The 144179-nt window shown below is 46.0% G+C and overlaps 1 pseudogene; it reads left to right on the forward strand.

Moving 5' to 3' along the window:
- The first annotated feature begins 7100 nt into the window (after nucleotides 1-7100).
- LOC138259459 (oxidation resistance protein 1-like) lies at nucleotides 7101-115985 on the forward strand (annotated as a pseudogene).
- Nucleotides 115986-144179: the final 28194 nt, after the last annotated feature.

Consider the following 144179-nt stretch of genomic DNA (forward strand, 5'->3'; position numbering starts at 1 on the left):
GACTCTCAAAATAACGTAGACAAGTGGTAAACAAAAATTATATGTTAGAGTCATAACCCCTGATAAGGTTGACCAATGGGCAATTTGTGGGGAGGACTGAGAGACCCTAATAAAAAGTCATTACATGAGAGGAAAGATCAGAACGGAGAGGCGAAAGTTGATTACGTCAGGAGATGCTGTCCGAAGGGCTGAAACTTGGGCTTGCTTCCTGTGAGCCCGAGTCTTATTGATGACTGATGACCTGGAGACGAAGTTGCTGATCTACCTTGGATAGGTAGCTATAACCTGACTGACTAATTAATGCTTTTTCTTTCTAGGTACCAACTGCGCTGTTTTAAAATGTTTTTCTCTTCTAGTTAGATTTCCCAAATTAATTATTTTTAAATAAATTGTTTTAGCATGAAGACCCACATGCTGATGCTAATTTGGAGATAGGTAGGCTGACAAGGGTGACTTAGGGTGACTTAGACTGACTGACTTATATAGCTGAATTTTTCGATTGCTCATGAATTGCTATGCTTCATTTAACGATTGGGTGCATATTAATAAAGTACTGAGAATTAATTGCTTATGTTGCTAATAAAGATTTGGAAATCATGATATTGTTGAATGAAGGTTTATGATTAGAATTGTAACTAATAGGAAATAAAACGAACTAACTTTCATATGAGTGATGGTGGTTTTTCTGATTAGACTAGTTCATGGTAATTTAAGTTGATTGTATTGATATTTTGAAGTTTCCTTTTACTCGCTTTGCTTGACTAGGATACCCTCTGCGATCCAAAAGATTCATCGACCAATACGCGTCCCCTTGTAAGTTTACTTACTAAGGACAAGGCGCACTAACACAGTCATCCTTCATAAAATTTAAACACATCTAGATTTGAAATATCTAATGATTTAAATTGGTGTTGTGGTCTTTTAGAATTTGGCAGACTTTCCTTGTAGTCCAGAACACAATTATTGTATGCCATACAGACATGCATTGACAAACGGACCCATGGCAGTCTGTTCACTCCGAGGTTTCTGACAGTTTAGCCAAATGAGACTCCACCATCAGAAATCTGGCACTTGCCTTGACTCTGATAAAAGAGGAGAACTGCAAGTTTGTCAGATGCTTTTGGGTGAATACACACATCCTTCACAATTAACTTATGCTCCATGTCTCCAAGGAAGTATAAGAACTCTATTACACTGGACAAAGTAAGGATCCCATCTCCAAAATAAGTCTTTATTATCTCACAAATGATAGCATCATACATTTACTTCATTCAGTTAAATATTGACTACTAATTACTAAGCAGGCAGTCCTAGGTGAGTGCTCGTAGAAAAATACTGTGGTAAAGACAAACTCTTGTGACTTATCTCTAACAACAAACAGTAATTATGCTGTTTTCTAGGCCAGCATTTGGAATCTTATTAAAGAATACAGAGAATTCCTCCAAGGCACTAGTATTGGAATCAGTTACATGAATATCTCCAAGTATCACAACCCCCACCCTCATCTCAGGAGTCTCCCACGGTTCCATTATGTGGGTCATCTTCTATATGGAATCCTTTGAGATTCCATTCCGTACATTGATGACACACAACTCTGCTGAATGGTCGAATTTGCAAATACAACCAATGAAGGAAGTTGCCAGAAAATTAAAAATGCCCCAATTTAATCTAAAGCAGTGATGCCAACAAGCAAGTAAAGCAAGTGAGCCTAACTCACCATAGAACAACTTGCTTGTCTCTTTCATCCATGCATCTATCCATTCATTCTTTTACTCTTTCATCCACCTGCTGAGATCCACAACTTCACCTTTACATTCTGCCATCCATTCATATCTGTCATTCAGACTTTTCCCATTTCATCCCTCTATCCATCATCCATACGTCCATCCACTCTGCCTCCCAAAACTTTATCTATCCATCCCCTTAAAGATCCATGTACCTAGACACTCTGCCATTCATTGTCTATCCACCCATCCATCCACCCATTCATCCACCCCTTCAATTTGCCTTCCATTTACCCATTCTGCCATCCATCCATCCATCCACTCTGCCATCCATCCATTCACTCATCCATCGATTCATCCATCATCCATCCTGGCAGCCATGCAGCTACCCATTTACTCTGCCATTCTTCCACCCACCCACTATGTCACGTATTCATCCATTTTACCATTCATCCGTCAAGCCATCAACTCTGCGATCCATCCTTCAGCCACTCTTCCATTCCTAAACCCACTCATCCATCGTTCCATCTTTCAAACCAGCCACTGATCTTCTCTGCTATCTATCCATCCACCCATCCATTCATCCATCCATTCATCATTCAGCCATCCATCCATCCACTTTTCCATTCTGCCATCCATCCAATCTGCCATCCATCCACTCTACCATCCATTTATCCAGCAATCAATAAACTCTGCTATCCATCCATCCATCAGTTCATCCACTCTGCCATGCATCAATCCACATCTGCCTTCCTTCCATTTATTCACTCTGGGATCCATTAATTCTGCCATATATCAGTCCATTCATCCACACTGCCACACATCCATCCATTTGTCAACTCTGCCATCTATCCTGCCACTCTGCCATCCAGTCATCTATTCAATCTCCCATCAATCTATCCTGACATCCATCCATCATCCTTCCATCCACCCTTCTTTCCATCTGTCCTCTCTGCCATCCATTCATTCACCTTTCCACCCACTTATCCAACCATCCCTTTACTCTGCCATCCTTTCACCTGTTTAACCACCTATCCATTCACTCCCATCCACCTGTCCATCCATCCATCCAATCTAATATTGTTTCACCCGTCCATCCACTATCCATCCATTCGTTTACTCTACTATCCATTCACCTGCTATCCACCGTTTACCATCCGTCCTTTTACTCCACATCCTTGCACCTCTTCGTTGACCTATTCGTTCACTCATCCATTCAATCCTTTACTCTGCCATCCTTTTACCTGTTTGTCCACCTATCCATTCACTCACTTATTTATCCACCCATTTGTTTCACTCATCTTTTACTTACTCATTTATCCACATGCTCATTAATCCATACTTTCGTCTTATCACCCTTCCTTCCATTATTCCTTCTTTCTACCCTTTCTTCCAATGTTCCTTAATTCTTTCCCTATTCAATTTACCCAGCTGTCTTTTTTTTCGCTCTTGTTTGCTTCTGTTTTGACGCTGTATTCCAGCGTTAATGATGAGCATTTGTCCGGACGAGTTGCAAACAGAAAAGTCCTATAAGGAACCCTACCCCTACTATTGCTGCTAAAGTGGGGTAGTTCACGATGCACCTGCCGCCCGCATCTCATCCAGACCTGAATGTCCAGCACCTACATGAAGCTTAACCTAACTAAGATAGAATTTTCGATTTTGCCAAAAACAAACTGCAAAATGGATTATCATTCAACCACATTGTGGCAGAACACCGCATTCTACATCGAGAGTCATATTTACTTAAATGGTGGTACAGGGCAGCTCAGCAAGTAACCTTGCTGTGCTGCCCTGTGCCACAAGGAAAGGGCAGAAGTGCACTGTATTTACAAATTACAGTGAATTTCTGTCCTTTGCCCCTGCACTGGCACCCTTTTGACTACCTAATGTCAACGCGGGCACCCTTGCACCACGGTGCAAGGCTGCCTGCATTGAATGCAGAATTGTTTTTGCGCAGGGTGGAACATGTTTCCACACAACAAACAATCCTGAGAGGCTTTTTCCTCTTTCTATGTGTGCTGCATAATGCAGCACACATAGAAAGAGGAAAAACTAGGAGAAAAAAATATATTTCTCCTCGTTAGGCCTCCCCTAATGAGGTGCATGGGTTTGGTGCATTTCCAGGTTTACATTCCCTCGTAAATATGGGAATGGGTCAAAACCCATAGTTGTTGCTTGGAAAAACTGGCCACAGCGCCCATTGAACACCCCCCTGATGCAGGATAAGGCAACGTAGCAACTTGCGCTGCTTTGCCATACTCCATAGATATGAGGCCATGAAAAGCCAAACAAAGTGGCTTCATAGATTTGGGTCTGCAGTCTGTGCTCTAGAGCATCATAAAAGTGACTCTCCAACAGCGCACATGCTTGTAAATAAGCTCCCAGTCTTTGTGTTCAGGGATAGGGACCTTAACCCCAGCTATAACCACTAAGCGCCTTTATGCGTTAGAGACATAGCAGTCAGATGTGTAGCCTTCTTTAGACCATTAATCATGTAGCCGAGCAATGCCTATGAGTATTGTAGGTAATTTGGGTAGTATGCTAGATTGAGTAACAGAGGCCAAATTGCAGGCCAGGCCATTCCTGTGCACTTAAAATGGGGTGCAGTATGACTGAAAAAAACAAAAACAATGAATTTATCTAAGCCTATAGTTTAAGAATATTGCTGTTTTAGTGTAACAAAACCTCCAACATTTGTCACTAATCACTATCCTAGGTCTGTTTTTCAAGCAAAATTCAAGGTTTCAACATAGAAGGCCTTGTTGATACAAATAACACATACAGTCTGGAGATCCACTCACAAGCAATTCTACATATAGGACAGACATTTGTTATATTCTCAGAACACCTGTGTAAATATGCTTGCATGTAGTAAGTAACCCAGACAATGGACAAAAATCTGCATCCTTCTATATTTTGCTTTGCAGAGCTTAGTCATATAATGCCTCAATGCTTGTTCCGACCACATATGGTTAATAAATAAACCGTTTTGTTTCTGCCATTTCACCTGGATTAGCCCACTGTGAGTGCTGGACAACTTTTAATTTTCTGAAATTTTTTACCCCATGACTCATAACCCTGTAGATATCACTGACTTTAAATAAAATGGCAACTGTAAGTCAATCTCTTGTGATGGATAATTGGCTATTAGGGCTGTAAGAAAATTCATCCTGCCAAATGTTTCCCCATATCCGGCATTGTCCCACATCTGTACTTTCATGTTTGCAAATTCACTACTAATCTCCTTTAATTGGATTTCCTCATAATTTAATGGAATTTTAAAGACCCACCATAGTGGCTATTGCTTGGTGCAAAAATAGTTCATAGTGGGATAATTTACAAGTTTTGGAGGTATTGTAACTTTGGAGCTGGGGAGGGGGCACCAACAATGAGCATTTATTGCATCTCAATAATTCCTCAAAGTAATCATCCGATAGTTTTGAACTGGATAGCTGATAATATTTAAGTGTATTTCAATATATATATATTGCAAAGTAGTAGTTCCTCAATTTTGGTAATTGTAAACCACCTTCATTAATGAGACAATGTTTATGAATGCTAATTCTGGGATAGTGTTTTCTCCACAGAAAGCTGCTAATCATTGCTTCTGAAAATAGAATAATGAACCGTGGGAGTGCTCTCATGTTCATGATCATGACTGCAATTCTACCTGCTATCCAGTAAGATAAATTCTTCCATCTTTCTTACATTATAGCTATTTTCTATAATAAAGGAACATAAGTTAATTTGAATTGGTCGCTGAGACTTTTATTTCCAAGTCTCTTATTAGCTCCTTGGTATAATTCTTTCTAAGAAAGAGAAGAAGTCATTTTATGCTAGTATTTTAAAGCAGAACCTATGTTTTAGAGGTGTTGATCATGTAGCTCAAATACCTTTTCTACCATGCTAATATTTGGGTCAAGAAAAAACACCATGGTGTCAGCGCATAACATGAGATTCAGGGCTCCCAGCAGGGCTGAGATTATCTGACCGTACTAAAGCCAAAGGTTACATAAAAATTGCAAACAGGATTAGTGACTAAGGGTAGCCCTTCCTAGATTGTTTTTCTTTTCCCATCAGCCATAGGCACAGAAAATGACATCACAGCACCTCCCATCATAAACCTACAAAGGAAGTGACATCCCTGAATTTCCATCAGCCATCTGTACAGGAGGAGACCTTACAGGTTTTCCTACCAAAACATATTTAAAAGAATAAGCTAAGCAAGAGGACTTCATTTCTCATTGTCAATCAGCACAGGAGATGACATCATGGCACCCTGCACACCTCCACCCTCCCAGGACCTAATTAATGGAAGCTGCAGCATGGATATGCCAAAGGCAAGCCCATCTGTGCTCATCTGTGCCCATCCGTGCCTGGACCATGCTCAGCACCAGGAAGCATGGTCCAATTATTGCCCAGAAATACTCAGCAGCAGTCCGTAGACCGCTAGACCCAGAAGCATTCCCACAACTGCTGTTGAGCCACACCTCACAATACAGTAGGAGTTATCATCTGCACCCACTGCCAGTTCTCCAGCAGCCACCCAAGCAAACATTAAAATGCCCTCAACATCCCCCACCCAATACAGAAGCACCAACAACGCTTACACCCCACACTACAACACGCGCCACAGCAAACCTGCATGTCAACACCCACTCAAATGCATGCTTCCCAGCGCACAATTAATCAGCAAACACACAATCAAATTTGGGATCTGCTGAGTAGTGATGCACCTGACATCCTCTTCATCACAGAGACCTGGCTCAACCACTTATCAGCTCTTGACATTGCCATGGCAATCCCAGTGGGTTACAAGATTGCTGCCTTCACAAGCCAGGAGGAAGACTCACTATCATCTACTAGGAATCCATCAAATGCACAACATTCAGAGAGAATACCACCCCATTCATGGAACACCAACACTACAAGATGCAAATCCTTTAAAACTTCCTGCATGGAACCCCTGCCTACTGACCACATGGGCTACAATCCATCTTTACCAACCTCATCACCAACTTCATCACTCTGCTCACCATTGACTCCAGAGCGTACATTCTGCTGTATGAACTCAACTTTCACCTGGAAGACTGAATTGCTTCCAAATCTACAGCACTCCTTGACAGATTGAGCACAAACTGACTCACCCAACTGATCCCAGAATTAACGCACACCTCAGAACACACACTAAACCCTATCTGCACCACAAGCAACAGCATCAAACACAACTCCACCACATCACTCACATGGACCTACCACTATATTATCCACTTCCAAATCAACACACCTCAAGTCAACACCCAGCGCAAGTTCAGCATTCCAAGCTGCAGTTGGAGCCAAATCACAGAAGCAGACTGGCTCAGTGTTCTCAGCATGGATCAAGCTAGCTCCACAGACAACCTCAAAAATGACATCAACAACTTCAACTACTGGATCAAGAACCGTGCAGAGTCCCTCACACCTATCAAATGCAACAAGCATAGTAGATCAAGCAAGAAGACATCCAAGATACCAAAATTACACTGTAAACAGCTAGAAAGAAAATGGACAGCCAGCCACAACAGATAGAACTACCTATAAGGCTGACTTCAGACACTGTCGCCAGCAAATAAGAGACACCAAGAAAAATGCGCTACATTGAAGACAGCTCCAAAACATTCAAGGATAATTTCTTTATCGTGAGTGATGGATCTGACCCTTGTGGCAGGTTCATCCTCTGACTTTTTGCCTAATTCCTCCTATTTTTTCTGACCTGTCACTCTTGGCTCTAGGACTCTGAGGACTTTATCACTGCTGATCAGTGCTAAAGTGCAGGTGCTCTCCCATCTAAAGATGGTATGATTGGCTTATACCTAATTGGCATTTTTAATTTACCTATAGGTCCCTTGTACAGTGGTATCTCTATACCCAGGGCCTGTAAATAAAATGCTACTAGTGGGCCTGCAGCACTGCTTGCGCCACCCACTGAAGTAGCCTTTCAAACCTGTCTCAGGCATGCTAGCACATGCTAGCGCAGTTTCTGCCACAGGGACCTGTCATCTAGATTTACTTAAAAGGCCCAGAACCCCCCTTTTACTACATGTAAGTCACACCTAAGATAGGCCCTAGCCAGCCCTATTGGCAGGGTGCTATGGATGTAGAAGGCAGGACATATGCCAGGTTGAGTGACCTGTCCTGGTATTGTCAAATAGCCTAACCTGATGTCTCACTGCTATGAATGCTGCCTTCTCATAGGATTGCATTAGAAATGCCCTGCCTTATGTGGAAGGGATATTGTCTGATTTATGAGGGGTAGAGCAGGCATGTTTGTTATGATGATAATAAATGCTGCTTACTGGTATAGGTGTATTTTTTATTACTAATACCACTTCTAGAAAGTGTGAATTTATCTGTGCTTATGACTCAGGTGTTTTGCAGCTTAACTCCAATCCACATCTGGGCAGAGTGACAGTTGGGGCTTTGTGCATACTTTTCAGACAGCTTGTACACAGGGAGGGTGGAGGTGTCACAGAGGTGCATCTGCATACTGAATAGTCTTCCTGGGCTGAGAGAAGGGAGAGGTGGGGCACATCTACATTTGTAAAAGCTGTGCTCTGGCCTCACACAATAGGGTCGTTTACCCCCAACTGATGTTTGGAGCCTGTGCTGGAGGAGAGAGGGGGCACTACCAGAAGCAGTTGTAACTGGTTGGAAGCTCCTCTCCCCCACCATTGTAAAACAATGTAAGGACTGAGTATAAGTACAGGGGAGTTTTCCCCACAATTGGAGACTCTTGGAATCGTTTTGGAACGGGACACAAAAGGCTGGTAGGACTCACCTGGAACCACCATGGACTGCTTCTGCTTTGCTGACCTTTGACCTGCTTGGTCACCGTAAGGACTTGCCACCTGCTTGCATCCCTTTTGTGCTGGCCTGTTTCTGGGCCACTTCACCTGTGGGCCTGCTCCTTAATTTCTGCTCCCCAGGGGCAGGGTGCTGTGGCCCCTGACCCCTGCAACCCTGTGAAGCACGAGGAGTGCTTCAATATTGGACAAAGACTTAGCTATTTGAAGAGCACTTTACCTTTAATAGACTTAGCGCTTTTTAAGGGAAAGCGCTGCTTCTTTTACGCTGTTAGCACCTGGAAAGCGTTTTTACCGCCTTGAAAAAAAGATCACCGCCGCGACCCGGGCTGTATTAAGTGCAGCGCCGGAGTTGTGCTGCTTTCTGTGCCCCTGGGGCACAAGGAAAACTACAAAGTTGAAGACTGGAGCAAGCGCGCTCCTATCATGCCCCCGGGAGCAGAGCGCTCCGTCAAGTGCCCCGGGCCACTAGCAGGCACCTACTCTGGTGCCTGCTGCTCCTAACGGCCTAGGCAGGCCGCGACATCTGTGCTGAGCCGGGTGGGAAAGAAATCCTCAACGGAGGCTCCCCAGCCCCACATGGCCCCTTTCTCCTCTTCCAAGAAGGGCAGGGGAGAAGGAAGTCTCTCCCTGCCCCACCGGAGCCCAGGAGAGTCACATCAGGACCGTGGCGGGGCGGAAGCCTCATCAGAGGCCCCCACGCCTTGGTGGGCCAGTGCCTGGATGTTGGCCCCCCTGGTTGGAGGAACAGTGAAGGCCCGGGGGGGCCTGTCATTGAAACAGAGGGGGTGCGTGGCATCCCCCTCTTCCTTGAACTCCTGCCTGACATTGGCACCCCTCGTGAGGGCTGGTGGAGGCCCAGGGGGCCCCCAGTGATCAGGGGCCCCAGTAGGGGCCCGTCAGTAATGTAGAGGGGGTGCCTGCTGCCCTCCCTCTACCACAGAACTCACAGGAGGCCCCCGTTTTGCACTGAGTAGCACCTGGGTCCCCTTCTTCATTCTTTTGGCAGTGGAGGTGCCCTCATCCAAACCAGGTACTCCTAAGAGACAATGGGGGTTGTTACAACTTTGGAGGAGGTATTAATCCGTCTCAAAAGTGACAGTAAAGTGACAGATATACCACCAGCTGTATTACGAGTCCATTATATCCTATGGAACTCATAATACGGCTGGTGGTATATCTGTCACATTTGGGACGGATTAACACCTCCTCCAAAGTTGTAATAACCCCCAATATATATAACATAAGTTGTTGTTAGAGTTTTTATTACCTTATATGTTGCCTACCTGTTTTTAGGATGTTTCATATGTGAATGCAAATGTTCCTTTTATGAGCATAACATGCTAAAATGGTTTTCTGACTTGCCATATGTTTTATAATGTTCCTAATATGGGCGTTTATGACATTCTTATGGCAAGTGCTTTAGTGTAATAACGTGTTTCCTGACTACTGCTTATGTTGCAAAATACTGAGTAAACTGTGTGTTATATGTGACTACTGCTAGTTGCAAGAGTAACTAATGTGTAACGTTCTGACAGCTGCTAAGGTAGCAAGATACTACTGATATGTAATGTTTGGTCTAATAATTGTGTTGTGTACAATACAGTATATTTTCATATAACTTGGTGTTGTTTCCTTTGTGGTGGGGATAGTGCATCACATGTGTTGTGTGTGTTGTGCAAACGCTTTACACATTGCCTCTGGGTTAGGCCTGACTGCTCATGCCAAGCTACTAAGGGGGTGAGCAGGGGTTATCTTGGACGTGTAACTCCCTTGCCCTGACTAGATTGGGTGGGTTCTGCCTGGCTTAGGTGCATACCCTAGCCAACCAGAAACCCCATTTCTAACACTGAGGATTTCCCCTCACCCTTAGCCACTGTCAACAACACTGCTGCTTCCTAACAACTCTGTGACAGCCTATCCAACTTATTTCACAACAAAATCACAAATATCTGCAGCAACTTCACACATCAACCCAGTCCCAGAGAACTTGTTGCTAACATACTCACCATCAACCAAAACAGCCACCAGACCAAATGAACAACCCTGAACAACCGTCACCAGGAACAACACAACAGCAATCATGCAGACCATCCACTCAGGGGCCCCAACGGATCCATGCATGCCCCTACTACATCTACAACCTGGTACCAATCAGCACCACCCTGACCCACATCATCAACACCTCTATCACATAGCCATCGGCCATCCTCAAGAAGCCCACAGCTGACCCAAATAAATTGAGCAACTTGCAACCCATCTCTCTGCTCCTTTGTCCAGCAAAAGTGATTATGAAGGCCAACAACAAGCGCATCATGACTCACCTCGAACTTCACATCTTCTAGACAACACTAAATCATCAGTATTCAGAGAGGACCACAGCACCAAACCAGCACTCATCACAGCCACTAATAATGTTCAAATGATCCTGGACAGAGTATAAACAGTGGCCTTCATCCTACTCAACATCTTCATGGCCTACAACACTGCCTCCAATAACACCTTAATCAGAAGACTCCACAAGATTGGTATACAAGGATCTGCTCTCAAATGGAAAAAAAACAATGGGTTAGGCTATCAGCTTTCACATTAGAGGCCAGAGATTAATATGAAGAGTCCCACAGTGATCATCCCTCAGCTCCACTCATGCATGGCACCACTAACCAACATCATCCGATCACAAAACATCACCATCTCCTCCTACCCCAATGACAACCAGCTCATCCTGTCCCTAATGGACAAGACAATCTCCACCAGGACAAACATTACCAACTGCATGATTATGGTAGCAGACTAGATGCGAACCAACTGCCTGCAGCTCAACTCCGACATGTCAGAAGTGCAGGTCTTTGGCAAAAAGACCTCCTGATGGTACTCTTCCTGATGGCCATGGGACTTACTACCAACACCCACAGACCATGCAAGAAATCTAGGGATCATCCAGGAAGACAAGCTTAACATCTCTAGTCAATGCAGTATGGACCTCCTGCTTCCACATCCTACAAATGCTACAAAAGATATTGAAAATAGTTGCCTGAGAACAACAGAAGAACCACCACGTAAATACTCACTCATCCAGCAGGCTGGACTATGGCACAACTACATGGGAACCTCCAAACAATTCCTACATGGACTCTAGATCATCCAGAACACAATGGCAAAACTATTACTCGCCCTCCCATGCTTCAGCCACACCACAAAACACCTCAAAAAGCTTTGTGTGCTCCCCATTCAAAAGCACAGCCAGTTCAAACTTCTCCCAGCATACATACCAAACCCTACACACAACAGGACCAGCATATCTGAACAGCCACATTCACGTTCACCAACCCATCAATGCTCTGCCTCACTCTCACTTGCATACATCCAAAAAAGTACAACTGGAGGATGTTCATTGTCCTACGTTGCACCACAGACATGGAACAGCCTCCATAAACACATCAGAGCCTCCTCTTCACTTCTTGAGTTCTGCAAGAAGCTAAAGACCTGCCTTTTTGTTTCAGCATCTTGGAGACTTCACACCTGCACACCTGCGCAAACATCTGGATACCCTCCTGGGTGATTAGTGTGCTTTACAAATCAATATCAGATAACATACCATTAGTGCCTTTAGCTATAGAGATATATTTGGTGACACTGGCATCCAGTAACAAGAAGAGTAGCATAGCTACTATTCTGAAAAGAGAAGTAGTGACTAAAAAGCATAACAATCCAACATTTTGGGCCAATTAAGAAAGGTAACATGTGTAGTAAAGTTACAACTGCGGATTCTCTGCATTTGGGAAAGTATTGCCACACTTGGGGGGGGGGAGTTCCACATTTGGGATGGAATTTCTGCACTCTGCACTGCATGCTGAGATTCCACCCTGAATGTGGAGACTCCACCCTAGTGAGGAGACTCCCCACTTGTAACTTTACTACACGTAAGTTACCTTTGTGGATCAAGCCTACAGAGAGATGGAATAGTCAAACTTATAACCCAGTATAATGAAAACCACCAATTCCTGATAAAAGAGTATACCTGAAGGGTAAGGCAATGTGGGCCAAGATAAAATGTCTTTCAAATGCTTACCTGTCAATGTTATTCTACCTAAATATTATGTGGAAAATATTGATGTGGTAAATATTTGCCACCAAATAATGAGGACCAAAAAGTTGTGAAGGCAAGTATAGTTAGGTAAGTATAAGTTTGCTAAACCTAACTCCTCTTATATGTACCTTGACAATGCATATAGCTTCAATGTATGCAGATGGGGATTTTAGAATAATAAACCTTTGCTTGCCTCTATACACCTACATTCTCAAAAATTTGCCTCACAATGTTTAGGCTATGGTATTTTGGCAGTTTGATATTTCTCACCCACACCTGCCCAAACATCTGGATACCCTCCTGGGTGATTAGTGTGCTTTACAAATCAATATCAGATAACATACCATTAGTGCCTTTAGCTATAGAGATATATTTGGTGACACTGGCATCCAGTAACAAGAAGAGTAGCATAGCTACTATTCTGAAAAGAGAAGTAGTGACTAAAAAGCATAACAATCAAACATTTTGGGCCAATTAAGAAAGGTAACATGTGTAGTAAAGTTACAACTGCGGATTCTCTGCATTTGGGAAAGTATTGCCACACTTGGGGGGGGTGGGAGTTCCACATTTGGGATGGAATTTCTGCACTGTGCACTGCATGCTGAGATTCCACCCTGAATGTGGAGACTCCACCCGAGTGAGGAGACTCCCCACTTGTAACTTTACTACACGTAAGTTACCTTTGTGGATCAAGCCTACAGAGAGATGGAATAGTCAAACTTATAACCCAGTATAATGAAAACCACCAATTCCTGATACAATAGTATACCTGAAGGGTAAGGCAATGTGGGCCAAGATAAAATGTCTTTCAAATGCTTACCTGTCAATGCTATTCTACCTAAATATTATGTGGAAAATATTGATGTGGTAAATATTTGCCACCAAATAATGAGGACCAAAAAGTTGTGAAGGCAAGTATAGTTAGGTAAGTATAAGTTTGCTAAACCTAACTCCTCTTATATGTACCTTGACAATGCATATAGCTTCAATGTATGCAGATGGGGATTTTAGAATAATAAACCTTTGCTTGCCTCTATACACCTACATTCTCAAAAATTTGCCTCACAATGTTTAGGCTATGGTATTTTGGCAGTTTGATATTTCTCACCCAATAGCCTAACCTACAAGCCTATGAACAAATATTGATGGAACTCTCAGAGGCCTATTCACAAAAGTGTTTTTGGAGTAGGTTAAGTTGTAGTTCTGCAATAATATACTCTCACATGGTGTCATGGCTTAGCCCTAAATTGTTTACATTGGAAATAGTGTAGGTATTTTCAGGGACTTTTAATATAGAATTAGTACAAATAGAAATTACTTTGTCTTCTTGCACTTTTACTACTAGAGAGTTTAACATTTGCTGTACTATTCATACAGGCATACACGAGTATGTAAAAAGGAAACCCTGTAGTACTATTGCTTGTACTCATAAATGCTTTTATGAATTGCCCCCCTTCAGTGGCATAATGAAATCTAAGGAGGTCTCATCCAACATAAGGTGTGGGGACCTCCTGGACTGCAAGTGCAGTAGGGTCCTACGCTACCTCCCAGTGGATATCGGACCAATGTCTGTACCACACATTAAAGTAATTTTTAAGACTCAGCAGATCTCCTTGACCTAGATAGTTAAATTTGCAACCACAGAAATTTGTTTATGGTTAAATCTATAGTCTTTTCTGAGGGAAAAATTGAAGCTTTAACTCGATTGAAGTACAATTTATGTACACAGGGGTAAATGCGAATGACATTATTCTTCATGACAGAAACAGCTGTTCTCATCTTAGGTGATTAGAATGAGAAAATACATAGTTCTTAAGGCCTTAATGCACCCCTTGGTGCTGCACAAACTCCAGCTGTCTGATTTTGCCTATAGTAGAGCTTCTCGGTTATGAATGGGTTTCAGATACATGATGATGCACCTGGTGATTGATCGAAACCCTCAATGACTCCTAGAAAAATTGATGGGTAGCATGTGTGAATTATTCTCAGCCACTGATAATTAATGGGACCTCACTTCAGTCCATGTATTTTGCCCACTCTGCTATTTTAGTCAGAAACCATATAAAGGTTAAACAGCAGTGGCACTGAAATGAAAAATTGGAGTACCACAATTGCCATAGGAGCTAATTCTGTCTCAGGTTGCAATCACATATTGGTGTCATAAGCACTGGTATTTTTCATTATTTATCATGTCTCTGTGCTCTTGGTAGTAAGAATACAATGTGTTTTTATGCTGCCATTTATGCAACACCTGCTGCTCTTTCAGAGCACTCTAAACAACAGGTATAAACTATTACTCATTTTAATGGTGCCCAATTTATTATCCTAGGGTGGATGAAATGCTGACAAACATTGTGACCTGCACACCACATAGCAGCAAGCTTGTAACTCAAAAATTCTACTTGCCGGTGTTTTAGCTGTTTAACTTCTCCTATAATTCTGTGTTTCCTGAAGTAGCTACATTATGCATTAGATACCTTGAATATTAAGTATGGCACTGCTAATCAAAGTACCTTGAATATTAAGTATGGCACTGCTAATCAAAGTCTTTCTGAATTTTCCATCATAAGCAGGGATGGGGCTGGAGTAGCATAATGAAACCTAAGGGGGCGCTGTGGAAGGTAAGGTGAGGGCTTTCCCCTCGACCCCCACATTGCAGCAACTTTGGGGGCTTCTATTACGCTCCTGCACCCCTTGTGTAAGATTGCTAGGAATATTAGAAGGAACATAAATTGTGTTCTCTACAAGGTTGGCCTAAATCCAATTGATAAATGCAAGTGACCACTTTCATGTTATAGTTAGATGAATTTCCCATTGACAACATTAAAAATTTTAACTAAAAAGAAACCAAATAAATTAATCAGTTACGGTTTCCAGCACTAACGGTATCTTGTGTCCCCTCCAAGCAGTGCTTATAACCTCATAAATTGCATCACTCATGAGATGTTCTATGACATCATTTATGACACCACTGATTACATCTCAAATGACAGCATTGAAAATACTCACAGGCATCTGGCATACTGTCCTCCACGTCCAGTCCGAGGGGGCAGTGTTTGTTGCTTTATGCTCATGATTCTCTTGCGAAGGCATACTTTTGTAACAGAATTTCTATTTTCACTGAACACATCGTGTTGTAATAGGTATCGTTAGAAATGGGGTCTTTGGTTGACAGTCAGTTACCCCCTGTTCAAGCAAGGACCCTCACTCTAGTCAGGGTAAAAGAGAATCACCCTCAGCTGACCCCTGCTCACCCCCTTGGTAGCTTGGCAGAGCAGTAGGCTTAACTTCAGAGTGCTAGGTGTAAAGTATTTGTACCAACACACACAGTAACTTAATGAAAACACTGCAAAATGACACAACACCAGTTTAGAACAATAGGAAATATTTATCTAAACAAAACAAGACCAAAACAACAAAAATCCGATATACACAAGTCAAGTTATGAATTTTTAAAGATTAAACTAAAAAATAGCGCTTAGAAACAAAAATGCTTCGATGAGGTGTTAACACGGCGGCGTGACGGAGTCGTTCCCAACAAGCCGACACCAGCGGCGCCAGACACGGAGGGCGCGTAGACACCCAAGTACAGTACCTTTGGTGAAGAGTGAAAACAAGTCGATGCGCGAAGTCGGGGATCGCAGTGTCTGTGTGAAGCGTTAAAACCACGCACTTCGAGCGGCGTCGGTCACGACGTGGTGGGCGACTTCCACGGAGTCGTGGACTTCAGCGGGGCTGCAGCGGCGTAAGGCCTGCAAAGAGCGTCGCGTTACAGTGAAGGTCACGGCATCGGGTGCAGGCGGCGTCCCCGGATTCAGCAGCGGCGTCGGTCCGGAGTCGTCCGAAGTCGATTTCCTTGGATTTCCATCAGCTTTCCTTTCAAGGGCCCAGGGACTGGTTAGGGCACCACTTGTCAGAGCAGGAGTCTCTTCAGAGACTCCATGTGCTGGCAGAGAGAAGTCTTTGATGTCCCTGAGACTTCAAACAACAGGAGGCAAGCTCTAAATCAAGCCCTTGGAGATTTCTTCACAAGATGGAAGGCACACAAAGTCCAGTCTTTGCCCTCTTACTCTGGCAGAAGCAGCACTGCAGGAAAGCTCCACAAAGCACAGTCACAGGCAGGGCAGCACTTCTTCCTCAGCTATTCAGCTCTTCTTCAGGCAGAGGTTCCTCTTGGTTCCAAAAGTGTTTCTAAAGTCTGTGGTTTTGGGTGCCCTTCTTATACCCAACTTCTCCTTTGAAGTAGGCCTACTTCAAAGTAAAGTCTCTTTTGAATGTGAAATCCTGCCTTGCCCAGGCCAGGCCCCAGACACTTACCAGGGGGTTGGAGACGGCATTGTGTGAGAACAGGCACAGCTCTTTCAGGTGTAAGTGACCACTCCTCCCCTCCCTCCTAGCACAGATGGCTCATCAGGAAATGCAGACTACACCCCAGCTCCTTTTGTGTCACTGTCTAGTGTGAGGTGCAACCAGCCCAACTGTCAAACTGACCCAGACAGGGAATCCACAAACAGGCAGAGTCACAGAAATGGTATAAGCAAGAAAATGCTCACTTTCTAAAAGTGGCATTTTCAAACGCACAATCTTAAAATCAACTTTACTAAAAGATGTATTTTTAAATTGTGAGCTCAGAGACCCCAAACTCCACATGTCCATCCGCTCCCAAAGGGAATCTACACATTAATCAGATTTGAAGGTAGCCCCCATGTTAACCTATGAGAGGGACAGGCCTTGCAACAGTGAAAAACGAATTTAGCAATATTTCACTGTCAGGACATTAAAAACACATTACTATATGTCCTACCTTAACCATACACTGCACCCTGCCCTTGGGGCTACCTAGGGCCTACCTTAGGGGTGCCTTACATGTAAGAAAAGGGAAGGTTTAGGCCTGGCAAGTGGGTACACTTGCCAAGTCGAATTTACAGTGCACATTTACACACACAGACACTGCAGTGGCAGGTCTGAGACATGATTACAGGGTTACTTGTGTGGGTGGCACAACCAGTGCTGCAGTCCCACTAGTAACATTTGATTTACAGGCCCTGGGCACCTCTAGTGCACTTTACTAGGGACTTAACAGTAAAACAAATATGTCAATCATGGAGAACCAATTACATACACATTTTAAACAGGAGCACTTGCACTTTAGCACTGGTTAGCAGTGGTAAAGCGCCCAGACTAATAAAAACAGCAAAATCAGAGTCCAGCACACATCAATGACCTGAGGAACAGAGGCAAAAAGTTAAGGGAGACCACGCCAAGGATGAAAAGTCTAACAGGTATAATTTATATGCACCAGATTTTCAGTACCCCTTTTTTATACGATCCTGTGAGACTCACAAGATTGTACAAATACTTTAGCTGAAGAATTTACATACTTACCTCTTGCAATCCCCTCTACCACACTGTGGGAAGACTTTGGGGAGAGACTGCCCTCTCCAATGAAACCTTGCACAAATATAGCTGTTTTGTGGAGTAGGGTGTAAAGATACACTACCTCTCCATTCACACCTTTCCCAGGCTCAGTAGTATGCATAGTAGGGTAGGGATGTTACTCTCATCACATGTAAGATCTCACTATTAATTACTAATTATAACAAGTACTAGACTCCTCACTGACGCCCCTTGCCAGGGAAATAACCATATTTATCAGTGTGTTAGAATTGATTCCCCTGTCCTCTCACAACTCTCCCCAGCCTGACAAATGTATACAGTAGTATGCAGGGAAACCTTGTCTTCTGCACTAACACCTATCTGCACGACGACTTGGACATAAGATACAGTGTGGTGAACAAGTAGAATCTGTCATCATACCTTTCCTTAGAATAACAGTGATATTTAGTCATCTCTCTACTAACAGATCTTACAAGAATAATTGGTGTCTCTAGTAGGGTTTGAGAGGAATGTATCTCTCTAATCACACCTATTTTATGATGACAGGTATGCATAGTAGGCAGTGGGGAAAAAACTGCCCTGTGTCTTGAGACAAGTCTCTTGCATGATAACTGGGCATAGCATAGTTTGTAGAGAGACTGGCCTCTCTCCTGTGATGTGCCACTTGGATAATGCTAAATGCTAAATTATGCAGTTGAAATTACTTTTATACTCATAAGTATATCTTCAACTATAGACACTATAATATGAAAATACACTATCTCCCTAGGCATTTGCAAAATGTGCAAAATGTGATGTGATGTAGGAAGAGACTGCTGTCTCTGCTCATACCCCTCTTCACAATAATAAATGTCATTAGTAGAGAGTAGAATGGAGTATAATGTCTGTTGACAACTGTGTCTTGCACATCCAGTGTGCACGTTTGAATGTAAGAATACACTCATCCCTCTCCTTATAAGGACAGGCATGTTTTCTATGATGCACACAAAGACAAGCTCTGCACAATCCACTAGAGACCAGGGAAAATATTATTTATTGTTTTGTTTGTTTTTTTATGCTTGGGGAGCGACCCCTTGTGCAAGGGTCGCTCCGGGGGGGCAAATTGTTATTAGGCAGAAACCACTAGACACCAGGGAATATATATTTTTTTTGTGGGCTATTTGAAGTAAGGGGAGCAGCCCATTGGGCAAGGGCTGCTCTTCGGGGAGCAAATTATTTCTAGGCCATTAATCCACTAGACACCAGGGATATACCCTGGCCATACCCCCACCCCAAATAAATGGGGCCAAAGTTGTTCTGCCCACCAGTGGGCAGATTGGGCAAGTACCCCTGATCCACACCCCGAGGGGTACAGAAAGTCTACTAGATGCCAGGGAATAAAAAAAATAAAAGAAAATAGTGGGGTGGTGACTACCAACCAGTATGGGCCTGGTTATGCCCCCATCCGAACTGAAGGGGGCTAACAGTCTTTCAGCTCTCCCCCGCACACTAAAACATCTTATCCCATGGCAAGCAAGAGGATATTTGATTATTTTTGGTTTTTGTTTTACATTTGGGCCATGAGAGCTTGGTAACTCTCAAAATCGTCCCACTTGGAATGGTGAGGACTGCACTTTTTTTTTTACTTTGGGACGCTGCCATGTATAAAAATCCACAAGACCTAGACACATCTGAAAACTAAACATCTAGTTGATTCCAGGGTGGTGTCCTTCACATGCACCCGCACCATTTCCTTACCCACAATGCCCTGCAAACCTGCAACTTTGCTGGAAAGCACACATTTTTCCCACATTTTTGTGATGGAAAATTCCGGAATCTGCAGTAATCCACAAAATTCCTACCACCCAGCATTGTCTCATCTATACCGATAAAATTTCTGCTGCACTTGTCAGCCTAAAATTTTTTTTTTCCAAACTGCCCTTTTGGACGCACTTTGGTTCCCCCTCAATTTTGATGTGTTTTTGGCTCTTCCCTGTTACAAACACTAGGCCCACCTATACAAGTGAGGTATCATTTTTACCGGGAAACTGAGGGGAACGTTGGGTGGTAGGAAATTTGTCCCAGTGCAGTGAAATATGGGAAAAATTCGATTTTTTAGCTAAATTTGCGGTTTGCTGAGGATTCTGGGTAAGAAAATATTGGGGGATCCACGCAAGTCACACCTCCCTTGACTCCCTCGGGTGTCTAGTTTTCAGAAATGTCTGGGTTTGTTAAGTTTCCCTAGGTGGCTGCTGAGCCCAGGACCAAAAATGCAGGTGCCCCCTGCAAAAACAGGTAGTTTTCTATTTGATAATTTTGATGTGTCCACGTTGTGTTTTGGGGCATTTCCTGTCGCGAGCACTAGGCCTACCCACACAAGTGATGTACCATTTTTATCGGGAGACTTGGGGGAACGCTGGGTGGAAGGAAATTTGTGGCTCCTCTCAGATTCCAGAACTTTCGGTCTCCAAAATGTGAGGAAAAAGAGTTTTTTCAGCCACATTTTTTAGGTTTGCAAAGGATTCTGGGTAACAAAACTTGGTGAGAGCCTGACAAGTCACCCCATCTTGGATTCCCCTAGGTCTCTAGTTTTAAAAAATGCACAGGTTTGGTAGGTTTCCCCAGGTGGCGGCTGAGCTAGAGGCCAAAATCCACAGGTAGGCACTTTTCAAAAAACACCTCTGTTTTCTGTAGAAAAATGTGATGTGTCCACGTTGTGTTTTGGGGCATTTTCTGTTGCGGGCACTAGGCCTACCCACACAAGTGATGTACCATTTTTATTGGGAGACTTGGGGGAACATAGAATAGGAAAACAAGTGTTATTGCCCCTTGTCTTTCTCTGCATTTTTTCCTTCCAAATATAAGACAGTGTATAAAAAAGACATCTATTTGAGAAATGCCCTGTAATTCACATGCTAGTATGGACACCCCAGAATTCAGAGATGTGCAAATAACCACTGCTCCTCAACACCTTTTCTTGTGCCCATTTTGGAAATACACAGGTTTTCTTGATACCTATTTTTGACTTTTTATATTTCAGCAAATGAATTGCTGTATACCCGGTATAGAATGAAAACCCACTGCAAGGTGCAGCTCATTTATTGGCCTGGGTGCCTAGGGTTCTTGATGACCCTACAAGCCCTATAGATCCCCGCAACCAGAAGAGTCCAGCGGACGTAACAGTATATTGCTTTCAAAAATCTGATATTGCAGGAAAAAGTTACAGAGTAAAACGTACAGTAGAGCAAAATGGCTGTTTTATTCACCTCAATTTCAATATTTTTTTTATTTCAGTTATTATTTTCTGCAGGAAACCCTTGTAGGATCCACACAAATTACCCATTGCTGAATTCAGAATTGTGTCTACTTTCCAGAAATGTTTGGGTTTCTGGGATCCAGCATTGGTTTCACACCCATTTCTGTCACTGACTGGAAGTAGGCTGAAAGCACAAAAAATCAGAAAAATGGGATATGTCCCAGTAAAAATGCCAAAATTGTGTTGGAAAATTGGGTTTTCTGATTCAAGTCTGCCTGTTCCTGCAAGCTGGGAAGCTGGTGATTCTAGCACCACAAACCCTATGTTGATGCCATTTTCAGGGAAAAAAACACAAGCCTTCTCCTGCAGACCTTTTTTCCCATTTAAAAAAAAAAAATTACATTTCGACTTTATTTTGGCTAATTTCTTGGCCTCTTTCAGGGGAACCCACACAGTCTGGGTACCTCTAGAATCCATAGTACGTTGGAAAAAAAGGACGCAAATTTGGAGTGGGTAGCTTATGTGGACAAAAAGTTATGAGGGCCTAAGCGAGAACTATTCCAAATAGGCAAAAAAAACGACCTGGCACAGGAGGGGGAAAAGGCCTGGCAGCGAAGGGGTTAAGTAAGCAGATCATTTTGTCATCAAAACCAAGTAGTGTAGAGCTACACAAAACAAGCTTCTCCCTGGTATAAATGTCTCCTTAGGCAGTAGGAACAACATCAGTTGTGCAATTGTATTTTATTCCTGACTTTCCATATAGCCACTGTTTATTGTTTCTTCCAAAGGTAACAATTCTTGTTTTATTCCTCCATATATTGTGACATTGTACTTCTACTTTTGAGAGCTTCTATTTTCCATTTTCTCCCTAACAAAAGAAAAAATAATCAAAAAATATAAAGTTACAAACTGATCAGTAACTGATAACAATTATACATTACTTCATGCTCTGAAGATACCTACATTATTCTTCCACAGTTGCATATTTATTGCACTGCAATACTAACTTCATATTCCTTTCTGTTAAAAAAAAAAATCCATAGCCTTCAATGCTGCATTTTTCATCACAATTAAGGTATAACATGCCTTCAAACATGGTTACTTAGCAATTTGTAAAGTAACTCATTCCTCTTTAGGCACTGTTCGCAACAGTGAACAAAGTGTTTTACTCTAGAAATGTCAATATACCCACTGAAACATCTCATAGGGGAAACATATGTCCACAGTAAGATTCATACAACTCTTTGATCACAGATGCTTTGTTGTATAATTTCAGAAACACTGCCTCTTTTATTTACAACTACATAAAGATTTAACATTCCATTTTTCAACACAACATCCAATATTTGGTGACATCTCTCCACAATCTAAAGTCTCTGTATCAAAATTTAAATTAATAAACATGCACCTCTACAAACAGCTTTTTTGCACACTAAACCTTGTATAGAATAAATTTACCAACAGTGGTGTACTTATTGACACTTCTCAACAAAGATCAGAAGATATATTTCTAATTACCTGAATGTAGAGCAGTTTCTCATATACAACTGAAGACACCAGTCTGTCTCAGTTCCAAATTTAGTGACTTCTCCTGAGCTCAACTCCATCAGGCCTCTTCTCCTCCAAATCACCAAGAGCAATTTGAGCTACCCCTGATTCTACACCCAGTCATATCACAACATTTCTTCAACCATGCAACAAAAATGGTTGAGCCTTGGCCCTTTTTTTTTTTTTACTTTTCCCCATTTCATCTCACAAGACTATCGCAGAACCATAAAAAACGTCATGGCAGGCCCAGCAATTTTCCACGCAGATCTTGTGAAAGGCTCACAAGATAATAAAACACCTTATGGCAGTCTTTTATTTTCCCTCAGGTTTTTCAAACCTCTCACAAGATTGCATGTGTTCTTGCAGCAAGCTTCACTCTCTAAGGCTTGTGAGCTACTCTTGGGAGAGTCTTGTGGAAGCACAACAAAATTGTAGAGACAAAGCAGTATGTGGGATGGAGTATCCTCTCCACTGAGACATATCTCTTATATGACAGGTGTGTGTAGTAAAGTGTGGGGAGATACTCCCTTTCCACATGGAGCTCTGTCTCAGAAGACACATATATGTAGTAGTGTGTATTGAGGGACTGGCCTCTCCAGTGAGACCCTTTTCTTGGATGATACATGAACATAAAAGGGTGTAAAAAGAGAGACTGACTTGCTCCATCAGACCTCTCCCTTACATTAAGATGTGCATAGTAGGGTGCCTGCATGGTCTGCCCTTTCTTTCCACACCTCTTTCTCAGATAATGGGACTCTGCAGTAAGTTGTGCACATGGACTTACCTCTCCTTCCAGACATCTCTCTCAGATGACCGTTTTGTGTAGAAGGGTGTATGAAGATAGACTGCCTCTGAACTTACTCCTCTCTCCCAGATGATGTATGTATTAGGTTGTGTACATGCACTGGCCTCATCTGTCAAACCCATGTCTCTAATGATGGCTGTGCACAGTAGGGCATGTACATGGACTACCTCGCCTGTCAGACCTTTCTCTCACATGGCGAGTGTGAATATTAGGGTATGTACATGCCCTGGCCTCACCTATCAGACCTCTCTCCCTGATGACAAGTATACATAGTAGGGTGCCTGGATGGACGGACCTTTCATTTCAGATCTCTGTCTCAGATGAAAGGTATGCATAGTAGTGTGTGGAGAATCACAGGTCTGTCCTTTTCAGATTTTTCTCTCAGATGACGGGTGTGTGTAGTAATATGTGAGGAGGGACTGGCCTCCCCTGTGAGACCTCTCTCTGGTGACAGGTGTGCGTATTAGGATGTGTACATGGACTGGCCATTCCTATCAGACCTCTCTCCCAGATGACGGGTTAGACTAGTGAGCGGTGTGCATGAACTGGCATCACCTTTCAGACCTCTCTCTTAGATGACAGGTGTGAGTAGTACAGTGTGTGGAGAGAGACTTGCCTCTCCACTGAGACCTTTTTGATGAGATGACAAATGTCAGTAGTAGTCAGAGGAGACAGACTATCCTCCCTGTTAACACCCATCTCTCTGATAATTGTTGTGCATAGTAGGGAATAGGAAAATACTATACCCTACTCACAACCCTTACAAACGCAATGGGTGTAAATAGTACACTCTGATAAACACCATCACCATCTCCATTAATACAGCTTCCTACAGCAGTAAGCGTGTAGTAAGTGTACATACTACAGTCTATTCAAGGATCACCTACTCCTCTCTACTGTTTACAATCCCATTAGAGTCTTACTGGATCATAACCTTTTTTTGGGAATAGGAATTACCCATCTGTTTATAAAAGTACATATATGTTACCTACTTCTCTCACAAACAATGACCACAATATGCATTACTACTAATGAAGTGTATTAAGAAATCATCAACCTCTTTTTACTCTTCAAAATCCTGAGAGACTTCTGCAAGATCATTAAAATTTGTGAAAAACAATATGCTTTTATTTTTATCACAGTAATAACCCCTTAGACACCTCCTCTCCAAATATATGAGGACAGCATGCTTTTCTGCTGCTCCAATATATAGCTGTTTTATTTTATTTCCAAAAGATCTCAAAGTTTTCACAGTTATCAGTAACGGCTGCCTTTTCTAACACTCCATCTGACAGCCAATCAGACTGCTCGCTCAAGGAAAAACACACCTGTGGGCAACCCCCTACAGGCATGGGGTTGCGTGAATATAGGAGGTTGACCGCAAGGCCTGGCAGCAGGCAACCCCCGACGTGCAGTGCGGGGCTGTGCATGCCCCGGAGTTGAGTGTTTATAGGAGCTAGGTTTATAGTTACTTTAAATAACTCCAACTATAACAGCTGAATGTCTATGGTTTTGTATGTTTGAACTGTGAGTCTAACTATAACATCCCTGCAACCTTTGTTTTTTTATGTTAATTTCTATGGGTTTTTAATTCTGTTTCCTAACTGTAACGTCCCTGAAACCTTTTTTTTTTTTTTTTTTTTTTAAATATGTGTAAAAATATATTCATATACATAATAACCATTCATTATATTTTAATCCAACTAAAGACTATATAACTCTGGAAAGTACATTTACTGAAATATGTGTATATAAATCCTATTCGAATACACTCAAGCTTACATTTAAAAGTATGCAAAATAAACCTGAAATCTGTTAGATTTCCATAACGTAGCCAATGCAAGTTTGAGAGACACTGAATATGTGTGCAACTATGGGTATCTATGCCTTAAGAACTTTTGTTTCAGCCTGAACTAAGTTGGACAATTTATGTGCGAAAGGCCTGCTGGTTGGAACTAATCTCCCTGTTCCAAAATGAAGCAAGAGGATTGCATTTACAGGATAGAAAGTGTGCATTAGCTTGATGCGATGCTTCTCTGTCACAGCATATTCTTATTAATCTGTTTTAATGCCTCAAGGAATTCAAAGGCTTGCTTCTGTATCTCACAGCATTGCCCACAGATAAAAGCAAAAACAGTCACCAGCTTTCCTGCATGAATTACGGATTTCAGGAGGTTAGAAGAGATTTGTTTTGTTTCTGACACTTTTTTTTCATATGTGCCATCACAGTATGAAATATGTATGGGAATCCCAAGGAGACAGCATATCTTGGCACTGTGGCTTAAGTAGATTTCCTATTCAGTGAACAGACAAATGAAGCCACCACAATGTGTTGCAGGAAGTGTTGCCCTGACTGTTACTCTATTACCCTGTGCTCTTCTTCGCAGGAAGCAGTCTATCACTGGTACCTACTGTCAACTTCAGTTTCCAGCTGGGAAGCCGTCCCTCCTGTACTGCTACAAACGCAACACATTTTGACCATCTGTTTATCTTACATGAAAAAATATAATGAAAAGACACAGTCCCCAAGCAGTGATTTGGCTCACAGCTAGTGACTTACAACGGACACCTTAGGAAGTAAAGGTTATATTACTCAAAACATGGACACTTTAAATAAATAACGTAGCAATGGGCGCCCACGGCGATCACTACAGAACATATTTCTGTCTGAGAAAATTGCATTTTTGAGTCATCTGTTTCGGTTTGGATTGGAAAGACTGGAATTACATTTAGAAAATCTGAAATGTATTTGAAAGTAAACTCAAAGTTGCAAGTTGACAAGGGCAGACGCCCACAAGTATACATTTTTGCGATCTGGGAGCCTTTCTTTTTAAATACAAACGACAGTAAATTGCAAATTTTGTAATAGAAAGTATATACTATTTCAGTTTCAGTGTGTGCACACAATAGTTTTGCGCAATGTGGACTTCCAAGTTAGGAAAAACGTAGATCAATTGAGCATGTTCGGTCCCTTAGTCGTCAGCAGCTAAACCTTTGTGTCTTTAGCGTCAGTCTGACGCCATCTTTTCCACAATTAAACTAGGGCAAGAGGGGCATTAGCCTTCATAGATTAAGAAAGGCCCACACAAGTCCTGAGCACTGTAAGGGAAGCAACAAGGCTTTAATATAACCTCTCCATATTATCCAAAAAGGGAGGACTCAATATATTTCTAAAGCTGCAGCATGAACTAGAGTACTTTGTGACTGATTTAGAATTTAGCGGAGGAGTTACTCCATCACATGACAGACACCCGCTCATTACAAGGGCATAATAATACACTTGTAATAAGGCGGACAAGATATCTGTCTGTCACATCTGTCATCTTTATGGTGGACTAACTCAACCTCCAAACTCTAAATTAGGCCCTTAGTTGCTTAATAAATGAAGATAGGGAAACGCAAGTCTTAGGACATTATTATGAGAGTACCATAAATGCAACTAGTGCTGGTAACGAAAGTTACATGAAGTGGTGGATTCTAAAAATGATCTAGGTGTTACTTTATGTGGTTTGAATTTTGAAGCCTCCATCCTTTATATATGATGATTACTCAAAATGTTGTCTCCTCCAGAGAATTATTGTTTGTTCTGTAGACATTTGCGAGTGGAACCATGTTTAGTTTTGCATGATATGCAGCCAGGTTAAATTCTGGCAAATGGTGCATAAGGGAACAAAATCCAATACAGAGCAGTAATAGCCTCCTGTGACCACACAAGTGATAGTTTATTAAATAATCATTTCGCTACACCTTGAAAAGGTCTTACAGCACACAAACCCCACATCCATTTGAAACAATTCTTAACTAACACAGGGAGAGCTACAAAATATAAAAAAACACATTAATAATCAAATCATATAGTTATCAAATTAATGCCAACCATTCAGTAAAGATGGAAGACCCTTCATTCAGTCCATTGATACACGAGAGACATAGGGGTGATTCTGACCCCGGCGGTTCACTACCACCGGGGCCAGGGTCGGCGGGAGCACCGCCAACAGGCTGGCGGTGCCCCGCAGGGCATTCTGACCGCGGCGGTTTGGCCGCGGTCAGAAAGGGAAAACCGGCGGTCTCCCGCCGGTTTTCCGCTGCCCTGGGAATCCCCCATGGCGGCGCAGGACAGCCCATACCGCCATCCTGTTCCTGGCGGTTCTCCCGCCAGGAACAGGATGGCGGTATGGGTTGTCGTGGGGCCCCTGGGGGCCCCTGCAGTGCCCATGCACTGCCCATGGGCACTGCAGGGGCCCCCGTAAGAGGGCCCCACATTGTATTTCAGTGTCTGCATCTCAATTCTGAGCCGGCGTCCTCGTGGGAAGGCTCTTTTGCACTGGGCTGGCGGGCGGCCTTTTGGCGGCCGCCCGCCAGCCCAGTGCAAAAGCCAGAATCACCGCAGCGGTCTTATGACCGCGGAGCGGTGTTCTGGAGGGGGGAACTGTGGCGGGCGGCCTCCGCCGCCCGTCAGGGTCAGAATGACCCCCATAATGTTGAATCTTCAAAAACATTTATTCTTTTAAATTTTAAGGGGCAGATTTATGAAAAGTGGTGCTGCACCTAGTAAGCGCCACTTTTCTTGCACCCCTCAGCACCACCATGTGTACGCCGCATTTCATGTGTATTTAAAATACAGCGCATCATGGCGGTAGTCAGGACTACTAGTGCCATAATTTTTTACTCTAGTTTGGCGCTTTGCAGGATTAGCATTAAAAATGTTGCCGCTAATCTTGCAAAGCACCCAGAGGCCAATTGAAAACAATGGGAGTCTCCCTTTAACATCTGCTCTTAGCAGGCATTATTAATGCAGATAAAAATGATGCAAAGAAATCTCTTACATTTCTTTGCACCATTGTTTCAGCCTCCTTAGTGCCAGAACACCTCCCTTGCATGCATTATGCCTGCAGCATGCATAATGTGGCACAAGGGGTTACAAAGTGGCACAATGCAAGCATTGCACCACTTTGTAGATATGACGCTGCTTTTTTGTCCTTCCAAAGCCACATTAACGTGAAAAAAATGATGCTAATGTGGCATTGAAATGATGCTACACCCTCTTGAATCTGGGCCTTAAAGTTTTTGAAGATTTAGCATTATGGCTTTCATGTATCAATGGACTAAATGAAAGACCTCCTATCTTGACAGTCCAAATAGCCTTGATTTGACAACTGCTTGATGTGAGTATTGTGTTTTGTTGATATTTTGTAGATTTACCTGTGTTAGATAAGAGGTATTTAAAGGAAACCCATGGAAAGCTTTTAAATTAGGAGTGATGTTTGTATCTATTTGTCAATTGAGACTAATCTAGTGGCATCAATGTACAGTGCTGAAAAAGACATCGAGCTTGTTTTGTGTTCATCAGGTGGGTTAGTCCATCACAAACGTGATGGATATCCCATCTGTTGTATTACAAGTGTATTATATCAAAATACATTTGTAATATGGTGGAAAGGATATCTGTCATATTTGTGACAGAGCAACATTTCTGCTGAACTTTAAGTCAGGCTGTGTGTCCTGGGTAAATGCATGGATGACCGTAATTAAGTCACTAGTAATGATGAGATCTTCAATTTCTTCATGTTGTGAATTTGAAAGTTAACTTTTTGGCAATTTGGTGGCTGTGTTCCTTTGAGATTCTACTGCACATCATTTAGATTTTTACTTGTGAGGCAATAGTTATTCTAAGGTCATTTGTCTTAAATGCCTTCATGCTTTTATACGGTGATGTTAATACAAGGTGTTGGATGTGTGAGCTCTTGGATCAGTTATATTACCTCTAGATTTTTGGGATATAGGGACTGATTTGCAGCACCACTTTCCTTGATCTCCCTTAGTGACCCCCTACCGCCACCATGTGTGTGCCATATTTAAAATACGGCACACCATGGTGCAGGGCAGGGGGAAATAGCATTAGAATTCCTGACTCTATGGATGCACTCTGCAGGAGTTGCTCCAACATTTTGGTGCTACTCCTGCAGAGTACATAGGTGCCCATAGTATTCAATGGCATTGCCCATTTTGATGCCTGCTCTCAGTAAGAGTTAAAAATCCAAATAAAGAATAGCGCAAGGAAATCTTGTAGATTTCCTTGCATCCTTTTTCCGGCCTCTAACGGGAGAAGGCCCCCACCTGCATACATTATGCCTGGCACAGACACAGTGTGGGGAAAGAGTTTACAAAGTGGTTGAATGCATCCGTTGTGCCAAATGCCACTTTAGTGCCACCTTAGCGTCAAAGAAATTATGCTATGGCGGCACTAAGGTGGAGCTAGGGCCTCTTAAATCAGGCTCATAGTGTCTCAGCCAGAGAACAGCAAGCAGTCTTCTACTCTTCTCCCCTTAAAAGTGGTTTACAAATTCAGCTGTGTTTCATGGACTTAGGTGTAGGTGAAGAGCAAGAACAAAAAACAGATTGGGGTACATGTAGTATGTGTTATTATGAAAGCCCTCTGACTTAAGACAGGTTTCCCCACCTTACCAACAGGGAGAATTTGTGTAAGAGAACAAAACATTGTTCCTATCTCTCTACGAGAAAAGGATGGTTATATATGTTTTTCATCAGATAAACACAACACATCGTACCACAAAGTACTTGAATACATTTTAAATGATGGCACGTTTGTGGTAACCCAATTTCTCTCAATTACTTGATTATTTCTGGACATGCTGTTTTACACTGTTCGAGTTCCGCAACCATTTCTTCCATCAGATTTATTATCCTAAACATGTTTACCTTAGCAAAATGTTCTGTTTTTTTGCTTGATTTGTGAATCATACACATTTCCTTCGCCAGCTATTCCTCCAAAACACACTAGCCATTTCAAACATAGCTTATTTCAAACTAGCACTAAGAAGCAAATAGCGCTCAAAGGGAAGGTTGCACGGGACTGGGACACAGTCAAGAGTTCCAGCCATCCACAATGTAACACTTTTATTCTTATTTCTAGAAGTGTTTCTTGATGTAGGAAAGTGATCCATAACCCCAATCCAAGGTTCCAGAATCTTTGAGTTGCTTCTTGGGCTACAATTCCCACAATGCACTTAGCCAAATCCTTACAAGTCCACCGGACACACTCCAAGCTGGAGACTTTTGTGTAAGTTGGTGAAGGGAAGCTCTTTTAACACGTTGCTTTAGGGAGTCCACTGCTGAGTCTTTTTGAAGCAAGACGCTGTCCTTTGAGCTGTGGTTCCAGTGTGCAACAGGGTTTAGGTGTCCAGGCCTCTGGACTGCAGCAAGGATTTCAGCAGGGCAGTCCTTCTTCTTGTTGTGGATCAAGGCAGCAGATCTGAATTCCATGCAGATCAGCCAATTTAATTCAATCATCTGGGGGGGAACTTAGTGGGAATCCTTGTCCAGTGAGCTGCAGGGTGCCACCCAGAAATATGACAACTTCCTCTAAAGAGTGGCATCTTCTTGTCCCATAAAGCACCGCAATTTAACATTCCAAGATGGATGATTTTTCTCCAGAGGAGTAAGATCTGTGTAAATCAGTCCTCTGGTGTAGCTTATTTCCATTATCTCACCCTCTGAACATCTGCAAATTCCTTTCCTAAGCCCATCATCTATCTTTGGTGGATAGGGGTGAGAGGGCAGGCCTGGCTGCATTCCTTTCTGACTGGTATCCTTTTGAAGCCTCAGCTTGATTCACCCAGCCCACTTCCTGGTCTGTCTTCACCATCCGCCTAGCTCCCCGATCAGAAAACCTCTGCTTAGTGCAGGCCACTTATCGCCTCAGCAAAGGAGCCTTGCTAATCCTGTTAGAGCTGACCAATCAGGAGAGACCACTAGAAGGCTAGAATTTGGCTTACAGTAAAATAAGTCTCATAAGTTCATTTCTGTAAACGTTATGTTAAATCCAACAATTGCAATTTGTTACATTTATCATAACCATTCATTTGAGTCCTTTCCTGGTATTTCTATCTTTTTTCCCAGCAATATGTAGGCTTATGAAAAATATTTCTATCATAGGCAATGGAGCCAACTTTCTACAATGGGGAAAATGAAGGTACAGTGGGCATCTAGGGGAGTCCTTGGGGGTGACTTATATGAAAGAATAAGGTAGATTGTTACTTTGGAAGTACCTTTAATTCCAAAGTCGAATTTGCATGCATTTGAAAGACAGTCTGCAATGACAGCAGGCACACAGCATTACACACTCCTATGCCGGAAACCCTCTGGGCCTCTAAACTTCCCTTTATGTACTAGGGACTTATAGATAGTTTGAATCCCCCTTGCCTTATTATCTGCTAGGGACTTACAGAGTCTGTCATTGCCAATTGTAATTATACCATTGTGACATTTGACCATAAACCTTTTATTCAGAGCACTGGCCATGGGACTATTAAGCAGAGCCCAGGGCTCAGTCAGGGTCAGTTACCATCAGTATTATGCCTGGGCAGAGTTTGTGTAGCCGAGCTACATGGAACGCAAAGTCACAAAAAATCTGTCGCACTACGCTGAGTTCCGATAGCGGGCAGAGTTTCTTGTTGTGTCCGTTCACAAGACGTTTAATGTCACAGGCAATGCAAAGTACATCCTCACGTTGGAATTCTCATGTGAACGGCACCACACTGTTCGCATGGGTGCGGTAATCTTGTTTTTTTGCTTGTTATAGTACTGGAGCCTACTTTTTATATCCCTCTATATCTCTCCCATTCCACATTTTCAAAATCTATTTTCCCCAAGTTTCTGTTCATTATATTACCTTTTCTCCTTCTGTTTTTATGTTTTAACTATCTCCTAATTTGTTTTGCTGTTTTTTTTAAACCTTTTTACTTTTTATTCTACTTGCTTTACCTTTTTATTTCCCTTCGTTCTTCCTTATCTCTCTCCCCCAAGTCCTCAGCGCACTGGCAAAGCAGTGGAGCGGCAGTACTATGCCTTCAAAACACCACATCAGCCACCTTCCTTGTGGGGAGCAGTGACGTGAAAGGGTGCAGACCCATGCCATTTTTTCTGAGATGGAGGTGGCTGCCTTGGTGTTTTATGTGCAGCACCACCTACTTTCCACCTTGGCAGCAGGCGGCAGGCCTGGGTCTGGGTACGGCCTCTGGGAGTGCCAGCAACACTGAGAGAGGGTGTGCCAGGCTGTGCACCACAGGTCTGGGGTCCGGCGCACCCAGCAACAGCTTATGCACAGGTGGGCTGATATCCTGGACTGTGAAACAGACCTGCTAGACCTTCTAGGCATAGTGGTAGAGGGGCTCGGTGAGCAATAATAATTATTAGTTGTGTTCTATGCTAATAGTTTCTTCCCAAATAACAAGCATGCTGCTCACACGCAGATAAGTTAACTTTATGTCACAAATATAATATTATGTGATCACCATCTAGACAGGTGCTCGGCATAACCTAGTTGTACTTGTTTTTAGCACTTGCTTGGGCTTATTAAGAAGTAATGCAGAGACTCCTCCTGTGCCCTGTCTAAGAAAGTCATAGTTAATATTAGTATTAGTGAGTTAGCATCTTCTCTAACTTCTCTATGCTTTTATTTTTTGTAGTTCATAAAGTGCCAACTGGCAAGCAATTTCCCGTGATGTGTGGTAATTTTGCATGCATGCATCTAATCTATGCATTGAGAGATTGATAATGAGATGAGAACTGTAGAAATCATTAATTGCAAAGTATTAGTAATTCCAAAATGTAATTTAGGACATTTGGAACAGGGTTAGGGAATTTGAAATAAGATGGTCCATGATACTAACTATTATTTTTATACAGGTTCTCTGAACCTCTGATGTAGAAATGTTACTGAGTTGGCCTTTTCCTTTAAAAAATGTATATTCTTGAAGATATTATTTATTAACAGTTCAATTAATATTTTCTATTTTATTTTTCTTTCCATCATTCAGCATCCAGGGGCAGGATGGGGGCTGGCGAGGCAGGTGACATAGCTGAATGTGTCCCCTCCACAGGTGCCAGAGCAGATTGCTCTGCTGTCCCCAATAAGTCCTACTGCTGTTGTTAATATTAATATTTATTTCCCTAATGTTCACCACTCCACATTTAAAAAAAAGATTTCTACCTTTTTACTGTGCCTGTCTTCTAATCTTTTCCCAACTCCACTTCAATGTATCTGTTTTGTAAATTCTTCTTATCCCTGCATTATCCTATTTACTTATGTTCAATATTTCAAGTGTCTTTACTTCAAACTGTCTGGCTCTACTAGTCTGTATGTAGCTTCCTTTCTTCTGCTTTGTCAGTGAGCATTCTTATCTTGTGAAGGGATGGTCTAAGATATTCTACACATGTTTTGTGAGAAGGCTTTCTTTTTCTTGCTCTAGCTCAATCATTAAAAATAAAGGAACAAAATTTGTTTTTGAACACGGTCATGTAATTGTTTGTACCCTCAAATGTTGTGTATTATTATACTTGCAGTTGATGACCATGCACCTTGGTTGGATGTATGAGGAGAATGGCCCCGTTGGATCAGCCAACCAAGACTGTATGTCCTTCATTGACCAATTCTTGCACCCTTTTATTTCTCTTACAAAACTCAGATTCATCAATAGTTAGTTCTGCCTCTCCATAACCAAACTTTTTCTTTTTTTTACTCGACTACCTGCCTTTTAAGAAATTGCCAACCAACAAAATGTCCACCTAATATTTTGATGTAAGAGAAATCTGCAACCAAAATATATTGATGTATTGTGGTTGTATTTTGCTACTACAATCATAAATAGGGGAGGTGTATCTTGGGTCTAAATTGTGTAATGCTTTTTTCTAGCCACACCAACAACCAGTGCCAGGGCCAGAAGTGACAGCGCTAGCGCAGATGAAGCTATGGGAGTGGATGACCGAGGAGTCTCCAGGGCGGCAGTAGCAAGCGGTGGTAAGTCCAACTGCTTGCTTATTGACAATTAGTAATATAATTACTACAAGGGTATACTAGTGTTGTTGATTCACTTGTCAACACCCTGCTTTAGCAGATGCAGCGGGAGTAAAGTATTAATGGCCTCTTCTATCTGCAACTCAGCAGACTACGGTTCATAAAATGAACTTGAACTATGATGTGTTTTGGAAAATTGAAAGAGAAAGGATGGATGAAATATAATATGAGTTCAAGAATGTGTGAATGAAAGGGTGCATGATAACCATAGAGGTGGGTGATGAGGAGGATGATAGGATGCATGAATGAGTGAAGGATGAGTGAAAGGGTATACGGGTGAAAGGATGCCAGCCCAGGTGGGTGATAGGGTATTGGTGAAATTATTCCATGCCTGAAATGGTGAATGGACTCCTCAGGTGGGTTAGATCTCTTGATAGGTGAATGGATGAAAGGACGCAGGAATGATTATTGGGTAAATGAAAGTTGGTGAAAGGTTAGTAGAGAGTCATTTTTGGAATTTGGATGGTTTTAAGTGGTGAAGGATTAGATGCGAGAACGCAAAGCTTTAGCCAAAGGTGAAGAATAAGAGTTCAAGAAGAACAAATTAGTAATGATGAGAAGATAAATGCTTGGAATGAAGAAACAAGGGAGCTCTTCTGAATAGGGGTGTTCTTCTCACCTACTTTACTTGCTTGGAATGTTTTTTATCAAAGGTTTGATTCAAAGGGTTTGATGGTATTTCAGATTATTCCCTTGACTCACAGAATTTTTCAAGTGAGGCAGGTAATATGTATGCTAGCATCCATTAACCATCACCTCCCTCCTTCACTATGGCCTTTCACCAGTGCCATCCATGATGACCTAACAGCTGCATAGTTCAGTTTGGCAGAATCAGCACTGCAATGTTGGTTGTGCACTGGGTGTCTCTCTGCATGAGCTAGGTTAATAAATCAAACACTTGTCAATGCATGGCAATGCAAAAACTAGGTGATTATCCCTTTCCTCACAGTGCCCAGGGGGGCAGTTGCTTCCTAGTACTTTACTCCTTAAATCTTTCTTGCGTTCTGTACCAGACTTCTGCATAATTTGAAAAATCCAATCTTTGCTTGTGCCATACTTTTCTATCAAGTGATATGAATGTAATTCATTATGGATTCATAACGGATTTCCTTCTGTTCTAATTTTTCCCTTTCAACATTTGCAAACCACAGTGAGTCACACTACTAGCCAAAGGTTAGGCACATGATAATGATGAGGAATTGATTAATCAGTAAAGTGTGTACTCTAGCTACACATCCTAATCCCATCTACTTTACCATGCAGTTGAGTAAGTTAAGAAAATGTCTTTCCTTACTGCAAAGCAAATGTATTTTTTGGGAAAAAAGTAGTTATTACAAAGTGTGGTGGAGGTGGGCCATAAGGACATTCAGTAAAGTGGTACATAAGTAAGTGCCTTGATTTTCCTGAATGGGATAGTCTGTGATGATGCGAAGCACCAAATACAATCAATATATATATCCCATTCCTTAATCATTCCCATGTACTGCAGTGCATTGCTTTCCTACTGCCTACTTATGGAAGAAAGGATGTCTGCATGATTGATTTTATTTTACTACGTTATGTGTTTCATTCTTAGTATTCATCAGCCTTGCAGTCTGGGTACAAAGAAGAACAGGGCCATTGAAATAAGAAAGTTTCCTATTACAGCTGCCCCAGCTGCAGACAGTAATGAGTAAGACTAGGGAGCTAACTTAACTAGCAATGCCACCATTACTTTACCACAACAGGAGAGAAATGAATACTCGTACTCCATAGTGCATGTGACTCTTATTACCTTAAAATTGAATGGTCTGAGTTGAACACCAAATGTACTGCTACTGTGCCACTCCACTACATGATTTTCAACAAGTGTATTGTGTACAATTTCTCATTTTTCTTTCCTGATATAGCTAATCCTGCTGCTCCACTACCACAGCAGGAACTAGCAGCCAAGCTGTGGCAACCGAATCTGGAGGCATACATGCCAAGTACCAGTGACTGGTGGTCCTCAAGGAAGATAGCTGCTGCTAGTACTCAGGGCCCCAGCCAAGCCCCAGCCTCTCCAGCCCAACAACACCAGCCTTACAGTGCCAGGGTAGCCGCCTGCTGCCATATCTTTGCTGTTGCCCCCCTTCGAACACCATCTTCCAATGCTGTGCCCTTCATAGGCTGGCGCTGTTGGAGGCCCATCAGGCACACATGGAGGGGCTCCTCAGTTGAATCCTGGCCCATCTTTAGTGCCCTCTTCTGTGTCTTTTTTAAACTTTTATTTAGCAAGCGGTGGGACTTCTTGTTGGTGGAGTGGGTGGAAATGGGTTTTTGCATGAGTGTTCTACTTTCTTTTGTGGTATACTTATATCATGGACATTTGGACAGTTTTTTGGAACATTTTTGGGGAAGGGACATTTGTTTGGGGCTAATGGTGGACTAGTTTTGGGTGAAAGGGGTGGGTATTTATTATTTTTGTTATGGACAGGGGAATATATATATATATATATATTTATATATATATATATATATATATTTACATATATATATTATTTGTACACAGATCCCGGAATGCAGGTGCTCAACACAGCGGTCCTGGGTGGGCTCCGAGAGGCCCTAATATAACCTTCAACGCTCCCTTCGATATCAGGAGAACCAGGACCCCTCCAATATGAAAATTCAATTTATTTCAGCACAAATATCCAATATTTGTGCTGAAATAAATTCAATTTTCATATTGGAGGTGTCCTGGTTCTCCTGATATAGAAGGGAGCGTTGAAGGTTATATATATATAAATATATATATATATATATATATATATATATATATATATATATTTACAGTTGTTTATGCCTAAATGTTTTTTGGGGTGTTTCACTTTGCACTGCTGTCTTAATTTAGCATGTTTCTCAAGTCTGCTGATAGTGTATTTTTTTAGAACAGCATGTTTAAAATTTTACTGATAGTGTATAACAAATATTTTTGAGGTTAAGTAACCATGTCCTAATATTCCCCTATTTTCTGGGGTGCATTCTGCAAAAATTGACCCGTGGAGTGGGGCGGAGAGATTTGACATTGCCAATTATATTGCCTAAACTAAAAGTACAACAATGCTCCATAATACTCTTACCTGAATAGATAAAGTGAGAGCTGCATAGTTTCTCAAGGTACCAGGGTGGTGCAGCAGTAGTAGCAGTGAAGGTATCAGACGCAAGGTCTCATTCAACTTAGGTGAACTCAAATGAAGATCCTGCACAGTGAGTTGACATGGCTTCTACCACAACCACCCCACCAAGTGTGTGATCACTAAATCACACAGCCTGGGGAAGAGGGATAGGGATTTGATGAATTGATGGGGAAAGTATTTGGGGAAAGGTGTGACCAAAAGACAAAAACTGCACAAACATAATATTCATCTAGAAAATGATCTGCAGCCTGTTGTGTGAGGAATAGAAATAATGAAACAATGAATATGTATGATACAGATAACTTTTCATTCTGTCAGCCCCAGTGAAACCCAAGTTGATATAATATATATTCTAAAGATGTTGGGTCACCTACATTTGTAAAATTCATATAATTAATCTTGGGGTGAAGCTAACACACACAGTTCGTAAAAAAGATTATTGAAAGAAAAATGATATTAGTCTGTATTGCAAAATTGGGTGCCAAATTGGGTGGTGCATCTGCAATCTTCTTGGATTGCCAGTTCAATCTTCTTGGGTACCTGCCTGAAGCGGTCCGATAAGGTAAGCATTAGTGCTATGAGGCAGGGGAAGAGAAGGCCTGTGGATTATAAAACAGAAAATATTATATGATATTGTAGCATCAAGAAGGATAGAATGGAAGGTAAGCTTCATGAGGAGTAGTCTACCAAGATGACTCAGAGGTGGCAGAGCAAGAGCAAAGACCTTTGTGATCATTCATTTTTTGACTGATGTGTGATCAATTAAGTGAGAACAATTCCAACAACCAACAATCACAGTCAAGTGGCATCATGTATCGAGATGATCAAACTTGCAACTGTCATGATCATCATGTCATTTAGCCTGAAGCATATGCACTATGTGACATTATCCTCCATCATGTCTTTCTCCTCCAGTTTCCTACAACAGGCCCCCTACCCAAACCACATAGTTTTAAGTTTCTACCAGCCAGCAGACACACGCAGTTTCATCACATTTCCCAAATCAAATAATTGACACACCTCTTACCACCAGTTCACAGATTTGAGTAGGCCTCTTAGACTCATCATCATCCATGTTGATTTCCATGAAGTTGATAACTTCCTTCTTTTGGCAGTTGTTTAATTTGCCAATTCATGCTCTGATTCCTTCCATAATCCTCCAGATTCTGCTTAAAGATTATTATATCCAACTCCATACCAACTGCTCCCGAGAGTCACAGTCTCCCGACCCAATTGAGACAGGGTGACCTGTAGTACATATCTGTGTTTAATAACAAGAGAAACATTGAGTAGCTTTTTTTCTGAACTAGAATTTTGTTTGTTAGCTAAATGGACTAGTCGGGTCTTCTTTAACAAATGTGAACCAGACAACAAAGCACCAGAAAACAAAACAGTGTGAAAACTCCAGCACACAAATTTTGCTAAGTGTCAAAGGGGAAGTGCAAAAAAGCACCCTCAGGGAAAAAATAATCACTCATTATTGTTATGCTACTAACATTGTAAATTAATCACGGCATAAACACAAGCAAGCATAATAATATAGTTAAACAATAAACACCCACTACCACTATCTGCCACCACTAGACATGAGTCTCATGAACCATCTCAACATTGAAACAAGTATCCCTCATATAAATCATTGAGGCATATAGCATTACTTATCTGTTCCAATCAAGCATAGTAGCACATTGCTGAAACACACATTAGCCAGTAAGTTGTAAATCAAATATCTGGGGTAGTCTTGCTATGGAACAAAAAGTAAGGATAGGTACAGAATAGAGGCAGGCATTGTCTCTCAAATCTCCTTGAAGTGTTTTGGGGGGGCTTGGGGCATCTTCAATGCACACATATCCAACTCCAATCCAGCCATACACGTGCCTAAAACAATTGTAGTTCATTAGTCATTTAGATTCAAACAATACAAAATAATAAGGTAGCTATATATTTTTTCCCAAAGCAGTTCATCATTAGTTGAAAGTAGAAAGTTCTATGGTACACCAGGTCTAGTCAGGGATGTAGACTTCCTCCTCAAACCCAGGTGGTTTGCCCAGAAATTGGTCAGCTAACACACTACTATGACCTGAGTCTGAGAAATTACCCTCATTCAGCTCCTGTTGCACTTCAGGTATGCTGTAATATGGTGATATAAAGTGCTGATTCATTTTGATCATGGTCAATCTGTTGACATTTTGGGGTGAGAGACAGGTCCTGTTCACTGTGACAACTGCACAAGCTGCACTGAGCACATGCTCAACAGACACCCTGGCTACCTCTTCCCATACCAATACACCAATGAGCTTTGATCCAGATAGACCTCTGTTGGGTCATCCAGGTAGACCTGGACCATCCTCTCAATAGTCATTGGTGCTCCACCTTGCCTTTGCCTCTGCAGTGGACTGAAGCCCTTAAGGACTTAGAAACCAATCAAGTATAGATTTTAGGGCTGCTACTCCTGTTCCTGGTGTTGTTGCAGGTGTTGATTTTGACTGCTGGGAGCCAACAGCACTGTCCACAGGCTCTATGGCAGTTGTAGGCTGCACTCCAGAACTTCTGCCTGTGAGTGGGCCTATTATTTCCAGCCGTTCTTTTTCTAGGTCTCTGGCTTCCTCAGCAATCCACATTTTGTAAGTTGAAACATCCCCATCTGAAAAAGGAATGAAAGTGGTCAGCAATTGTTTATACCGTGGGTCAAGAATTGTGGCACAGATATAATGTTAGGATGACACAATGGTGGTCATTACAACCCTGGCGGTCGGTGTTAAAGCGGCGGTAAGACCGCCAACAGGCCGGCGGTAAAACATTTTACTCTGTCCCAGCAGGGCTTGTGCTGGCGGTCCTCTCTAGCCCAGCGGGGCTTGTGCTGGTGGTCCTCTCTGGCCCAGCGGGTCTTGTTCTGACGGTCCTCTCTGGCCCAGCGGGGCTTGTGCTGGTGGTCCTCTCTGGCCCAGCGGGGCTTGTGCTGGCAGTCCTCTCTAGCCCAGCGGGGCTTGTGCTGGAAGTCCTCTCTGGCCCAGCGGGGCGTGTGCTGGTGGTCCTCCCTAGCCCAGCGGGGCTTGTACTGGCGGTCCTCTCTGGCCCAGCAGGGCTTGTGCTGATGGTCCTCTCTAGCCCAGCGGGGCTTGTGCTGGCGGTCCGCTCTAGCCCAGCGGGGCCTGTGCTGGCGGTCCTCTCTGGCCCAGCGGGGATGATGGCGGTGACCTCCTGCGAAGCGGGGATGATGGCGGTGGCCTCCTGTGCAGTGGGGATGATGGCTGTGGCCTCCTGGCCAGTGGGGATGACGGCTGTGGCCTCCTGGGCAGCGAGGATGACGGCTGTGGCCTCCTGGGCAGCGGGGATGATAGCTGTCTCCTCCGCCGTTCTGCTCTTCCCAGACTTTCCTGGTTTCTTGTGTCCCTTCCCCACCTAGGAAGGTGTCACAGCCGACTCCACACTCCCACCAGGAGCCCTGGGAGCGGCTTTGGTGGCTGGAGTCTTCCCCCTCTCCTGCCGGGCACTGGCCAACCTTTGATGCTTCACAGGTGGGGGACTGTCTGTGCTGTGGCTTCGTGCCACACTGGCTGCCCTGGTGACCTGTGCACTCCATATTCCGGTGACTGCAGGCACCACTGGTCCCGGAGATGTTGTGGTTGAGGTGCTAGTTCCGGAACTAGGAGACGGACGGAGTGGGGGAGTGTGGGAAAGAGGTCAAGGTTGGACAGGAAACGTTTTGGGAGTGGAGGAAGAGGTTGTGGTTGTAGGAGGTGTTCGTTTGCTGACTTAAAGGTGCATGCGCTGGAGGCTGTCGTGAGGTGGATGGCTGTTGGGTGGGTGTGGGTGTGTGCCTGCGTTTGTGTATCTTAGGAGGGAGTGTCACAGACACACTGGGAGACACAGGGGACGTGTGAATGGTAGTGTGGGTGGTGACTGCACGTGAGCGGGGTGTGGTGGTGTGTGTGCTGGTGATGGCAGTGTGGCTGTTGATGTAGTGCATGCAGGTGTGAGTGGAGACAAGACTGGAAGGGAGGAGGTAGACGAGAAGGAGGGGGACACAGTGGAGGCAGTGGATGTTGGTGTGTCTGCATGTGTGTGATGCTTGCATGAGTGCCTATGGGATGTGTGGTGCTTATGTTTGCCTGAGCTTCCCTTGTGTGTTGACGTGTGTGCATGCTGGTCTGAAGGTGTGCTTGGGATAGGCTGGGGTACAGGGGATTGGGTCTGGGTGGAGGAAGTTGGAGGGGGAGGCTAGAGACAGGGACAATGGCTGCCATCAGTGCTGAGGCCAGAGTCTGAAAAGCTCATTGAAGGGCCGCCTGACCAGAATGAATGCCCTCCAGGAATGCATTTGTTTGTTGCAACTGCCTTTCAATACCCTGGATGGCATTCAAAATGGTAGACTGCCCAACAGTGAGGGACCTGAGGAGGTCAATGGCCTCCTCACTGAGGGCAGCAGGGCTGACTGGGGCAGGGCCTGAGGTGCCTGGGGCGAAGGTGATGCCCACCCTCCTGGGTGAGCGGGCACGGGGCAAAGGCTGGGGGGCTGCTGGGAGGGCGGTGTTGGTAGGGGGGGTGGCGGCTGTACCTGTAGATGCGGGGGCACAGATGTTGCCACCACCACCAGGGAGCTCCCATCAGAGGACGAGTCTGTGTCGCTGGTGTCAGCTGCTGTCCCCGCAGTGGAGCTCCCCTCACCCTCCATCCCACTGGTGAACTCTGAGTCTGTAGTTTTGCCTCCAGGGCCATGTGGGATGCAGCTCCCTCGTGCTCCGGTGCCACTGCTCCTCTGCCTGATTATGCTAATGCACACCAGAACAGGGAGACCACAAAAAGGGGGGGATGACAGAAGAAAGACAGGTTGAATGCATGCATTACCGCTACCATTGGCGGGCACGACAGATACAGAAGCACTCTGCACTATGCCGAGCTCTTGGGCTCCACTGTTCAATTCCAGGGAAATGGCCTACTAGGCTATGGGCAACATCTGCACACATGGATGACACAGGGGCATGACTAGGTGTACTTGGCACTCTACAGAGGTGGAGTGGGGTGCCACATGGCCTGCCTTACGGAGGGACCTTGCCTACTTAACTCGCCCTGGCCTAGGGAAACCCACAGCCCACCTCCCCCACCCAGACACCTCCACTGCACGCAAAATCAGCTGGATGAGAGTGTACTCACCCCCTTCTGGCTGCTGTGATGCCCTCAAGCGCCCATCCAACTCCGGGTATGCCACCGCCAGGATCCTGAACATCAGGGGGGTCATGGTGCGACGGGCACCCCTCCCACGTTGGGAGGCCATCCCCCCGCTGAGCCTCCGCCGTCTTCTTGCTCCAGCGGCGAATGTCCTCCCATCTTTTCCGGCAGTGGGTGCTCCATCTGTGGTAGACCTCCAGGGTCCGGACGTCCTTGGCAATGGCACGCCAAATATCTTTTTTCTGGTGGGCGCTGACCTACATGATTTGTACAGGGGGAAGAGAAACTTACTAACAACTGCACCGTCACAGCTATTGGCCCCCATCTCTACCCTTGACATGTGGCACATGCACTTACCGTTGTTTAATCCACGCCGTACTCTTCCCCCTTCCGTCTTACATCCACCCCTCTCCACACAGGCATAGCCCATACAGCATGCTCCCAGTGTACTTACATGTTTGTCTGGAGGACCGTGGAGTAGCGTGTACTGGGGAGGACCCCATCCACGAGTTTCTCCAACTCCTCTGATGTGAAGGCAGGGGCCCTTTCCCCAGACACTCAAGCCAGTGTCTCTTCCAGACCGAGGTCACAGCAGCACTTGCAGTGTAGGTCCTGTCCTGTCGAAGATCAGGTATCGAGTGATTGAACAGATAGAAAATGGCGGTCACGTCCACGGCAGTGCGGACCGTCACCACCGACGTACATCGTCATTGGGTCCTGAGACCCAAAGGGTCCAATGTTAACCAATGCAGCATCGCGGCGCGGTCTTCGACCGCCTACTGCGACAGTGTACAATGCCAGCGCAGTTACCTCACATCCTATTGTCCCACTTTAAAGGTCAGGCATCCACCATTTCAGGGGCCCACATGGCTTCATTTTTTACTGCGTCACACATACCTAGGCCTAGACTCAACACACATACAGGCCACTTTTTGGATTATGATTGGTGTTCTGTGTAAGCTGTGGGTACGTACCTCTGATTTGTTTGACTCTGTGCTCGCTGTTGTCCTTCATAGGCACCGTCTGCTGGGACATGTGAGGAGATGGTGGCATCCTCCGGTGTACCGACCGTTGGCGGACCTGTCGACAATGGAGGAAAGACATGTGATCATCACCTACAGGCTTGACCATGCCACAATCCAGGAACTGTGTACCCAGCTGGAGCCAGACCTGATGTCAGCTATCCGCCATCCCACATGATTCCCCCCTCAAGTGCAGGTGCTGTCAGTGCTCCATTTCCAAGTGGGTCATTTCAAACAACAGTGTCCATAGCATCAGAGATGTCCCAGCCTATGTTTTCCAACGTGTTGTCCAGAGTGTTGTCTGCCCTGCTGAAACACATGCGGAGCTACATCGTTTTCCCTCAGGTGGAGGATTTGCCTACAGTGAAAGGTAGTTTCTATGCCCTGGGACATATACCCAACATCTTAGGTGCCATTGATGGGACCCATGTGGCTTTGGTCCCCCCCCACAGGAGTGAACAGGTGTACATAAACCGGAAGAGTTATCATTCGATGAATGTACAGATGGTATGTTTGGCTGACCGGTACATCTCCCATGTGAATGCCAAGTTCTCTGGCTCAGTGCATGACGCCTACATCCTGCGGAATAGCAGCATCCCTTATGTGATGGGTCAACTCCAGAGGCACTGTGTGTGGCTATTAGGTGAGCACCTGGAAGCAGGACAGTGGGAATGGTTGTCTGGGTCTGGGGATAGCCCTACAGGTTAGTGTGTGTCTAACAGTTGTCCCTCGCCATTTGCAGGTGACTCTGGTTACCCCAATCTGTCATGGCTACTGACCCCATTGAGGAGTCCCAGGACAAGGGCAGAGGAACGCTACAATGAGGCCCATGGGCGAACTAGGAGGGTGATCGAACGGACCTTTGGCCTCCTGAAGGCCAGGTTCAGGTGCCTCCATATGACAGGTAGATCCCTATTCTATTCACCAAAAAGGTGTGCCAGATCATTGTGGCCTGCTGTATGCTTCACAACTTGGCTTTACGACGACAGGTGCCTTTTCTGCAGGAGGATGGTCCAAATGGCGGTGTTGGTGCAGCTGTGGAGCCTGTGGACAGTGAAGACGAGGAAGCAGAAGAAGAAGACAGGGACTCAGTGATCCAGCAATACTTCCAGTGAAACACAGGTAAGAATACAAACCTGCCAACTACATGTACTTCAACACTACTACCTTTCTACTGTCTGTCATTTTCACCTAGTGTATGGTCACTGAGTTGCCACTTTCCCTAACGATTTCACAGATGTGGGTCCCAATGTGTGACATCTGCTTTGATTCCTTATGGACTACAGCTGTGTGACATAGGTATGTTGACATTACAAATGAAAGAGCTTTTTGCCACAGTAATTGCTAATACACTATTTCGAAATCGCAGACTGACTCCAGATTGTTTTGTGCTTTAAGGGTGTTTATTTTAGTGCTCAATATTGGAGGGGGTAGCAAAATGGTGAGGGGTTATGGCAGAGGAATGTCCATGGCTATTGGTCTCACAGGTGCATTGCCCAAATGGGCATAGGAAGTGGAGCTGGGCCAGTTTAAGGATGAACAGGGTGACAAAGTGGGACAGAAGGATGACATTCAGGGTGGACTCATTTCTTGGCGGGGGTCTTCGCATCGTTCTCTGTCTTTGTCCTGGATCTCAGGGACCGTTTGCGGGGTGGTTCTCCCTCTGCAGGGGGTGGGGTGCTGGTGTGGTGGTCCTGTGGCAGGGCGTCCTGTCCTCTAGCTCCGGCGGAGGTGGTGGGCAGTTCATCGTCAAGGCTAGTGTCAGGGGCCCCTTGTAGTGCCACAGTGTCCCTTCTGGTGTTGAGTACTTCCTTCAGCACCCCTACGATGGTGCCCCGGGTGGAATTGATGGCTCTGAGTTCCTCCCTGAAACCCAAATACTGTTCCTCCTGCAGGCGCTGGGTCTCCTGAAACTTGGCCAGTACCGTTCACATCGTCTCCTGGGAGTGGTCGTAGTCTCCCATGATGTTGGAGAGGGCCTCATGGAGAGTGGGTTCCATTGGCCTGTCCTCCCCCTGTCGCAGAGCAGCCCTCCCAGTTCCCCTGTGTTCCTGGGCCTTCGTCCCCTGGACCATATGCCCACTACCACTGCCCCCAGGTCCCTGTTGTTGTTGGGGTGGTGGGTTAGCCTGGGTTCCCTGTAGTGGTGGACACGCTGCTGATTGACGTGTCCTGAGGACGGAGGTATGGGCCAGCTGGGTGGGTGCTGTGCTGGTGTTTCCAGAGGGGGAAGCTCTGTGGTGGTCTGTGCCAGTGTGAGTGGAACCGACTGTCCCGAGGTCCCCGATGGGCCAGGCTGGTCATCTAGATCCAGTTGGACAGAGGTGCTGTCATCACTGTGGGCCTCTTCTGTTGGTGGTGTGGACATATGTGGACCCACCTGTCCGGTCACGTTGGGTAGGGGTCCTGCAGGGGTATAAAAGGATGTTTATTACATCTGTGTGTGCCATGGTGTGCAATGGGTGAGTGACCGTGTACCCCAGTGCTTGCATTCCTGTGAGGGACCTTGTGTGATGATGGTTTAGGGGGGTGTATGGGTATGTGCAGTGGCCATGCTTTAGTGATGGGTGTCCATGCTTTGTTGTTGTATGCAGAGCTTGGTGTTGGGATAGGTGGTTTGTGATGTTGGGTCATTTGTGAGGAGTTAGAGTGATGGGGGTGAGGGTGAGGGTGGGGGTATGTGCTGGCATGCAGGTAGGGTGGGGGATGTAATAGTTAAGATTTGACTTACCAGAGTCCATTCCTTCAGCTACTCCTGCGAGGCCCTTAGGATGCCGAATCGCCAAGACCTGCTCCTCCCATATTATTAGTTGTGGGGGAGGAGGTGGGGGTCTGCAGCCAGTCCGCTGAACCGCAAGGTGGTGTCTTGAGACCACGGAATGCACCATCCCCCGTAGGTCGTTCCACCTCTTCCTGATGTCCTCCCGATTTCTTGGGTGCTGTCCCTCTGCGTTGACCCTGTCCACTATTCTTCACCATAGCTCCATCTTCCTTGCAATGGAGGTGTGCTGCACCTGTGCTCCGAATAGCTGTGGCTCTATCCGGACGATTTCCTCCACCATGACCCTGAGCTCCTCCTCCGAGAACCTGGGGTGTCTTTGCCGTGCCATGGGGTGGTGTAGGTGATGTGTGGGGTGGTGTGTGGGGTGATAAGTGTGCTGATATGTAGTGGTGTGTAGTATGAGGTGCGTAGAAGTTATGTGGGTGATGGTGTTGTGTGCCTGTGGATGCTAGTATTGTTGATGGTGGTGTCTCTCTCTGGCCTTCTCTCAGTAATTGTAGTCGTAGGGGTTTGTGGGTGATGTGGGTGTGTGTTTTATATTGTATTGGGTGTGTTGGAGTGGTGTTTTTCGATTTGTCCAATGTGGCTGTGTTTTGGAGCTGTGTGTGTATTTTGAGCGTGGCGGTGTGTACTGCCAATGTAATACCACGGTTGAAAGTCCGCCGCGTGGATTCGTGGGTTGTGATGGTGTGGGCGTATTTCTGTTGGCGTGACAGTGGAGGTTTTGTTTTTGCCAGTTTATCACTGACCTTTGGTGTGGCGGACTTGTGTGGGTGTCTGAATATTGGCGGATTCCGTGTTGTGGGTCATAATATCTGTGGCGGATTTCCGCGGCCGCGGCGGTCTGTTGGCGGTCTTCTGCACGGCGGTAAGCGGATTTTATTGTCATGCTGGACAATCCTCAACAGTTTGTGGGCCTTAAAAGAATAGCTAAAATGAGTGCAGATTCTTCTGCATGTGGACAGTAAGTTGCTGACTCAGGGTTCTTTCTTGAGGTAGTCCTGTACAATAATGTTTATGCAGTGCACCAAACACAGGACTCTGAAATAGCCACCATCTGACATGGCCCTAACTATCTTACTGTCATTGTCTGTGGCAACACATCTAATGTTAAGCCCTTTGAGGTGCAGTCATTAAAAGAGCTTATTGTTAAAGTCATCAAAGATGTTTGCAGCTGTATGGGATTTCTCCATGGTGAATATAGTTACTGTTGCATGCTTCTGAGCACCATGAAAAATGTCAGCTCTGTCAGCACCTGCGGATACAATTTCTCTAACCCCCACAAAAGAGATCCAATGTGCAGTGATGCACATGTAATCAGTGGCTTGACAACTGTTCCATACGTCTGTTGTTAGGTGAACTGTGCAGACAGCACTCTGCTGCAAAGCTTGTCCAACCAATCTCAGCACATTGTGATGTAGCACTGGATCAGAAACTCAGGCAAAATAGGTCCAGCTGGGAAACTTCAGTTCCAGGCAGATAGCAACCACAAATTCTAGAAATCCCACTTGTTCCAGAAAAGAAAAAGAGAAGAGGTAAAACACTAACATTTTAGCCAGCTTTCAGTTTTACAAATGTGCCTTTGGGTGGTTGCGTTCGCACTGCCCCTCATGCCTAAACATGGCAGTTATAGTAGCCTAGATGTTTTTCTTCGCTGGTGCCACTGAGGCAGGAGACTTAGAAGGTGGTGGTAGTCTCAATGTTTGTCTCAGGGGGGCAGCCTTCGTATGTTCTTGCTTTGATGTTTTGACCTGACTCTGTGTATTCCTGAGCCATTGCGATGTTGCTGATGTGGGCGACGATACTACTGCACTGCTGGAGACAGGGCCGATATGTGTAACGAAAATGTCACCCTCTTCTTCACCTTCACATTTTACCATCATCGAATCATATTCCCTACTTTCAACACTTTCACTAACATCACTTGCAGGCTTTTGACCCCTAAGGTGTGCCTTCTAGTGGATTGTGTGGTGTTTTCTCGAATGGGTTGTTTGGCCTTTGGTTCCATAGTTTGTACCACCCTAACCCGAGTAACACTTGCTTGGCAAATGGAGCATATAGTGCAATGGTTGGCTCCTTTTCACTGATTGTAAAGAAGTCCCAAACTGGGAGGTCAACTTTCTAATAGTGGGGCTACCTCCAATGCCTTCTTCTACTGAGGTGGCTGGGATGTAGGTCGCACCGGGGGTCTTGTAAATATGTAAGCTGGGGGAGGTGGTGGTATCTGTGCCACATCCCTCAGAGCTGATTGAGAAGATGGGGTAATGTTTGACTCCTCTGGGGCTTGGCTTACATCCATGATGATTGTCTCATCATCAGACTCATCATCCTCCTCTTTTTCATCAATAACTCCAAGGCTTTCAGGAACCTTTCTTTTCACTCCTTACCTCTCCTGGTGTGTCTCCGACTGAGGTGGCATCCAAGTGGAGTCTTGATCATCAGAAGGGAGGCTTGAAGAAGAAGATTGCAGAGATCTGGAAGACAGTGTATCTTGTGAAAGAGGTACTTTTTTGGAATCCACAACATGAAGCTCAACATTCTGATGTGCTCCTACTTTGGTAGGAACTAGTATTGCTGGCTGCAACTGTTGCAGTCCACTGGCCTGAGTTTTTGGCAACGATTGGGTACTACTTTGGCTAATTCATATCACCGCTTGTCGGCGTTCCTTTGATTAGAGAGTTGCCTTTGTGCGAAACATGTGCTTGGACCGAGTTTGGAATGGGCCGCTTATGCTGGAGTGATGCTCCCAGCTTGCTCCCCAGAGGCTGGTATGGCAACACAAATTTTTCCCAAAAAAAGGTCTGGGCAACATACCAATGGCGGGAAGCTCTTTCTTATCACTGGCCACTTTCTTGGTAGCAGCTGTATTGGGGCCATCTTGAAGTGGTCTGTTGGCAGTACCACTTAGCGTCACAAGCTGAAGAGATGTCCGTGTGATTGTGAGTGAGGTCACCATTAACGCCGTCCACAGGCCTTCTGTTTGGCAGTGATGTTGGTGACGTCTCTTTCTCTTCGTGCCCCTAAAAGCAAACATACAAAAAGGATCTGTGTAACGTGGCATTGTTGCAGTTGTATTAGTATTAGAATCCATATCGTTTAATGGTTACTTAACCAAACTCATAAATAATAATGAATTAATACAGTGTATCCATTCGTAAAACCACACCAACATTAATATTCATTATCATGTACACTCATAAAGGATAAGGAAGAGCAACAACTACAACATATAGAATGTAGAATCTGCATCAAGTTGGCATGTGGTACTCAGGGAGGTGCTGGTGACAAATGGAATAATAGTCCGTGAATAATGTAAGGTAGTGCAACTGTACAACTATTACAGACATGGGGCTAGTTAGGAAAATATAATAAAATAAAAAAAATCTTAAACCAAGAAAAAAATGTAAAACATAATTGAATATTGTTATTATACTGTTATAAAATTAAATGAAATAAAGTTTTGGAAAAAATTACAAAACAAAATAACATTTTAGAACAACACAATTTAATTGCTGATGTACTAGGGGAAGGGGACTTCCATGAAACCCCACAGGAATTCTGGAGGTAAGGAGTGGTGGAAGTGAAAAATGCAAACACAGTTTATAGTAAAATATAAAACACTGTTCATACAGTACATTTAGTAACACATGCAGGCCTAAACGCACACTGGCTGCCTACACAAAATGGCCACCATCCACATGGTCAAACAACAACCAGCAAGGAGGCATGACCACCACAACAAATAAGAACACATCCAAGCCTAAAATCATACTGGCTGTCTGCACAAAATGGCCACCTGTCACATGGTCGAACAATAACCAGCAAGGAGGCATGGCCACTGCACTAAAGAAGAACACATGCAGGCCAAAAATCATACTGGCTTCCTACACAAAATGGCCACCAGGCACATGGTTAAACAACAATCAGCAAGGAGGCATTGCCACCACAACAAAGAAGAACACATGGGGGCCTAAAAGCACACTTGCTGCCTACACAAAATGGCCGTGCGCGACATGGTCAAACAACAACCAGCAAGGAGCATGACCAATAGAAGTAAGAAGAACACATGCAGGCCTAAAAGCACACTTGCTGCATACACAAAATGGTTGCCAGTCACATTGTCAAACAACAACCAGCAAAGAGGCATGACCACCACAACAAAGAAAAACACATGCAGGCCTAAAAGCACACTGACTGTCTATTCAAAATGGCCACCAACCACATGGTCAAACAACAACCAGCAAGGAGGCATGGCCACCACAACAAAGAAAAACACATGCAGAGCTAAAAGCACACTGGATGCCTTCACAAAATGGCCACCAACCACATGGTCAAACTGCAAGCGGGATGAATGGAAAACAAAACCCACATATAGGTATAGAACTTTTAATTGACTATACTAAAAGGGCCCCTGGCCGCATGGCTTGGGGAACAAAACAAAATGGTGCCCGATGACAAATGCTCTCATGCACTGGCCAGACAAAGAAGGCATTGGTTCAGGAGACAAAAAAAGCATTAAGTCAGTAATAAAAAAAAAAAAATTAAAGGGGATAAAAATGTTATAACAACAACGCACATCTGAGAAAAGCATCAAGTACTATTACCCCACAATATACTGTTCACAGAACAAAATGTGAAATACCACGAAAGAACATTTTGATCTTTAATCCAATGCCATCCATGGTTTTTCAATTCAACAGACACCACAAATAGTTGTTTCATTATGCACCCATGACTAGTACTGGGCATACAGCTGGAAGGCCTATTCCATTAGCAGACTAGGCCACTAAACATTATTATAGTGAATTAAATGAATGTTGCAAATCTACCCCAAAAAAACATGGAGAAAGTGCAGTAAACTGTAATACATGTTTCCTTTATAGATCAAAAAGTACAAGTAAAACTATAGCTAAGCCCCAAATGCAGTACACCCACCACAATAAAGTCTAAAGATTTGAATAAGAGTACAGATACATCCTGATGCATGCCCTTTATCAAATGAGTAAGTTATACAAGTCTTTTTTTAACTCACTTGTGAAATCTCAAATACAGCAAAGTCTTTAAATCCAATCATACATCCAGGGGACAAGGAAAGTGATCCTTCCAGCTCAAAACCCATGTGAAAAACGACCAGGAGATGGACAAAGCACTGGGAGGAACCTGCTGGAAAGGAACAGGAAGTTGGAGTAACTGGGGCACTTCCTGTTGTTGAAAAAAAAATTAAAAGTACTTCTGGCACAAAAATATCTAGTTGTCCTTTCGCCTAAGGAAGCATTCCTTTTATTAAAATGACATTTGTTCACTCTGTGCTTTTTTCAAGGCTGCAGGGAGATAGGATTATCAGCACAAGTGGTAAACTGAGTCTCTAACATTCACAGAAACACATGTATTTTTATGTGAAGATATTTTCTCAGACCATAGTCATTTTATTATAAAACATTTCCCTGTCCCATACATGTTAGAGGGAGGTTCCAGCCAGATGACCATGACCGCATGCTGTCTGACTTCATTACAATTGCTTGCTAAGACCACTGGTTCCCTGGCACATATGTGGATGGTGTCTCTGGGGGATGGTGTCTTTAAATATAACAGGCTTCTTCACTACTGTCATACTAAGGTATGGGGGATGATGTCTTCTCAGGGGGGAATACTAAAGGGTGGATTAGGGCTTCTCCTCCTGTGCTCTAACATAGCTTAGATAGGAATTGCATATATTGTGCATAGTGCCGGTATGGTGGGTCTTTTCATGTGTTTCTCTTTTCTTATCACCATGTTGCTTCTAGTATATTTCATCATTCTAATTATAGCATTTCATGGTATTTTATCTAAGATGCAGCTGATTCAATATATCTTATTGAACTATTTTCTGGCTCTGTTTGTCTTTGCATGTGAGGGACTAATGTAACTGAGCGAAAAGGATGAGATCTGATCCACAACAATTTCCCTGAGAAGTAACAATGTCATGTACCCAGTTGCCACACATCGTTCCTGCTCTTGGGCAGAGATGAGATGCTGCTAGCTGGCCGGAAACATATTAGGCTGACAGTTGTCACATGGTGTGGGATTGGAATCAGTTACCCAAAATTCAGGTCAAGCTGCAGATGAAATCCAGCAGTCTCATTGGTACAATGGGAGCCAGAGGGAGCCAACTTCTCTTGGCAGGGACCAAAAGTGATAGAAGTTAAAGTAAGTGATTTCTTAATATTGAACACTAGTGAAATGCGGGTCCCTGGTCATTTTGTCCGAAGGCTGAAACTATCCTGGAGCTCTGAATGTTTCTTTTTATAGGGTCCTGAGAGTTCATGTTAGACTGTTCTTCTTGGATTAGGTCCAGGTCCGGTTTGCTGGTCTCCGGAGGCGCATGGTGGGTTTAAAAATAATGAACATGAAAGTGAGTTTGAGTGCTTTACAGTGACCTGGATTAAATCAAGCATTCTACACATCACTTTTTTGGTTCCCTAAGCTTTCTTTGGGAAACTGAATAATGGCATGTATATGATATGCAAAAGCTCTAATTTCACACTACCACGGTTTTTCTGACTGAACTCCATTGCCTTTGGAGCAACAGTCTCAGTATGGTTGCTTCTTTAGCTGTAAAACCAAAACAATAAATAACAATGCCTTTGGGTGCAGTTGATACATAATTTCAAGTTCTGCCATTAGAAATGAGGTATAATGTGGTATGAGAGTTTGTGCACCTAATAATTTTCTTTTATCCACCATTTTTCCACACATATTTCTCCAAATTTTGGTCATGTAGAATTGTGCAAAAGTTATCCACATTAAGAGACAGCACCAGTTGAATTCAGAAGAAATTGAACATCAAGTAAAGGGAAACCATCCAGCTCTAGCCTCAGATTGGCAACATAAGTAAAAGCTGTGCATAAAAATTCAACAAGGTTATTTGGAACCATTATTTATAGGAAAGAGTGAATGTGAACACTGTTTAAATTAGAGGAAAGAGTGAATACTTTCTTAGATGTAAAGGATCTTGCGTTTCCCGGAGCGCATTGTATTTGTGGAAAGAATGCCTATTTCAAGTTGTCAAAGGGATTGTATGGTACATGTTTTTAGGTATAGTATTCCTGAAGATTTATCATCTAGAACATTTTGCTGATCTTGTATGAGAAAGAAAACTTAGAACTAGGAGAACTGTTAGTGCTGGAGAATCGGTAGGAGATATTTTTGGTGAGTTGATTCCATCTATAGGTGTGATTCTGAATGATTTGAAAATTAGGAAGTTGTCTGTGATAGTGGATAAATTGGCAACGAGTACAGCAAATTTCTTGTTGCTTGTGAATACTGAGATGGTGTCAGTAAGGTCTATTGTTTTGCAGAATAGGCTTACCTTAGACTTTCTTCTTGCAAAATAGGGCAGAGTCGGTCAGATGCTAAAAAGTTAAGCAATTACGTACTTACATACCAGACAAAACTAAGGACTTTGATGAATATATTCAGAATACTACTGACTGAAAAATTCAGAAGGTTTTGGAGCGACAGGTGCATGAGAAGCTAATGGAAATTAATTTGCTAATGGTTTCCATAGTTTGGAAACTTATGAGGTAGAATTGTGGGAGTTGTTTTGAAAGCGTTAGTGATTATAGCCATTTGTGCAATAGTTCTAATTGTGGGTTTCAGACTCTTCCAGAGGATGAAAGCTAGAGCAAGTGCCCACTGGTAAGAACAAGTGAAGCGTTGTGAGACTCCCCTAAAGAGTAAGTGCACTGGAAATTACAGAGCATTGACAAGCAGGAGTGTGTGAAGTTAAGTGTCAGTGAGTGCACACTAGATAGAGTGACCAGACATCCCACATTTTATTTCACATAAACCATGTCATGATTTCTGGAAAAGGGTCTGGTGAGCAGTAGCACAATAATCTGTGTTGTACAGCCTCACGTTTTAATACACTTTAGGAGCTTTTTGGCAAATCCACAAGCTCTGCCCAGGCCTAATATTATTTACACTGATTCTTTTCAAGCTCCATATCCGCTCTTTTTATTTTCTCGCTATTGCTGGCAGTGGGGCACTCGAGACACCCTAAGTGGCCATGCACCACTTTATCCCTGGCCCTAGGTCTCGCTCCCCGATGCTTCAGTGAGCTGCCTTTTTTTTTAAACACATACAGCATCCATCACAAGCTGGAAACTCGAGCCATGGGACTCACTAGGAGGTATCAATATCATAGCACTTACCAAACCCAGGGTAACACGTGCTGTAGTAATAGCAGCTGCGTCTACAAGTAAGAGAATTGGTACTTAGTGTATTGACTCAATAAGGGTGCTATCTAAGTTATGATGGTCAGATCCGATCGTGCATCCTGAATGTTACACATAGATTTCTGCTGCAGGTGCATGAACCAATGAAGCAATGAATAGTCCATTGCATTTATAGCAGACATGAAGGCTGTCTGCCACACAGCATGATGGGATCATGTACCTGCAGCACAAACCTGTGTACAACAATCACTATAGAAAAGCTGCACATGAGTCATGATGATGCACACTTGACGAAGAGCTTACTTACCAGTACAGGTTCCATTTCTACAGCTGGCCTAGGCCTTGGACTCCAACTCCCTCGTATAGTCTCACCAGGCCAAAAGTTCGTACAACTCACGATTAACTCAGTAAGCATCTTGGTACTCGGTGTCCAGCCCAATGGTGAAAGACGAATGTGTGCATCAGGTAGATAGTATACTATACCAGGGCAGATACTTCATATACTCGCAAACAAGGAAATGCATACTCACATTCGCTCCCCCAAATCCTTGGTCACAGTGCTGACTACGAGACTGAAAGCCAATCAATCATTGCAAGACCTCCCCCCCCCGGGGTGAGCGTGCTGGTAAGCTGTGCTCTGTCAGTGTTTTGCAGAAGTTTTGCTGAACTCTGCAAATCAAGAGGAGTGCGGGGTGACAAAGCTCCACTAACTCATCCAGTGGAGCAGAGTTTACTGCCCACCCTTAAATATTTTGATAACATAAAGCATCTGAAGGAGTTTAGTTGGTAACTGATGAAAACTACAAAGTTTTAGTTGGTCTCATCATAATTGTGATGACTAAATTCATCATCAGAGGTGGGATTGGTTGAACCATCATGTTTTACAGAAGTCACTTAATAAAACAATCAATAATACATATATTGAGTGTCATAACGTTACTAATGTAGGTTAGAGCACCTTAATCATATTACTGAAGGTGCATTCATAGTAGAGGATTAAAAGGTTATATGTAAGTGTGTTTTAATGAGTGACTTTAACATGTTGAGATGTAGTACTCATGCTTTCTTACACATATGTACTCTTATTATGGTATTAGGGTGAAATTGAATATAATCACATTTCATTTTAGATGCTTGTTCCAGGTATTCACCCTTGTCCAAATAGGGACCACAATCCCAGCCAGGGTAAGTCACACACAATCAAAATTTTCCTGTGGCCACCCTATGGTAGCTTCGAACTGAGCAGTCAGGCTCAACATAGAAGGCAATGTTTAAAGTATTTGTGCAATAAATTATACAGGAGCACAGTGAAAACACCACACAAATGCAACATACAGGTCTAGAAACATATATGATATTTATCTGGTTAAATTAAGGTCAAAACGGTAAAGATTCAATAAGCCAAGTTGAGATATCACTTTTGAAAGATTAAGAAGAGTCTTAAATCTTAGAAATCAACAGCTGTCCCTTGTTTACGCAAAGTACCTGGTTTGCATAAAAAATAACATGCACGGAGACCACTGAGGAGGAGAAAAATAGGGTGTTCATTGGAATTTCTAGCACAGCACAGATGATGCATTGTTTCTTTCCACGCCGGCCCTGAGCCTTCAGAAAACAGGAGGAAAGTTCAATCCAAGTCCTTGGAGAGCACTTCTTAGCAAAGTCACAGGGCAGCAGTAGGGAAAAGGGGATTTTAAGGCTTGGCAAGTATGTTTAAATGCCAAGTCAAAGTAGAAGTGAAACTGTACACACAGGTCCTGAAATAGCAGGCCTGGGACATGTTTAATGGGATAACTATGTGGGTGGCATAACCAGTGCTGCAGGCCCATTAGTAGCATTCAATTTACAGGCCCTGGGCATATGTAGTGCACTTTACTAGGGACTTAAAAGTAAATCAAATATGCCATTTGGAATGAACCAATGTTACCATGTTTAAGGGAGAGAGCCTATGCACTTTAGCACTGGTTAGCAGTGGTAAAGTGTGTGGAGTACTAAAACCAGCAAAAACAGTGTCAGAAAAGTGGAGGGAGGCAGGCAAAAAGTTGAGGGATGGCCACCTTAAGGCTGTTAGGTCTAACAATTGCAATATGCACTTACTATCATGTATTTTGAAAATGTGCATTCAATACCAGACTAAGTTAGCATAACCATAGGCCTGAAATGTTTTATTCCTTTTCCTTAACTTTCAAAATGGAGTTTTGCTTACATAACAATATTCTTTCTGTGCAGGTGCATCCATGCAAGTTTAAAGTTAATGAAAGCCATGTTGTGTGTGAAAGATAGTGGGATCCGGGAAGATACTTTGGCAAGGTCAAACGGAGCACTAAAAACAGACAAGAAAAGTTTCCTGTTTGTGAACCAATCACCAGGAGACTCAAGCCTGTCCCAATGTCCAACTCATGGCATATGAGGCTAGATGGAAGTTGCCAATTTCAATATGTCCTCTCCCTTATAAACTTGGTATGATTGGCTTGTACCTAATCGGCATATTTAAAGTCCCTTGTAAAGTGTTATCCCTATGCCCAGGGCCTGTAAATTAAATGCTACTAGTGGGCCTGCAGCTCTGCTTGTGCCACCCACTGAAGTAGCCTTTCCAACCTATCTCAGGCCTGCTAGAGCAGAGCGTGGGTGCATAGTTTTCTGTCACAGGGACCTGGCATCTAAATGTACTTTCCAGGCCCAGAACTCCCCTTTTACTAAATGTAAGTCACCCCTAAGGTACACCCTAGCTAACCCTATGGGCAGGGTGCCATGTATGTAGAAGGCAGGACATGTGCCTAGTAATGTGGCCTGTCCTGGTAGTGACAAACAGCCTAACTTGGTGTCTCACTGCTGTGAGTGCTGCCTTCTCATAGAATTGCATTGGAAATGCCCTGCCTTATGTGTAAGGGGTATTGTTTGATTTATGAGGGGTAGCGTAGGCGTGTTTGATATGGTTGTAATGGTGGTAAGAAATTCTGCTTACTGGTGTAGGTATATTTTTTTATTACTATTACAGAAATGCTGCTTGTAGAAAGTGAGCATTTCTCTGTGCTTATGACTCTGATGTTTTGCAGCTTGACTCCAATCCACGTCTGGGCAGAGTGACAGTTGCGTTTTGTGCATGCTTCTCAGACAGCCTGTACACAGGGAGGGTGGAGGTGTTGCAGAGGTACATCTACATACTGAATAGTCTTTCTGGGCTGAGAGAAGGGAGAGGCGGAGCACACCTGTATTTGTAAAGGCTGTGCCCTGACCTCACACATTAGGGTCGTTTACCCCCCACTGATGTTTGGAGCCTGTGCTGGAGAACAGAAGGGGGCACTACCAGAACCAGTTGAAACTGGTTGAAAACCCCTCTCCTCCTCATTGTAAAACACACTGTAAACTGAATATAGGTACAGGGGAATCTTCCCCACAATTTAGACATTTATGGGACTTGAAGAGACTTACTGGAAACAGGACAGAGGACGCTGCTGAAAGGACTCACCAGGAACCACCTTGGACTGCTGCTGCTGTGCTGACCTGTGACCTGCCTGGTCACTAGGAGGAACTACCACCATCTGCAGCCCTTGTGCTGACCCGTTGCTGGAGTCTTCTAGCCCTGTGACTCTCTCCCCACCTTTCTGTCTCCAGGGGCAGGGTGACGTTGCTCCTGACCCTTGTAAACTATCCAGAGCATGAGGAGTGCTCCAGCTTCCTTGTTTTAGGCCATATGCTGGGGGCAACGCTGCATCTGAGGGCCCCCCTAGCACCTCGTGAGCACTTTACTGGGCATCTGGTGCTCGTAGCGCTAGCTGGTAGAAGTGCCCTATCGATTTTAAGAAAGCGCTCCCTTGCTGCTAAAATCACCGCTGCAGCCCAGGTGTTTTAAGGCTACGTGCGTGTCGCGCTCCACCAAGTGCCCCCAGGGCACCAACAGGGGCAATAAAGGAGTGAGTGCACTCCAACAAAGCCCCTGGGGTGAAGCACGATCTAAATCATGCCCCCGGGGCACCAGCAGGCACCTTCCTTGGTACCTGCATACCGTGGGGGCCCGGAAAGGCAGAAGAGCGCTCGCGTACCGTGCCGGGTGCAGCGGCCTCAGAGCAGGAGGAATGCCTCATTGGAGGCCCCTGCTCCACTCTTTACTTAGGCAGCCGCACGAAGGATGATGGCAGCTGCCTCCAACTTTGAAGGGCACGGGGGAAAGGGAGATCTTTTATCCCCGGCCACTGCATTTTTGCTTAGTGGCCCCCCGCAAGTTTCCACCCGTGGGGGGCCCACAGAACGTGTTGGTGCCTGATTCAGGCATGGGCCCCAACAGAGGCCCTGACACTCATCACCAGAGGGGGTGCATACCGCCCCTCCTCCCCCAGAATTAACACGTAGCCCCCACTTCGAGCCTAGGATTGGCGGGGCCCCCATAGTGATCTTCCTGGCACTGGAGGTGCCGTTTCCATCCTAAAACAGGCATGTGCTCTAATGTTCCTTTTTATGGATATTTATGATGTGTTCATGACAAGTACACATCATTCTTTATTGTGATTCCTGACTACTGCTTATGTTGCAGAATCCTGAGTACTTACGTGTTCTAATGTGACAACTGCTTATTCTTGCAGAGTATTCGTAATTTATGTAACGTTCTGACAACTGCTAAGGTAGCAGGGTATTACTGACATGTAATGTTTGGTCTAATTATGTTTTGTGCAATACAGTTTATTTTTACATAGCTCAGTGTTGTGTTCACTTTGTGGTGTACATATTGCGTCATGTGTGTTGTGTGTGCTGTGCAAAGGCATTACACATTGCCTCCGGGTTAAGCCTGACTGCTCGTGCCAAGCTGCCAAGGGGGTGAGCATGGGTTATCTGGGATGTGTAACTCCCTTGCCCTGACTAGAGTGGGTGGGTTCTGCCTGGCTTAGGTGCATACCATAGCCAACCAGAAACCCCATTACTAATAGTACTGAAGATGGAAAAATGCTGACATTGATGACATGGACTTCTTGATGGTTCGGTAGGTTTAATTAAAATTCAGTTAGTTAGATAAGTGCAAGATTCCCTCGAGACCTGGAGGAGTGCAGACCTCTCTACTCTTTATTCTTTTGTATGGTTTTATGCCATACACCACTTCTCTATCAGAACTTCTACTGATGTTTCTGTTATGTTGACATTTTCCTATATTCTTTGAGACTTAATTAGTATTTCCATATACCTTGCTTTAGAGCATTTAGATTCATTCAAATTCTCCAATGATTAGGCAAGAGGACCGAGATTATATACCGCTCACTAGATTTTGTTACTCATCTTTTGTGTTGCCTCAAATTAAATTTTTGTATGTCTTATGCTTATATAATTTAACCTCATTCAGCACTTTACTTCACCTTTGGTGATTTTCTACTTATAGAGCATGTTCTTGAGATTCATTTGCATCAGTTTGGATCTTAATTTGTAATTTACTTCTGAACTTTATCCTCTACCTCCTGGATTTAATGTGTGTACAAATAGGAAACACATTTAATCGTTTTGAAGAGTGAGTTTTGACTCTCATCACCCCTCAACTACCCCGAAAAAGGTCTTCCCGGAGAAGAAAAATGAAATTATTGGCCCGAGCGTCATCACTGGCATGTGTTTGTTCCTATTTGAGAAATGCTGTCCTAATATTAATAAATGTAGGGCAAATTAAACTTTTGAACATGAACATCATTTTTGAATTGCCTGTTGTCCTGGGAATACCTCTCTTGACGCCATTATTACCAGTTACCCTATGCACTCCATATGGTAACACTGCTCCCGGTTCCTGTATTTTCAGTTTTCTTGTTCATTCCAATGTTTTTTATGAGCACAGTTGCTTTACACCTTTATTATAATGCAGCATTTAGTTGCATTTGTGTTTGTTTTGAGGTGCTTAATTAGTAATAGGTTTCATGGTGCTTATGGCAAGCACACTTACCTATAGGTTTCATGGCACTGACTAATTGCTAGATTTTGATTGAACAACATTACAAGAAAAGGCATATTTTAAAGGGTTTACAGACAGAAGGAACTGATAAATTCACATTAAGGAAATCAGTAAATATTTCCAGAGCCAGGTGGCTAAAAGAACAGCTTCCTTCTTAAGATCTTTTGAAAGGTGGTATCTTAACAAAAAGTTGCCATTTGGCTTGGAGAGGCTGTGATGGAAATTAACATGGTACAAGGAAAGAAAGCTGTGGTTGAAAGCAACTTAGATGTGAGGCATAGCGGCTTAATGAGAACCCTCTAATCTATGGTATTTGATCTATTGTATTTGATTATATATTACAAATGATCTATTATAAACCTTCCTGCTTGTTTTACTGGACCTAACAGCAGCCTTTGACACAATTGATCACTACAGATTACTCAATCTACTCGAACACCGCTTTATATTCAAAGACTCGGTCCTCAAATGGTTTACTTCCTTGCTCTCTAAGGCCTCTCAAATTGTGAAAATCAACAAAAGCGCTTCTGACTCAGCACCTTTCATTTGTGGAGTTCTACATGGATCCATCTTATCCCGAACACTTGTTAATGTTTATGTTGAACTACTGTCTGAAATCTGCAAAGACTCAAATGTCTAATTTCATCAATATGCTAATGATGCCAAGATTTACCTAAAAACTTCAACAATTTTACTCAATATTCAAATGTGGATCAAAACAATTTTCTCGCTTTCTATCCTAAAAGGACAGACTTAATTATGTTTTATCCTAAATCAAAAAAAAAACGTCAACCTGTGTCTGCTATAATACTTCAGTCTACTAGATTTCACCCCCCTCCATCTCTGTTATCATCAGTCTGTTAATTGGGAGTATTGCTAGATCCTTCCTTAACAACTGTTCATCATGTTACACATCTCCCCAGTACTTGGGGAACTACACTGGCTCCCTGTCAAGACTAGAATCAAATTCAAATAGGGATTCAAAGCCTGTAAAGCAATTAATGCAATAAAACCCAACCTTCTCAAGAACTCAGGTGGTTATAGGAACTTGAGAAGCAGAGAAACCCTTTACCTGGAAGCACCTTTATTATAAACCTTTCATGTTCTACATCATTCCTTCTATGGAGTGGAATCATCCCTTTCTTACACCTTATTCACAGATATTAGAACAGTTCAAATCCTACTGGCATTTCAGCATCTAATAAAACCCCCTTGTTCAAGCTATACCTGAGCCAATAATCCCTAACGTTCTTGTAGGTTTCTTCCAAACCACTAGTCACTGTCGGATCTCTTGTTCAAGATAAAATGTTAACATCAACCTACTTTGCCCTCTTACTTGCCATCACTTTCCTCTTTGGTCTTCTTCTTCCCACTCCAGACTACCCATTCATCCCCCTCTCCCTTCTACCTATTACTCCCTCCTCTAGTGTTCCTCTCCCCTTCCTCTCATTCCCGCTTCCTTCTCCACCTCTCCACTCTGTTCTGTACTTTCTTTCAGTAGGGTAGCTTAGCAGAAGTACTTGTGATATATGCCTCTCACTCAGTTGACTGAATTTACACATTTTCAATTCGAAATATTCATGCCCTTAAGATTTTCCTTTTCATTATAGTTCAAAAATGATTCTGTCTTACATTTATCATTATCTAAATATGCACATTCTGTGCATGACTACTGGCCCACTTTTCTACTTTGTGTTGAGTACATTGATTGCCCCTGAGGATTTACTTTCTGTAAAGAGATCTGTGACAGGCTATGAACTGTAAATTTGGCTGACAGTTCTCAGCTTCGGAATGGAGGCTGGATAAGTTGGTACCAGGTACCACCCTCTACTGCTTGACTTACTTGGCATGTCAGCATGCACCGTAATAAAGTCCTGGACCTCCAGGACCCATTTATGGTGATGGAGGTTATCATATTTCTAACAACCCAAGGCCATAGCATTGGAACGGTCCAGTAGGACCAGTCACCCTCACAATTATGTTTGCCTCCCCTGAAAATCAGGTGCTCTAATTCAGCCCATCATTTGACAATGCGTCCATCTATATATGTAGGACAGACTGCTCCATGAGTCAGCCAGGAGTCAGGACAGATGATTTAATCATGCCAGACTCATCTCATGTGGGTCTGTCAGGTTCCAGGGTGGGGGAAGGGCCACGCTCCTGCCTCCCGGGCATCACAGCTTCTATTCCAACCAGGAAATACACTGCACAGGATAGACAGGCTGGACCCCTCTTGATAAAGCATATGTTTCTCCTTGCTTGCCTGCTACTGCCATGGCATTGGCCACCTTGGTGCTGCCATGGGTTTTTCTCACCCCTAGCTGCAGAATCTAATGTTCTGGTTCATCTCTGCACAGTTTCAGAGCAGTCATTCACTAGCACACTGCCTTTTCTCGCACATGGGATAGGGAACAGCGGCCAGCCATGCTGGTGGATGACCAGAGTTTTGCCCTGACCTATTACTTTAAATTAGCCCATGGACTCTGACACACCACTGCAATAAAAGATAGTGCAAGAAAGTGAATTGGGTAGCCACCTTTCCGTGAGAATAATTCATGACAATGTATTCTTGTTTTAAAATTCTGTAGTGGCCTGGATGTTCTCCTTAAGTAGAACTTTATATTAAATCATCTGAATTCACATTTAACATGACCTTTCTGTCTTATTTATTTACTTTAATTATCAGACATGGGTTATTAAGGAGATGTGCAACACATTTTACAGTGTTTTTTTATATTTACTTTTTAAAGCATGTACTGATAAGTGAAATAAATATAGGTCTAAGTGATTTTCTTACAATTTGTGCCATTCTGGACATAAAAATACTGGTATAAAACAAGCCAGGAAACTACCCTTTCTGAGTGGCTGTCACCTAAGTGGGATTGTGTTAAACCTGTCAGCTTTGGGGTGGTCACTTCTAACTTTTTGCCTGCCTCCCTCCACTTTTTGGACACTGTTTTTGCTGGTTTTAGGACTGCTAACCAGTGCTAAAGTGCATATGCTCTCTCCCTTAAAACATGGTGACATTGGACAATACCCTATTGGCTTATTTAATTTACTTATACGTCCCTAGTAAAGTGCACTATATGTGCCCAGTGCCTGTAGACTAAATGCTACTAGTAGGCCCGCAACATTGTTTGTGCCACCCACTTAAGTAGCCCCTTCACCATGTCTCAGGCCTGCCATTGCAAGGCCTGTGTGTGCAGTTTCACTGCCAATTCGACTTGGCATTTGAAAGTACTTGCCAAGCCTAAAACTCCCCTTTTTCAACATATAAATCACCCCTAAGGTAGGCCCTACGTAACCCATAGGGCAGGGTGCTATGTAGACAAAAGGCAGGACATGTACCTGTGTAGTTTACATGTCCTGGTAGTGTAAAACTCCTAAATTAGTTTTGCACTGCAGTGAGGCCTGCTCCTTTCATAGGATAAAATTAGGGCTACCCTCATATACTGTTTGAGTGGCAGCTGCTGATCTGAAAGGAGTAGCATGGTCATATTTAGTATGGCCAGAATGGTAATACAAAATCCTGCTGACTGGTTAAGTTGGATCTAATATTACTATTTTAGAAATGCCATTTTTAGAAAGTGAGCATTTCTCTGCACTTAAATCCTTCTGTGCCTTACAATCCGCATCTGGCTGGGTTTAGTTGAAAGCTCCCTTGTGCATTCACTCAGACAAACCTAAACACAGGATGTTCAGTCACACTTGCATACATCTGCATATTGAATGGGTCTTTCTGGGCTGGGAGGGTGGAGGGCCTGACACTTACATATCAAAGGACAATAGCCTGCCCTCACACAAAGGACTGCCAGACCCCCTACTGGGACCGTGGATGGCAGGATGAAACTGGAAGGGGACCTGGTGCACTTCTAAGCCAATCTTTGAAGTCTCCTCCACTTCAAAGGCACATTTGGGTATTTAAACTGGGCCTCTGCCCCTACCAACTCAGACAATTATTGATAAGACACTCTTGTCACAGGCACTTTCTGGAGAGGAGAACCTGAACCAGAACCTGCAACCTGCCAAGAAGAACTGACTGAGTGCCCAAAGGACTCACCAGACTATTTCTAAAAAGGACTGCTGTCTTGCTGTTGCCCTGCTGCCTTGCTGCTCTCTGGCTGTGCTGAGAAGTGCTCTCCAAGGGCTTGGATTGAGCTTGCCTCCTGTTCCCTGAAGTCACAGGACCAAAAAGTCTTCATTCCTGCAAGAGAACTCCCTGTGTGGCGGAAATAGACGCACAGCCTGCAGAAAATGACACACAGCCTGCATCGCAGTGAAAAAATCATTGCATGCCGAACCGGAACAACGCAGCCCGACTTTGCATCAATATTATTGATACTCAATAGTGTTAATCATTATAGCTTTCACTGCAGATTACTGCATGCTTCTGACATTTATTTGCACCTTACAGTGTTTGTAGCAGGTTCAGCACTCATTGTATTGACTCTAGAATAGCTCTTAAAATTACCTGGACCTCAGCCTTATGAATCAGTGACCTCCACGTTCTCTGTAGCTGATGCATGAACCCTCTGAGTAATCCTAGTCTTTTTACTTTTACAGGTTCTGTAAAAGTGGCTTGTCCCAGTCTTTTGCTGCTGGCACTCTTTGCATCATGAGCAAAGTGCTCTGCAGACCTGCATTTCTGTTTCCTAGCAGTATATAATCCATGTCTTCTCACTGGCCAAAACCAAAAAACCAATATGTTAACATGGCAAAAATGTAAGCATCTGCTTTCAGTGTTTCCAGAATCCAGTGGCCACACACTGTGGCTGCAGAATGGACTACTATCCTGGACATAATTACATATTAATAAATTGATAAGACTGCAATTGCACAACACATAAAAACACCAGAAACAAATCAGCTTTAAATAGTCATTAATGTGGTTGTTGTTCTCCACTCTCGTCTTCACATGCACATCAGATGATTAGAAAAAGAAGCTGCTAGAGGAAAGTCAGCCAAAAAGCAGTTTGACTTTGAATGATCATTCTGTTTGAACAGATATCTTTCTGAGTCTGCTTCGGGGTGTCTATGAAGTCTCCAAAAGAGAACTAGCAAGTGAGATACTTGGTTACATCAAGGGCAACCATAGATGCCACATTCAAAATGTAAATTTTATTATAATTCTATCAGCATGGGTAAATGATGGAACTGTTGTTGGCTCTTTTGTCCTAGTAGACTAATGCATTTACTGTAAGAGTCGGAGTTTCACAAGGTGATCTTGGGTTCAAATCAAATCCTGGTTGGTCCACTTAGCCTTCCATTCTCCTGAGGATAAAAGCCTAACCTTGATGAAAAGCGCCACTGAGTTATTTACTAAACATGTTATTTTGCACCAAGACACCAATGGGTGAATGTCTGCCCTCCAAACATGTTAGTTTTGTTAATGTTTATGGCTAAATATATGCAAAATCCTTTTGCACTTTTGATTTGCAAAAAGTCTGACTTTCACACCATACAAAATGTGTTACAATGTACATAGCAAACTTTGCAAGTCAGAAATGTCTCTCCATTTTATGAAATACTTTGAATCTCCACGAACAAAGATTGTGTAGTGAAGAAAACACTGGCGATGGGAAAAATGTCTGAATTATTCTCTGATATTGGAAGTGACTTGAACAGCATTCTAGCTCCTTATTTTTTCTGCTGTGTCATTCTAGACAGAGACAAGTCATATGCAAATCAGCCTTAATCCTACTCTGAGTGTATCCCAAACCTCACAGACTGAGTTGCAATTGGCTGGACTAGATTTGCATAGTGGACAAAAACAATGTACTGGAATGCAGCCTGAGTTTGCCAGCGGTTGACATTAATTCAAACTTTCCTATCATCGCCTTGATTGTTGCAGGGAATGAGGAGCAGACATTTACTTTGCATTTGTTTTAATGCAAATATCAATAACTGATATTGCATTTGCAAACCATTGATCTGTTACTGAAACCCAAAATGAGAGGGGAGGGATAAAACAGCTGTAAAGTGGAAAATGTATCTAAGGATCAGTATCTTCCTTGTGAATAGTGAATTGTCGGCCTTATAAAAAGCAGGCAGTGGGTACATGGACACTTTGCATGCTTCTCACATACTATTCACTGAATGCTAACATTTATATTGTTAATACTTTTTATTGAACATTGATGACACAAACAAACATAGTTTTCTTAGTAGTGAGCTCTCCAAAGCTGCTGTAAACCTTGCCATGTTCCCCTTTGTTGTAACGCCCCTCCCATCCATGTCTTACCCAGGGCCCAGAATGACTTGCCCATGTTAGTGTGTGACAGGGTTGTAGACAGAGATCTCATGGTTTTTTCTCTTATCTCTTTGTTGGTCTCTGGTTCAGTTTCTGGATCAATCATATTGTTGTGCTACTGTCTAAATCTTAGTGGGCAGTTGACTTCTCTATATTCTATATCCATAAGTTCTGACATTGGTTGCCACACAGAGGAAAAATCCATTCCATCGCTGATTATGGCCCTCATTACAACATTGGTGGTAAAAGCCGCTTACCGCCATGCAGAAGACCGCCAACACATCCCCGCAGCAGCAGAATTCCGCCACAGTCATTATGACCCACAGCTCGGAATCCGGCAAAATTGAGACACCCACACAAGTCCGCCACACCAAAGGTCAGTGATAAACTGGCGATAACAAAACCTCCACTGTCACTGCAACAGAAATACGCCCACACTATCACGACCCACGAATCCATGTGATGGTCTTTCAACCGCGGTATTCCATTGGCGGTACACACTGCTGCGCTCAAAATACACACACATTTACAAAACACTACCACATTGGACAATTCAAAATACACACACCTGATACACATACACACACCACTCCCACACACCCACTACAATATAAAGCACACACCCACATCACCCACAAACCCCTACTACCACAATTGCGACAGAAGGCCAGAGAGAGACACTACAATCTACAACCAAGCATCCACAGGCACACAATACCATCACCCACAAAATATCCACGCACCTCACACAACTCACCACTAAATATCACACACCACCCACACATCACCCACACCACCCCATGTCACGGCAAAGACACCCCAGGTTCTCTGAGGAGGATCTCAGGGTCATGGTGGAGGAACTCATCCAGGTAGAGCCACAGCTATTGGGATCACAGGTGCAGCACACCTCCATAGCTAGGAAGATGCAGCTATGGCGAAGAATAGTGGACAGGGTCAATGAAGTGGGACAGCAGCCAAGAAATAGGGATGACATCAGGAAGAGGTGGAACGACCTACGGGGGAAGGTGCGTTCCGTGGTCTCAAGACACCACCTTGCGGTTCAGAGTACTGGCGGCGGACCCCCACCTCCTCCCCCACAACTAACAACATGGGAGGAGCAAGTCTTGGCTATTCTGCATCCTGAGGGCCTCGAAGGAGTAGCTGGAGCAATGGACTCTGGTAAGTCAAACCTTAACTACTATATCCCCCACCCTACCTGCATGCCATCACATACCCCCACCCTCGCCCTCACCCCCATCACTCCTACTCCTCACAAATGTCCCAATATCATAAACCACACATCCCAACACCAAGCCCTGCATGCAACAACAACGCATGGACACCAATCACCAATGCATGGCCACTGCACATACCCATACACCCCCCTAAACCATCATCACACAAGGTTCCACACAGGAATGCAAGCACTGGGGTACACGGTCACCCACCCATTGCACACCATGGTACACCCAGATGCAATAATCATGATTTTACACCCCTGCAGGTCCCCTACCCAACGATACCGCACAGGAGGGTCCACACATGTCCACACCACCAACAGAAGAGGCCCACAGTGATGACAGCAGCTCTGTCCAACTGGATCTAGACAACCAAGCCGGCCCCTCTGGGACCTCAGGACAGTCGGTTCCCCTCACACTGGCACAGGCCACTACAGAGCTTGACCCCTCTGGAAACACCAGCACAGCACCCACCCAGAGGGCCTATATCTCTGTCCCCAGGACACGTCAATCAGCAGTGTGTCCACCACTACAGGGAACCCAGGCTAACCCACCACCCTAACAACAACAGGGACCTGGGGCCAGTGGCAGTGGGCACACCAATCAGGGGATAGAGGCCCAGGGAAACAGGGGAACTGGGAGGGCTGCTGTTTGACAGGGGGAGGACAGGCCCAGGGAACCCACTCTCCACGAGGCCCTTTCCAACATCATGGGAGCGTACCATCATTCCCAGGAGACAATGCCAACTGTACTGGCCAAGTTTCAGGAGACCCAGCGGGTGCAGAAGGAACAGTATTTGGGCTTCAGGGAGGAACTCAGATCCATCAATTCCACCCTGGGCACCATCGTAGGGGTGCGGAAGGAAGTCCTCAACACCAGGAGGGACACTGTGGCACAACAAGGGGCCCCTGACACTAGCCTGGACGATGAACTGCCCACCACCTCCGCTGGCGTTAGTGGACAGGAGGCACCGCCATAGGACCACCACACCAGCACCCCACCCCCTGCAGAGGGAGAACCACCCTGCAAACCGTCCCTGATATCCAGGATAAAGACAGAGAATGATGCCAAGACCCCCGCCAAGAAATGAGACCGCCCTGAATGTCATCCTTTTGTCCCACCTTGTCACCCTGTCCATCCTCAAAATGCCCCAGCTCCACTTCCTATGCCCCTTTGGACAATGTACCTGTGAGACTAATAGACTGGACTCTGCCATGAACATTCCTCCACCATCACCCCTTACCATTTTACAACCCCCTCCAATATTGAGCACTTAAACACACTTAAAGCACAAAACAATCAGAAGTCAGTCTGTAATTTCAAAATAGTGTATTAGCAATTACAGTGACAAACTGTTATTTCAATTGTATTGTCAACATACTTATGTCACACAGCTCTAGTCAATTTCGAAACAAAGTATATGTCACACAGTGGGACCCACATCTGTGAAATCGTAAGGGAACGTGACAACTCAGTGACCATACACTGGGTGAAAAGGACAGACAGTAGAGAGGTAGTAGTGTTAAAGTACATGTAGTAGGCAGGTTTGTCTTCTTACCTGTGTCTCACTGGAAGTATTGCAGGATCACAGAGTTCCTGTTGTCGATGTCCTCCTTTTCTGCTTCCTTGTCTTTGCTGTCCACAGGCTCCACAGCTGCCACAGCACCTCCATCTGGACCATCCTCCTGCAGAAAAGGCACCTGTCGTCGCAAAGCTAAGTTGTGAAGCATACAGCAGGCCACGATGATCTGGCACACCTTCTTTGGTGAGTGGAATAGGGAACCACCTGTCATATGGAGGCACCGAAACCTGGCCTTCAGGAGGACGAAGGTCCACTCTATGATCCTCCTAGTTCGCCCATGTGCCTCATTGTAGCGTTCCTGTGCCCTTGTCCTGGGATTCCTCAATGGGGTCAGTAGCCATGAGAGGTTGGAGTAGCCAGAGTCACCTGCAAATGGCGAGGGACTACTGTTAGACACACACTAACCTGTAGGGCTATACCCAGACAACTATTCCCACTGATTTGATTCTAGGTGCTCACCTAATAGCCACACACGGTGCCTCTGGAGTTGCCCCATCACATAAGGGATGCACTGAGCCAGGGAATTTGGCATTAACATGGGAGATGTACTGGTCTGCCAAACACACCATCTGCACATTCATCGAATGGTAACTCTTCCGGTTTCTGTACACCTCTTCTCTCCTGCGGGGGGAGAGCAAGGCCACATGTGTCCCCTCAATGGCACCTTTGATGTTGGGGATATGTCCCAGGGCATAGAAGTCACCTTTCACTGTAGGCAAATCCTCCACCTGAGGAAACACGATGTAGCTTTGCATGTGTTTCAGCAGGGCAGACAACACTCTGGACAGCACGTTGGAAAAGATAGGCTGGGACATCCCTGATGCTATGGACACTGTAGTTTGAAAAGACCCACTTGCAAGGAAATGGAGTACTGACAGCACCTGCACTTGAGGGGGGATTCCTGTGGGATGGCGGATAGCTGACATCAGGTCTGGCTCCAACTGGTCACACAGTTCCAGGAATGTGGCATGATCAAGCCTGTAGGTGATGATTACATGTCTTTCCTCCATTGTCGACAGGTTCACCAGCGGTCTGTACACCGGAGGATGCTGCCATCTCCTCACATGTCCCAGCGAAAGGTGCCTATTTAAGACATCAGCAAGCACAGAGTCAACCAACTCAGAGGTACGTAAACACAGCTTACTCAGAAAACCATTCATAACCCGAATTTTGCCTGTATTAGTGTTGAGGCAAGGCCTAGGTATGTGTGACGCAGTTAAAAATAAAGCCATGTGGACCCCTGAAATGGCGGCTGCCTGACCTGTAAAGAGGGACAATGGGATGTGAGGTAACTGCGCTGGCGTTGTACACCGTCACGGTAGGCGGTTGAAGACCGCGGCGCAATTCCACATTGGTTAACATTGGATCCTATGGGTCCCAGGAGCCAATGACAATGTACGCCGGCGGTGACAGGATGCACCGCCGCGGACGTGACCGCCATTTTCTATCTGTTCAATCACTCGATACCTGATTTTCGACAGGAGAGGACCTACACTGCAAGTGCTGCTGTGACCTCAGTTTGGAAGAGACAATGGCTTGTGCGTCTGGTGAAAGGGCCCCTGCCTTCAGCACGAAGGAGTTGGAGAAACTCGTGGATGGGGTCCTCCCCCAGTACACGCTACTCTGCGGTCCTCCAGACAAACAGGTAAGTACACTGTGAGCATGCTGTATGGGCAATGCCTGTGTGGAGTGGTGTGGATGAAAGATAGGGGGGAAATGATGCGTGCATGAAATGACGGTGAGTGCATGTGCCACATGGCAAGGATGCGGGCCAATGACTGTGACGGTGCAGTTGGTAATAACTTCTCTTTTTCCCTGTACAATTATGTAGGTCAGCGCCCACCAGAAGAAGGATATTTGGGGTGCCATCGCCAAGGACGTCCGGACCCTGGGGGTCTATCACAGAAAGAGCATCCACTGCCGGAAAAGATGGGAGGACATTCGCTGCTGGAGCAAGAAGATGGCAGAGGCCCAGCTGGGGATGGCCTCCCAACGTGGGAGGGGTGCCCGTCGCACCATGAGCCCCCTGATGTTTAGGATCCTGGCGGTGGCGTACCAGGAGTTGGATGGGCACTTGAGGGCATCACAGCAGCAACAAGGTGGTGAGTACACTCTCATTCTGCTGATTCAGCGTGCAGTGGAGGTGTCTAGGTGTGGGCTGGTGGGCTGTGGGTGTCCCTAGGCCAGGGCGAGTGTGCTAGTTAAGTCCCCTTTTTCAGGCAGACCCTGTGGCACCCCACCCTACCTGGGTACAGTGCCAACTACACCTAGTCAGGCTCCTATGACATCCATGTGTGCAGATATCGGCCATAGCCTTGTAGGCCATGTCACAGGGATTGAATAGTGGACCCCAAGTGTGCGGCGTGGTGCAGGGGGCTTCTGTGTCTGTAGTGTCCGCCAACGGTAGCGGTAATGCATGCACTCAACATGTCTTTCTTCTGTCGTCCTCCCCTTTTTGTGGTCTCCCTGTTCTTGTGTGCATTAGCATTATCAGGCGGAGGAGCAGTGGCACCGGAGCAGGAGGGAGCTGCATCCCACATGGCCCTGGAGGGCGACAATACGGAGTCTGATTTCACCAGTGGGACGGAGGGCGAGGGGAGCTCCACGGCGGGGACAGGAGCTGACACCAGTGATACGGACTCGTCCTCTGATGGGAGCTCCCTTGTGGTGGCGGCCCCATCTGTGCCTCCCGCATCTACAGGTACAGCCGCCACCCCCCCTCCAGCACCGCCCTCCCAGCAGCCCCTCAGCCTTTGCCCTGTACCCGCTCACCCAGGAGAGTGGGCATCTCCTTCGCCCCAGGCACCTCAGCCCCTGCCCCAGTCACCCCTGCTGCCCTCAGTGAGGAGGCCATTGACCTCCTCAGGTCCCTCACTGTTGGGTAGTCTACCATTTTGAATGCCATCCAGGGAGTAGAGAGGCAGTTGCAACAAACCTATACATTCCTGGAGGGCATTCATTCTGGTCAGGCAGCCCTTCAGCAAGCTTTTCCGACTCTGGCCTCAGCACTGATGGCAGCCATTGTCCCTGTCTCTAGCCTCCCCTTCCAACTTCCTCCACCCAGACCCAACCCCCTGTACCTCAGCCTACCCCAAGCACACCATCAGACCAGCATGCACACACCTCAACACACAAAGGAAGCTCAGGCAAACATAAGCACTACACATGCCACAGGCACTCACGCAAGCATCACACACATGCAGACATAGCAACATCCACTGCCTCCACTGTGTCCCCCTCCTCCTCGTTTCCCTCCTCCCTCCCAGTCTTGTCTCAGTCACTCACACCTGCATGCACTACATCTACAGCTACTACTTCCATCACCAGCACACCCACCACCACACCCCGCTCACATGCAGTCACCACCCCCACTACCATTCACACATCCCCTGTGTCCTCTCCCAGTGTGTCTGTGACACCACCTCCCAAGGTACACAAACGCAGGCACACACCCACCCAACAGCCATCCACCTCACAACAGCCTCCAGCGCATGCACCGTCACCCAAAGTCACCAAACGTACACTCCTACAACCACAACCTCTTCCTCCACTCCCAAACCCCCTCCAGCTACCCGCCCCAGTGTTCCTAAGAAACATTTCCTGTCCACCCTTGACCTCTTTCCCTCACCTCCCCCACCCCGTTAGTCTCTTAGGGCCCGACTCTCCAGGTCCCAACCTAGCACCTCAGCCACAACATCGGCGGGACCAGTGGTGCCAGTAGTCACCGGATTCTGGAGTGCACCAGGCAGCAGGGCAGCCAGTGTGGCATGGAGCCACAGCACGGATTGTCCCTCACCTGTCAAGCATCAAAAGTTGGCCAGTGCCCGGGGGAGAGGTGGATGACAACAGCCACCAAAGCCGCTCCCAGGAGTACAGGTGGGAGTGTGGAGTCAGCTGCGACACCTTCCAAGGTGGGGAAGGGGCACAAGAAACCCGTCAAGTCTGGGAAGATCAGCACGGTGGAGAAGACCGCCATCAGCCCCGCTGCCGAGGAGCTGGCCAGCAGCAGCCCCGCTGCCCCAGACAGGATCGCCAGCAGCACCCCTGCTGGCCCAGACAGGACCGCCAGCATCAGCCCCGCTGCCCAGGAGGCAACCGCCAGCAGCAGCCCCGCTGGCCCAGACAGGACCGCCAGCAGCAGCCCTGCTGGCCATGAGGTGACCGGCAGCAGCAGCCCTGCTGGCCCAGACAGGACCGCCAGCATCAGCCCCGCTGCCCAGGAGGCGACCGCCAGCAGCAACCCTGCTGGCCCAGACAGGACCGCCAGCAGCAGCCACGCTGCCCCAGACAGGACCGCCAGCAGCAGCCCCGCTGCCCAGGAGGTGACCTGCCAAGGACACCGCCGCCACAATTACCACTGCCAAGGACACCGCCACCACAAGCACCACTGCCAAGGACACCACCGACACAAGCACCGCTGCCAAGGACACCGCCGCCCCAGCACCGCTGCCAAAGACACCGCTGCCACAAGCACCGTAGGCCCATGAGCGCCAAAAGCACTGACACTACTGAAGCCGCCACGAGCAGTATGAAGCACTTGGGGCACCAAGCCCCCTCCAGAACCAGTGGAGATTTACATCCACTACCTCTGTCCTTGGCAGGATGAAGCACTCTGGGCACCAAGCCCCCTCCAGAACCAGTGGAGATTTACATCCACTACCTCTGTCCTTGGCAGGATAAAGCACTCTGGGTACCAAGCCCCCTCCAGAACCAGTGGAGACTGTTATCCACTTGAGAGACTGTGGCTTTGCACTCCCCAGGATATATCAGTGGGCAACCCACCCACTGTAGAGACTTGTGAGACTGGCTTTGCACTCCCCAGGATTGAACAGTGGGCAAACCACCCACTGTAGAGACTTGTGAGACTGTGGCTTTGCACTCCCCAGGATTGAACAGTGGGCAAACCACCCACTGTAGAGACTTGTGAGACTGTGGCTTTGCACTCCCCAGGATTGAACAGTGGGCAAACCACCCACTGTAGAGTCTTGAGAGACTGTGGCTTTGCACTCCCCAGGATTGAACAGTGGGCAACCCACCCACTGTAGAGACATGTGAGACTGTGGCTTTGCACTCCCCAGGATTGAACAGTGGACATGGGGCCCCCTCGTGGATTTGGCGTCGTGCACTCAACCGGCTGAGGTGCGCACCCTTTCCCTTCCCAGTGAGGTACCTGTTTTATTTATATCTGATGCCCCTACAATGTTCTCTTCGTCATGTTCGGGTATCTTGTGTGGGCCTTGCCCATGCAGTGTGGGCCCAGTGGTCCACGGACTTTAAGGGTGGAATACCTTGGACTAATATTCTTGGTGTATATATTTGTAAATAGTGTATGTATATTATTTGACTACTGAATTTTAATATATTACAATCGTTAACCTCATTTCCTTCTGTCGTTGCATTCTTCCAGGGGCGTGGGGGTGTAACTGTAATGTATCATGCTGTATTAGTGTGTGTGTTGTCGTGGGTGAGGGTGGGGGTGTTGCGTGTGTGTGTCACTGTTTTTTCCCTCCTCCCTCCCCTGTGTCGTAGGTGCAGTACTCACTGTGGCGTTCGTGCTCCTGGTAGAGGAGCAAGAAGATAAAGGCTTGTAAAATGTGGAGCTCTGGTTCCATGGCATCCTGGTTCCTCGTGGGGTGTGCAGAGGGGAGCGTTTTCCCTTTGAAGTCCTGTTTCTGCTGTGTTTTTGTTTGCAGTGAATTCACCCCGGAAAAGCTGGTGGATTGGTAGGTTGTGATACTGTGGGTGATACATTGTCTCCCGCCTGTCTGTTGGCGGTGACCGCTGGGCTGTTTGTTTGTACCGCCGTGGCGGTCGGAGTGTTAAAGTGGCTGTCTTTGTTGGCGGTTTCCACCACGTCATCATTCCATTTTTGTTCTGCCGGCCTGTTGTCGGTCTTACCGCCGCTTTAACACCGACCGCCAGGGTTGTAATGAGGGACTATGGGGGTCATTACGACCTTGGGGGGTGGCATCAGCCGCCCGCCAAGATCGGACCGCCGGGCAGCCACCAGGGGCCCTGTGACTCCCCTTTCCGCCAGCCTTTTCCTGGCAGTTCAAACCGCCAGGAAAAGGCTGGCGGAAAGGGGACTCATAATCCTCACCGGGGCAAATGTGGGGGAATACCGCCAGCCCCGGCGGTGCGACCGCGGTGCTTCTGCTGCGGTTGTAATAGGCCAGGAAGCACCGCCAGCCTGTTGGTGGTGCTTCCGTCATTTTAGCCCTGGCGGTCTTATACCGCCAGGGTCAAAATGACCCCCTATGTCTGCTCAGCTTTTCCATTTTCATGGTGTCCTATAACCTGGCGCACTTTAAGTTTAGTTGGGGGGGTGTTGTTTACCTAATCTCATGATCACCATTTTAGCTACTACTATCAGCTGAAAAATTAGTGACTGTCACCTTTTTCAGCCCTTCACAACTTTCAGCTTTATGCTTCAGAATGATCACTCAGAATCTATTGCTATCAGCACTTTATTCCAATAATTAGAAAGGCCAAGCAGGTCCATTGTGCATAATGATAGTGATCTCCACACCTGAAGTCTCACCCTCATGAGTCCTCAAATCCACTGTAAATTCCATGTATTTCGTCTCTTGGTAAATATCAGTCTGTCATTATCTTCCAGAAGCATCCCTACGTAGGATCAAATTTGCTAAATGTGATTATGGCCCTCATTCTGACCTTGGCGGTCGGCGGAGAGGCGGCGGTCGGACCGCGAACAGACCGGCGGTCAGAAAAATGGCATTCTGACCGCGGCGGTCACCGCCGCGATCGACCGCCACTTCCCCACTCCGACCGCCACGGCGGTCATGACCGCCGGGCTGGAGTTTGCGCACTCCGGCCCGGCGGTCGTCCCAAGACCGCCAACGGTATCATGACCCTGCCTACCGCCGCGGTTTCTGGCGGTCGGGAACCGCCATGCGAACCATGGCAGTAAGCACTATCGGGCCAGGGAATTCCTTCCCTGGCACTGATAGGGGTCTCCCCCACCCCCCACTACCCACCCGAGTCCTCCCCCCACACCCTCCACCCCCCTTCCACCCCCCAGAGGTGGTACGAACCCCCTCCCCACCCCCACCCCGACATGCACATAGATGCACCCCGACATGCACACACCCCCAACATGCACATATACACACCCCCTACACACACATACACAACGGGGACACATACCCGCACACATACATGCAGACATGCGCACCTGCCGAACAGCACACATTACCCATAGACACAGCAGCACCCCCCGCCCGCATACACGCACTCACACACCCCCTCTACACACTCACACGCACACCCCCATGCACGCCCACATCACACAACACCCCCCCTCCCCCTCCCCTCACGGACGGTCAACTTACCTTGTGCGTTGGTCCTCCGGGAGGCGACGGGAGCCATGGGGAGGTGACCGCCAACAGAACACCGCCAACAGAAGACCGCCACACAGATATGTGGGTCGTAATTCTGTGGGCGGTGTTCTGCTTGCGTGGCGGTGGAGGTTGACCAGTCTCCACTTTTCCGCCGACCGCCAGTGTGGCTGCTGGCGGTTTCCCGGCGGAACGCTCCCAGCGGTCGGAATGCGCACAGCGGCATACCGCCGCGGTCGGCGGTCTTCACCGCGGCGGTAACTCGGCGGTCTCGCGAAAAGACCGCCAAGGTCAGAATGAGGGCCTATGTCTCTTCAGAGATGCTTCCCTATTCTTATTAGAAAAGTTATTTTTTTATCATCTTCTCCCATGTCTTGGTTGTTGAGATTCGGGGGCCCTCTGTCAGTCTCTTGACCAGCTTAAAGACAACCTCCATGGTTCTGTCCATTTCCATTTTCAGTTTTTCAAAGCCAACCATCTGTCTGTTGGCTGCCAGCTTGTTGGTTGTGGTATGCTCAGTACTGTAGTTGCTGGGAACAAAAGTGTTCTTTCTCTGTCAATCTAAATATTCTTCTATAGTCTTCTAAGGATCAAATCTGATCTTTATCTTGGAAATATGTATTGGTCCTCCAATACCTGTCTTGCATTGACGTTGTAAGTCACACCTTAATTAGCTGGAGTAAAGATCAATGGTATTGTAAATGAGAGTGAAGGGAATGTTACGAGTCATTGGTTGATTGCTTTGGATTCCCACATATAAAGGGCTGTGCTCATAATTGTACTATTATATTGCCTATACGGTCTATTTATTTTCAACAACCAGATGATACGCCACAATGTTCTTCTTGTTATTGCCTTATTCATGTGCACCCGTGGTCTTTGGACCATTTCCATACTGTAACTTTGAGACATGGTAGTCATTGTCATGTCTAGACATTCTAAAAAACCCTTTGTTTTCAGGGTTGTGAAAGACTTTCCTTGGCTATTTTTACCAAAATATCTAGCTTTTTTGTAATGTTTGGAGTGTGGCATGTTCTATTCTTACTAGAAGTGCATGGAAACATCCTTCACTAGTGTGATGATGTTGTCTTCGAAATTGGCATGTACGTTAACCCTTTCTGTGCCGTGGATGCACGGTTACGACCCACGCCACAGTGCTCCTGTGCTGAGGACGTAACCATTACGTTCTCGTACTGCAGCATGGGTAAGCCTTCCACCCAACCCCCCAGGGCAGGGATGGAAGGGGAATCACTTCCCCTTGCACCCCCCAACTCCCCTCCACCAATCTAATGACATCAGCAAGCGAACACGCACTGACGTCATTAGAGGGTGAGTTTCTCCACCGGCCGGGGGGGGATTCCTAACGAAGAGGCACCAGGGGAAAGGAAATGGTTTCCCTTTCCCTCGATGTCGCTTTTAGCATTGAATGCCCACTAGACACCAGGGATTGTATTTTGTGGTGTATTTGTTTACCGGGGAGTGGCCCCTTAGGCAAGGGTGGCCCCCAAGGGGGCCATAGAACTGTTGGCCATTTCTGACCCCCTATTTTAGAGGGGCAGAAGCCACTTAGGCATCAGGGATAGTGTGTGTGTGTGTGTTTTTTAAGTGGGGGGGCTGCCCCTTGGGCAAGGATCAACACCCCAAGGTGGGGCATAGTACTGTTGCCCATTTCTGCCTCCCTTGGGTGCAGTCTGCCTATTTTTATTATCGGCGATCTGCCTCCATGGGGGGCACAGCCAATTAGGCACCAGGGAAAGTGCGTGTGTGTGTTTTTTGTTTACGGGGCTGTCCCATGGGCAAGGGTCACTCCCCTTAGGGGGGCATATTATTTATGGCCATTTCTGGCCCCCTTGGGAGCAGATCAGCCTGTTATCCTCAGGCTGATATGCCCCCAAAGGGGGCAGAAGCCACAAAGGCATCAGGGATTGTTTTAGTTTTGTTTTTTGTGGCCTATCTGCCCCCAAAGAGGGCAGAGTCCACTTAGGCATGAAGAACATTTCTAAATGCTTGGTGGCAGGGTGTTTGTCTACTGGCAAAGTATTTGCATTTGTGATTATAACAGTTTATTTCTCCTTTTTGTTCTAGTTCAAAGCTTTTGCTTTCCTTGCTGTGGCTCCTTATGTATTTGTTAGTGGGTGACCTGTGGTTTGCGTAGATGCATGTTTCAGGTAAGTAAAATCAATTTACTGCAAAGGAGTATTTTTGCCATGCATGAATGACATGTTTGTAGGTGGTATACTAAATGCAGGATTGTGTGTGAAATTGTCCTTAGATTTGTGCACAATGATATTTGTGTTGTCTTATGTTTCATTTGCTGTTCTTTTTTCTTTTTAGTGGGATATTATTGGTGATTGCTGTGTCTGTGCAGAGTAGTTGCCTGTGAATCTAGCTTTTTCAGGCAAGTGAGTGGTATAATTTATATGTACGATGTATATTTGGAAGAGATTGTTGAGCAGACTAATTTGTAAGTAGAGCAGTATTTGAGGAACATTGCTGCCCGACGTAGGCAACACTCTAGAGCTACCCAATGGATTTCCACAAATTTGGAAGAGATGAAAAAGTTCTTGGGTTTGAATTTTTTGATGGGGTTAATAAGGAAGCCTTCATGGCTTCTTATTGGTCTACTAGTCCCTTGATGGCAACGTCTATATTTCCTGCAACCAGTTGTAATCGGTATTTGCTTCTCCTTCAGATGTTGCATTTTGTTGACAATGCTTTTGTCTTGCCACGAGATCACCCTGATTCTGACCGTCTTTTTAAGATTAGGCCTGTCCTAGATCATTTTGAAGATCGGTTTTCAGAGGTCTATGTCCTAGGCAAAGAAATAGATGTGGGCAAGTCTTTGGCCCTGTTCATGGGTCATTTGGTTTTTAGGCAGAACATTCCTATCAAGAGGGCTCTGTATGGAATTGAAATCTAAATGCTGTCTGAAAGTAGTACAGGATATGTGTATAATTTCCGGATCTACACTGGTAGGGGGTCCAGTATTGACCTCCCTAGTTGTCCGCCCACTTTTGGAGTTAGTAAGAAAATTGTGAACTTGGTAGATGACTCTTTAACAAAGGTCACCATTTGCACACAGATAACTTCTACACTGGAGTGCAGTTGTTCAAGGAATTGTTTAGAGTGGACACTGTTGCTTGTGGCACAATCTGTTCTAAGCGAAAAGGCTATCCAAGGGAGCTTGAATGTAAACATCTTGAGAGGGGACAGTGCATTGCCTTGCGGAATGATGAGCCTCTAGCTATGAAAGTTGCAGACAGGAGGGATGCCTACATGCTAACTACCATCCATGGTGAGAGTACTTCCCCTGTGACTGTTTGGGGTCAGGTTGCCGAAGTGCGCAAACCTGTGTGCATTTTAGATTATAATAAGCACAAGGAAGGTGTAGATAGAGTTGATCAGACGTTGGAACTTTATACTGCTATTCGTAAGTCTTACATTTGGTGTAAGAAGATAGCGGTTCACATCTTCCACTTGGAAAATGTTAATGTTTTTATTGTGTTTGAGGATAGTTCTCAAGAGTCAAAGATTACATTTGTGAAATTTCAGGAGTCATTTGTGGTGGATCAGCAAGAGTTCCTAAAAAAGCAGTGGTGGAGGATGTGGCTAGAATGAAAGATCGCCACTTTGCTGAGCACATTCCTCCCATGCCCAAAAAAGACTAAGAAATGTAGAGTCTATGCTCGAAGAGGTATCCAGAGGAAGACTCAAATGTACTGCCCAGATTGTCCTTCAAAGCCTGTGCTGTGTGTGGGTGGCTGTTTCAGGAGATACCACACACAAAACATTTCTTGGAAATACCGTTTGCGTAAACTGCCTGCTTCATATGTTCAGTTTCTTTGTTGGCATTACTGTCATGTATTTAGTTAGAGCTTTTGTGTTTGGAGTTTTGTACTTACTCATAATTAGTTAGTGGTTTCTTTATTGATAAAAAAAGTGATGGTGGTGTGTGTGGAGTGGCGCTTGGCTGAAGGTTTAAATAGTGACTTGCTGTTGGCCACTGCAACACACTGCCAGCCAAACACAAGTCCACACACTCCCATCAGCTGGTGTGATTGCTGTATCAGGCATGTGGGCATATGTAAGTGATGGGCCCTTGAGTGGCGCTGTCTGTTGATGCAAGTGTTGTAATGTGCTGGGCCCATGGCTGGCGGCATGAATGGTCTTGTGCATGTCATGTACGAAAAGTATGTGAATGGACTATAAAGCGGTTGGTGCCTTGTCATTGCTTTACAGCTCATGAGCTGTGAGTCACTGGTTCAGTTTTTTGGCCTTTCAGTTATAAACAGTGCATTTAATTTTTGTGAAATGTCTTGTTAATAAAATGTGATCTACTGAACCATCACTCATCCTCATGCCAAATGCAACCAGTATGTTTGGTAAAAATCTCAAAACCTGCTCCGCTGTAATCAGGCGTTGCAGCACACCCGTGACACAGTAGGTGTCACGGGTGGGACCCCGATGATAAAGCATGCCACCAACTTGGTTGGTGGGTGAGGGGTCTTTTTAACATAACCAAATTTTGTTTCTTTTCACAATTTTAGTGTTTGGAACATCACAAAAGTACATGGACACATCAAATGCTCAATTACAAAACTACCTGTGTTTTGGGGGGGGGCATCTATGTTTTTGGCTCCGGATGAGGTCTTCATCTAGGGAAACCTACCAAACCCAGACATTTTTAAAACTAGAGAGGCCCAAAGAGTCAAGGGGGTGTGGGTTGCATGGATCCCCAACATTTTCTCATGCAGACTCCTCTGCAAACCTCAACATTTTCTTAAAAAAGCATATTTTCCTAATTTTTCTTTGTAGGATCACTGCTCCGGCACAAATTTCCTACCTCCCAGCATTCCCCTCAGTCTACCAAGTAAAACCAGTATACCAAGTAAAATTATACCTTACTTGTGTGGGTACCCAAAGCAGAGTCAGCAGAAAGATGTATAATAGAAAAATATGTGCTTGCTGTGCCATCCCCTCAATCTCTACAGGTTTTTGGTCTTTTTCTGTTGCAGGCACCTGGGACACTCACAAAAGTGAGGTATCATTTTTATCAGGAGACTTGGAGGAACACTGAGTTGAAGGAAATTTGTGGCTCCTCTCAGATTCCAGAACTTTTTTTTTTGCCAAATTTTGAGGTTTTCAAAGGTACTAGAACCTGGTGAGAGCCCCACAAGTCACCTCATCTTGGATTCCCCTAGGTGTCTAGTTTTCAAAAATGCACAGGTTCGGTAGGTTTCCCTGAGCTAGAGGCCAAAATCCACAACCAGGTACTTTGCAAAAAACAGCTCAGTTTTCTTTGGGAAAATGTGATGTGTCCACGTTGTGTTTTGGGGCATTTCCTGTCACGGGCACTCGGCCTACTCATATAAGTGAGGTACCATTTTTATCGGGAGATGTGGGGGAACGCTGGGTGGAAGGAAATTTGTGGCTCCTCTCAGATTCCAGAACTTTCTCTCAGAGAAATGTGAGGAAAAAGAGGGTTTTTTTGTCAAATTTTGAGGTTTGCAAAGGATTCTGGGTAACATAACCTGGTGAGAGGCCCACAAGTGCCCCCATCTTGAATTCCCCCAGGAGTCTTGCTTTAAAAATGCACAAGTTTGGTAGGTGTACCTGGGTGCCGGCTGAGCTTTAGGCACTTTGCATAAAATAGCTCTATTTTCTTTGGGAAAATGTGATATGCCCACATTGTGTTTTTTGGTCATTTCCTGTCGCGGCACTCGCCTACCCACATACGTGAGGTACTATTTTTATCAGGATATAGTGGGGGAACGATGGGTGGAAGGAAATTTGCACCTCTCTCAGATTCCAGAACCTTCTATCACAGAAATGTGAGGAAAATGTGTTTTTTTTACCAAATTTTGAGGTTTGCAAAGGATTCTGAGTAACAGAACCTGGGGCCAGATGTAGCAAAACGGCAATTTGCGACTTGCAAATTGCGAGTCCCTGCGACTCGCAATTTGCAAGTCGCAAATTGCTATGCAGTACGGTGTCTCAGACACCGACTGCGACTCGCTATGGGGTCGCAATGACCCACCTCATGAATATTCATGAGGTGGGTCGCAAATTGCGGCCCCATAGCGAGTATAGGCACTCGCTAACATGGAGGCCTGCTGTCGTCAGCAGACCTCCATGTTCGTGACTGCTTGAACAATAAAGCAGTTTTATTTTTTTAAGTGTAGCCCGTTTTCCTTACAGGAAAACGAGCTGCACTTAAAAAAAAAACGAAACCTTTAGTTTCTGAATTTTTTCAGGGCAGGGAGTGGTCCCTTGGACCACTCCCTGCCCTGAAAAAATATTTGTGGGTCCAGTCACAAACTGGAAGGGGTCCCATGGGGACCCCTTCCAATTTGCGAGTGGGTTACCATCCACTTGAAGTGGATGATAACTGCGATGCCATTTGCGACCGCGTACGCGGTCGCAAATGGTATTGCATCCCACTGCGAGTCGCAAATAGGAAGGGAACACCCCTTCCTATTTGCGAGTCGGAAATGCATTTTGCGAGTCGGTTCCGACTCGCAAAATGCATTTCTGCATAGGAAACTGCGTTTTGCGACTCGCAAACGGCAAATTTTGCCGTTTGCGAGTCGCAAACAGTTTCCTACATCTGGCCCCTGGTGAGAGCCCCACAAGTCACCCCATCTTGATTTCCCCTAGGTGTCTAGTCTTTAAAAATGCACTGGTTTGGTAGGTTTCCCTAGGTACCGCATGAGCTAGAGGCTAAAATCCACAGCTAGGCACTTTGCAAAAAACAGCTCTGTTTTCTTTGGGAAAATATGATGTGTCCATGTTGTGTTTTGGGGCATTTCCTGTCACGGGCACTCGGCCTACCCACACAAGTGAGGTACCAATTTTATCGGTAGATTTTAGGGGAACGCTGGGTGGAAGGAAATTTGTGGCTCGTCTCAGATTCCAGAACTTTCTGTCACCAAAATGTGAGGAAAAAGTGTTTTGTTGCCAAATTTTTAGTATTTGCAAAGGATTCTGGGTAACAGAACCTGGTGAGAGTCCCACAGGTCCCCCCAACTTGAATTCCCCTAGGAGTCTTGCTTTAAAAAATGCAAAAGTTTGGTAGGTTTCCCTAGGTGCCGGCTGAACTAGAGGCCAACATCCACAGCTAGGCACTTTGCAAAAAAACAACTTATTTTCTTTGGAGGATGTGATGTGTCCATGTTGTGTTTTGGGGCATTTCCTGTCGGGGGCACTCAGCCTACCCACATAATTGAGGTACCATTTTTATCGGGAGACATGGGGGAATGCTGGGTGGAAGGAATTTGGGGCTCCTCTTAGATTCCAGAACTTTATGTCACTGAAACATGAGGAAAAAGTGATTTTGTGTGGCAAAATTTGAGGTTTGCAAAGGATTCTGGGTAAAAGAACCTGGTGAGAGCCCCACAAACCCCATCTTGGATTCCCCTAGGTGTCTAATTTAAAAAAATGCACAGGTTTGGTAGGTTTCCATAGGTGCCGGCTGAGCTAGAGGCCAAAATCCACTGATAGGCACTTTCCAAAAAACAGCTCTGTTTGCTTTGGGAAAATGTGATGTGCCCATATTATGTTTTGGGGCATTTCCTGTCACGGGCACTTGGCCTATCCACATAAGTGAGGTTCCATTTTTATTGGGAGATATGGGGGAATGATGGGTGGAAGGAAATGTGTGGCTCCTCTCAGATTTCAGAACTTTCTGTCACCGAAATGTGAGAAAAAAGTGTTTTTTTTCTACCAGATTTTGAGGTTTGCAAAGGAATCTGGGTAACAGAACCTGGTGAGAGCCCCGCAAATCACCCCATCTTGGATTCCCCTATTTGTCTAGTTTTCAAAAATGCACTGGTTTGGTTGGTTTTCCTAGGTGCTGGCTGAGCTAGAGATCAAAATCAATAGCTAGGAACTTTCCAAAAAACAGCTCAGTTTTCAATGTAAAAATGTGATGTGTCCATGTTGCATTTCCTGTCACAGGCATTAGGCCTGCTCACGCAAGTGGGGTACCATTTGTATCAGGAGACTTGTGGGAACACAGAATAGCAGAAAAAGTGTTCTTCCACCTTGTCTTTCTCTGCATTTTTCCTTCCAAATATAAGACAGTGTGTAAAAAAGACGTATATTTGAGAAATGCCCTGTAATTCACATGCTAGTATGGCGACCCCGGAATTCAGAGATGTGCAAATAAGCACTGTTTCTTAACACCTTTTCTTGTGCCCATTTTTCCTTAATTCCTATTTTCCACCAAATTAATTGCTGTATACCTGGTATACAATGGAAACCCATTGCAAGGTGCAGCTTGTTTACTGGCTCTTGGTGCCTAGGGTTCTTGATTAACCTACAAGCCCTATATATCCCCGCAACCATAAGAGTCCATCAGAGTCCATCAGACATAGGAGGAGTAAACAATAAACAGAAAAAAGAAAGAGCAAGTGCATGGCTACAACTTTCATGCCCTCTTAATATTTAGGGCCTGGTTTAGATCTTGATGGTGTTTCCACCAAGCCACATCAACTGCTGACCAGAGAACAAAGTGAAGTCAACGGTGTTTCACTCGCTGTATTTAGATGTTACAGCTCAGCAAGTGGTGTACTAGCGATCAGTTTCTGATGGAGGGGGACAGCTGCAGGACCCAATAGACTTTTTACAATGGCAGTGGGTATGGAATGGAGGTAAGTGACACACAGACACTGTACCATGGCCATATGTGTCTTCCTTCACTACATACTATACAACATTCCACAGACACACCATCATCCAGGACAGTTCTAACACAACAACACCCATACATGCTGAAAGCACACATTGCCATACACCATTGACACTGCACCCATACACGACACAACCACAACAACCAACACAACTAGAAACTCATCTACACAAACACACTCACACACAAGCACAACTACACACATCATGACAATGACAACCACACGACATTCACCTGAATGTTACACATAGCAACACAACACACAACCAAAATACACAGCAACATCAGACCCATATGCAAGTGACACAAACACAGACACAACCACATCACCCATGCCAGGTCCCTCCACCGCAAACAGGCAAACGCATTGCACACATAAATACTTGTACAGACTCACATGCACTACAGGAAGCACAACATCACAGGTACAGGTCCCCTTGCAATGTGCACACTTGAACACAGTTTACAACTTGGAATGTACCATCATTGTGGTGCCAACAATTATTTGGCAATGAATGGTGACACCAAAATGACAGTTGTTTATGGCTGTAACATGTGCAACATTTTACAATTGCGCCGTTGATGTGGGTGATTATTTTTGGCGGAGAGGGTGGGATGAATGCAGGCTATCATCTATGGGACCGCCAACATCAAAATCTGGCATGCGGACCTCCAAGGCAGCAGATGGGTTTTCAGCCGGAAAACTGATGGTGGGTCTGTTATCGCCAAAATCTAAATCAGGCCTTTATATTCTTCGCTTGACTAAATGAAATTACAGGAAAATGAATTATGTGTGTCAATCTCTAATTAATTCTAGTCTTTGTTTTAGAGGAATCTATGATAATGAGTGTTTGAATGCTCCAGTCTTCATGCCCATTCAATTACTTCCTCTTTTTTATGATCATATGTCATAACGATGCAGGGCTGTCTGTAAGCAGATTTTATCCATGGCTTCTTTGCAAAAATAAAACTGCAAGTCACTTTTTTCATTGGTTGATATGAATGTGATATATGATATTTTTGTCAAAACAATAAGGAATGGTGCTTGATTGATGCCTTCATGTTGATTCCCACATGTTTCCTTTTTAGTCCAGGCACTTTGAATCATAGGCATTTTGCACTTTGAAGCCTGGCTCAGGCAAGACCATATTGATTTTAATACAATTATATGTACATTTATATCATACTCACTTATAGGGGTTCAGCTAGCACTCTTCATCTATTGGTCTGTTGTTGTGTCATTCAAATTTTTCTGTTGCTCACAATAGAATACAGAATAGGGCAATGGGTCAGCTCACTTCAGCCATTGTCTGACTTCATTGTGAGTGGTCTTTCACAAGCTTTCACAGGAGTTACATTGTTGTAATCAATGATGGGTGCTAGTAGGTTATAAAAGAAGTAGGTTTCTTAGCTTGGTTGTAGGTTACAGTTAAGGCCCTACCGGGAGCAGCATCCTACTGCCCAGCTCTTCTCACTCCAACTGTCCACTCATCCAACACAAACACTCTCAACATTCCAACCATACAATGACCTCACTCAGTGGCTGAGCAGCAGGGAGCATTAAGGCAATGGGGAGAATGCATAAAATAGTAAAAGGCCACATCACATCTCCGCCTTGTGAAAACAATGAAACATTCAAGAAAACGGAAAACAGCAAAACACCCCCGTCAACTGTCCTCTAAAATTCTGAGTACCACCCCATTGAAATCCACAGAACAGGTTAACAAATGCTCTCTGAAATAAACAGAAAAGGTTAACAAACACTCTCTCTGCATAACTTCAGTATTCCAATGGGTTGCAAGATAGTAAAGCACAGTTAATCAAAGGGTTCCACAAATGTACAATACAAGTGTAAGAATAACCACAAACTATCCTGCTCATCCAACAGGGAACACTACCTACCTATTCCCCTTCACATCATATACCCTCTAACAGGATCAGCCCATTGCCCTCCACAACCCAACACTCAAACAGGACTAGGGCTTCTTCCACACCCTACTGCATAGGGGTGTATATCCTTAACCAGGATTAGAGTTTCACCTACCCTCTTCTGCATTGAGATGTAGCACATACCCCTTTAAAATTGGGCCTAATATACTGCCCCCATGTCCTTCACCCCGTAGGAAGGATTGACATGTTTCACTGGGGTGTAGCCCCTCAACATTGGGCTTAACAAACTGCCCCCACATCCTTAACCCCTTAGGAAGGATTGCCATATAACACTGGGGTGTACCCCCTTAAAATTGGGCTTAACACACTGACCCCACATCCTTAACCCCTTAGGAAGGATGGTCAAAAACATGGTCCCACATAAGGACAAATAAACTAATCTCACAGTACTGAAATGTCACTCAATCCTCCCCTCCTGCTGCACAACAGAGAAAACCAGTCTCAAGATACAAACATGTCACTCAGCATATGACTCAAGCATTCATCCTCAAATCATGTTTCCAAAATCCAGCATCCTAGCTCATCCAAACAATTAGGACACTGCATAAAATTTAACTTGACAAAACAAGTAATTGTGACAATTACTTCACAAGGCAAACTGTGGACTCTATAATACATTCCTAAAGTTCCGTATGGCATCCAGCATGAGTTCCACAAACTTCCACTATGCAATATACTCACTAGGTTACACTACCCAGCAAGGCAACAACAGGGTACATATTCATAATGGAATAGATAAACACACCCTTTAGTAGCAAGTTCGTCATGGCATGAATAAAACTACAATTAAGCAGAGAGTTCAGCAGGTCACTAAATAAAAATACAATTGGGCAGCAAATTAATAATAGCACTCAGACAAAAGCTGACATGGTACGCTGGGCTAGATGGCACAGGACTAAAACCATCAATTACACTCCCCTGTGACTGACTTCTCACCCAAACTCATAACAAAGTACCACTCTGTTCTGTGTTTTGGCTTTAAATGAAGCCAAAATAGACACCTCACTTGAATGCTCTAGCAACTATAATGGTGCTGAAACCTAATATAAAACATGCTTGGTAAGCTTCCACGGATATGCCCTAACACCAGCCTTAGTAGTGCACTAAAACTTGCACAGCATGCATTTTATCACGTCCTTAAAATCATCTCATCCAAGGTGCAATGATGAGCCAGAACACATTCTGATGCACACTGGTCAGAGAGCACTATTTCCATTTACTGAGCTACAGTAAATAGCAAAGCCTGGATTAAGATGGCTCCCACTGCGTTGCTCTAAATGTTCTCAGAGCCACGCACCATTGTGATCTCCAGAGTCACGTACAGCTACGCACCATGGCACCGTCAGCACAACTAGCAGGGGAATAGCATCCATGATCATCAAAGAAACCTCCATGTATAGTCTGGTGCCACAGCTCATACTCTGGATCAAGCTGCAATCTCAATGGTGATTCGTTTAACAGGGCCTCAGAGCGTGAGCACCACGATGAAGGCATTTGAGAAACAGCTCACTTCACAGCTAGAAAATACACTGGTGGGGCTTTCACTTAAATCTTCAGCTTATTTTACTTCACTTTATTTTACTTATACTTTTCTCCTTAGATTCTCTGTAGGTTCAGTTTCTTATTTCTTCCACATGCTGGTTCTTTCTTAAATCTTAATTGCAATGCCCGCAATGTAACTTGCCACGATTGGGACAAGAAATAACACCTTGCGAAAGTATGCAGGGCTACTAAGGTACGAGAAGTATGTGAAATGCCAGGAATAGAACAAAATGTTATTCTACAGGTGGTGTCAATACCTATACAGGACAAACAAGACAATGAAAACTGAATGTGGAATTAAGTGATGAAAGTTGATGTGGAATAGACAACGGTCACAACAGAATACCTGACTGTCGAGTGGGGACTGGAGGGAAGAATTTAACTGTGTTGGATGACTCAGGATTCCCATTCACTTTGGTTGGAGACAAAGGCGGTCATTATGAACATGGCGGTAAAGACCGCTGACCGCCGTGGTGGCGGTGAACAGAATCCCGCCAGTGGTGGGCGAATGGAAACCCGCCAAATAATGAACAAAAAACCCAACACCGCCAAACATTCCCACACCACCACTTCCCGCCAGGACCCTGTCGGCGGGAATCATGGCCCACCCCACCCCACCCCGCCACCGCCAAGCACACCCACATCCCGCCCTCCAAATAAAGATGCACAAATGACCTTGGCGGACAGTGGAGGCCAGACGACCATTGGTGGCTGCGACCGCCACGGGCGGCAAGTGGGCCCAACAGCAACCACTGCACACATTGGCTAGGCTTAGCACCCACACACCTGACACACATCCAGAACACCATAAAACACCTCCAGACACACCCCACAATCCCTTGCAAGGAAACCAGGACCAGAAGACAGAGAGCACCAGAGCCAGACAGAGAACGCCAGCAGACAGGACACGCATAGTGACCCACACAGGAGCACCCAAACACCGTCCCCAGTCCCCCAGCCCTGACGCCATCCACCACTCTCACCATGTCCCCCCCAAAAAAAATCCACGCTTCACCAAAAGGGAGCTAAGGACCATGGTGGACGAGATCATAAAAGTGGAGCCACAAATATTCAGCTCGAGGTGCAGCACACACCCATCGCACAGAAAATGTAGCTGTGGCAGACCATCGTCAACAGGGTGAATGCAGTGGGACACCATCGACGCACCAGGGACGACATCCGCAAGAAATGGAACGACCTGCAGGCGAAAGGTCCGGGCCATGGCATCCAGGCACCACATCGCAATGCAGAAGACTGGGGGAGGGCCGCCACCAACACCACCCGACTACACCGACTGGGAGGAGAAGGTACTCGCCATCCTGCACCCAAAGGGACTCACTGGACTCACTGGAGGAATGGACTCAGGTAAGTCATCTACATTTACCCCATATACACCATACCTGTAATGCATGCACCACCCACACCCACCTAGAACCACACCCCTCCCAGCCATTACCCACCACATCCACCACCCTGCATCACCCACAACTCACTACCAGGCCGACATCACTCCCGCTGTGCACAGCCACCCACCCCTTCATATCCCACGATGGAATAATAACCCCCACCACAATGTAACGCCATCACTGCCACTAGATGCTATGTCCACCTCAAAAAGGCACCCCTGAAGGCCACTGAAAGGCACACCAGCACTAAATCGTACAGTACTGCCCACCTCAGACCCTCCTGCATATGTAACAAACACTTCTATGTCACCCAACAGGCACCACCACCCATGCAACCCTAATAGAGGGGACAAGGAGTACCACAGCATTCCAGGGAGACAGAGGCACATCACAGGACACTGGTGAAGGATCCCTGGACACTGATGAGCAGGCAGCCCCTTCACACAGCCCTGGATGCTCACCATGCAGCAGCCCCTCCCAGGAAAACACTGTCACCCCTAAAACCCAGTCAAGACCAGCAGGCCAGGGGAGGCGTGCCCACACCAGTGGACCCAGGGCCCAAACAGGTGGAACACAGAAACATAGGCCACAGTCTCTCACCCCCAACATGCAGGAAGACGAGGGCCCCAGTACTAGTGGCACGTCCAGACCTGCGCAGGGGACACAGGCACAGCAGGCCAGGGCAAGGTCAAGTGCCCCAGTGGGTCAGGGGGTAGGGCACTGGATAGATGCAGCAGCCCAGGATCTCATTGCAGAGGTATTGGGGGCATACCAACATACCCAAGACAGGTTGGCACAGATTGTAACCACCCTGAAGCAAAGTCAGAGGATGCAGCTGGAACACCACCAACAGGCCATGTAGCAGTGGAAAGAACACAATGCCACAATGGTCACCATTGCTGGAGCACTGCTGCAGTTGGTCAACAAACTCTCAGACACCCACACCGGACAAGAGGCCCCCACAACAGCTCTGAACAAACAGCAACAGTTGTCCCAAGCAGCTGAAACAGCACAGGAAAAACCCTCCCAGGAATCACAAGGGCCGACCATGTCACCCCAAGTAGGTTCACAGCAGGCACCCAAACATATCCTTGGGCCAAGATATGGCACTGGAAACCCAGCAAAGAACAAGCCCCCTACCAACAATTGACACTGCTGCTACGGCTAAGCAACCAAAACACCCATTCACAAACTGCACTTAGCTGAGGGCTAAATGATGAAAAGAACTACAAATAGGACCCACCTATGAAATCAAACAGGCCTGCCACCAAGTGGGTTTTGAGGACAACCAACCATAATGACTTCCATCACTGTACATAGCATATTTCTCTGTATTCCACCAATACACGCATTATCTCACCTGTAACACTGTCCCCTGTCTTCAATGTTGAACAAAGTGGAGTAATGATGGAACGGGCAGGGATAAACTTTATTGTCAAATTGTGCATGCTGCTGGTACAGTGTGTTTCTAAAAAGTCAAGAAGAGAATGCTTATGTTGCCTGTCTGTACCATGCCGAAGAGGTCCATGACTCACATATCATGACCAATTCCCCCTAGTTGACATGGCACACTTAGTATCAGTCACTAACCACATATACAGGCTGAAGTCCCAGACAGTTATTGGAAGTAGAGTTGTATCAGTTGGTTTCTGGAATTTATATTTCCCGTTCCTCATCCTCACCATCACTCTCCTCACCTCTCTGAGGTAACAGATCAGGACCTATAGCACCCTCCACCTCCAAAAGGGGGATTGAATGTCTCACTGCCACGTTGTGCAGCATGCAGCAGGCCACCACTTTCCTTACACACCTTATCAGGCCCATAGGCCAGGGAACCCCCAGAGATATGTAGGCACCGAAATCTAGCCTTCAGGAGACCTATAGTACGCTCTATCACCCTCCTAGTATGTCCATGGGCATCATTGTATTTCCTTTCTGCATCTGTCCTGGGATTCCTCACTGGTGTCAGGAGCCAAAGCAAGTTTGGCTAGCCAGAATCACCTAGAGAAATGGTCAATACAGAGTCATCATTGGAATGTCCTTAGTCTGACAGGCTGTTTTTCAGCAATGTGTCAGTTAGTGACAGGCACACTTACCTATGATCCACCCTCTGTCCTCTTGGAGTTGTTCCATCTTTTGTGGCACACTACTGTTCCTCAAAACAAATGAATCATGGACTGAACCAGGAAACATGACATTCACATACCAATTGGATGTTCATGGAGTGAAAGTTCTTCCTGCTTCTGTACACCTGTTCACTCACTCTTGGGGGGATGATGGGTATGTGGGTTCCATCGATGGCACCAATAACATGGGGAATGTTTGCAAAGGCATAGAAGTCTGACGTGATGGCAGGGAGCTCAGCACTTTGGGGGAATCGCACATAGGATTGCAGATGTTGTACAAATGCATTTAGAAATCTTGTAAGTACCTGGCTGAACATTGGCTGTGAGAAACCAGCACCCATGCCCACTGTCACTTGAAAGGAGCCGGTAGCCAGCAAGTGGAGTGCGGAGAGCACCTATACCTCAGTTGGAATGGCATGCTGATTACGATTTCCCGGATCCAGTAATGCACTTAGGTCCTGAATACTTGCACGTGTGAGTCTGTAAGTGATAATGGTCTGACGCTCCACCATGGTCCCCATATCCTCAAGTGGTTTATACACAGAAGGTGCCCTTCCTCGCCAAAAGGGTCTGTACCTGTGAGGGGTAAGAACAAGGAGTCATATCCACACATACACAGGCATATTTACTAAACACATTCACTGCATTCTTCATAGTAGTGGCTGTACAATAACTGCAACCTGACAGATGTACATTGTCATCACTGAGAGGGAACGGAGTAAATCATGTGTGATAATATACTCTATGGATAGAGACATATGTGAATCATATGGCTAGTAGGCCCAGCATTGGGACTAAATTGAATTTCAAGATGCGTAGGTGATGGCAAAATGTCTGCCCACTGTAGTTTGCCCCTTCGTTGTGGAAGTGACCTAAGACCGCTAGCGGTTAACGTCACAGCATTCGGAGGTGTTTATCGCTGTTCGCTCCCTCATTGGATAACATGGATGCCAATGGGGAATCTTGGCGTATCATGATCGCTGCCAGCGGTGACGGTGCATTCCGCTGCGGAACGTATGCGCATTCATCATCGTGTGCTCACTTGACTCCCTGATCTTGTGCGGACAAGTACTCCACTCTGTGTACTGCTGTGGCCTGCCTCTGGCTATGGATGTTCCACGTGGTGCAGGGGAAAGGGCCCCGGCCTTCACCCAGGAAGAACTGGAGAAACTGGTGGAAGGGGTCCTGCCCCTGTACGGCAGACTCTACGGCCGGCCAGAGGTACAGGTGAGTCCGGCTTTGGTGGGCACTGTGTGTGTAATGGATGGACTGGATTGCTCTGATGTGCGCTCCTGTGAGCCAGGATGGGGCTTGGTGCATGGAATGCTGCGTGCCACTGTCCTGCATGTCTGGGAGTAGTGTCTGTCCAATGTCTAACAATCAGTCAGCTATTGCCATCGTGCAGGTGCCTGACGTCTGTGTTTCTTCTCTCTGTCTCCCTACTAGGTCAGCGCCCACCGGAAGAGGGACATTGGCATGCCATCGCCAAGGAGGTACGGACCCTGGGGGTCTACAACCCGCGGAGCACCCACTGTCGGAAGAGGTGGGAGGACCTGCAGCTCTGGGCACGGAAGATCAATGAGGCCCAGCTGGGGAAGTCCTCCCAACATGGTAGGGGTGCCCGTCGGGCACTGACCCCCTTAATGTGAAGGATCCTGGTGGTGGCGTGCCCAGACCTGGATGGGCGCTTGAAGGCTGCACAGCAGTCACACAGGGGTGAGTACTCACAGCCCATACTTCAGCCTGGAAGAATGAGTGTGTGTGTGATAGGGCTCATGGGGCTTAGAGCAGGGTTTTGACTGGTGTCCAGCTACTGTCTGTTCCCCAAAGGGTGTAAGGGTGTCCCTGTCAGGTTTCACCTACCTCAGCTACAATGCAATGACAGGATAAGGGTGTAGGTCAATATACTGCTCAGTAGTCAGGGCCATGGTCATGGGCCTAGTGCACGGTGCTGCCTGTTGGGTGTGTCTCCTGGGTAGGTGTATGTCTGGCCATTGTGTATCATCATTCAGCTACTTACAAGTGTCTCTCCTGTTTTGTCTCCCTATCCCTGTTCTTTTTTGTGTGTCTGGTACAGCATCAACATCAGGTGAGGGAGCTGAGGCACCGGCTAATGGGGAGACAGCGGCCCACGGATCCTCAGAGGCAGAGACAACGGACGCCCAGGGGACCAGTGGGTGGGAGGGCAAGGGGACTTCCACGGGGGAGGCTACTACCACCGGTGGTAGTGACTCTGAAACCTCCTCCGATGGGGGTCTTCCGGCGGTGGCGGACACTAGTGGACAAATCATGACTGAGATCTTTCGCCACCACCCATACCATCAGTGCCCTCCCTTCAGCTCCCCACCGAGTTGGCCGTGCCCGCCCACCCAGAAAGGTGGTTGTCTCCTTCGCCCCAGGCACCTCCTCCCCTGCCCCAGTCAGCCCTGCTGCCCTCACGGAGGAGGCTATTGACCTCCTGAGAACCATCTCTGTAGGGCAGACAACCATCGTCAATGCCATCCAGGGGCTAGCATCAGAGGTGCAGCAGACTAATGCCTATCTGGATGGCATTCATGGTGCCCTGTCTTCCCTACAGAGATCTTTTCAGGCTCTGGTCTCCTCTTGGACGGTAGCCAGTTTCCCAGGCCATTCCGTCCCCCCTCCAACCTCTTCTACCCCTTCCAGCACCCCACTCCCTTCACCCGTCCAAGGCACATATTCAGACATGCAGTCAAGCACTTCAATACACAAAAAACACACTTCCAAACACAAGCACCGCCCCTCCCACCACAAGCATTCACACAGCCAACATACACCTGCACAAACAACAATGTCCACTTCCCCCAGTGTGCCCCCCTCTTCCGCCTCCCTGTCTGTCCCCTCTACATGCACACTCTTATGCACTGCACCGTCACTCACTGTTACTGCTCCTCTTCCTGCACTCACCACAATAGCAGACAGCCATACATGCACCCCATACACCACACCACCTTCTCTGTAGTTGACACATGCAGCACATTCACCCGACTTGCAGACACCCACCAAACATACATCCACACTAGCTGTCTGTCTTCTCCCACTGTGTCCAATCCCCCACCTCCCAAAACACTCAAACGCAGCAAGACACCCACCCAACAGACATTCACCACAGCATACTGAGCAGTCACCGGCACCCCCACTACACGCACACCTACACCCCATACATCAACTCCCTCTGCCTCCACTCCCACGCCCTCATCCACGCCCACCCAAATTGCTCCCAAGAAACTTTTCCTGTCCCGTGTAGACCTGTTCGAACCCACTGGCCCACCCCGTCTTGTCTCGAAACGTGCCAACCTCCTTGCACTTTCCGCTCCTTCCACATCAAAGCCCACCCTGGTCCAGCCTTCCCATTCCCGTGCCCCTTCTCCACTTAAAAAGAAGGCCTGGTCTGAGCCTAAGCATCCAGCTCCGCCCATGCCAAACAGGCCCCACCCCCTTCTAAGGAGAAGCCCACCCCCCTCCAACCTCCTCATGCAAGTCAAAGTCCCACCCCCGTCGTAAATCCCCTCCCCTCTTTACCCCCATTCCATGAAGTGCCTGGATCACCCTATGGTGCCCTGTTGAGTGGAGTACCTAGCACTTGTGGCAGTCAGGTGTGGCCAGTTGTGGCCAAGGAAAATGGACTTTCTATGGACTGGCCATTGGCCCTGTTTTCATCAGTTCACTCAGTGAGCTTCATAATAAAGTTTTGTTGTGGCCTGTGTTTGGGCTGCACGCAGTTCCACCCTGGTGTTTGTTTATACAATTTATGGCTGTGGTGCTATTGTATGTCCTATGGCCAAGTTGCAGTGTCCTTCGGTCGGGTACATCCCTCTTGGTGTGGGATGTCTGACTATTGCTGCTGGGTAGGGTTGGGGGGGCTTTGCGGGGTGGGTGGAGTGGGTGGGTATGTAACTTTGCCCTTTCCTCCCTTGTTTTATAGGTTGCGGTACTTACCGCCCTCATCTTCGTCGGCGGTCTTGGTCGTGTGGATATATGGCAAGGAGCAAGGCTGACATGATTTGCAGCTCTCTGTCCATGGCTGCCGCTGCACGTTTTGTTGAGCTCCGGTGAGTGTTTCCTTTCCCCTTGGCTTTGTGTGGCGGTGGTTCCCGCCCCGGAACTGGCGACGGAATGGTGGTTCATAATTTGATGGGCGGGTTGGGCCTTTCCGACGGCCTGTGGGCGGCCTCTGCTGTCGTCAGCAGGAATCCTTTCCTGGCGGCGGTTGTTGCGCGGGATGCGTGAGTTTAGTTTGGTTCATTATATGGCGGACCAAAAAGTATATCTATTTCTACGTCCGTTAGCTACTTCAACAGTGACAGTGTGCAAAAGTAATGACAAAACAAAACAAGCAATGGCGAAGCCAAAAAGATTCAAATCTATAGCCACAATCTTATTTTACTAGAAATATCTGAGCAAGGAAAACAATTCATAATCCCTGATTTGGGCAGAAGGCCATGTTCATGCCAAAATCAAGATTTCCACCAAACATGCAATGAAAACATCAGCATTTTAAGAGTGATGTATCTGCAGCATGTTTTCAAAACCTATTAGGCAAAATAACTCACTCCTTTGTGCAGTCCGATTGAACCTTTGCATGATTCCATTACTGAGGGCCATGCATCCCATAGTAAATATTCCCGGCTACCGCCCTGTCACAACAGTACTTGTTGCTTCCATGCATACTGTCCATTCTACACTTCTTTCCAATAACCTCCCTCCATTCTACCAATGCATGTTGTCCCTTGAACTCCAAGGGCCTCCGACATTGTTCTTCACCAACCCATGTGGCATATATCACCTTATCATTAGTCTCACACCCAGCAATGCTTGGCACTTTCACTCACGCACATCAGTACCTGACTTTCCTACAAACACCCTTTCAGGGCATTTTCAAGGAAGATCAAATTAGAAAAACAAAGAAGAATTATTTAGGACTTCAACCACCACAATGTTTACAATAAAAGGACTACAGTAGCTCACAAAGTATCACAAAGGGTACCTAAGATCATCGTTGTGTGGTAATTACATGGGAAAACTGCATGCAACATACACAGTGAATACTAAGCATTATCCCAGCTATTTTAAGAGTGTGTGTGTGTGTGTGTGTGTGTTTGTGTTACTATCCTCATGGGGACTTGGGTGAGATAACACACTCACGCTGTGTGGACTTGATTGCACTGTGGGGACTTGAACCCAGGTACCCACAAGTCAATGACTTCTAAATGATAAAAACTAGCTTCAGGAACATATGTGTCAATTTTTACAACTTTTTTAAACATTTCCTTGTGGGGACCTGTGTTTCAGGAAGTGTGTTTAAATTTTTGCTCAGCTCCGCCCCTGTAGACAGGAGATGGTACTGTAGTCTTAAATATACTTTACATTGAAAAACACATTCCTCAATGGAAACACATGCGAGCAGTAGAAAGGATAGGCATTAAAAAGGAAAAATTGCATAATCCTGTATTTATCCAAATACTTTCAGTCACATTAACCTTTTTTCTATTTATTAAAATAAAATGTTATTTACATGAAGCTATTGAATTTAACCACTGCGCTGTCAGGCCTTTTCCCCCTCAGGTGGCAGTTTTTTTTTTACTATTTGGGGCAGTTTGCGCCTAGGCCGGCATAAGTTTTTGCCCACATAAGCTATCCACACCAAATGTGCGTCCTTTTTTTCTGACATCCTAGGGATTCTAGAGGTACTCAGTGTTTGTGGGTTTCCCTGAAGGAGACCAAGAAATTAGCCAAATACAGAGAAAATTAAGTTTTTTTAAAAAAATGGGAAAAAAGGGCTGCAGAAGAAGGTTTGTGGTTTTTGCCCTGAAAATAGCATCAACAAAGGGTTTACGATGCTAAAATTGCCAGCTGCCCAGCTTTCAGGAACAGGCAGACTTGAATCGGAAAACCCAATTTTTCAACAAAATTTTGGCATTTTACTGGTACATACCCCATATTTACTATTTTTTATGCTTCCAGACTCCTTCCAGTGAGTGACAGAAATGGGTAAGAAACCAATGCTGGATCCCAGAAAGATAAACAATTCTGACAAGTAAACAACATTCTGAATTCAGCAAGGGGGTAATTTGTGTAGATGAAATAAAAAATATTGAAATTGAGGTGAAAAAAACAACAATTTTTCTCCATGTTTTACTCTGTAACTTTTTCCTGCGACGTCAGATTTTTGAAAGCATTATACCATTACGTCTGCTGGACTAGAGCCAATAAATGAGCTGCATCTTGCAATGGGTTTTCATTCTATACTAGGTATACAGCAATTGATTTTCTGAAATATTAAAAGTGAAAAATAGGTATCAAAAGAAAACCTTTGTATTTCCAAAATGGGCACAAGATAAGGTGTTGAGAAGCAGTGGTTATTTGCACATCTCTGAATTCTGGGGTGATTATACTAGCATGTGAATTACAGGGCATTTCTCAAATAGACGTCTTTTTTACACACTGTCTTACATTTGGAAGGGAAAAATGTAGAGAAAGACAAGGGGCAATGACACTTGTTTTGCTATTCTGTGTTTCCTCAAGTCTCCTGATAAAAATGTTACCTCAATTGAATGGGTAGGCCTAATGCTCGCTACAGAAAACACAACATGGACGCATAACATTTTTACAATGAAATCTGATGTGTTTTTTGCAAAGTGCCTAGCTGTAGATTTTGGCCTCTCGCTCAGCCAGCACCTAAGGAAACCTACCAAACCTGTGCATTTCTGAAAACTAGACAACTAGGGGATTCCAGAATGGGGTGACTTCTGGAGCTCTCACCAGGTTCTGTCACCCAGAATCCTTTGCAAACCTCAAAATATGGCCAAAAAACACTTTTTCCTCACATTTTGGCGCCAGAAAGTTTGGGAATCTGAGAGGAGCCACATATTTCCTTCCACTCAGCGTTCCCGCAAGTCTCCCAATAAAAATGGTACCTCATTTGTGTGGGCAGGCCTGGTGTCCGCGGCAGGAAATTCCCCAAAACACAACGTGGGCACATCACATTTTACCAAAGAAAACAGAGCTGTTTTTTGGAAAGTGCCTAGCTGTCGATTTTGGCCTCTACCTCAGCCAGTACCTAAGGAAACCTACCACACCTATGCATTTTTGAAGACTAGACACATAGGGGAATCTAAGATGGGGTGACGTGTGGGGCTCTCACCAGGTTCTGTTACCCAGCATCCTTTGCAAACCACAAAATTTGACAAAAAAAACACTTTTTCCTCATATTTCGGTGACAGAAAGTTCTGGAATCTGAGAGGAGCTACACATTTCCTTCCACCCAGTGCTCCCATCAAGTCTCCCAATAAAAAATGGTACCCAACTTCTGCGCGTAGGCCTAGTGCTCACAACTGGAAATACCCCAAAACAAAACATGGACATATCACATTTTCCCCCAAAAAACAGACCTGTTTTTTGCAAAGTGCCTAGCTGTGGATTTTGGCCTGTAGCTCAGCCAGCACCTAGGGACACCTACCAAACCTGTGCATTTTTTTAAACTAGTCACCTAGGGGAATCCAAGATGGGATGACGTGTGGGGCTCTCACCAGGTTCTGTTACCCAGCATCCTTTGCAAACCTCAAAATTTGACAAAAACAACACTTTTTCCTCACATTTCGGTGACAGAAAGTTCTGGAATCTTAGAAGAGCTACAAATTTCCTTCCACCCAGTGCTCCCTTCAAGTCTCCCAATAAAAAATGGTACCTCACTTGTGCAGGTAGGCCTAGTGCTCGCAACTGGAAATGCCCCAAAACAAAACATGGACACATCACATTTCCCCCAAAAAACAGACCTGTTTTTTGCAAAGTGCCTAGCTGTGGATTTTGGCCTGTAGCTCAGCCAGCACCTAGGGACACCTACCAAACCTGTGCATTTTAAAACTAGACACCTAGGGGAATCCAAGATGGGATGACGTGTGGGGCTCTCACCAGGTTCTGTTACCCAGCATCCTTTGCAAACCTCAAAATTTGACAAAAAAAACACTTTTTCCTCACATTTCGGTGACAGAAAGTTCTGGAATCTGAGAGGAGCTACAAATTTCCTTCCATCCAGCGTTCCCCCAAGTCTCCTGATAAAAATGGTACCTGACTTGTGTGGGTGGGCCAAGTGCCTGTGACAGGGAAGAGACATGTGGAAATTGAGGGGGAACCAAAGCAGGTCCAAAAGGGCAGTTTGAAAAAAAACATTTTTAGGCTGAGGGGCAGAATTTGTATCAGTATAGATGAGACAATAATGGGTGGGAGGAATTTTGTGGATTGCTGCAGATTCCAGAAGGTTCTATCACAAAAATGTGGAAAAAATTCATGATTTTCAGCAAAGTTGTGGGTTTGCAGGGCATTGTGGGTAAGCAAATGGTGCAGGGTGCATGTGAAGCACACCACCCTGGACTCACCCTGATGTTTAGTTTTCAGGTGTGTCTAGGACTTGTAGATTTTTATAAATGGCAGCATCCCAAAGTACAAAAAGTGCAGCCCTTACCATTCCAAGTGGGACGATTGTGAGAGTTAGCCAAGCTCTCATGGCCCAAATGTAAACCAGAACCCTAAATAACCAAGTGTCCTCTTGCTTCCCATGGGATAAGATGTTTTAATGTGCGGGAGAGAGCTGAAAGACTGTTACCCCCTTCAGTTGGGGTGGGAGGTATAACCATGCCCATACTGGTTGGTAGCCACCACCACACTATTTTCTCCTAATTACCTAGCATCTAGTAGACTTTCTGCCCCCTTGGGGTGTGGATTGGGGGTAATTGCCCTATGTGCCCACTGGTGGGCAGAATAATTTTGGCCCCATTTATTTTGGGTGGGGGTAGCCATACCCCCACCCTCTTATTTTGAAAAAAAACCTTCCCTGGTGGGCTTTCTGCCCCACTTGGAGGCAGATAGGCCTTCCAAAAATAGGCTGATGTGCCCCCAAGGAGGGCAGATATGGCAAACAGTAATGTGCCTCCGTGGGGAGTGACCCTTGTTCCCTCGTGTCTACGCACACACATACACACACACACCAATACCTGGTGCCTAAGTTGTTTCTGCTTCCCCCCGGGGCAGATTGGCCTAATAGAAATAGGCCGATCTGCTCCCAAGGGGTACCGAAATGGCCTCAACTAAATTTGCCCCCCCACAGACGTGACCCTTGACTAAGGGGTTGCTCCCCTTCCGTGAAATTGTCACCAAAAAAAATCCCTTGTGATTAGTGGTTTCTGCCCCCATAGGCCTAACAAAAATAGGTTGATCTGTCCCCAAGGGAGGCAGAAATGGTCTAAATTAAATGTGCCCCTCCCCCCCCCCGGTAACGACCCTTGCCTAAGGGGTCACTCTCCTTGTGTGAAATTGATGCAAACAATTAAAATCCCTGGTGTCTAGTGGTTTCTGCCCCCCATGGGGGCAGATTGGCCTGATAAAAATAGGCCAATCTGCCCCTAAGAGGGGTCAGAGATTGCCTAAATAAAATTTGTCCCCCAGGGGAGTGACCCTTGCCTAAGGGGTCGCTCCCCACATATAAAAATGTAAAGTAAACAAAATTACATATATATATATATCTGGTGTCTAATAGGTGGATCTACCCCAAGGGGCAGAAATGGCCTTAAATTAATTTGCCCCCCTAGAGAGCAACCCTTGTCCAAGGGCTAGCTCCCCTCATGACAATAAACAAAAAAAAACTCCCTGGTGTCAAGTGGGCATTTCTGCTGCCAATCGCATAGCGATCGGGAAGCAGAAATGCAGAGACAGACATCAAAGGAAAGGAAAGGCCTTTCCTTTCCTTTGATGCCTCTCTCAGCGCCTCCACGTGATGGGAGGAGAGATGGTTTTGCTATTTGATAATAGTGTCAAAGATTTTTGATGCTATTGTGGTGCTTTGCAGGTTTAGCGCCACAAATTGTGGTACTAATCCTGTAAAGTAAAGGCTGACTAGAATTGCATTGTGCTATGGGGTACATTCTCACAGACAGTAAACAAAAGCAGCGCCTTGCTCACTGCATGGGGAAGTATATTTTTAAAAGAAAATACATGTTTCTATAAAACTAGTGAATTTCTAAGAAGACATGCACAAATATTGCATATTCTTTATTTTTAGTAATTTAATGAGCAGAACAATATGCGGTTTGATATCAGTACATGACAGATCTAATACTTTCAATTCAAACACCTGCACAATTACAGGTTGCTCTTTGACTTAGGCTGAAGCGTACTTTGCAGTCCAGAAGGGAACCCTGACATTATGATTCCATATATGAGGTATGAGTAATCTGCTTCTGCAATTTTGGATCATAACCCTTGTGCCAGACTAATTCAGTGACCCCATATGCCAGGAGGGGCCACCATAGACTGAATGAAGGAGCGCAATGGGAGAAACCCGCTCCCACACCAATTGAGCTGTTGCTCAAGTGCCAAAGTGGTTTGGCTACCTCATATTTCAGGAAGGACCACCATGGACGTCAACTTCATGTCAGCATGATCGGACTTGTGAGTGTCAGGGGTAGCGGCCTCACATACCAGGATGTGCCACCTGAGGCACTGAGGTCAAATGTCTGGGCTGATGACACAACCGCTACTGTGAACAAGGCAGGATCAGCCTGCATTCTGTGAACTGCACCAAAGGATGTCCAAAGGATCAACAGGACCTTCCTGAAGCCCCATTAGAGCAAGGAGACTACCCCCTGCAGAAGGAAAAGAAACTTACAGCATGGTAGCTGGAGCAGCAGCAACCCCAATCGCCTGAGCCAACTGGTAGCATGGCTCGATGGAGTGGTTCTGCACCTGCCAGGTGCTGCCACATGTGACCGCTTGCTGCCCAACTTTGCTGATCTGGAGCAGGACTTTGCCGTCCAAAGATTCCATACCACGAGAGTGAGTAAGCCAAGAACAGGGACCTTTGGGCCCTGGGGGACATACCAAGATTGGTGCTGCTACCCCATAGTTTCAGGTGACTAAACCTGCAAACAGAGTCCGAGGGGAGAACTTGTGAGTAAAGCCTAATAGTTTACATTCACTGGATGCGGTCATCAGTGAATGGGGAATACCATTGAACCTGTTGCACTAGACGTGGGGAGACAGGGAGTGGCCTGACAACTACTAGAGCCCAACCTCAAGGGAGAATGTGTTATTGCTTTTGAATGTCGATTACTTTTGCATGTGTAGAGATAGAATTAAAATACTTCTTTTTATATTAAAACAAGTATTTGACTCAACATTAAATTTTTGATTGTGCTTCTCACACATTGAGTTATGAGTCATGTTCATTGATCTGTATCAGCGCTAACCCCTTAGGAGCCTTGACTGCTCGACCTATGCTACCCAACTGAGAGTTGGGTACAGAAGGGCATGTTTTGCCCAGTTGAATGAGATCCCTAGTAGGAAGTCCCCTGGACATCGGTTGTAAAAGGCTCCAACCTCCAAGGTTGAGCCCAGTTCTGGCAACTTGATCAATGCTAACATGTCCCTAATGTTAACCAAGGAGTTCTGAAATCAGACATCATTTGTGGCCTTGGCATCTTCCATGGCCTGAACAGGCCCCAAAATGTTTGTGTATGCTTTTTCACCTTGTACAGTTTTTGGTCTCTATTTGTGCACAGGTGGTATATTGGTGACTGCAGGCTATGATATTGGGAATGTATTTGCAATTAATAACCAGAGGAAAAGCAAGCAAAAATGCAAACATGAAACCTGTGGTTCTTAAAATAAACTAAGAAAAGTTATTTTTCTATACAAAAACCTATTGGCCTGGAATTGTCTCTGAGTGTGTGTTCTTCATTTATTGCCTGTGTGTATGTACAACAAATGCTTAACACTACTCCTTTGATACGCCTACTGCTCGACCACACTACCACAAAATAGAGCATTAGTATTATCTCTTTTTGCCACTATCTTACCTCTAAGGGCAACCCTTGGACTGTGCATGCTATTCCTTACTTTGAAATAGTGCATACAGAGCCAACTTCCTACATTGGTGGCAGCGGTGGGATACAAGACTTTGCCTTTGCTGGACTACTCAGCCAATACCTGATCACACAACAAATTCCAAAAATTGTCATTAGAAATTGATTTTTGCAATTTTAACTGTTTTTCTAAATTCTTAAAAGTCCTGCTAGGGCCTTGTGTTAGTCCCTGTTAGCATTTCTTTCAGAGTTTAAAAGTTTTGTGAAAGTTTGAATTAGATTCTAGAACTAGTTTTAGATTCTTAAAAAGTATTCCAACTTTTGGAAACATAGGCCCTCATTCCAACCCTGGCGGTCTCTGACCGCCAGGGTGGAGGGCAGCGGAAGCACCGCCAACAGGCTGGAGGTGCTTCCTGGGCTATTCTGACCGCGGCGGTAAAGCCGCGGTCAGAAAAGGGGAACCAGCGGTTTCCTGCCAGTTTTCCTCTGGCCCAGGGAATCCTCCATGGCGGCGCTGCTTGCAGCGCCGCCATGGGGATTCCGACCCCCTTCCCGCCAGCCTGTTTCTGGCGGTTCTCACCGCCAGAACCAGGATGGCGGGAACGGGTGTCGTGGGGCCCTTGGGGGCCCCTGCACTGCCCATGCCACTGGCATGGGCAGTGCAGGGGCCCCCTAACAGGGCCCCATACAGATTTTCACTGTCTGCTTTGCATACAGTGAAAATCGTGACGGGTGCCACTGCACCCGTCGCACCCCTGCAACTCCGCCGGCTCCATTCGGAGCCGGCTTCCTCGTTGCAGGGGCTTTCCGCTGGGCCGGCGGGCGGCCTTTTGGCGGTCGCCTGCCGGCCCAGCGGGAAAGCCAGAATGGCCGCCGCGGTCTCCTGACCGCGGAGCGGCCATTCGGCGGTAACCGCATGGAGGGCGGCGACCGCCGCCCACCGCGGTCAGAATGACCGCCATAATGTCTAGTGCAGATGTGAATGTGTAGGAATTTGATCTCACACCTTACCTCCATCTTAAAATGAGGGAGCTAAGGTCACTCTGCAACCTAAAGAAAATCACAATTGGCTCAAGACCCTCCAAACAACAACAGCTCCAGGAGCTTTTGGCAGAGTCTGAAAAAGCCAACCCCTCTGAGGATGACAACCCAGAGGATGATGTTAGTGACTTGGAGGAGAATTCCCCCCTTCTAGTCCTAACTAGGGAATCCAGGGACACTCAATCCCTGATTCCAACTGTGATAGTCAGAGATGCTGCTTCCCTCACAGGAGGGACCAGCACCTCTGGAATCACCGAGGATAACCTCAGTGAAGAGGACCTCCTGCTAGCCAGGAAGACCAAACGATTGGCTTTGGAAAGACAGATCCTAGCCATAGAAAGGGAAAGACAAGAGATGGGCCTAGGTCCCATCAATGGTGGCAGCAACATAAATAGGGTCAGAGATTCTCCTGACATGTTGAAAATCCCTAAAGGGATTGTAACTAAATATGAAGATGGTGATGACATCACCAAATGGTTCACAGCTTTTGAGAGGGCTTGTGTAACCAGAAAAGTTAACAGATCTCACTGGGGTGCTCTCCTTTGGGAAATGTTCACTGGAAAGTGTAGGGATAGACTCCTCACACTCTCTGGAAAAGATGCAGAATCTTATGACCTCATGAAGGGAACCCTGATTGAGGGCTTTGGATTCTCCACTGAGGAGTATAGAATTAGATTCAGGGGGGCTCAAAAAACCTCGAGCCAGACCTGGGTTGATTTTGTGGACTACTCAGTTAAAACACTGGATGGTTGGATTCAAGGCAGTGGTGTTAATGATTATGATGGGCTGTACAATTTATTTGTGAAAGAACACCTATTAAGTAATTGTTCAAAAGATAAACTGCATCAGCATCTGGTAGACCTAGGACCAATTTCTCCCCAAGAATTGGGAAAGAAGGCGGACCATTGGGTCAAGACTAGGGTGACCAAGACTTCCACAGGGGGTGACCAAAAGAAAGGGGTCACAAAGCCTCCCCAGGGGAAGAGTGTTGAGACATCCAAAAACAAAAATAGTAAAGAGTCTTCTTCAGGCCCCCAAAAACCTGCACAGGAGGGTGGGCCCAGAGCCTCTTCACAAAACAATTTTGGGTACAAGGGTGAAAACTTTGATCCCAAAAAGGCCTGGTGTCGTAGCTGTAATCAGCCTGGACACCAAACTGGAGACAAGGCCTGTCCCAAGAAAAGTACCACTTCTAACTCCACTCCAGCTAACACGGGAATGGCTAGTCTCCAAGTGGGATCAACAGTGTGCCCAGAGCAAATCAGTTGTCACACTGAAGCTACATTAGTCTCTGAGGGTGGGGTGGATTTAGCCACACTGGCTGCCTGGCCTCCTAACATGCAAAAATACAGGCAGCAGCTCTTAATTAATGGGACAAGTGTAGAAGGCCTGAGGGATACAGGTGCCAGTGTCACCATGGTGACAGAGAAACTGGTTTCCCCTGGTCAATACCTGGCTGGACAAACGTATCCAGTCACCAATGCTGACAATCAAACTAAAGTACATCCCATGGCTATGGTAACTTTAGAGTGGGGAGGGGTCAATGGCCTGAAACAGGTGGTGGTCTCCTCAAATATCCCAGTAGACTGTTTGCTTGGAAATGACCTGGAGTCCTCAGCATGGGCTGAGGTAGAACTGAAAACCCATGCAGCCATGCTGGGTATCCCTGAACTAGTGTGTGTCAAGACAAGGGCACAGTGCAAGGCTCAGGGTGAAAAAGTAGAGCTGGAGTCTGTAAAAAGGGCCCAGCCTACCAAGAGGAAAGGAAAGACAACTGGGAAACCAGCTGCAACACAACAACAAAAAGAGAACCTCTCTTCTCAGGAAGAAGTTCTGCCCTCTGAGGGAACTGAGCCTATGGAGTTCGAACCTTATCAGGTTGAGCTCTTAGGCCCAGGGGGACCCTCAAGGGAGCAGTTGTGTAAGGGGCAAGAAACCTGTCCCTCTCTTGAAGGCCTTAGGCAGCAAGCTGCTGAAGAGTCCAATGGCAAGAAAACTAGAACACATAGGGTCTATTGGGAAGATGGACTCCTGTACACTGAGGCAAGAGATCCCAAACCTGGTGCCACTAGGAGAGTGGTAGTGCCTCAGGAGTTCAGAGAGTTCATACTGACCTTAGCCCATGATATTCCTCTTGCTGGGCATTTGGGACAAACCAAAACGTGGGAGAGACTAGTCAACCACTTCTACTGGCCCAACATGTCCCAGAAAGTTAAGGAGTTTTGTGTCTCCTGTACCACCTGTCAAGCCAGTGGTAAGACAGGTGGACATCCAAAGGCCCCCCTCATTCCACTTCCAGTGGTGGGGGTCCCCTTTGAAAGAGTGGGTGTGGACATAGTGGGTCCACTTGAACCTCCCAAAGCCTCAGGGAATATGTACATACTAGTAGTAGTGGATCATGCTACTAGATACCCTAAAGCTATTCCCCTTAGGTCGACTACTGCCCCTGCAGTAGCCAAGGCCCTCATTGGTATCTTTACCAGAGTGGGCTTCCCTAAGGAGGTGGTGTCTGACAGAGGTACCAACTTCATGTCAGCATACCTGAAACACATGTGGAATGAGTGTGGAGTGACTTATTAATTCACTACACCCTACCATCCACAAACTAATGGCCTTGTTGAGAGATTCAACAAGACATTAAAAGGCATGATCATGGGGCTACCAGAAAAACTCAAAAGGAGATGGATGTCCTCTTCCATGTCTGCTTTTCGCTTACAGAGAGGTGCCTCAGAAATGAGTAGGGTTCTCACCCTTTGAACTTCTGTTTGGCCACCCTGTAAGGGGACCACTAGCTCTTGTGAAAGAAGGCTGGGGGAGACCTCTTCATGAGCCTAAACAAGACATAGTGGACTATGTACTTGGCCTACGTTCAAGGATGGCAAAGTACATGGAAAAGGCAAGTAAAAACCTTGAGGTCAGCCAACAGCTCCAGAGGTTTTGGTATGACCAAAAGGCTGCAATGGTTGAATTTCAACCTGGGCAGAAAGTCTGGGTTCTGGAGCCTGTGGCTCCCAGGGCACTTCAGGACAGATGGAGTGGCCCTTACCCAGTGCTAGAGAAGAAGAGTCAGGTCACCTACCTGGTGGACCTAGGCACTAGCAGGAGCCCCAAGAGGGTGATCCATGTGAAACGCCTAAAGCTCTTCCATGATAGGGCTGATGTGAATCTGTTAATGGTGACAGATGAGGACCAGGAAGCTGAGAGTGAACCTCTCCCTGATCTCCTCTCATCAAACCCTAAGGATGGTTCAGTAGATGGAGTGATCTATTCAGACACCCTCTCTGGCCAACAGCAATCTGACTGCAGGAAGGTCCTGCAACAGTTTGCTGAGCTCTTTTCCCTAACCCCTGGTCAGACACACCTGTGTACTCATGATGTGGACACAGGAGACAGCATGCCTGTCAAAAACAAAATATTCAGACAGTCTGACCAAGTTAAGGAAAGCATCAAGGTGGAAGTCCACAAGATGCTGGAATTGGGAGTCATTGAGCACTGTGACAGCCCCTGGGCTAGCCCAGTGGTCTTAGTCCCCAAACCTGGGAAAAGATGGAAAGAGAGAGATGAGGTTTTGTGTGGACTACAGAGGACTTAATTCTGTCACCAAGACAGATGCCCATCCCATTCCAAGGGCTGATGAACTGATTGACAAGTTAGGTGCTGCCAAATTCTTAAGTACCTTTGACTTAACAGCAGGGTACTGGCAAATCAAAATGGCACCTGGGGCAAATGAAAAGACAGCATTTTCCACACCTGATGGGCATTATCAGTTTACTGTTATGCCCTTTGGTTAAAAGAATGCCCCTGCCACCTTCCAAAGGTTGGTGAATCAAGTCCTTGCTGGTTTAGAGTCCTTTAGTGCAGCTTATCTTGACGATATTGCTGTTTTAGCTCCAGCTGGCAGGATCACCTGGTCCACCTGAAGAAGGTTTTGAAGGCTCTGCAATCAGCAGGCCTCTCTATCAAGGCATCCAAATGCCAGATAGGGCAGGGAACTGTGGTTTACTTGGGACACCTTGTAGGTGGAGGCCAAGTTCAGCCACTCCAGTCTACGATCCAAACTATTCTGGACTGGGCAGCTCCAAAAACCCAGACTCAAGTCAGGGCATTCCTTGGCTTGACTGGGTATTACAGGAGGTTTGTGAAGGGATATGGATCCATAGTGACAGCCCTCACAGAACTCACCTCCAAGAAAATGCCCAAGAAGGTAAACTGGACTGTAGAATGGCAACAGGCCTTTGACACCCTGAAACAAGCAATGTGCACAGCACCAGTTCTAAAAGCTCCAGATTACTCCAAGCAGTTCATTGTGCAGACAGATGCCTCTGAACATGGGATAGGGGCAGTTTTGTCCAAAACAAATAAAGATGGCCTTGACCAGCCTGTTGCTTTCATTAGCAGGAGGTTACTCCCCAGGGAGCAGCGTTGGAGTGCCATTGAGAGGGAGGCCTTTGCTGTGGTTTGGTCCCTGAAGAAGCTGAGACCATACCTCTTTGGTACTCACTTTGTAGTTCAAACTGACCACAGACCTCTCAGATGGCTGATGCAAATGAAAGGTGAAAATCCAAAACTGTTGAGGTGGTCCATCTCCCTACAGGGAATGGACTTTATAGTGGAACACAGACCTGGGACTGCCCATGCCAATGCAGATGGCCTTTCCAGGTTCTTCCACTTAGAAAATGAAGACTCTCTTGGGGAAGGTTAGTCTCATCCTCTTTCGTTTGGGGGGGGGGGTTGTGTAAGGAAATGCCTCCTTGGCATGGTTACCCCCTGACTTTTTGCCTTTGCTGATGCTATGTTTTGATTTGAAAGTGTGCTGAGGCCTGCTAACCAGGCCCCAGCACCAGTGTTCTTTCCCTAACCTGTACCTTTGTTTACACAATTGGCACACCCTGCCATCCAGGTAAGTCCCTTGTAACTGGTACCCCTGGTGCCCAGGGCCCTGATGCCAGGAAACTTCTCTAAGGGCTGCAGCATGTCTTTTGCCACCCTGGAGACCCCTCACTCAGCACAGACACACTACTTGCCAGCTTGTGTGTGCTGGTGAGGACAAAACGAGTAAGTCGACATGGCACTCCCCTCAGGGTGCCATGCCAACCTCACACTGCCTATGCAGTCACCCCTCTAGCAGGCCTTACAGCCCTAAGGCAGGGTGCACTATACCATAGGTGAGGGCACCAGTGCATGAGCACTGTGCCCCTACAGTGTCTAAGCAAAACCTTAGACATTGTAAGTGCAGGGTAGCCATAAGAGTATATGGTCTGGGAGTCTGTCAAACACGAACTCCAAAGCACCATAATGGCTACACTGAAAACTGAGAAGTTTGGTATCAAACTTCTCAGCACAATAAATGCACACTGATGCCAGTGTACATTTTATTGTAAAATACACCCCAGAGGGCACCTTAGAGGTGGCCCCTGAAACCTTAAGCAACTACCAGTGTAGGCTGACTGGTTTTAGCAGCCGGCCACACTCGAGACATGTTGCTGGCCACATGGGGAGAGTGCCTTTGTCACTCTGTGGCTAGTAACAAAGCCTGCACTGGGTGGAGATGCTATCACCTCCCCCAGGCAGGAGCTGTAACACCTGGCGGTGAGCCTCAAAGGCTCATCCCCTTTGTTCCAGCACCACAGGGCACTCCAGCTAGTGGAGTTGCCCGCCCCCTCCAGCCACGGCCCCACTTTTGGCGGCAAGGCCGGAGGAAATAATGAGAATAACAAGGAGGAGTCACTGGCCAGTCAGGACAGCCCCTAAGGTGTCCTGAGCTGAGGTGACTCTAACTTTTAGAAATCCTCCATCTTGCAGATGGAGGATTCCCCCAGTAGGGATAGGAATGTGACCCCCTACCCTTGGGAGGAGGCACAAAGAGGGTGTACCCACCCTCAGGGCTACTAGCCATTGGCTACTAACCCCCCAGACCTAAACACGCCCTTAAATTTGGTATTTAAGGGCTCCCCTGAACCTAGGAACTCAGATTCCTGCAACCTAAGAAGAAGAGGACTGCTGAGCTGAAAATCCCTGCAGAGAAGACGGAGACACCAACTGCCTTGGCCCCAGCTCTACCGGCCTGTCTCCCCCCTTCGGAAGAAAACTGCTCCAGTGACGCTTTCCCCAGGACCCGCGACCTCTGAATCCTCAGAGGACTGCCCTGCTCTAAAAGGACCAAGAAACTCCCGAGAACAGCGGCCCTGTTCACCCAAGACTGCAACTTTATTTCCAAAGTAGCAACTTAAAGACAACAGCGCTTCCCGCCAGAAGCGTGAGACTTGCAACCCTGCACCCGGCGACCCCGACTCGACTGTTCGAGGAACAACACTTCAGGGAGGACCCTCCAGCGACTCCGAGACTGTGAGTAACCAAAGTTGTCCCCCCTGAGCCCCCACAGCGACGCCTGCAGAGGGAATCCCGAGGCTCCCCCTGACCGCGACTGCCTGACTCTCAGATCCCGACGCCTGGAAAAGACCCTGCACCCGCAGCCCCCAGGACCTGAAGGATCGGAACTCCAGTGCAGGAGTGACCCCCAGGAGGCCCTCTCCCTTGCCCAGGTGGTGGCTACCCCGAGGAGCTCCCCCCTTGCCTGCCTGCATCGCTGAAGAGACCCCTTGGTCTCCCCTTGATTTCAATTATAAACCCGACGTGTGTTTGCACACTGCAACCGGCCGCGCCCCTGCTGCTGAGGGTGTACTTTCTGTGCTAACTTGTGTCCCCCCCGGTGCCCTACAAAACCCCCTTGGTCTGCCCTCCGAAGACGCGGGTACTTACCTGCTGGCAGACTGGAACCGGGGCACCCCCTTCTCCATTGAAGCCTATGCGTTTTGGGCACCACTTTGAACTCTGCACCTGACCGGCCCTGAGCTGCTGGTGTGGTAACTTTGGGGTGGCTCTGAACCCCCAACGGTGGGCTACCTTGGACCAAAACTTGAACCCCGTAGGTGGTTTACTTACCTACGAAAACTGACAAATACTTACCTCCCCCAGGAACTGTTGAAAATTGCACTGTGTCTAGTTTTAAAATAGCTATATGTGTTTTATTTGAAAAGTATATATGCTATTATGAATATTCAAAGTTCCCAAAGTACTTACCTGCAATACCTTTCATGCAAAGTATTACATGTAGAATTTTAACCTGTGGTTCTTAAAATAAACTAAGAAAATATATTTTTCTATACAAAAACCTATTGGCCTGGAATTGTCTCTGAGTGTGTGTTCCTCATTTATTGCCTGTGTGTATGTACAACAAATGCTTAACACTACTCCTTTGATAAGCCTACTGCTCGACCACACTACCACAAAATAGAGCATTAGTATTATCTCTTTTTGCCACTATCTTACCTCTAAGGGGGAACCCTTGGACTCTGTGCATACTATTCCTTACTTTGAAATAGTGCATACAGAGCCAACTTCCTACAATGATGCAGATTGCTCAAGTCATAAATTTAGAAGAACTAGTACGAACTAGTAACTAGTATGTTAAAAAATTACTCTTCCGATGATTCCTTTTTCAAGTTGCAAACTGCAGATACTCAGGCCCATATTTATTCTTTTGTAACGCCGCAGTCATTTTTTGACTCAAAAGCGGCGCAAACTCACAAAATACAATTGTATTTTGTAAGTTTGCGCCGCTGTTGCATCAAAAAGCAGCGCAAATGTGGCGCTAAAAAAGTATAAATATGGGCCTCAGTAACTACTTATCTATGTCAGAATAAATCAAAATAGTAATGATTTGGAAACTGAGTTTTCACAAGATTTGTATACATTTTTGAGTTACTTTTGTCTTTGGCTTCTTCCTCCTACACATTTGTTTGTTACCTTTCCAAATGCATTTTTGTTTCATATTTTAACCTAAATATCAAATAGAACACCATTACAAAAAAATGCTGTCTTGGCAATGCAGTTCACCTGACCTTTTAATGATGGCTAGACTGCTCTCTAATTTCACTGTTAGAAGAATGCAATTTCTTATGAAATGCAACATTGTATTTCTTCTCAGATTATAAAGTAAACGGTTAGATTAGCACTGATATGCATATTGTAATAAAGCACAGCCACATTCTGTGCTTTCACAAAAAAATTCACAGCTGAGCTTTCACCTCTTCTTGGAGGTGTTTGCTTGAAGTAACATGTCAAAAGGCATCCGTTCCCTGAGAGGGAAGAAAGGGAATGGATCAGGTTTTCTATTGCCAAACAGTGCTCAGATTCAACAGGTTAATTTATTACGATATATTCAGCAGCGGTACCTCCGTGGGAGAGGAGGGTCGTTGCCTCCCCCACAGTGCTGTGCAGAAAGCGTAAAAAATAAAATGGTAATAAAATGATTTTTTTACCATTTCATTTGTTACCCTTTCTTTCAGCAAACAAAGTGCAAGGGCAGGGAGAGGTCAGTGCACCACTGTTGCCAATGATTGGCAGCAGTGAGGAGTGGCCACTTCAGTTTGAATTGCGCATGTTGGTTTAGCCGGCAAATTTGGTACAGCCAAACCAACATGCACAATTCAAACCTCTCCAACCCAGCTGTCTTGGACAGCTGGCACCGGCCTACCGTGCCTCCTTGAGTGTCAAGCCGGCCTGCTTTAGCCAATCAATACACTTTTTTTCAGGCTCCTTTATAGCATGAAAACAGCATCTTGATTGGATGAGGGAGATGGCTGTGGGCTTCAAGCTCGGAGTATGTGCTGTGGAGCAACGGGGACTTGCTGCAGAACAACAGTAAGTGGACGTTTCTTAAAATAGGTATATTGGTGTGCATGTGTAATTATATGTGTGTTATGTTGTATATGTAGTGTTTTGTGTATGTGTTTTTTGACCCTCCATTTGTCACCAGCCGCCACTAGATATAATATGCTTAAATTTCCAAGAAGGCTTTCAAAACCTGCTAAGTTTAGCACAACTGTTTATTTCTACAACAAATTTGCCATAAATTTTCACTTTTGCAAAACATGGAACACATGGCTTTTGCATTGCTTTTGCAGTATGTTTTTTTTTGGGACAGATGGAAAGAGGATGTTCAAATATTTCAAAAACAATTTTTAGTAGGACAATTAGGACAAATACAGAGAAAATCTTACTTTGCTCAATGTGTTTACTTGCACTGGAATAGGAAAAAAGCATTCTCAACCATTTGGATGATAAAATTGAGTTTGAAGCAAAGTGGGGGTTTGTGCTGGGAATTGTGGTGGGAGGCAAGGATGTTTAGGCAATGCGCACGGTGAAATATTAACTTTATCTTCACAAGGAAATACCTTATTCCTGATATTGCAAAAAGGTTAGAAGGCATCAATCAGTCCATACAAAATATACTTTGATAGTGAGAGAAGAGTGAATTCTAGTTAAACTAAAAGCTTCAAAGTTAATCTCGAGCCTGAAATGTTCAAACCAAATCTTAGTGATCTAAGTGATTTACTGCAGCCTGACCAAATTAAAAAGCTGACAAAGAATCTTCCTTCATGAACAATTCGGTACCCATGGGCACGTCCACAGTACTACAAAACACGGCATGAGCTTAAAAAAATGTACTAAACGATGCTGGGCCTGGACACACCAGCTTTATTAATCATTAAAGACAGCGATGGCCAGGTGGTTGGGGCATTGTCTTCTAATCCATTTCAAGCAGTGGTTTTCAAACTTTTGAAGCTGTGCCCCCCAGTGGAAAATAATAATCACCCCCCTCAAATATTTAACACAAACACTCTATTACGTTTGCAATGTTTAAATATGTCTAGACTTATTTAAACATTGCAGTTAAGTTGTGTTACCTTTATAAAAATACAAGAATGTTTTTTTCTGCTTAAAACAAAGCACTGTTATCTGCATAATATTTATTTTGGCCACAGCCTGGCACCTCCCGCTCCCCGAGATCACTTGACCCCCCCACCCAATTGTGAAGAGCGATGACTTTTATGGCACCGGAGAGTGTTTCCTATTTATATTTTCTCCAGACTTCAAATTATTTAAAAGGACTGGAGACCACATGTTTTTTGTTGAAGGAGATATGGATGCCCGGCTATTGGTGGTTGTTAAGGGCAATTTGGCCTGTGGCTAGATGGAGATCATTATCATGGAAGAAGCCATTCTTATAAAACATTTAGAAATCGTACACTTTCTAAACAAAATTTAATTGTACAAGATATAGAAATATGGGCCTTTTAATAAGTGTATTGTATATATTTGTGCATCTGTTTGAAGAATAAAATCCCAAATGGTGGAAAATAAAATGTGAAGCAAAGTGAGTTTCCTAAGTTTCTCGTTAAAAATAAGGTGAGTGAACAGTGTAGTCAGTTTGCCCCTTTTGTGACACAATACTTTGTCAAAGGGTTTTTCGTTATTATAAAATTCCACTGTCTGAGCAGAATGATCAAAATAAACATTTAACAAATGATATAGTAGGTACCTTTTCACTTTTGTTTCTTTGTTTTTGGCCAGGTGCAACAATAGTAACAATGATAGTGCCAAAATATTTCCTCAATTTTATTGCAATGCTGTAAAATTTGCAAAAGAGCCTCACATACTGCTCAGTATGGCTTCCAATTTCCAAGTACATCTTCTTCATACTTTGAATTTCAGGGGTTAGCGAGGCCGAACAATCAAGAAATATTCTTAGAGGGTGGTGGGGTGTAAAAACTCAAAGATAATAGCCAGTCTTTCTTTTACCTAGAAAACATTATATTTTGTTCATGAAAGAGATAAGATTTTACATATGTTACTGATAGGCTCTATTATGTATGAAAAGAACAATATGTGGGGATCACTCTAAATACACTAAACATAATAATAAAGTTGACATTTATTTTGTGGACGTTTCTACAACAAGCAGAATAACAAACACAGTGGTTATATCATTCTATGTACATCAGACTCTGGTTAATATGTACGAAAAGATTGTATTGCCCTTGTGGCACTCAAAGTGATGCAAGTGCAACGCAAGCCTTGAGTGCAATTTACTATGCCACTGAGAGCCTCCTTGCATTATAGTAAATCTGGAGTAAAGCAACTCAACAAAAGTTGCTGCCTTGCATGACTCTACCTTGAGAAGCCTTTCATGGGTGGAGTGTGGGTGTTCCCACACATCAACCCATACATTTTTGCCACAATTGCATATTTTCTACCAGTTATAAACCTAGGAATTCATCAAAAAAGGTACTCCATAGCAGGGGAGGAGCGGAGCGATGAGGAGAAATAACTTTATCCTTGTTTTTAGCTATCTACATGTGCTGCATTCTGCAGCGCACTTAGTAAAGAGAAAAACACCCCTTAGGAATGGTTCCGTCTTGCACAAAAACAATCCTGAAAAACAAACCTGCCTGCAATGCAGGCACCCTTGCACCAAAGTGCAGTGCAGCAAGTTGTCTTGCTGAGTTGTGCTGTGTCACATCTTTGTAAATATGGCCCTTTGTTTCTAAGCACATAGTCAAATTTACTGTGATTTTGCATCATGGTTGTGTTACTTGTGTGGCGCAGCCCCAATGCAAAATAATTTTCGTTTTTCACTAAGGCACACAAAGCCACTTTGTGTGGTTATGCATGGTTTAGTTAAAACAATTATTTTCTAGATTGTGATCTTTAAGAATTTTATATTTTGCAATGGACATGCAAAGGCACCTTGTTATCTCCCTATGGATGATGCCTTTACATTTTCTGTCTACCCATCTTTTAAAGTCCTAGGGTACATTACTAGCAGTATGCTTCAGGTGGTTAATGCACTTGCTGCAGATAGATTTGTGCAATCTACTAATTACAGGTTTGAATAGTCATAAAATATCTTAGATAGTTATTTTGATTGCTGAATAGTAACATCTATAACCTGCAGCTCACATGTTCATAAACTAGTAAGAAAGAACAGAGTGTTCCAGCGTGGTTTGCTGAGTCATGCGAAGGCTTCTACTTATCTCTTACTTATTTTACCAGTTTCTACTTTGGTACAGTGTGACCAAATTGTAATACACTTGACCTATTACCTGGTCTCACCATTATTATTTTTTTTAATTCGCAGCCCCACCAACCCATTAAAGTGTGGACCACCATATTACTATCAAACATTAATTTGTCACTGAAGTATGCATCCCTGAGAAATGTAGCCTGTGTGTTAGAAGAGGTGAAGGCTTGCAAGGATACCAGCATTTTAAGTACACCAGAAGACAGGAAAATAGGAAGCATCGCCTTGCTTCTGGGCACGGGAGAGAGGCAACCCTATGCTGACATGGTGCCAGCATAGGGTAGGTGCACTGGGTGCTTCTTCCAGTGCTCCCTCGTTCATGTCAGGATGGGTTGAGGCTAACTGACAATGGTTGCAGGCATCTGATCCTGCAGCGCACCAGGAGAGAGGCACAAAATGTTGCACCTGCTGAACCTAAACCCTTGTGTGAAGGGCGGGATCTATGAACACCCACAGGGTGCTAACTCTGAGACAGAACATGAAGCTTATGTAACAGCCAAAAAGCCTCTCCAGGAATAGAATGGGACACTTCTGTGAGGTAAAGTCAAAGCTTAAAAAAAAGACTTAACAATAGAGATAAGTGGTGTCTAAGAGGGTGGGACACTTTTATGAAGGCATGGGTAGAGGCTTATTTGGATAATATTTTGGAAGATAATAACCTCCAGACCAGGGAAGGAAGTGTGACTCCTGTGTGAGCTATTGGGTATATATGACAAGACTTAGCAAACAAGATCGAAATAGCAACATAAAATGTATAGGAAGAAATGATAAAACTAGAGGACAATATCAGATAGAAACTTAGGGGCATATTTACAAGAAAGTAGCACATCATAAATGATGCCCCACTTTTCCTGAGCCACACCCTACCGGCACCTAACAACACCAAGGTTGTGTCATATTTACAACATGGTACACCATGGCGGTCGTTATCACTAAGGCGTCAACATTTCTGACGCTATTGTGGAGCTTTGCCACACTACTGTCAACAATTTTGACGCTAGTGTGGCAAAGGTCAGTGCTGAAGTGGCGGTCCCAAAACCCATACCGTTACGCCAACAAAACAATGTCTATCATATTATGACCCACGAATCACCACAGGGGACATTCAACGACAATAAACCATTGGCGGTACATATCGCCATGCTCAGAATGGACACCTACATACAAAACAACACTACATTGGCCAATGCCAAATACACACACCTGACACCCATACACACACCACACCCACACCACTACAAAACACACACCCACATTACCCACATCCCCTTATGAACACCAATTACCAACCAGGAGACTGAGAAGTAGAGCACAGAGACAACTAGACACAGACACCACTTATACCCATACACCCCTCACGCACTCCACATCACACACTCCACCTCATTACCTAACACACCCTCACCAACACACATCCCACAACACCCATAGCACCACAAAGGCATTTAAGGGTCCTGGTGGAGGAAATTGTCAGGGTAGAGCCACAGCTCTTTGGGGCACAGGTACAGCAAATATCCACATCAAGGAAGATTGAGCTATGGCGGAAATCGTAGACAGGGTCAACATCGTGGGACAGCACCCAAGAACAAGGGACAACATCAAAAAGAGGTGGAATGACCTATGGGGGATGGAACGTTCAATAGCAGCAAGGCACCAGCTCGCCATACAGAGGACTGACAGTGGGCCCCCACATCCTCCACCATAGTTCACAGCATGGCAGGAGCAAGTCTTGGCAATACTGCATCCTGAGGGACTCGCTGGAGTAGCTGGAGGACTGGACAGTGGTAAGTCAACATTTAGTAATCATCACCCCCCATACCTGCATTCCATCTCACACCCACACCCCCATTCCCATCACTCCACTCCAACCCACACACTGCACCTGCACATCTCACTAACCCCAATGCCAAGCCCTGCATGCCATACCAATGCATTGACACCCCTCCCAGCCCTGCATGTACACCCATCACTAAAGCATGCACAGCATAGGGAAACTGGCAATCCCACAATACATCACCATACAGAAACAAAAGCTGGCAGGGCAACACCAACGATAGAGGGGAAGCCAGGGATGAACAATATGTCACACACATGAAGCATAATACATCACTTACATCCCCACAGTACCCCAGCCAATGTCAGTGGGGAGGAGGTGTCACCACTATCCAGTCTCCCAACAGAAGAGGTCCCCAGTGATAACAGTAACTCTGGATTTAAGGATCTGGAGTACTACCTGGCCCATCAGGGACCACTGGACAGAGGGTAACCCAAGCACAATCACAGACCACCACAGAGCCTCCCCCATCGTGATCCAACACCACATCACCCACCCAGCGTACTCACACCTCTGTCCTTAGGACACATCAATCAGCAGTGTGCCCACCTGTACAGTGACCCCAGGCCACACTTCGCCCCAAAGACAATGAAGGACCTGGGGTCAGTGGCAGTGGGCACACCGCTCAAGGGACAGGGGCACAGGCCCAAAAGGACACTTGGAGCACTGCTGTGCGCCAGGGGGAGGACAGGACCGGGAAACCGACTCTCCAGGAGTCACTCTCCGAGATCCTGGGAGCCTACCAACATTCCCAGGACACGATGGGCCAGATTCACTGACAACATGCAGGAGAACAGGCGGCTGCAGGAGGGACAGTATCAGGGGATCAGGGAGGACTTGCAGGCCATTAACAACACTGTGATCTCCATAGCAGGGGTGCTGGCAGACATGGCCAACATCATGAGGGAGTCAACAGCACACGAGAGGGCCCCTACCACTAGCCAGTCAACTGAACAGACATCCACTTTCACTGCCGCAAGTGGGCAGGAGGCCCTGCCACACGACCCACAGGCCACCAGCACACCTCCCCCTGCAGAAGGTGAACCACCCCATAAACCTTCCCTGCGGCCCAGATAGAAGCCAGAGACACTTGCCCAGAACACTGCCAGGAAATGAGACTCTCCTGAGTTTCCCAGTCAGTCACCTTCTCCAACTTGAACTGCAATTGCTTCCCTTCCTATTTCCCCTTGGACACTGTACCTGTGCTACAAAAAGACTGGAACAATACCCTGGACTTTCCTCCATCATCACCCCATTCCAATGGCACTTCCCCCTCAACTTATTAGCACTACAATAAAGACCTTTGGACAAAACTCGACTACTAGTATTTAATGTATTATACATTTGTATTGATGGAAACAGGTCCACCAATTGCAAATGAACTGTACATTGTGAGAGCAAAGAAAGAGTGACCTGTAGCTGGCTGTAGTGATCATATCAGGACATGGTTGTCATATCACCAACATCTGTAAAATGATAATCCATAGGTGACAGTAAGTAGAGGTAAAAAGTGGGTAGTACCATCATGCCACAGCCACACAGAATACACCAATAGTCCTAGAAAAGTGAAGTTGCACTGTCTCTCCTGTGTTTCATTGGAAGTACTGACGGATAACTGATTTTCTGTTGTCCACATCCTCATCCTTTGCCTCCTCATTCGCACTATCCTCAGGGTCCACTGCTGCCACAGGGGCATCTCCGGTATCCTCCTCCTGCAGAAAAGGTACATGGTATCTGAGGGCCATGTTGTGCTACATGCAGCATGCCACTACTGGCCTTCAGGAGGCCGAAGGTCCTCTCAATGATCCTTCTGTTCACCCATGTGCCTCATTATAGAGTTCTTCAGCCCTTGTCCTGGCATTTCTCGCAGGGGTCAGCAGCCACAATAGGTTTGGGTAACCAAACTCACCTACAGGTATTGAGGGACAACATTTAGCCACACACTATCCTATTAGGTTAATATCCGAGACATATACTAACGTACACCGGGTGGGGAGCAAGGCTCACCTATAAGCCACACCCAGTGCCTCTGTAGTTGGCCCATCACATTGGGATGCTGCTATTCCTCAGGACAAAGGCATCATGCACTGATCCAGGATATTTAGCATTGACGTGGGACATGTACTGGTCCGCCAGGCACACCATCTGCACATTCATGGAGTGGAAACTTTTACGATTCCTGTACACCTGTTCATTCTGGCGGGGGAGAGAAATGCAATATGTGTTGCGTCAATCGCACCAATATATTTGGGTATATGTCCCATTGCATAGAATTCTGCCTTCACAGTGGCCTGATCTCCCACCTGGGGGAAAGCTATGTAGCTGCATATGTATTTTACCAGGGCAGACAACACTCTTGCCAGCATAATTGAGAATATTGGCTGTGACATTCCTGCTGCCAAGCCCAATGTCACTTTGGTAGAACCACTTGCCTGGAAATGGAGCACTGATAGAACTTGCACACGAGGGGGGATCCCAGGGGGATGATGGATAGCTGATATCAGGTGAGGCTCCAACTGGGCACACAGCTCTCTGATTGTGGCGTAGTCCAGTCAGTAGGTGAGGATAATGTGCCTGTCCTCCAGTGTAGCTAAGTCCACCTGGGGTCTGTACACGGGGGTATGTCTCCATCTCCTATTCATCCGCAGCGGTAGGTATCTAAAGTACACAAGAGTGAGTAGGCTGTGACAATTTGAACAACTAAACCACAACAGCAGTCCACATCGTGCAATTATATATTGGGACCGTGTCAATTTCTAAGTATGTGCCTATTTATCATGTGACGCAACAATTATCAATAGGCCTTTTCACCCACCCTGAAATGGTGACCGCCTGTCTTGTGTGGAGGGACAGGTGGAAGTGAGGTAATTCCGCTGACATTGGACGTTGTGGCGGTAGGCGGTCATGAACCGCCATGCAATTCCTCATTGGATAATACTGGGCCCTACAAAGTACAGTGGCCAATGGAGATGTACACCAGTGGTGACAGTGTACACCGCCGTGGACGTGACCACCATTTTCTAAATCATTCCTGACTTGTTTCCTGACCTTCAACAGGAGAAGACCTACACTGCATGAGCTGCTATGACCTGTGTCTGGAACCTACCATGGCCTGTGTGACTGGGGAAAGGGCCCCAGCTTTCACTTCGGAGGAGTTGGATCGACTGGTGGATGGGGTCCTACCCCAGTAGGGCCTGCTGTATCGGCCTCCAGACTAACAGGTGAGTACACCGTTGGCACAATGCATTGGCATGGATGCATGGAGATGTGTGTGAAGGCATTGTGCAAGGGGGGATTATCTGTTGGCGGTGTACATATTATGTGCTGGGCAATGTGTGCGCCAATGGTGATTGAAACGGGTATGGTGGGCTATGTGTGTGACAGGCTATTTAATGGTGTTCTCCTGTCTTTATTGCCTCTGCAGGTCAGCACCCATCAAAATAGTGGAATATGGTGTGCCATCGCCAAGGAGGTGGGGACCCTGGGGTTCTATTGCAGGCGGAGCACCCACTGTCTGAAACAGTGGGAGGACCTGAGACGCTGGGCACAGAAGACAGCGGATGCCCAGCTGGGGATGGCCTACCAATGAGGAAGGGGTGTCTGTTGGACCCTGACCCCTTGATGGCCCGCATACTAGCAGTGACGTACCCTGAGCTGGATGGGCGCTTGAGGGAATCACAGCAGCCACAAGGGGGTGAGTACAGTGGGTATCATTACATATTTTGGCTGGTGGGGTGGTATCCATGTGGTGGCTATGTGTTAGTGGGTGCCCCTAAGTCCAGACATTGCAGCGTGTGTCCTCTGAAGGGTAATGGATGCATGGCAAATACAGGTAACCTAGCTTGTTAGTAGTCACTTTCAGGCAGGGTCCCAGGTGTGCTGCAGTTGGCGGTGTGTGCTCCTCATCATGACTTGGTGACTAGCCATATTACTGGTAGTGCAATGTATATTACTTAGGCCTGTTCTGTGTGTGTGAAAGTGCTGTGTATGCCAATGGTGGTGTTGGTGCAGTATTTGACCCAGTGTTTCCTTTTCCTCTCTCCCACCTCTTTTTGTTCTGTCATCCTGTCCCTGTGTGCATTAGCATCATCTGGCGGTGGAGCAGGGGCACAGTTACGGAGGGAGCTGCATCCCACATGACCCAGGAGGCAGAGTCCACTGACGCCAAGGGAACCAGTGGGACAAAGGGCGATGGGAGCATCACGGTAGAGACAGGAAGAGACAACAACAATACCTCCTCCGATGGAAGCTCCCTGGTGGTGTCAGACACCTCTGTGACCACCCCAGCTACAGGTACAGCCACCCCCCCATACCAGCACCTCCCTCCCAGTAGCCCCTCAGCGAGTTGCCCATGCACGCTCACCCAGGAGGGTGGGCATCTCCTTCGCCCCAGGCTCCTCAAGCACTGCCCCAGTGAGCCCTGCTGCTCTGAGTAAGGAGGCTATTGACCTCCTGAGATCCATTCCTGGAGGTCATTCACGGTGGAATGGCGTCCCAACAGAGATCCATTAGTTCTCTGGCCTCCTCTCTGAGTCCAGCCATTGTCCCTGTTTCTACCATTATCCCTCCAACTACCACCTCCTAGTCCCACTCCCCTCAACCCCAACTCATCCCAGGCACACTTACAGACGAGCATGCCCACACGGCAACACACAAGTGTGGCACAGGCAAACCCAAGCATCACCCTTTATCCAACATGCACTCACGCAAACACCATACAGTTGCAGACACAACATCCACTGCCTCCACTGTCTCCCCCTCCTCCTCCTTCTCCACCTCCTTTCCAGTCACATCCACAATCACACCTGCATGCACTACATATATATCCACTATCAGCATCACCACACCAAGCATAACACACACCTCACTGGCAGACACCTCCAGAACAACCATGCACGAGTTCCCAGTGTTCTCTCCGACCGTGTTTCTCGCCCCTTCTAAAGGACACAAACGCAAGCATTCACACACCCAACAGCCACCCACCTCATATCAGCATATAGCCCATGCACCTGTACCCAAGTCCAGCAGACATACACCTCCAACAAACACTCCCTCATCCTCCACTCCATTACTTCTCCCTCCTCTCGCCCCACCGTCCCTAAAAAGCTTTTCCTTTCCCAATTTGACCTCTTCCCTACCCCTCCCCCCATCCTGCACGTATGGGCAGGGTACCAAGGACACAGCCTAGCACCTCAGCCAAACAGTCCACAGGGACATTGGTAGCACCACCTACTCTTGGTGGTAAGGATACCAGACCTCCAACACAGTACCACCCAGGAAGAAGGGGAAGTGGTCTGCACCACCAGGGAAGAGTGTGAAGAGTCCTGCACCACCAGGGAATATTTTGAAGGGGCCTGCAACACCTGTGAAGAAGGGGGAGGGGTGTGCACCAGCTGTGAAGAAGGGGAAGGAGCCTGCACCATTAGGCATAGAGGGGAAGAGCCCATCCACCCCTGCTAGGAAGGGTAAGGGATCCACAACCATTCACTGGAGGAGATGAGCCACTCTACACCAGCGGAAGCCCCCACTGCCAGCTGTGGAAGTGCAGCCATCAGGGAGTGCAGGGGCTTCCCAGGAGGCTCCTCCAAATACTGCCACAATGCTGCCATTGGACAGTGCAGGGGCTGCCCTGGAGGCTCCTCTATCCACAAGGCATCCATTGGATAGTACAGGGTCTGCCCAGGAGGCTCCTCCAACCACCACTACAATGCAGCCATTGGGCAGTGCAGTGGATGCCCAGGAGGCTCCTCCTACCACCACCACAGTGCAGCCGTCACCACCAGCGGATGCCATGTAGGCCACCCTCCAGGGGCTGCTGTGCAGGCTACCCTCTCCAGAACCAGTGGGCAAGTCACCAACTTGAGAAACCGTGGCCCTGCACTCCCCAGGAAAAAGCAATGGACATGTTGCTCCCTCCAGAACCAGTGGGCAAGTCACCCACTTGAGAGACTGTGGCCTTGCACTCACCAGGACAAAGCAATGGGCATGTTGCCCCATCCAGAACGAGTGGGGAAGTTCTCGTATTCGGCTGAGGTGCCCCCCCATCTCACTGTGGTGCCTTCCCACTTGCAAAATGATGCCCCTGCAGTGTTCTCTCTGGCTGTGTCAGGATACAGATTGGGCCTTGGACTGTGTCCTGTGGCCTTGTGTGCCCACATGATTTTGGACTGGGCATTGGCCCTTTATGGACATTTGTATATATTTGGTTTGTGTGGTGGGTTTTGCTATGCTAATACATTGTTGTTACTCCAGCATTGTGGTCCGTGTTTTATTATGCTGTGTGTTGTGCATGTGTATGGTGTGTGAGTGTTGGGTGTGTGTTGTGCATGTGTGTGTCATTCTCGTTTTACTCCCTCCCTCCCTTTTGTGCTAGGCGGCTGTACTCACCGTCTTCTTCAGCCTTGGTGTTCCAGGTGGAACATGACGTAGAAGATCATCGGGAAACTTGCAGTTTGGGTTCCATGGCAGCATGGTTCTTCCCTGTTTCTCTAATAGTGGGTCCATTGACTTCTGAGCTCTGTTTCTGCCAGGCTTTTGTTGGCGTTGGTACCTCCCTGGAAAAGGTGGCAGTTTTGTGTTTCTTAATATGGTGGACGATACTTTGGCGGTCATTCTGACTTTGGCGGGCGGCGAAGGCCGCCCGCCAAAGTCCCGCAGTCAGAATACCGCTGCGCGGTCAGAAGACCGCCACAGTAATTCTGAGTTTCCCGCTGGGCTGGCGGGCGACCGCCAGAAGGCCGCCCGCCAGCCCAGCGGGAAACCCCCTTCCATGAGGATGCCGGCTCCGAATGGAGCCGGCGGAGTGGAAGGGGTGCGACGGGTGCAGTTGCACCCGTCGCGATTTTCAATGTCTGCTTGACAGACACTGAAAATCTTGGTGGGGCCCTGTTAGGGGGCCCCACGACACCCCTTACCGCCAGCCAGGTTCTTGCGGTCAAAACCGCCAGAACCAGGCTGGCGGTAAGGGGGTCGGAATCCCCATGGCGGCGCTGCCTGCAGCGCTGCCATGGAGGATTCCCTTGGGCAGCGGGAAACCGGCGGGACACCGCCGGTTTCCCGTTTCTGACTGCGGCTGTACCGCCGCGGTCAGAATGCCCAGGGATGCACCGCCAGCCTGTTGGCGGTGCATCCGCGGTCCCCGGCCCTGGCGGTAGGCAACCGCCAGGGTCGGAATGACCCCCCTTGTCTCCAGCCTGGCTGTTGTTGGCTGCTACCATGGTGACTGTTGTTTCCGCTGTGGCAGTTGGTGTGGTACATTGGCTGTCAATGGGAGTTATCACCGCCATGGTCATAATTTGGCAGTACTTACCGCCAGCCTGTTGGCAGTTTTACCACCACTTCATCACTAACCGCGAGGGTCATAATGTGGGCCTATCTCTGTAAGGTATTGAACATCACTACATTCACACACTATTTGGTGGGGACTTGAACGTCACTCTAATTACACATTATCTCTGGGGACTTAAACATCACTATATTCACACACTATCTTTGTGTGGAAGTGAACATCATTACAATCGCTCACTTTTCTTTTGTGAGAACTTGAACATGATTGCCTTTATACACTATGTAAGGGCTTGAATATTCCTATAATCAAACACAATCCATGTTTGGACATGATTGGACATGAACATCAGAATCTTCACACACTTTATGTGTGGATTGAACATTGTCTTTATACACTACTTCAGAGGAGATGTGAACACATTTGTCTTCATACACTATCTCTATTGGGAGTTAAAAATCAGAATAACCACACACTATCGTTGTGAGGACTTGAACATCCCTACAATCACAAATTATATTTCAGGAGTCCTAGAAATCACTATAGTTACACACTATCTTTATGGGAACTTAAACATCACTATTATCACACACCACCTCTGTGGGGACTTGAAAATCACTATAATCACACACTATCTCTGTGGGGACTAGAACCTTACTAAACCACGCCATATCTTTGTGGTGACCTGAACATTCCTATAATCAAATACAATGTGTGTGTGTGCTCGAACATCCTTATCCTCACATGCTACCTGTTTGGAGACTTGAACTTTGTTTGTATGCACTATTTTAGTGGGGAATTGTATAAGATTGTCTTTACACACTATCTCTGTGGAGACTTGAGCATCACAATAACCATACACTATCTCTCGGGGGGCACAAAGCACTATACTCACACCAGATCTTTAGAGGGACATTCCTATATTCACACAGAAACTCAGTTTGGACCTGATCCTCATCATCATCTTTACACACTGTGTGGATATTCGGCACTTGAACAAGATTATCTCCACACTCTACCTGTGTGGGGGCATGAACATCACTATAATAAAAACTATGTTTGTGGGCACTTGAACAAGCTTAATTTTACGTCATCTCCATGAGAGCTATAACAGTCCTATAGTAACAAACTATCTATGTGGAGGGTTGAACATTAGCATCTTTACAAACTCATTGTGGGGACTTGAGAAATGTCTTTATACACTACCTCAATAGGGGCTTTTACACAATTATCTTCACACACTCTTTCTGTGGAGACTTGAACATGATTTTACTCACACAATATTTTTGAGAGGACTTGGACATGATTATCATCAAACACCGTTTCTGTGAGGACTTGACCATTCCTATAATTATACACTATCTCTTGGGGGACTTGAGTATTATTATCTTCACACTTTATCTCTGTGGGTACTTATGTCAAGATCATTGGCAGCATCTCTGTTGAAAGGCTATGGTGCTGCTGTGATCACAAATCACTTCTATGGGCATCATCACGCACCTTACCTATGCAGACCTTAGCATGCAATTCCTAGGAAGATGTGGTCTAATAGTTAATTTGATAAAAATATTGCTAACTAAATAAATGCTGGGTTTCAATTGACTACTGTTTTATTCCAGCTGTCATTTCTCTATGTGCTCGTTCCCTTATCTCCTAAGATTTTGAGCACTATAACACGAATCAGCTGTAGTTTTAAGTGTAATTTTCCTGTAATCATGTTATACAATATTTTTTTATATATTATTAGCATTATTTATTTGTTGTACCACTGGGATGTGTGCAGCACTACATATATGAATAGATGATGATATTATTTCTGTATAGTGCTGGTAAAATAAACATTTAGCCATTTGCATTTCACTGTATGGAATCACTAGCGATAATTATTGAGCAGGTCCTCAGAAGGATGGTAGCACATGTTCAAGCCCCAGAAGAATGGTTCCGTGCGCAGGATTAAAAAAAACAATGTTTAGCAAATTTGAAGCAGGATCCTATATTATTATTTGTTTCTAAACATTTTTCTTGTATTAGTATATTTTAGAAACATTGGGAAATGCAGGTATCTACACATAGTCCTCACAAGGATGGTAACACACGTGTGTGTGGAGCACGTGTGCTGAAGTTACTTGGTGTCATTGTCTGTATTTATCTAGAACTGGCTTTGTCACTGTTTGTAAATACTATTTATTTATGCCTGGAAAATATGTCATAGGTATGCTTGAGTAAACAGGAATGTTTGGGAATTAGCTACCAGATGCGAAATACATTCAAATCTGCATGTATTCTTACAATGTAGTAGTTTGGTAATATTTCATTTTCTCCATGTGAGATATACTTTAAAAGAAAATAACGTTTTTCACATACATAAGCATGCATTGCTGCTAGTCGTAACACTTTACATCTAGGATAACCGAAGCAAGCTGCCAAAGTTGAAAATTCAGTGCCAATTTTCTTTCCTGTAAAACAATAGATTCAGTACATATTAGTGTTCTACTGGTTGTAGACAGCTGTCATAAAATGTGCACTCAATTTTTAATCTCCCAGAAGGCCCTGTTGCTGTACTTGTCCTATTAATGGGGAATGAATGTGCATCTTGAGAACCAGTAATATTATATTTCAAATGTCAAATTAAGATGCAGCACACAGAATATTTGCTAAGGATATTTTGATTGTAAGTCAACCTCAGTAATTGCATATCCTCCACGAATTTAAAATTAAGAAAGTTAATGATTCTTCTGATGTCAAAGCGAAAGAGAATGCCAGGATCTTTATTCACACCTCCTAATTAGTTTTATGATGAGAAAATGCAGCTTCAGAATATTGCTGCTGCTGAAATTCAGCTTTTATGCTCAAATGATTAACTGATTATGATGCTTACACTAATGGTTGCTGCCTTTTTATTTCCAACACTATAGGCACCTGGAACATGCATGCTAAGTTCCCACATTGAGATTTTCTTGCTGGGGCATATTTACAAATAACTGGCAAAGCACGGAGCTGTGCAAATATAGGAAGTGCCACGCGGCGTCAGTTCTGAAATGCAGGAAAGTGCTGTATTTACAAAAAAAACAGCGCATGCGCTGGTGCTAAATTAGCTGCCTAGCACCAACGCAGCCACCCTTGCCTATAGTGTAAGGATAGCTGTGTTGCAGGGGAGATTCCTGTTGTGCCAGAATGGACACCTTCCTGCACAAAAATAATCTTCAAAGGCGATTTGCTCTTTCTATGTCTGCTGCAGAATGCAGCAGACATAGAAACAGCAAAAAACGAGGAGTGATGAAATCATTTTTTTTCCCTGGTCAGGCCATGCTAACACCGGATTCTGGGATGGCGTTAGATTTTGGCACTGCCACTGTGTTGGACCTAGGCCTTTTTGCAGAGTCATTCCCAAACTTTTGCCTCCCTCCTCCTATTTTTTCTGACCACTTTTTGTTTGCTTTAGGACACTGCTAACGAGTGCTAAAGTGCATATGCTCTATGTGTAAAATGTATTGGTGATTGAGATTTCCATGATTGGCACATTTGATTTACTAGTAGGTCCCTAGTAAAGTGAATCATAGGTGTCCAGGCCCTGTAAATAAAATGCTACTAGTGGGCCTGCAGCACTGATTGTGCCACCAGCATGGGTAGCCCTGTAAACCTGGCTTAGACCTGACACTGCAGTGTCTGTGTGTGCAGTTTTAAATTGCCAATTCGACTTAGCAAGTGTACCCACTAGCCAGACCTAAACCGTCCCTTTTTATACATGTAAGGCACCCCTAAGTGGCCCCTGACGTCTGTAAATGTATTTCCGCACACAGAGGGCTGTTTTGATGAGGAAGCGCTGGGAGAGCGCTCCTAAGTGCCCTGCACGCTTTTAAAAGCGATTTTTCTGTCCCAGGATCGCCACCACAGCTCGGGGTCTCTTTTGTGCCCCTCACACTGCTTGGAGCACACTCTGTGTCTGGAAAACATTACCGCCACAGATTTTGCCTCCGCGCTTTGAAAAGCGATTTGTTTAGGTCCTCGAATCACCGCCGCAACTAAGGCTTTGGATGTTAGTTTAGCGCGAGGTCCACGCTATTTCTAGTGCCCCCGAGGCACAAGGAGAAGCCAAGCGGAGCAAGCGTGCTCCTGTCGGCGCCCCCAGGGCACGGTCCGCTCTCGGGAGCGCCCCCGGGCACCAGCTGCCCCAATTCCTGAGCAATCACCGCGGCAGCCCGGGAACAGCTTCTAAGACTCGTGGACCACATCGGGTGCGGGCGAGTGCGTCCTCAGGCCCTGGGAGGGGTCTGCGCTTCCTACAGCTTTCAAAGCAGGACTCAGGGAAGGCGCGGGGAGCGCCCCCCCCCCTTCCCTGGTCTCTGAATTCTTACTGTAATTCCTGACTACTGCTTATGTTGCAGAATCCTGAGTACTTGCGTGTTCTAATGTGACAACTGCGTATTCTTGCAGAGTATTAGTAACTTGTGTAACGTTCTGACAACTGCTAAGGTAGCAGGGTATTACTTACGTGTAATGTTGGTCTAACTATGTTTTGTGCAATACAGTCTATTTTTACATAGCTCCGTGTTGTGTTTACTTTGTGGTGCACATTTTGCATCATGTGTGTTGTGTGTGTTGTGCAAACGCTTTACACATTGCCTCTGAGATAGGCCTGACTGCTCGTGCCAAGCTACCAAGGGGGTGAGCTGGGGTTATCTTGGACGTGTAACTCCCTTGCCCTGACTAGAGGGGGTAGGTTGCACAAAACATAATTAGACCAACATTACACGTAAGTAATACCCTGCTGCCTTAGCAGTTGTCAGATCATTACACAGGTTCTGCAACATAAGCAGTAGTCAGGAATTAAAATAACAGTTATATGCACTTGTCATGAATATTTCCTAACGACCCATAGAAGGAACATTAGAGAATATCTCACAAGCCATACAGATACATATCAGCTAGGCATGCCCATAAAAGGAACATCAGCACATATATGTAGTGGTAGAAAGCAGGTAGGAAATCTAAAAGTCTATACTAGGCTCCTGGAGCCCAGATTCCCTAGAAAGTACCTGATTTCCATAGTAGAGGCACTCCCAGTGCCTCGAAGATGGCCAATGGGGCCCCCGGCGCTCCTATGTGCAAAACGGGGGCCTCTGAGATCTCTTGGGAGAGAGGGGCGGTCTGCACCCTCTCTATAGTGGAAAGAATGGGCTCCTCCGGGGACCCATGATACTGGTGGGACCCCCACTGGTCTCTAATGGCCCTCTCTGAAGGGGGGGGCCCAAAGCTCCAAAGATTTGAGCAGTAGGGGCTATCGCACCCCTAGCGCAGTGGCCTGGGGAAAGGGAACTCCCTTTCTTCCCCGCTTCCTGCTTGGAGGGAGGCAGTCGCCCTTGTCCGCTGTGCGGCTGCCTACAAAGGTAGTGAAGGAAGCAGGGGCCTTCGTTGAGGTTCCTCACCTGCTTCCGAATGCGGCCGCACCCGGTCCCATGCGCGAGCCGCTCTGCTGCCTTCCCTTGTCCACGAGGGAGGCAGCGTAGAGATTGGTGATGCTGTGTGCCCCAGGGGCGCTCCGAAAAGCGCGCGTCACCCAGGGACACGATAGGAGTGGGTGGGCTCCTTTCTTCACTTCTGAAAGTGCCCCGGGGGCACTAGAGTCAGCGTGATCCTCGCGCTAAAGACACAATGCGGTTCCCGGGTTGCAGCAGTGATTTTTGGGGCACTTTAAAAACAGCGCGCTTTAGGAAAGCGCAAGGCTTGTTTCTAAGCCCGGGATGCGGCAGTGTTCCGGGCAAAAGAGAGCACTTACAAAGCGCGAGGGCACTTCCCCAAGCCCAGGCTGCGGCGGTGATTCCTGCAGACAAAGAAGATGCCTCGAAGTGCACCTGGGCATCAAAGGGCGCTCTCTCAGCGCTAAGAGTTATGCTGAAGGGATCATTGCAGGGGTCAGGGGCCACAGCTCCCTGCCCCTGGGAACCAACAGGAAGAAGCAAAGGGATGGTGGGCCCAGCTACAGGCCAGCACAAGGGGTGCAGAGGATGGCAGTTCCTTCTAGTGACCAGGCAGGTCACAGGTCAGCACAGCAGCAGTCCAAGGTGGTTTCCTGGTGAGACCATTCATCAGCGTTCTGTGTCCAGTTTCAAGTTCCAAGAATGTTCAAATTGTGGGGAAAATTCCCCTGCACTTATACTGGGTTTACAGTGTGTTTTACAATGGCAGGGAGAGGAGGTTCCAGCCAGTTACAACTGGTTCTGGGAGTGCCCCCTCTCTCCTTTCAGCACAGGCTCCAAACATCAGTGGGGGGGTTAACGACCCTATTGTGTGAGGCCAGGGCACAGCCTTCACAAATGCAGGTGTGCCCCACCTCTCCCTTCTCTCAGCCTAGGTAGGCTTTACAATATGTAGATGTACCTCTGTGACACCTCCACCCTCCTTGTGTTCAGGCTGTCTTAGAAGTATGCGCAAAGCCCCAACTGTCAATCTGCCGAGACGTGGATTGGAGGCTAGCTGCAAAACACCAAACTCATAAGCACAGATAAATGCGCACTTTATAGAAGTGGCATTTCTGTGATAGTAATAAAAAAATACACCTACACCAGTAAGCAGCATTTCTCACGACTATCACAACCATACCAAACATGCCTACGCTACCCCTCATAAATCAGGCAACACCCCTTACACATAAGGCAGGGCATTTCCAATGCAATCCTATGAAGAGGCAGCACCCACAGCAGTGAGACACCAAGTTAGGCTGTTTGTCACTACCAGGACAGGCCACACAACATGGCACATGTCCTGCCTTCTACATACATGGCACCCTGCCCAAAGGGCTAGCTATGGTGTACCTTAGGGGTGACTTACATGTAGTAAAGGGGGAATTCTGGGCCTGGCAAGTAAATTTAGATGCCAGGTCCCTGTGGCAGGAAACTGCACACACAGCCTCTGCGCTAGCAGGCCTTGGATATGTTGGACAGGCTACTTCAATGGGTGGCACAAGCAGCGCTGCAGGCCCACTAGTAGCATTTAATTTACAGGCCCTGGGTATAGGGATACCACTTTACAAGGGACTTATAGATAAATTAAATATGCCAATTAGGTATAATCCAATCATACCAAATTTGTAAGGGAGAGCACATGCACTTTAGCACTGGTTAGCAGTGAAAAAGTGTTCAGAGTCAAAAGTCAGCAAACAAAGGTCAGAAAAATAAGGAGGCAAAAAAGCAAAAAGTCTGGGGAGTGACCCTGTAAAAGGGCCAGGTCAAACAGGTGGTTTTCCCACTGCTTGGTCCTGGGGAGTGCAAGGCCACAGTCTCTCTAGTGGATGGCTTCTTCCACTGGTTCCGGAGGGGGCATTGTGCCCAGTGTGCTTCATCCTGGGAAGGATGCGGTGAGTGGATGGCTTTTTCCACTGGTTCTGGCGGGGCATTGTGCCCAGTGTGCTTCATCCTGGGAAGCATGTGGTGAGTGGATGACTTCTTCCACTGGTTTTGGAGGGTGCATTGTGCCCTGTGATGCAGATCTTGGGGAGTACCAGGTCACAGTCTCTCACCTGGGTGTCACACCTACAGGAATTGCAGGCAGGGTCCAGGATGCACTACAGACCATGGAGGCAGCACTACACACTGCCCGCGGGCGGTGACGGCTGCTCAGTGGTGGCAGTGGTGGGGCTGGTGTTGGGGCAGGCAGTGGTGGGGGTAGGCTCCAGCTCTTCCCATGCAGCCTCGGACAGCTGCCCACTGGGCTGCTGCTGCTGGCAGTGGTGCTGGTGGCAGCAGTGCTGGTGGCAGTGCTGGAAGTGGTGGTGGGAGTTTCCAGCCCTTCCCCTGCAGCCTCGACGGATGAACCGCCATGGTTGGTGGTGGGGGCTCCGAATGAGTCCCAGCACCAGGCCTTCTGTCCTTCCTGCCTGAAGGTGCAGTTTCCTTGCCCTTCACTTTCACAGCTGTTGGTGCCTACATGGCCTTCATTTTTGCAGCTAGTGGTGCCTCCTTGCCCTTCCCTTTCGCAGCTGGTGGTGCCTCCTTGCCCTTCCCTTTCGCAGCTGATGGTGCCTCCTTGCCGTTCCTTGATGCACCTGGTGCTGGCACACTTTCAGTGCTGCTGGCTGGTTCCCGGGATCCTCTCCCACCTGCAGTAGTTGTCAACACTACTGTGGCTGTGGACTGGGTGGCTGAGGTGCTAGCCTGGGTTCTGACCACCCTGGCTTGACGTGAAGGATGGGGGGGTGAGGGGTAGGGAAGAGGTCAACGGTGGAAAGGAAAAGCATCTTAGGGACATTGGGGCGGGAAGAGGGTGAAGGCTTGGGAGTGGAAGAAGATGAAGTGGTTGTAGGAGGTGTCTGTCTGCTCTGTTTGGGAGCAGGTGCATGGGATGGATGCTGTTATGAGGTGGATGGCTGTTGTGTGTCCAAGTGCTTGTGTTTGTGTACTTTGGGAGAGGGGACACAGACACAGTGGGAGAGGACACAGGGGACGTGTGCATGGATGTGAGGGTGGTGACTGCCTTTGAGGGGTGTGTAGTGATAGGTGTGCTGGTGATAGAGGTAGTGGATGAGGATGTAGTGCATGCAGGTGTGAGTGTAGACACTACTGGGAGGAAGGTGGACGATGAAGAGGAGAGGGACACAGTGGAGGCAGTGGATGTTGGTATGTCTGCATCTGGATGTTTTTTTTTTAGTGCCTGTGGGATTATGTGTGGTGCTTGTGTTTGCCTGAACCACTCCTGTTGTTGTAATTTAATAGCGATTAGATTAAGCATTAGCAGAAGACATCTTGTGTTTAGCAACTATTGTGAACATTTCGCGGAATCCATTTTGTATTCATGGCAGCCATTTTCTCTGCCATGTGCTCGCCATGTACTCTGTCCTACCTTTCTGTTTACTACTCTTGAAAATCTGCCTAGTGACAAGTTATATTTAGCATCTCCCACTTTCGCACATGCCCAGTAAGATCTGTAGCTGTTAGTAATCAGTAAGAGACATTAATGTGTCAACTATTCCTTGAAACTGTTAGCCCCTCCTACCTGTCGACTGTGTATTTCCATATGACCTTATATGTATGTAAGTCTTGCTTCTATAATTGTACCACCTTCTTTTAGCCCCTGCATGGGTATAAAAGGACCATCCTCTCTTAGTTCAGTCTGCTAATTCAAACATTACCGAGGGGTGCTGTTTGAACTGTAGTACCACCTCATGAGGTTTAATAAACTTTGGGCCAGATGTATCATCACGGCCTTTTGCGAGTCGGAAATAGCGATTTTAAGAAATCGCTGCTTCCGACTCGCAAAGTGCCATGTATCACATTTGCGATTCGGTAATAGCGATTTCTTAAAAATCACAAATGTTATTACCGAATCGCATATTGTGATATAGGCCCCATTCACAGCTATGGGCCTGTTGGGCCATAGCTGCGAATTTTTTGCATTTCCAAAATTGCGATTTCTGAACCAGAAATCGCAATTTTGGAAATGCAAATGCCCAGGGTGCTGGGGGCCTAAGGCCCCCTCTGCTGCACCTCAAAAAAAAATTGGGGGACATGTAAGGTGCACACATGCCAAAAGGGCATGTGTGCTTTACATGTTCAATTTTAAAATGCATTTCAAATGCATTTTTAAATTTTGCACCTGGTTACCACCTGGTTTCATTTCATGGTATTTTGCATGTGCAAAATGCCATTCTGCAAAATATCGCAATTTTGCGATTTTTTGCAGCATCGCCTTGCGATGTGGATTTTGCGAATCGCAAATTGCGACTCGCAAAAGCAGGTTGCAAACGCAAGAAATCGCAATTTTAGCGATTTCTTATTTGTGGTCTGCGAATGCCTTTCATGCATCGCAGACCACTTTTTTGCACTTGCAAACAGCCGAATTTTGCGATTTGCACCGTTTGCGAGTGCAACATTATTTCATACATCTGGCCCTAAGTCTTTTATTTCAGTCTCTGTGCCAACTTCTTCCTATATGGTCTGAGGACTTTGTGCAGAGAAGGGTGAACCCGTTGCACTATTAGGCCTTGCTGAGACTTACTTCCACAATGTGTGTTGTCCTGGTTGCTTGCTGGTCTGCCTGTGTGCTTGGGATAGGTTGGGGTTGAGGGGATTGGGATTGGATAGAGCAAGTTGGAGGGGTTAGGCTAGAAACAGGGACAATGGATGCCATCAGACAGGAGGCCAGTGCCTGGATTGATCTCTGTTGGGCAGCCATGCCAGAGTGAATGCCCTCCAGGAATGCATTTGTTTGTTGCAAATGGGCTTCCAGCCCCTGGATGGCATTCACAATGGTTGACTGCCCAACAGAGTTGGATCGCAGGAGGTCAATAGCCTCCTTGTTCAAGGCAGCAGGGCTAACTGGGGCAGGACCTGAGGTGCCTAGGGCGAAGAAGATGCCCACCCTCCTGGGTGAGCGGGCATCGGAGACATGTTGAGGGGCTGCTGGGAGGGCGGTGCTGGTAAGGGGGGTGGCGGCTGTACCTGTAGTTGGGGTGGCCACAGAGCTGTCCGCCACCACCAGGGAGCTTCCATCGGAGGAGGTATCACTGTCCGACTGTCCCCTCCTGTTTCCGCCGTAGTGCTCCACTTGCCCTCTGTCCCACTGGTGCCCTCACCATCGGTGGACTCAGCCTCCTGGGCCATGTGGGATGCAGCTCCCTCCGTCACCAGTGCCTCTGCTCCTCCGCCAGATGATGCTAATGCACAGAAGGACAGGGTGACATAACAAAAAGGGGGGAAGAGACAAAGGGTACACTTGGTCAATGGCAGCAACAACACCACCGTTGGCGTACACGACACACACACACACACAGGGAACAGCCCTACGCATTAGGCAATGCACTACCAGTCACAATGCTAGTCACTAGGCCATGGACAATAATACCTAATGCCAATAACAGCAATAATACCTGAGACCCACAGACCCCTGCCCAGTTATGGATGCCAAACTAGTATGGTTGGAGGTGATTCACGTCATACCCTGCCAAACATGGGACCTACCCTGCAATATCCGGCCTGGCCTAGGGGCACCCACAGGCCCACATCCCCCACACGGAGACCACCCCACCATGGGCAAGTAGTATATTGGGAAACTGTACTCACCCCCTTGTGGCTGCTGTGATGCACTCAAGCGCCCATCCAGCTTCGGATAGGCCACCGCCAGTATGTGGGCCATCGGGGGTCAGGGTTAGACGTGCACCCCTTCCTCGTTGGGAGGCCATCCCCAGCTGGGCCTCCGCCGTCTTTCTTCCCCAGCATCTCAGGTCTTCCCACCATTTGCAACAGTGGGTGCTCCGCCTGCAATGGACCCCTAGGGTCCGCACGTCCTTGATGATGGCACGCCATATACCCTTTTTCTGATGGGCACTGACCTGGATAAATATAAACATAGCAAAAGGTATCAGCCAGACCGTCTGGCCTGTTACACTCATATCCCACCATAGCACTCCCATCCCCTTACGCACAGAAATTGCTCACCATACATGCAGCATGCAGCCCAGGGCCCTTCCAGCAACCTCCCACCCTACACGAGGACCTCACACACAGCACTCCATGCATTCATGCCCCATGCATGGTGCTCACAGTGTACTCGCCTGTTGGTCTGGAGGCCCATACAGCATTCGGTACTGGGGTAGGACCCCATCCACCAGTCTCTCCAACACCGCAGCGGTGAAGGCAGGGGCCCTTTCCCCAGTCACACAAGCCATGGTCGGTTCCAGACACAGGTCACAGCAGCACTTGCACTGTAGGTCCTCTCCTGTTGAAGGTCAGGTAGCAGGTAGGTGAACAGATGGGGTCCGCTGCTGTGCGTACCATCATCGCCGGCGTACATCACCATTGGCCACTGTAACCCATAGGTCCCAATGGAAATCCAATGAGGAGTTACACAGCAGTTTTCGATCGCCTCCCGCAACGGCGCACAACGTCAGCAGAATTACCTCATTTCCACCTGTCCCTCCATACAGGACAGGCGGACGCCATTTCAGGGGGGCGGGTGAAGGCCATTGCACCTAACTGCGTGACAGAACACATAGGCTCCATTTGGGCCTATACAACAATATTGTGTTAAAGTCACAACATACAATGCAGTGTAGTATTTGGAAATATGGAATACTAACCAGCTACTCACCATTTGCCCCCTAGATTGCAACCGCTGCGGATTAATAGGAGATGGAGACATCCCCCGTGTACAGGCCCCTGGTGGACTTGGCAACAATGGAGGACAGGCATATTATCCTCACCTATAGAGTGGACAGGGCCACAATCACAGAGCTGTGTGCCCAATCGGAACCTGACCTGATATCTGCTATCCGTCAGCCCACCGGGATCCCCCCTCTTGTAAAAGTCCTATCTGTGCTCTATTTCTCGATTTCTATGCTATGGGACATATCCCCAACACAATTGGGGTGATTGATGGTACACATATTGCATTTGTCCCACCCCCCCGGAGAAATGAATAGGTGTTCAGAAATCAAAAGAGCTTGCACTCCATGAATGTGCAGATAGTGTGCCTGGTGGACCAGTACATCTCCCATGTCAATGCAAAGTACCCTGGGTCTATGCATGATGCCTTTATCCTGAGGAATAGCAGCATCCCATATGTGATGGTTCAACTCCATAGGCACTGGGTGTGGTTAATAGGTGAGCCCTGGTTCCCACCCAGTAGGTGTTGGTGTATGGGTATGGTGTGGGGCCTAAGGGTTAGTGTGTGTCTAACAGTTGTCCCTAGATATTTTCAGGTGACTCTGGTTACCCCAACCTCTCATGGCTACTGATCCCTGTGAGGAATCCCAGGGCAAGGGCAGAGGAATGTTACAATGAGGCACATGGGCGAACACGAAGAATAATAGAAAGGGCATTCAGATTTTGTTGCCTCCATCTAACAGGTACTTGTACTACTCGCCCAAGAAGGTGTGCCAGATCATCGTGGCATGCTGTATGTTGCACAACCTTGCCTTATGTCGCTAGGTGCCTTTTCTGCGGGAGAATGAGGCTGAGGCTGGAGATGGGCAGGTGGCAGCAGTGGACCCTGTGGACAGTGAAGCTGAGGAGGCAGAGGATGAGGATGAGGACAACAGAAGTGCTATTATAAGGCAGTACCTCCAATGACACACAGGTAGGACACTGTAATTACACTTTACATAGACAGTTTTGTATTTGACATTGTCACTGGCAGGCTGATTTTCCCACTTCTATGGCCACTTACTGTACACTTTGGCATCTCCATTTTAAGATATTTGTGCCCCACTATCGCTCCTGGTGTGTTGACTGCAGCTAACTACAGGACCTCCCCTTTTTCTCTGCCCCCGCTTGACAGACCACCCAAAAACTTTCAAGACAGAAGCTGAACTTAGAAAAGTATACGTTTTGAAAATTTCGTGAAGATTCAGAAAGCGGCGTCAAACTCATAGGCAAACACTTTCTATAGAAACCACATCCTAACTATAACTACCTACTGGCGACTGGCAATACGTATATATATATATATATATATATATATATATATATATATATACAAATAATAATGCAGCCCCATATATTTAATGTTGGCCTGGGGAGGTGGTAGTCCCCAGCGCCCAAGGGGGTGACGTGGTCCCCCTAACAATTTTTAATACGTAGCTCCAGAGAAACTGAGGTCCCTCAGGCCCCAGGGGGTCCTTGTGGCTCCCTGTATGCTTATTAAATGTAGCCCTGGGGAGGTGGTTGTCCCTAGGGCCCAGGGTGTTCTGTGTGGCTCCACCTTATAAGATTAAATGTAGCCCCAGAAGCAGGTGTGGGGTTGGTGTGGTTATAGGGGGTTGGCCACAGGGCCTGTTAGATGGTCATGCATGGTGCAGGGTTGGGTGTTTATGTGGCCTGTGACTGTCACAAAACTTTTCAATTGCAACAAGACCCTTTATGACACCTTCTTTGGAAAATGTCATGAAGATTCATCTAAACGGCACCAAAGATATAGCCAAGTAAAAAAATGTGTTTCCTATGGAAACTAGGTCCTAACTAACTGCTCTGTAACCTTTGTTTTTTCAATGATTTTCTATGTTTTTTTTTTACTGTATAGTAATTTTCATTACTTTAATCCAACCAATGCTGCACACAGCCTTTGGCGGTGCACGGCAACAGTTGGCCAAAGGGCTTGGCCTGTGGCCAGACCGTGAGGTTAACACCCTATAAACATTCAACCATGCACCATACACATCCTTATTCCATGGGCATCGGAGGTTGGCCGCAAGAACTGCAGCCAGACCCTTCGGCCAACACCCCTACCCACTCAAACCCATGCTGCGCATGGCTCTTTGTCTGTGAGTGTCAGAAGTTGGCTGCGGCCTCTCTGAGTGTCAGAATAGGTGTGGGAGGGTGTATCTGGGGATGAGCATGTATGTGAGAGTGTCTGTCTGGGTATGAGAGTGCATACATCAGTATTTTAGTGGGTGCATCAGTGTGTGTGCGGGTCTGTGATTGAGTGCATGAGGGTGTCAGCCTGTGAGTAGGTGTGTGAGAGTGTGAGTGGGTCTGTGAGTGGGTGTATAACTATCTGAGTGTCTGCATGAGGGTATATATATATATTTTCACTGAAAAAGTCAAAGGTTACAGGGACATTATAGTTAGGTTGACGTTTTACCAATACAAAACCATAGACATTTAGGGGCATATTTATACTCCGTTTGTGCCAAAATTGCATCGTTTTTTTTGACGCAATTTCGACGCAAAACTAACTCCATATTTATACTTTGGCGTTAGACGCGTCTAGCGCCAAAGTCCATGGACTTAGCGTCATTTTTTAGCGTGGACACCTACTTTCCGTTAATTAAATGCAAGGTAGGCGTTCCCGTCTAAAAAATCGACTCCGAGGCATGTGCGTGGGATTTATACTCCCGGGCAAAAATCACGCCCGGGAGTGGGCGGGTCAAAAAAGATGACGTACGGCCGCTTTTGCGCCGTTTTTTAGCGCCTGCAAAAGGCAGGCGTTAAGGGACCTGTGGGCTCTGAAGGAGCCCCCCCATGCCCCTTGGGGGGGCCTGATTTGTGCCCCCCTACATGCCACTATGCCCAATGACCATGCCCAGGGGACAGAAGTCCCCTGGGCATGGCCATTGGGCAAGGGGGCATGACTCCTGTCTTTGCTAAGACAGGAGTCATTTCAATGGGGGTTGGGAGTGAAAAAAAATGGCGCAAACCGGGTTGAAGCAAAAAAATTGCCTCAACCTGACTTGCCCCATTTCTTGACGCCCAAGCTCCATATCCCCCTACGCCGGCGCTGCCTGGTGTACGTCGTTTTTTTTAACGCACACCAGACGGCGCTGGCGGCTAACGCCGGCTAACGTCATTCAATAAATACGGCGCCCACATGGCGCTTCAGAATGGCGTTAGCCGGCGCTAATTTTTGTGACGCAAAACTGCATTGGCGCAGTTTTGCGTCAAAAAGTATAAATATGGGCCTTAGCAGTTATAGTTATACTTATAGTTATACTTTTGTTAAGAAACTATAACTTGTTGCCCAACGTTACTTTCCGGCACAAGTTATAGTTTCACTATAAGTATAACTATAACTGCTGAATTTAAATGGTTTTGTATGGGTAAATCACCAATCTAACGATCACATCCCTGTAACTGTGGGTTTTTCAGTGAATTTCTTTGGTTTTTGCAGAGCACAGGTAAATATTTCTGTCAGGTTGCAGCCAGCCAATCCATGACTTGTTTTTCCATAAATTTGATGAAGATCTGCAGAGGATTTGACGGTCTGCAGATCGGCTGAAACAAAAGGGCAATTTCTTCCCAGGAGGGGCCCCTGGGGGACTCCTCCATGTCTCTTTTAGGGTCAGGATACCAATCAGTGCCTCTCTTTTACTCCGAATCTGAGGAGGAAAAGCCTTCCAGTAGTTTTGCCGCTGTTTCTGTTTAAAGTCCCTACATAAAAATGAATGGGGAAAATGTGTTTTGGGATCCCCACTTTTTCTCAGCAGCAGACTTGACTGGCAAATGTTTTGGTAACATTTTGTGAAGATTCGTCAACCGGCCCCAAAGATATAGGCCTTGTAAAAATACACTTTTTCTATAGAAACTAGAGGGCAGATTTCCAAAATTGCGATTTCCTAATTGTGATTCAATGTGAATCGCAATTAGGAAATCACAGTTCCAAATATTCAATTTAAATTTACGATACCCAGTGGGTTGCAAATAGACCTACCTTATTAATATTCATGAGGAAGGTCTTGCTTTGAGACCCACTGGGAATTGCAAAACATCACAGGGATCGTGGCCTGCTGCAGTCAGCAGACCACCACGTATGCGATTGCTTTTAAATAAAAAATTTTTTAAAATGCAACCCATTTTCCTTAAAGGGAAGCTGGATGTGTTTAAAACAAGAAAATAAAACATTTACCTGACATGCTTTTACGTACTTTCACAAAGGGAAAGGTGTTTCTTGCGGACCCCTTCCCGTTTGCGAATTGGTTATCACCAACTTAAAGTTGGTGGTAACCTGAAAATATTTTGCAAATGCATTTTGAGCTCAAAATGGTCAATCATATCTCTGTGATGTGGTTTTAGGAAGGGTTGCCCTAAATAAGCCCCTTCCTAATACCGAATCGCAATGCCACATTGCAATTCAGTAAAAGGTTAGGAAATCGCAATTTTGCATTTGGAACATGCCGGACAGCTTTTTAGCTGTCACAAAACCCCAGATTCTGTGAATTGAACCACTAAATAGCTTTACTCATCTGGCCCTAGATCCTAACTATAACTACCTAGTGGCAACCGCCACTAGTTAATAAAACCTACTTGCGGACACCAGTAGGTAGTTTTAGTTAGGACCAAGTTTCCATTTGGCATTGGTTGAATTTTCACAAAATGTTCAAAAACTATTTATTGCTCACTTCAGCTGATGTCTGTGTTTTCCCCGTGTTCATTTTAAGAGGGATTTTAACACGACTACAGCCCGAACCACTCAATGGTTTTACACCAAATTTGGCAGAAAGCTAGCTCTTGGTCCAGAAAGCAACCTTTTCATTATTTGGTGTAAATCTGTTCAGTAGTTTTAGAGAAATTAAAGAAAATTCTAACTGTATCTATAGGGACGCAAAGAATTCGCAACCACTTCTGATCTTGTGCTGAGATCGGATTGGCTGCCAACACTTCAACATGGAAGTGTTGGTAGCCATCTTGGGACTTGGCTTCAGCCGAGTCCCAGAAAAATGTAAAAAATAAAAAAAAGGGGCCAGGGTACGGACAATCTGCCCCCTTCGCTTTGGTGGTGGGGTTCCAGAGGGACCCCACAGAGTTAAAAAACATTTGTTTTTAATTTGTTGCTGTGAATTCCCAATAGTGTCATGAATCCTCAGCA

This window comes from Pleurodeles waltl, chromosome 2_1 (genome assembly GCF_031143425.1).
Source record: "Pleurodeles waltl isolate 20211129_DDA chromosome 2_1, aPleWal1.hap1.20221129, whole genome shotgun sequence".
Taxonomy (NCBI): domain Eukaryota; kingdom Metazoa; phylum Chordata; class Amphibia; order Caudata; family Salamandridae; genus Pleurodeles; species Pleurodeles waltl.